This window comes from Muscardinus avellanarius (assembly GCF_963383645.1).
Source record: "Muscardinus avellanarius genome assembly, chromosome: 13".
In the NCBI taxonomy this organism is placed as follows: Eukaryota; Metazoa; Chordata; class Mammalia; order Rodentia; family Gliridae; genus Muscardinus; species Muscardinus avellanarius.
In genome coordinates, this window is record NC_137799.1 from 84,619,485 (window position 1) to 84,763,663 (window position 144,179).

Genomic DNA, 144,179 nt, shown 5'->3' on the forward strand with positions numbered 1-144,179 from the left:
AAAATTTTCCAAATATAGAGCAAGAGGTTGATACACAGATCCAGGAAACTTACAGAACTCCCTTTAGACAGGATCAGAGAAGAGGATCCCCACGCCATATAATTGTCAAAATGACCAATGTGGAAGCCAAGCAGAGAATCTTAAAGGCAACAAAAACAAAGGGCCAAGTGACATTCAGAGGCAAACCAATTAGAATCACTCCAGACTTCCCAAACCAAGTCATGAGAGCCAGAAGGGCTTGGAGTAACATATTCCAAACTCTGAAAGAAAACAACTTCCAGCCAAAAATTTCCTATCCAGCAAAACTTTCTATCAAATTAGATGGAGAAATAAGAAGCTTCCATGACAAACAGAAACTGAAGGAATTTATGTCTTCAAAACCAGCGCTAGAGAAGATTGGTTATCTGTGGAGATTCATTATTTATGTTAGTCTTTTACCTATCTCTAAATTGTATTGTTTGCCTTTATTGTTGTTAATTTTTAGGATTTCTAGGTGGAATATTAATATACCTTCAGATATAGCATTTGGAAATATTTTATCCCATTCTATTAGTAACTTTTAACTCTGTTTACATTGTCTTTGGATATACAATATTTTCTTTTATTTTTTAGGGAGTTTGTATATTCTTCTGTTGCCTGTGCCATTGAAATCATATCCAAGAAATCACTGCCAATTTCAATGTTGTGAGGTTTTATGACCCAGATTTTCTCCTAAAAGTTTATAGTCTTAAGATTTATATTTAGGTCTTTTATCTAGTTTGAGTTAATACTTGTATGTGGGATTAGGTAAGGGTCCAATTTTATTCTTTTCCATGTAATTATTATGTTTCAACAATATTTAGTTAAAAGATTATTATTTCCACCACCAAATCTTCGTGGAAACCTTGTCAAAAATAACTTGACAATATAGGGAAGAAGTTAGCTCTAGGCTTGTATTTAACTCCAATGGTCTATATATCTGCCTTTAGAACAGTACTACACTGTTTCAATTATTGTAGCTTTATATGGTTTGAAATCAGAAAATATACATCTTCTAGCTTTGTTTTTGCTTCGAGATTGTTTTGGGTATCTAGAGTCCATATTCCATATCAGGATAGATTTTTTTCTGAAAAATAAATATATGATAGTTTCACCTAAAAAAAAGAAAAAAATATTCTCTGGTAAGAAAGAAAGCAAAAAGAAATATTGAAATGTTATCTTTAAGTCATCAAAAGCTTGGTATCAGACAAATGAAACTGTTATGTGAGATTATCATTTTTAATTTTGGATAAATTGCTATAATACTAGATGTCAACCACTAAGCCAAGCATGGGAGGGAGGGATGTGGAGAGAATGGGGTGGGGATCGGGTGGGGGCTGACTGGGCGATGTGTGCATGTATGTCTACAAAAGTTTGTATCCCACTATGATGTATGAATACAGTGCACCAATAAAATAAAAAAAAAAAGTTTGGTACCAGACAAATGAAACTGTTATGTGAGATTATCAATGTTAATATTGTATAAATTGCTATAATACTAGATGTCAACCAGTAAGCCAAGCGTGGGAAGGAGGGATGGGGAGAGAATGGGGTGGGGATCGTGGAAAAGAAACAAAAAAAATAATAAAAATAAATAAATAAAAAAAAACTGTGCATAAAATTTTACCAATAGATCCAGGCATGGCAGCGAACAGTTGTAATCCAGTACTTGGGAGGGTAAGATAGAAAGATCACAGGTTCAAAGCCAGCCTCAGCAGCTTAGTGAAACTCTCATAAACCTAGTGAGACTCTGTTTCCAAATAAGAAATGAAATTGAGCTGGGGGGTATATCTTGGAGATAGAGTTCAATCCCCAGTGCCATAAAAATATATAGATATTACCAACATATCTTAAAAAGCTGGTGTGTGCAAATAAATTCCATGAAATTAATAAAACTATTCAGAAATAATGAATGAGCCTAGCTAGTTCAGCCATGAACTAGTGAGGTGGACTAAAGCCTGGATACTCCTGGATATAAATAACAAGTTGCTTCATCTGTTTCTCAGGTAAAGCTTCTAAATCCACTCAAGGAAAGGTTGGAACCAACTTTTCAAGAAGAAACATGCATTGATTGTATGATCATTATGTATTTCAAGTATAGAACCATATTCCAGATAAATAACAAATCTACAAGATTTAATAAAATAGATTTTGAAAAATAAAAATAAAATAAAATAAACATATGACCAAGAAGCCAGTTCCACTGGTCAATGACCTTTTGATGACACAAATTAAAAATCCCCTACATAGAACATGATAACTGTCCCCAAATAAATGTGTGACCTTTGAAAATCCATGATCAGTGTTTACACTTGCCAAACCCATCCTGCTCCTCTCACCATCCAGTCAACAAGCATCTCCTCCTCCCCTCTTCCCACAGAGTCCCCTGCTGCCAACTGATGCAGGAGGCCCAGTGTCCAGCATCCTTGTCATTCAATCTCAAAATAAAGCTCTTTCTTCCTGCAAAACCTGGTGCCATTATACTGGCTTCTCTACACATCTGTCAGAAGCACCTTGCTTGTGTTGGTAGAAATTGGGCTCAAGTGAAAGAAGAGAGAAAGAAAAGGGGAAAAAAGGCCATGTTTTTTTTCCTACATAAAATTTAACTTACACAAAGTTACCCTCATGCCATTCTCACAATAACCCCATAAGATAGATACTATTGCTGTTATACCTATTCCATAGATAAGAAACTGAACATAGATAGGTAAAGTAACTCCCCCAAGGCTACATACATAACTCAACTGGGATTCAGACCCAAACACCATGGTTCAGAGCAGCACTGCCAATGGAGGCACTCAAAAAAGGTAGAAAAATGTTTTCCTTGTTTTGTAGATTTCACTCTCAAGTATTTGGGAAACTTAGAGTCTTTTCTATAATGCACAGAAGATGTGGTGCCTTGTCATTTAAACTGTAATCTATTTATCAGATGAAGTAGAAATTTCCAATAGGAAGATGAAGCACACATACAATTAAGGACCTTCTGTCTCCCCAAAAAATAAGAATTTATTGAAAAATAAGCAATTGCCCTTTATCTGTCACAGTCAACTGTGGTCCTTCTTTTACTAAATGGTAATGAGCAATGTGGATGGATTTCAATGGTTTCTCAAAAAATAGACATGTTTCCAATGTGGACTGCAATGATGAAATCTCATCCAGCCTACTTTATTTGAATTTTGATTGTCTCTGCAGAGTAAAGCCACATAAGGCCTTCCCAAAAGGAATAAAGGGGCACATCTATTACAGATGATGTTGATGTTGATTGATTGATTAGAAGTCTCTCTCATTAACAACAGTGGAGTGAGAATGATTTTTAGATAAAAATCATTATTATCAGAGAAAGAAGGCAGTTGAGGGGGTTGTGGAGGGGAGATATCTCCCCTAATGTTACTTATACCAGTGTCTTGAAGATTTAAACCAAAACATTGTAGGAAATGATTAATCAAAGAAAACAGCAAAGAAGTCATAGGATGAATCAGGAAAAATATCAAGGAAGTCACATATGAATCAGGATCCCTGCTTATCATTCTCATTTGGTTTTGGGTGGGCAGTTTATGCCCCTACCATGCTGGACCAAGGTGATCTTAAAGTTGATTAAGAAGGCTTCCAACACACATTCCTTATTTCTTTTATTGGGAGGTAGATATTGAACCCAGGCACTTTCTATCTCTGAGTTACACTTCCAATTCTATTCATTTTTATTTTGAACCAGGATCTCACTAAATTACTGATAACCTCTCTAAGCTGCTGAGGCTGGCCTTGAACCTGCAATCTTCCTGTTTCAGCCTCCCAAGTACTGAAATTACAGACATGTACCACCATGCCCAGCTCATTTCTGACTCTTGACAGTCACTGGCCTCCATTCCTTCTGTATGAATCTGAAACAAGATGAGGGTTAAATGTGTACCTCCAAATTATAAGCAACAAAGATTTTCCCCTTCAGGAGCTCACATAGGGCTCTTATCCTTAGGTGTATATGGACCTTTGCTTTTACCAAATTTCTTGTTCCAGAGCCCTTCTTTCTTTTGTGTCTTTGGAAATCACAATTTATGTACACTGGAACCTAAAATAAATCCATAGTAGCTGAGCACAGTAGCACACACCTCTAATTCCAGTACTTAGGCTGACACAGGAGGATCATAGGTTCAAGGCCAGTGTTCTGTAACATAAGAAGACCTCATTTCAAAATTAAAAAATAAAACAGGGCTGCAATATAGCTCAGAGGTAGAATGCCCCTGGCTTCAATCCCCCAAAGTACATAACATATACAAATAAAAAGATAACTAAAAGTCCGCAACTGGATATCCTATCCTTATCAATGTTCACAGAAAATTTTCTGACAAAATCATTTATATCAAATTATAACTTACTAATAAAGTTTGTCATTCCCTTATTCTGACTGTTTGCACTTTTCATTCAGCTGATCAGCTGTGGCCTGGGGGACATCCATGTCACAGGATAGGTTTGCTGTTCAGGTGTTTTGTACACATTTCCTTTCTGATGTTGTTCCCCCCTTTTTTGTACTGATTCAACTGGGAAACCTTCAGCCAATGTTGGATGTGTGATTGAAGTACCTCCCTTTTGTGACTCTTGTACAGCTTAATGTGCAATAAAGGAAAATTATATCTGTAAAAAAAAAAAAAACCACTTACTGAGCATATTCTACATGGTAGGGCTTCTTATGTGTCCATAATAGAATTTAAACCAAACTTAATCTTGAATCTCATTAACAACAGTTAATAAATCTTGAATCATAAATAAATCTTGAATCATAGTATTTTGTTTTCAGTTAAGATTTTTACTTAGTTAAGACTTCAGTCTCTATCAGAAACTCTGAGAAACATTGAATAAATAGTAATAGAATCTGTTAAAGAATATCACATTATTATACATAAATAAAAATGCTATGAAAGGGAAGACAATTCAGCCCAAACTTTTGAAAGTCCAGGATGAGGAAATAATTTTTTAAAAAGCCCTCCCTCTGTAGAGTTATAGGCTTCACAGCTCTTTGCTGCTTTTTTTCTAAGTCTGCAGTATTTTTTTTTCTTTTTTTTTTTTTTTTTTGCAGACTGACTTTCCCAGCTTTTCCACAATTCTATTTGTTTCCAGCTCCAGAATTTCAGATTCTGAGAAAAGCAATCTGCTTTCCCAAAAGGAGTCAAGTGTCCACCTTACCCAATAAACATGGCCAGGGGAGTAGAATCACATGATAGAAACTGGACCAAAGGGCTTCACCCATGTGGGTTCTTTATTTGTTAACACTCCACACAAACCTCATACAACTTTTAATATTTTAGGGTAGAAAGATAGAAGATAGGGATTAATACAACCTAGAAAGCAGGTAGGGAGTTTCGTTTACCCCAGAACTCAGCCTGTGATATTCAGCATCTCACATCTGGATCAGTAGTGAGTCTGGTCTGGGTCTTCAGGCTGACCTTACCCGGTGCTCAACCATAAACCAAGGTAAGGAATCACTGGGCTGTAACTGGCTAGGGGTGGCCAAGGCCTCCAGCTGCACTAACCCCATCATCCATGGTCAGAACTGCAAGGTAGCAAGGCTCCTTGGCAGATGAAGCTGCCAGTAATAGGTCTCAGGTGCTGACAATTATGGTCCTAAGGTTGCTGGGGGCTTGAGTTGGCTGTTGAGGTGTCCTGTGTCTGGTTAGCATTAAAGTGAATAATTGAACCTGCACATTGCCTATCATGTCTATGTTTGCACTTTCTACCTGGTGCCGGTATGTTGCCCATGACAACCTCGGTGTGTTGAACCATGCCTATGTGCTACTGTGAGCCAGGTGTGAGCCACACCCAAGTATGCTCTGGGAGTTAAGCCTATTTTTTGTGTTAATGGAACGCATTTTGGAGAGGTGATCCACACAATAGGTAAGCTGAGAAAGAAGAGGTCGTGGCTCCCTTTGGACATAACTCCCTAGAGCAAAAGCATTCTGAGGGTCCACAGAAAGCACAAAAATGTTCATAGTAGATTGACTCATCATAGGCAAACCTGGAAATACCCAGTATTCATCTATTGGATGAACAAGTAATGGTGTTATCTCTTGCAAAGAAATTCAGTAATTTAAAAGAATGAATTACTGATATGAATAACAATGTGGGTGAATCTGGAAATCATGCTGGTAAAAGAAATCCTACAAGAGAATCTAACTTTTACTTATTTATTTTATCTATTTTATTCTAATTATGTCACAGTATAGAAGACAGAAATCTGAAATGGAAGGTGGAGACAGAGGGGACTTAAATGAGGAATCTGTAGAGTGATGATAAGGTCCTATATCAGGAGAGAGATTCAATTTATACAGGCTTATGCATATTTTCAAACACTTTGTTGTTATTGTTGTTGTTGACAACCATTATTTGTATTTTTTAAAAAATACTTTTACTGGTGCATTGTACTCTCACATCATAATGTAGTTCATGGGGATGATGACATACTGCTCACAGCAGATGATAAGTTTTCTCCTGGCTCTCTCCCCTCCCCTTCCCCATATATGATATTGAGATTGGAATTGGAATTCTCACACAGGAACATAATGTCAGTGGAAGTATTCCCTTGATTAATTCTCTCTCTATCCCCCTTCCCTAGATATTCTTTTAATGTGTTAGTCATAGTATTTCAGTTTAATCCAAAACTAAAGATCTGCAATTCATGGTAATTCATTTTTACCCAAAACTAAATTATAAATAAATATGCAACTGGTGTGCTTTGAATTATGGTGTACTTTTGCCTACAGTTTATTTTGCAATATAAAAAGATAAAATGGATTGATAGATGATAATGAAAATATAAGAAATACAAATCATAAAGTCCATATGATTATAAATGAGTGCCTGCTATATAATGCTTCAATTTTTTGCATTTAGAAGTTTTGAAAACTAAATGTTATGGTGCTTATCTTAATGCATGGCCAACAGTAATAGAAAAGGTAGAAGGAGCTACAATAATCATAATAAAAGCAAGAATTTATGGAATATTTACCATGTGGTAGACACTAGGCATGGTTATCATGTTTAATTCTAATGACAACTTAATGGAGTAAGATATAGAGGTGCTGCTCAACTTATGATAGGGTTATATTCCAATGAACCCATCATTCACTGAAATTATTTTTAAAAATTTAATACACCTATCTTTAAGAACACTGTAGCTTAGCAGCACAATGCACTGTAGAGTATGGGTTCTTAACCCTCATGATCACCTGGCTGAATTAGGGCTGCAGATGGCTTTCCTTGCTGAATATTGGGAGAGAATATCATAGATCAAATATCAAACCCAGAAAAATATCAAACTTCAAAATAAAGTATTATTATTATTTTTTATTTTTATTTTTATTGGTGCACTGTATTCATACATCATAGTGGGATACAAAAAACTTTTGTAGACATACATGCACACATCGCTCAGTCAGCCCCCACCTGATCCCCACCCCATTCCCTCCCCATCCCTCCTTCACATGCTTGACTTAGTGATTGACATCTAGTATTATAGCAATTTATCCAAAATTAAAAATGATAATCTCACATAACAGTTTCATTTGTCTGATACCAAGCTTTTGATAACTTAAAGATAACATTTTAATATTTCTTTTTGCTTTCTTTCTTACCAGAGAATTTTTTTTTCTTTTTCTTTTTTAGGTGAAACTATCATATATTTATATATTTATTTTTCAGAAAAAATCTATCCTACTATGTAATATGGACTCTAGATACCCAAAACGATCTTGAAAAAGAACAAAGCTAGAAGATATATATTTTCTAATTTCAAACCATAAAAATCTACAATAATTGAAACAGTGTAGTACTGTTCTAAAGGCAGATATATAAACCATTGGAGTTAAATACAAGCCTAGAGATACATTCTTCCATATATTGCCAAGTTATTTTTGACAAGGTTTCCACGAACATTTGGTGGAAGAAATACTAATCTTTTAACTAAATATTGTTGAAAAATAATAATTACATGAAAAAGAATAAAATTGGACCCTTACCTAATCCCATATACAAATATTAACTCAAAATAGATAAAAGACCTAAATATAAATCTTAAGACTATAAACTTTTAGAAGAAAATCTGGGTCATAAAACTTCACAACGTTGACATTGGCAGTGATTTCTTGGATATGATTTCAATGGCACAGGCAACAAAAGGGTATACAAACTCCCTAAAAAATAAAATATTGTATACCAAAGACAATGTAAACAGAGTTAAAAGTTACTGATAGAATGGGATAAAATATTTCCAAATGCTATATCTGAAGGTATATTAATATTCCAACTAGAAATCCTAAAAATTAACAATAAAAGCAAACAATACAATTTAGAGATAGGTAAAAGACTAACATAAATAATGCATCTCCACAGATAACTAATCTTATTTGTCTATTGGATGGAAAATCTTGTTTCTCTGGTTCTGGTGTGTGTTACCTATTTCTTCTTTGTAGTTAATCTCTTTGAGTATTTTCTCTAATGCTGGATTTGAAGACATAAATTCCTTCAGTTTCTGTTTGCCATGGAAGCTTCTTATTTCTCCATCTAATTTGATAGAAAGTTTTGCTGGGTAGGAAATTTTTGGCTGGAAGTTGTTTTCTTTCAGAGTTTGGAATATGTTACTCCAAGCCCTTCTGGCTCTCATGACTTGGTTTGGGAAGTCTGGAGTGATTCTAAATGGTTTGCCTCTGAATGTCACTTGGCCCTTTGTTTTTGTTGCCTTTAAGATTCTCTGCTTGGTTTCCACATTGGTCATTTTGACAATTATGTGGCATGGGGATTCTCTTCTCTGATCCTGTCTAAAGGGAGTTCTATAAGTTTCCTGGACCTGTGTATCGACCTCTTGCTCTATGTTTGGCAAATTTTCTGCTATTACTTCCTTGAAGAGATTGTTGATCCCTTTGGTATCACTTTCTTTTCCCTCCTCTATTCCAATTATTCTTAGGTTAGCTCTCTTAAAATGGGCCCATATTTCTTCAATGTCAGATTACTGCTGTCTGATATTTTTTTCTAGATTAGAAACTAAGCATTCATTTTTGGAGTGATCATCTTCTAAGAGCGAGATTCTATTCTCCATGTGGTCTAATCGGTTGTTTGTACTTTGAATTGAGGCTTTTACTTCATTAATTGCATCCTTTATCTCTTTTTGGCTCTCTCTGAATTCTTTTCAAAATACCTCTATTATTTCTACAGTTATTTTCCTGATTTGATCTTCTAGAAATCTCTGAATTTCTGTTTTATTGGGTTCTGATGTCGTGGGATTGTGGGCATTCATTGCTCCATTGTTATTCCTCTTTCCCATGATTTAGGGAGTTTGTGCCTTCTCTGGGTTCTTCCCTTGGGTCACTACGACTTCACTTAAGGTGCTCTGGATTTCGAGTCTGTGGTATCTCAGTCACCACTACTCCTTTACTGGGTTGTATCATAAAGTCTCAGACCCAGGGAGTCAGTCGAGGCTGCTTTAGACCATGGGGAGTGCCAGGTTGGGTGTTCTCCTATGGTGTCATATCTCTGCCACCGCCACTCCCCCACTGGGTCAAGTCCCTGGGAGTCAGTACTGCGATTTCTCCTCTGGGGCCCGCAATTTGACTCACTGTTGTTGAATACACAGATGGAGCTGTAGTGGACTTGGTGAATTCGCTGATGCTGTCGCTGCCGCTGGTGGCAATATGGCACCACTGCTATGCCCTCGGCCATGAGGCTGGCGTATTTCTTCTCTGTTTTTGAAATTTGCTCTGAGTCCCTGCAGTGTGTGCTGAACCCAGCCACTGGGAGCTTTAGATGCTCCCTACGCCAAAAAATCTGCCAAATCCCACCGGGCTCTTCCGCAGCGGCTAACCTCGGCTCACTGTCTGGGCTCTTCCACAGTGGCTCACCTTGGCTAGCTGTCTGGGCTCTTCCGCAGCAGCTCTCCTCAGCTCACTGTTCGGGCTCTTTCGCAGCGGCTCATCTCGGCTCACTGTCCGCCGCTCCTCTCTGGAGCCTGGTGGTCTGTTGAGTGCGTTGGTCTGTAGCCGTAGCCATCCGGTGAGCTCGCTGCTGCTGCCGACAGTAAGGCGCTGCTGCCGCATCCTCGGGCGTGAGGCTGGCGTATCTCCTCTGTGGCTCTGAGCTCTGTTATGAGACCCCCTCCTCTCTGGGGCTGGTGATTTTTTTGTTTCTCTGGTGATGGTGTTTTCTGGCTATGAAAGGTGCTGATTTTGTGGTAATAGAGATTGGTTGTTAGCCGGGCTCTTAAGCCCTGCTTTTCTCGGTCACCATCTTCCCAGAAGTCCCTATTTCTTCAAAGTATTATTTAATGTATATTACTCTTTGCACCATTGTAAAGTTGAAAAATAATAAGTTGAACATTCGTAAATCAGGAACTGTCTGTTCTCGGTAAATGCTAACATTGAAAAATGCTAATATATTTCCATCAACTGGGAAAAAATTGGAGACAGGGAATATATCTTTTTAATCTAGATCTATGCCACCAGATCTAAATGTAGTGTCTTGCACATAACAAGAATCAAATATATATATTTGTTTAATTAATGAGGTTAATAAATAAGAAACATCATATGTGATCCATCCTTCACATTTTATATTAAGGAGTTATGCCCACCGCTCAAATATAGGGAGATGATTTACACTCCCCCACAATTGGTTATCATTGTTATTAGCCTTGCGAAGAATTGAGGTTGCTGCCTCCCTACTCTTAGGACTTTGCACTACTCCTTTGCCTCACCTGTTTTGTCTTCACCCAGAATGAAGCCACTGTCCTCAGAGGACAGGTAGGGAAACGTGGAGAGGATAATAGATACTGGTCTGTGGGAAATGAAATCATCTAGAGTAAATTGTTGTGTGTTGTACATTAACCACTACATATATCTGGAAGAAGGTCTATGTGTATATGCATACATATACCTATATGTATATCCAAAAGAAGCTGGATACAGCTTATGTTAAGGAAGTCTATTTGTTATATATCATATTATTTGTAATCTCAAGAAAGTGAGCAATGATGCAGTATTGGGGTACATTTCATTTCCTCCAACAGAGCAACACTAGGTGAAAGCCTGAACAACTCTGAAAAACAGGATAGAACTCAACAGGTATTTCTATTCATGGATGGAAGAAGAGGTCTCAGGCAGCATCCAAGACAACAGGGAAGGAGTAAAGATCCTCACAAGGCTCAGGGAGAATGAACTTGTTCAGGATAGAGTGTGTCACATTTAAGAACATGTAAAGAGATAAAAATAAAAATTGTGCCTATTCAAGATGAAAAGTAATAAAAAATGAAGGAAAGTTAATTTCATTCATACTAAACAAACTTCTGAAAATAATTTACTATAGGAACCAGAAGAAAATGCTATGAGGGTTTTTTTGCCATTTCAATATAATGTAGCTGAGCCTCAGGAAAAATTTGAATTGCAAATACTCTAAATCAAAGCAGTTGATCCCCATGCTTTTCCCTCTATGCAGGAGCGCAGGAACTTAGACTTCTTTTTGCTTTTCTCGTTATGTCTATGTTACTCATTCTCTTTTTTCCCTTATGACTTCCTGCTCTATGAAATTCAAACTTACAATGAAATGGAGACAATGGGCTAAGATGAAATTATAGTAGCTGCAATGCATACATTACGAGCTAAGATAAAATGCTACATAAGAAAGTATTGCATGAAAGCCAAATTTAGACCAGAAAAAAATTTAAGTTTTAATGTTGATAATAACATTAAAGATAATCAAATAACCAAGGTAGCACTCAAACAGAAGGCACAGCCTATGGATTTATAAAGTGGGGGGAAAAAAGAAAATCTTTGAAAGAATTTGACACATATGAAAATAAGACAATGAAGATCAAACCTCTTAATTATATATATTCCCAAAAGGGAAAATGTGAATGATTGGAATAGAAGCAGAAATTATAAATGAAGAATGCATTCATCTCTAGTTTAAAAAATGATTGAATATACTTATCAAAAGTGTCAAGATCACAAAACACTATCATAAATTGGAAGCTACTAAATGCACTGAATCCTGAAAGAGGAGAAAAACAATATAGGGATAATTGGTGAAATCCAAATAAAGTCTGCAATAATACTGTACTACTGTTAATTTCTTAATTTTCATAATAGGCCATAGTTATATAAGATGCTAACATTAGGTAAATCTGGGTGAAGACTATATGGAAATTCTCTGTACTACATCTTTGAACCCTTCTTTGAATCTAAAATGAGTTCAAAATAAGGTTTCTAAAAATAACTTGACAGTTAAGTCAAAGGTTTTAAAAAGTATTAAAAAGTATATATTTTAAAAATTCTATCAAAGTTAAAGTTAGAAGTAAATATAGGATCTTTAATACTTTTATTACAGATATGAATAAAATATTTGAAATAGTGCTAAATTTAAGACATATTAAAGAACTTTAAATATTTTATTATAAAAATTAAAGAAAAAGGCATAATTTTTCAAAATAAATTGTTTTCAAAACAATAACATAACTAAATAAGTCCAGGCATAGGTTTCTCAGAAAAGAATAAGACATAAAATGTAAAAATATAAATAAATTAAAATAACAAATAAGAAAAAATAAGTATATGTTTGTATAATAAATATTAAAATAGAGATTAGGAGAAGATACCGTGTGCTACTGAAAGTAAAAACTTCTTGATAGACTACTTGGATTAATGGAAAAATAATATACCATATGACCTAAGAAGACACAATTTAAATTCAAAATATAAAAACTAGGCCAGTGTAGTGGCATACGCTTGTAATCCCCATGCTTGGGAGGCTGAAACACGAGGCTCCCACAGGTTCGAAGCCAGCCTCAGCTACTTAGTGAGGCTCTCAGCAACTTAGTGAGATCCTGTTTCCAAATAAAGTATAAAATAGGTCTGGGAGTATAGCCTGGAGGTAGAAGGCCTCTGGGTTCCAGCCCAGTACCATTAAATAAATAAATAAATAAATTGATCATCACAAGAAAATCACTAAAAATTTACCTTTAAAACTAGTTTGCCTACGAGTTATACAGATTTTCAAAAATTGATAATTCTTATGCCATGGAAACTTCTCAATTGTTTCATAAGTAAATAAACCCTAAGACCAAAACCAGACTCAAAGAGTACAAAAAGAACAAAATACACTTATTATTATGAATACTTCAAACTGAATTCATTAGTATAAAAGAATTAGTCACCATGACTAAGTAGGGATTATCCCAAGAATTCAGGCATAGGACTGGGAAATCTCTTAATATAATTATTCAAAAATAGGCCAAATAAGAAAAAAGATAAATAATTTAATATAATCATTCAGATATTTCAAAGTTTTCACTATTTGATATTTATTTATTTATTTATTTATTTATTTATTTTTGGTGGTATTGGGGATAGAACCCTTCTACCTCCGGGCTATACTCCCAGACCTATTTTATATTTTAATTGGAAATAGGGTCTCCTAAGCCAGCAAGGCTGGCTTCGAACTTGTGTGATCCTCTTGTCTTTGCCTCCCAAGCGCGGGGATTACTAGTGTGCACCACCATGCCTGGCAATATTTAATCTTTAAAAAAAAAACTTTATAAAATTAAAAGTGAAGTGTTTTCAACATGATACATTTGGGTAGACAACTCAATAATTCAAGATGCAGACAAAAAGAGAAGGATGGCTACTGATAAGGGACCTTATTACTATTATTATTATTAATAGCAGTAGTAGTAGTAGTAGTAGTAGTAGTAGTAGTAGTAGTAGTAAAAGAAAAAATGTGTATTTATTCAGAAAAGCAAGTTGAATACACTTGCCAATTCTTAGGATTAATAAAGTACAATAAAATTATCAGATACAAGATAAATATATAAATGTTAATTTTTTGGGGGGGTCTGGGGATGAAACCCAGGGGCATTCTACCTCCGAGCTACACCCTCTGCCCTATATTTTTATTCTTTAATTTGAAACCAGGTCTCACTGAGTTGCAGAGGGCCTCACTAAGTAGCTGAGGCTGTTCGCGAACCTCGATCCTCCAGTCTCAGCCTCCCGAATGCTGGGATTACAAGGGTGTGCCACCACGCCTGGCTAATGTTAAATTTTTTTTAGACAAACTATTAGCAATAACATATCAACAAAATTGTAAAACACCTTAATTAGAATCTTGAGGTTTTAGCATAAAGAAAATATAAATTTTTGAGAAATATAAAAACTATATAACCATGTTGCATATTGAAAATGCTTTCATTCATATTTGTATCAATTTACCTCTCTTTAGCCAGTCTAATTATACCAAAATAATATAGCAGATGATGCATAGTAGAGCCCTCCAGAGGATATCCTGACTAAGGGAGGTGCCTCATGCACACGGTCATGGGAGAGTGATTGCTCTCTGAGATTTAAACTACAAAATTTGCCGGGGCATGGTGGTGCACACTTGTAATCCCTGCACTTAGGAGACTGAGACAGGAGAATCGCACGGGTTCAAATCCAGCCTCAGGTACATAGTGAGACTTTCAGCAACTTGGCAAGACCCTGTTTCCAAATAAAATATAAAATAGGTCTGGGAGTGTAGGCAAGAGTTAGAAGGCCTCTGGGTTCCATCCCCAGTACCAAAAAAAAAAAAAAATAAAAAAAAACACTACAAAATTAGCCACAATATTATTTTTCCTCAAATTAAATATCATAGTAATTGACGAGGGACCACACTGGAAAATGTGGTATCTTTCTCAAAGTATTAGTTTAACTCATTATTTTGAAACATTACTGTAGTGGGCTATGGATCAGTCTTTTTATTAATTGTTATCTTATTAGCACATTGCAAATATACATCACAGGTTCATATAATACATACATCTCTTTTGTGCATTTCCTTCCACATTCCATCCCATTTCCCCTCCCCCACCTCACTTAAGTTAGTGAGACCAGTAGTAATATTTTCACATATTGCCATAGGATTATTTTAACTATTTCCTTCTTTCATGGTCTTTTTAAAATAAAATACTGTGCTGTACCACTTGGTTTTGACAGTAGTGCCTTGAGGAAGTGATATGGACATGAATAAGAAAAAAACATTCAATTTCCTGAATTTAGAATATTTCTACGGACTCAAATATGAGTCATTAGGACAAGTCCAAAAAAAAAAAAAAAAAAAGAATGTCATGGTATGGTCAGAGCTCAAGACTACAAGACTATGTAGGATAAGATATCCACTGAGGAATTTAACTTGACATGTTAGGATCCTGAAACATTTTTAGGACACATGTCTGATAATCTATTTTGAACTTTTTGCTATATAATGCTTATCACTAATCTGCATGCCTCCAATTCTCACATCAACACCCTAAAATTCCTGCCTAATCATCACTTAAAATTTTAATGAAAACCTACTACCAAAAACTGTAGTAAACAGTATTTATGGAAATTAAGAAAAGTATCTTTGCTCCACATGTAGGTAAGAAATCAGAGGAAATGTGGATAAAAGAAAATAGCCTCACAGAATCATCTAATACTTAAGGAGGCCTTAGACTTCTGTGTCATCCAGGAAAACTATGCAAATATTTTCGTGTACATTTTCATGTAAATCTTTGTGGACAAGGGAACAAAAATTAGTAGTTGGATTGCTTTCTTTTATGGAGAAACATGCAAAGTTGTACCATTACAAAAAGTAAAATTAAAGCTGGACTTGCCACGTATTTCTTTTATTTTCTCCTCATTTTCAGAGTTAACTTCTCTTCCCTTTGCTATTAAGCTTGGTGGGAATTTTTGGGATATCCTGAAACACATCAATACAACTATGTATGCAAAATCATTCAACGAAATAGCTTACTGTCTCAAGCAAATCTGGCTTGCAACTTGTCCAAATATCTTAATATATTTTGGAAACCATCTGGTCAATTTGGTGTACAGAAAAGCAAGCAAAGCAAGCCAATTTTAGCAATGTATGTCAACAATACTCATACTGCTCAGGGAACCCTAGCAAAAGACTCAGAGAATTCACATCCCTTAGGAAAGTTATCTTCAAATGGAGAACACCCCATCACTTGAGCCTATGCTCAACACTCCTCACATTAGACTAACAGCTCTCACTCTGGGGCAACTCTCCTTTAGAAACTTTTTGATGTAATGATATAATATTTTGGTTATCACAGAAGCAATATATAAATATATATCTACTGGCATGACACTAATAATCCCTGTAGCTTTCATATTTCTCATTGTACAATAATAAATTTGAATTCAGACAGTCTTCTGTGAAATCACACCATCCCTGAAAGGCTGATCTCCACTCAAGGAAACAACAAACTTAAGCTTCTGGGTCTGGAATATGAAAAACCACAACCATATCAGTCATAAATAAATGCCTTTTTGTCTCCTTATTTGTGAAGGACACATCCCACTGGAATGTGCATTCTTTCAAGTACATAAAGAGAATACCAGCATGAATCTTAATTTAAAGGGCTGCAAAAAATGTGATAACTGTGAAGAAAATTGAGGAAGCATTAAAACAACTTTTTTTTCTTTCCATCAAAACTGCATTCAGGTAACCCTGGCTGTGCACCTCTGTCTCATCTCTAGCCAGTCCCATATCTTGATTGGATCCCATCCTTAATATAGAGTGAAAGTTCTCAAAATGTGATCCCAGATCTTTAGCATTGGCATCACTTTGGTAACTGTTATAAATGAAAATTTCTCAGGCCCCATCTTAGACCTTCTGAATTCAGAACTCTAGAGACAAGGTCCAGTAATCTGTGGTTTCCCAAGGCCTCCCTAGGATGTGAATGTAAGCTCAAGCAGAGGAAGTTGTGATAGTTTTTGGATTTTTTTCCATCAACTGCAGTAATCACAGATAGCAAGAGCACTGCTTTCTCCACAACATCAGAATGAACTTGTCCCCACCTGAGGTATTTTGCAAGCATAGGTTCATTAGTTTAAACTGATTTGTCACCATTAACAAAGCAAGTTGAGTGTCCCCATGGGAGACAAAAATATCAATCACCACTGTTTTGTCTTAAGTTGAGTGAGCATTATAATAAACAATATGTAGACACCCAGCAGATTCCTGTAATTCAGTAGCATATTGAAGTCTAATATAGGTTCCCAAACTTATTTGGCCCCTTTTCAGAAAAAAAAAAAAACTTATTCACTCTCCTCCCCCAAGAATCTACCTTCATTAAGCAAATAAACCAAAAGATGCAGTGACAAATTTACATTCTATTATATATCTGTATTTCATTCCAGTACCCTCTAGGGGGAAGGGCAGTACCATCTACTTTTGGAAACTATGATACAAGGTGAAAATGAAGATTTCACATTGTGAGAAAGGAGTCCTTAAAAAGCCACTGAATAAAAAGTCCAAAGAACCAGTTCATTTTTATTTTCTCTCTTTTGACTTCAGTATCCTCATTTCCATAGCAGTATATGTTAAAGAGAAAAATAATCTAAATATAACATTGGAAAATTTAAGCCTAGACTCTTGGTTTCTAAACGTCTTAAACTTAGTTTTTGTCCAAAGATCTTTAAAGAAGCAGTTCAGTGACTGTCCTATTATATTGTGTTGCTGACATCAGACACTAGAATGAAGAAATGTTGCACAAGAAAGTGTACATGTAGTTTTTTTCTGTGTCACTAAAGTTGTGTGACCAAGAATGAGTATCAACTTCCATAGGCCTTATCCACCTCATATTTAGGCACACAATCCTTCCAGTTGCAAATAAACAGAAAACCTGAATTCAATTGTCATAAAGATTAAAAAAAAGGTGAAGAGTTGGGTGTGGTGGAACATTCTTATAATCACAGAATTTAGAAGGCTGAGACAGAAGGATTGCAGTTTGTGGACAGTCTCAGCTACTTAGTAAAGCTTTATAACTTAATGAGAATGAGACCCTGTTTCAAAATGAAGAATAAAAATAGGAGTGGAAGCGTAGCTCAGAGGTAGAATACCCCTGGGTTCCATCCCCAGTACCACAAGAAAAAAAGTTTATGTTATGTGTGAGTGTGTTGTTATTTATTAAGTATGTACCTAAAAATCTGGGAGAAGACTGAACCCAGTGCTTAAGCAATATTTTAGGAGGTAGCCCTTCTCCATGCTGAGACTACTTCCTTCTGCTAGGACTCCACTCTCCTGCAGGATGCTTCACAAGGTAGTCCCAGCATCTACATGCTTCATCATCCCCCTTCCAAATGCACCAATAATAAAGATGACTTTCCCAGGAATTTCAGTGAAAGTCACAGAGTAGAATCCCATTGGCTCTGAAAACATTACATGATCACAACTCAATCATAGTGGCAGAGAAGGACAACTCATAGGCTTTGGTCCAATGTCCATCCTTGGAGATAGGAATTGAGTCAGCCCCACTTGTTCTGAACAAGGACAGCCTGGGGTGAGTCAAACAAACATCCAGGGACAAGCTTTGTAATGGGTGCAACCCTGTACTGGAGACCCTGGAAGGGAGCACTTCTTAAATGTTATACCTCAGGTAAATCACTAGCCTCATCCTAGTCTCAGCACTTCTGCTATGGAGAGGTAGGAGGTGACAGCTTTTCCAAAAGAAAAGCAGGGTGCTAATTACAAAAGGAAAAGAAATGAATGAATCAGAGACTAAAATGTAACAGATTTCTGCTATAAGAAATAAAATTAGAAGATCATCACTTAAGGTCTTTCTGTTGTCCAAGACACATGTTGATTTTTTTTTTTTAGTGGAAAGACAAAACAAATTTTTTTAATTTTTTTAAATTTTTTATTGGTGCATTATATTCATACATCATATTGGGGTAAAAAACTTGTGTGTACATACATGTACACATCACTGATTTAAACCCTACCCAATTCCAACCTCATTCCCTCCCCGTCCCTCCTTCCCTTGCTTGGCTTAGTGGTTGACTTCGATATGTTTAAGTACATTGTGTGTTTTGGAGATTTTCCTCTTCCCCATCCTTTATCCTCCATTAGGTTGCCTTGTTTGCTCCTCTATAGGATTTCCTTTTACATCTAGAGTTCCTGCTATGACCCATTTCTCTCCTGCTCTCACATATTGGGGAAAGCATCTGATTTCTTATTTTTTGTGCCTGACTAATCTCACTTAGCATAATGTCCTTCAGTTCCATTCATTTCCCTGAAAATGATGTAATTGAGTTTTTTTTTTAATGGCTGAGTAAAATTCCATTGTGTACATATCCCAGTTTTGTAATCCATTCATCTGTTGATGGACATCTTGGCTGGTTCCATAGTTTGGCTATAGTGAATTGTGCAGCTGTGAACATAGATACACATGCATTAGTTTGGTAGTTTGGTCTCCTATCTTTTGGGTAGATACCCAGAAGTGGTATTGCTGGATCAAATGGTGGATTTGTTCCCATTTTTCTGAGGATTCTCCATACTGTTTTCCAAAGAGGTTGCACTAATTTGCAATCCCATCAACAATGTTTTAGAGTTCCCACTTCTCCATATCCTCACCAGCATCTGTTGCTGTTTGTGTTATTAATGGTTGCCATTCTAGTAGGAGTTAGGTGAAATCTCAGGTAGTTTTGATTTGCATCTCTCTGATTGCCAATAATGTTGAGCATTTTTTCATGCATTTATTGGCCATTTGAATTTCTTCTTTTGTGAAGTGTCTATTTAGTTAACTTGCCCATTTTGTTATTGGATGCTTTGTTTTCTTAGTGTTGAGTTTCTGGAGTTCTTTGTATATTCTAGATATTAGTCCTGTATTGGTGGTGTAGGTGGCAATAATCTCCCATTCTGTTGGCTCTCGATTGAGGTTCTTGACAGTTTCCTTTGCTGAACAGAAGCTCTTTAGTTTCATGCAATCCCATGTATTGATTTGCCTTTTAATTTGTTGTGTCTCTGGGGTCTTGTTGAGAAAGTGCTTATCTGTGCCTATATGTTGCAGTGTTGGACCTATGCCCTCTTCAAGGAGCTTCAAGGTCTCTGGCTTGATTTCCAAGTCTTTGATCCATCTTGAATTGACTCTTGTACAGGGTGAGAAAGTGGGATTGATTTCCAATTTTCTGCATATGGTTAACCAGTTTTGCCAGCACCATTTAGTGAACAGGCTACCTTTTTCCCGTGTATGTTTTTGGCCCCTTTGTCAAAAATCAATTGGCTGAAAGTGTGTGGACTTGTTTCTGAGTCTTCTATTCTGCTCCATTGGTCTATGTATCTGGTTTTTTGCCAGTACCATGCTGTTTTTATTACAATGGTTTTGTAGTATAGTTTAAAGTCAGGTAGTGTAATTCCTCCTGCATGGTTTTTGTTGCTTAGAACTACTTAGGCTATTCTGGGCTTTTTTTATTCCAAATAAATTTAAGGACTGATTTTTCTATGTTTGTGAGGAATGATCTTGGTAGTTTAATGGGCATTGTGTTAAATCTGAAGGTCACTTTTGGAAGGATGGCCATTTTAATGATATTTATTCTGCCAATCCATGAACATGGAAGATCCTTCCATCTTCTAAAATCTTCTTTGATTTCTTTTTTCAGTGTTTTATAATTTTCTTTGTAGAGATCTTTTACCTCCTTGGTCAAGTTTATTCCTAAGTATTTTATTTTTTATGGGAGATCCTGAGTGGAAGTGTTTTCGGAATTTCTTTCTCAGTGGATTTATGGTTGGTGTACAGGAAAGCTTCTGATTTTTTAAGATTGATTTTGTATCCAGATACATTGCTGAATTTGTTAATCAGTTCTATAAGCCTTTTAGCTGAGTTTATTGGGTTTTCTAAATACAGTATCATGTCATCTGCAAATAGTGAAAGTTTGAGTTCTTCTTTTCCTATTTGTACTCCTTTGATTTCCTTTTCTTGCCTTATTGCTCTGGCTAGAGTCTTTAGTACTATATTGAAGAGAAGTGGTGATAATGGACATCCTTGTCTCATTCCTGGTTTTAGGGGGAATTCTTGATGTTTTTCTCCATTTAATATGATGTTGGCAGTAGGCTTATTGTAGATTGCCTTAATGATGTTGAGATATGTTCCTTCTATTCCAATTCTCTGCAGTGTTTTTATCATAAATGGATGTTGAATTTTATCAAATGGGCTTTTTCAGCATTTATTGAAATGATCATGTGATTTTTGTTTTTGATTCTGTAAACATGACTTTAAACTATACTACAAAACAGTTTTATATGATGAATAACATGGATTGATTTTCATATGTTGAACCAGCCTTGCATCCCTGAAATGAACCCTACCTGGTCATGGTGTATGATTTTCTTGATGTAGTTTTGAATGCATGTTGCTAGTATTTTGTTTAATAGTTTTGCATCCGAGTTCATAAGAGATATAGGCCTGTAGTTTTCCTTCCTTGAACTGTCTTTATTCGGTTTGGGTATTAGTGTGATTTTGGCTTCATAGAATGTATTTGGGAGAGTCCCACTTTTTTCTATTTCACGAAATAGTTTGAGGAGTATTGGGGTTATGTCTTCTATAAAGGTTTTATAGAATTCACTTGGAAAGCCATCTGGTCCTGGGCTTTTCCTTGATGGTAAGCTCTTTACTGCTGTTTCAGTCTCTTTGATTGTTATTGGTTAGTTTAAGTGTTCTATATCTTCTTGACTCGGTTAAGGAAGGATGTATTTATCTAGGAAGTTGATTTCCTCCAGATTTTCCATTTTGTTGGAGTATAGTTTTTCAAAGTAGTTTCTGATAATCCTATGGATTTCTACACTGTCAATAGTAATGTATCCTTTTTCATCTCTTATCTTCATAATTTGGTTTGATTCTCTCTTTTTCTTAGTTAGGTTGGCTAGCGGTTTATCTATCTTGTTAATTTTTTCAAGAAACTAGCTTTTGGTTTTGTTGATTTTCTGTATTGCTTTTTTTTCTCTATTTCGTTCATTTCTGCTCTAATTTTAATAATTTCACGTCTTCTACTGGCTTTAGGATTCAAATGTTCCTGATTTTCAAGGGCTTTGAGGTATGTCATTAGATTATTTATTTGAAGATTTTCTGTTTTTCTTATGTGAGCACTCAGTGCTATAAATTTTCCTCTTAATACTGCCTTAAAAGTGTCCCAGAGGTTTTGATATGTTGTAGCTTTATTTTCATTTGTTTCTAGAAATTTCTTGATTTCACCTATTACATATTCTATGACCCATTCTTCATTCAGAAATGTGGTATTCAGTCTCCACATGTTTATGTTGCTTCTCTGGGTCTTCTTATAGTTGATTTCTAGTTTTATTCCATTATGGTCTGAAATGACACAGGGAAGTATGTAACATTTTTTAAATTTGCTAGTGCTCATTTTGTGTTTCAGTATGTAATCTATTTTGGAGAAGGTTCTGTGAGCAGCTTAGAAAAATTTAAACACCACTGTTGTTGGGTGAAATATTCTATATGTGTCCAACAGGTTCATTTGATTAATAGTGTTCTTTAGTTCTGAGGCATCTTTACTGACTTTTTGTCTGGAAGATCGGTCTAATGTTGTGAGAGGTGTGTTGAATTCTCCCAGTATTATTGTATTGTGATTTATGTGTGACTTCATGTCACAAAGAGTTTGATTTATGAAAGTAGCTGCACCTATATTTGGGGCATAGATGTTGATTATTGCTATTTCCTCTTGCGGGATTATTCCTTTTACCAGTAAAATATGACCTTCTTTGTCTCTTCTAATAAATTTGAGTTTGAAGTCTAACTTGTCTGATATCATAGTTGCTATTCCTGCTTGCCTTTGATTCTGTTAGCATGGATTACCCTGCTCCAGCCCTTTACCTTGAGTTTGTTACTATCTTTACTTGTAAGGTGTGTTTCTTGTAAGTAGCAGATGGATGGATTATGGTTTTTAATCCAATTTGCCTCTTCATGTCTTTTTATTGGGGAGCTGAAGCCATTTACATTCAGTGTGATTATCCAGAGATAATTTTTAATTCCTAACATGTTAAGATTTTATTTCTGTTTGAGATACTGTTTATTCTTCCTTGCTTAGTTGTCTGCTGGATGAAAAATCTTGTTTCTTTGGTTCTGGCATGTATTACCTATTTCTTCTTTGGAGTTAATCTCCTTGAGTATTTTCTCTAGTGCTGGTTTTGAAGACATAAATTCCTTCAGTTTCTGTTTGTCATGGAAGGTTCTTATTTCCCCATCTAATTTGATAGATAGTTTTTCTGGGTAGGAAATTTTTGGCTAGAAGTTGTTTTCTTTCAGAGACTAGAATATGTTACTCCAAGCCCTTCTGGCTTTCATGACTTGTTTTGGGAAGTCTGGAGTGATTCTAATTGGTTTGCCTCTGAATGTCACTTGGCCTTTTGTTTTGTTGCCTTTATGATTCTCTCTTTGGCTTCCACATTAATCATTTGGATAGTTTTGTTGTGTGGGGATCCTCTTCTCTGATCCTGTCTAAAGGGAGTTCTACAAGTTTCCTGGACCTATGTATCGACCTCTTGCTCTATGTTTGGAAAATTTTCTGCTATTACTTCCTTGAAGAGATTATTGATCCCTTTGGTTTCACCTTCTTTTCCCTCCTCTATTTCAATTATTCTTAGGTTAGCTCTCTAAAAATGGGCCCATATTTCTTCAATGTCAGATTCCTGCTGTTAGATTTTTTTTTCTAAATTATAAACTATGCATTCATTCTAGGAGCAAGATTCTATTCTCCATGTGGTCTAATCGATTGTTTATACTTTGAATTGAGGCCTTTACTTCAATGATTGCATTCTTTATTTCTTTTAGACTCTCCGAATTCTTTTTGAAGGTCCTGTATTATTTCTACAGTTATTTTATTGATTTGATCTTTTAGAGATCTATAAATTTCTGTGTTATCAGGTTCTGATGTTGTAGGGTTGTGAGCATTCATTGCTCCGTTGTTATTCCTGTTTCTTATGATTTCAGAAGTTTGTGCCTTCTCCGGTTTCTTCCCTGGGTCACTACAACTTCACTTAAGGTTCTCTGGATCTCAAGTCTGTGGTAATCTCAGTCACCACTACTCCTTTATGGGGTTGTATCTCAAAGTCTCAGACCAAGGGAGTCAATCAAGGCTGCTTGAGATAATGGGGGTGCAAGGCTGAGTGTTCTCCCATGGGGAGCTGTGACTAGGATGTGATATCTCTGCCACCATCACTTCCCCACTGGGTTGGACTGCAAAAATCTCAGACCCCGGGAGACTATCAGAGATGCACTAGTCCCTGGGGGTACAGTACTGGGATTTCTCCTCTAGGGGTTGCAATTTGACTCACGGTTGTTGAGTGCACTGATTTGTAGCTGTTGCAGACTCAGTGAACTTGCTGCTGCCGCCACTGGTAATATGGCACTGTGGCCATGCCCCTGGCCATGAGGCTGGCATATTTCTCCTCTAGTTTTGAGCTCTGCTCTGAGTCCCTGGAGGGCATGCTGTGCCCAGCCCCTGGGAGCTTTAGATGTTCCTTGCAATGAAAAAACACTGCTGAATTACACTTGGTTGTTCCACAGCTGCTCGCCTCAGCTCTCAATCCACCCCTCCTCTCTGGAGCCTGGTGGGTTGTTGAGTGCGCTGATGTGGAGCTATCCAGTGAATTCGCTGCTGCTCCCGGCAATATTGCGCTGCTGCTGCTGTTCCCTTGGTTTTGAGGCCAACATGTCTCCTCTCTGATTTTGAGCTCTGTTCTGAGTCCCCCTCCTCTCTGGAACCTGGTACTGTGAGGGAAGATGGTGCTGGCGTGGCTTCCCCATGGCAATGGGGCTGGTTTCTTTTCTGGTGTCTGGTTGTTCTTCGAGCCTTCTTTTTCTTTGTCCCTTGTATTTAGTTTTTATTTCTCTGCTGATGGTGTTTTCTGGCTACAAAAACTGCTGCTTTTGTGGTAATAGAGATTGTTAGCGGGGCTCATAAATGCCGCTTTTCTCCGTCACCATCTTCCCAGAAGTCCCAAAGCCAATTTATATAAAAATATTTTGAGATGTTTAAGGATATAGACTATACCTATCTGATATAGGAGAGGAAAGACTTTTCTTAACAGTCTTGGGTTCCCTGGCTAGATCTGAAAAGCAAACTAACAAAGACAGATTAACAAGAGAAAAACATACTAATTTATTTAATATGTTTTATGTGACATGGGAGCCTTTATAGGATATGAAGATCCAAAGAAACGGTTAAACTCAAATCCTTTTGTTCAGTAGGTGTGATGAAGAATGGAGAGTCCTGGAGAAATATAATGCTCCGATGGTAACAAGCTGGGGAAAATATCAAGGCCTCTTTTTCAAGGTTTTTTTTTTTTTTTCATGTCTCCGTGTCTTAGGAGATAAGGATACTTTCTCCAGGTATAGGGTGGGAACCTCTTATGTGAGAGTCTAATGATTTGCTTCAGGGAAAGGTTAACCTTCTTAAGTTTAATTTATTTTCAAAATGTTTATTGGTGCATTGCAGTCATACATCTTAATGAGATAAAAGATGGTGAAGGCATACATGCACACATCACCCAATTAGCCCTTACCCAATTCCCACCCCATTCCCTCCCCCTCCCTCCTTCCCATGTGTGGCTTAGTGATTGACTTTGATATGTTTGTTTAGTACTCTTGTGGATGGAATGGGGGAAGAGGGAAACTCTCTAAAGATACATGGCTCTTGAATCTGTACTCCATAACTACTTTTTACCAGAAATACCAGAAAGAAAAAAAATCATATAGAGTGCTAAAAAGAAAAAGAATAGAAAAAAGAAAAAGAAAATGATAAGCAAATACCTAAAGGTGAGAGTCACTTAATCTCTGGGCTACTTATAAACACATTATATATTTTTATTATTCTACTTATAAATATATTCATATATCTCTGGGGAATTAGGCTGAGCAAAAAAAAATTTTCAATACCCAAAGGTTACATGCTGTACATTCAATTCTTAAAATCACAGAAATGGAGATAAAATTAGTGTTTTCCAGGAAAGAAAGAAGAGATACTGTAAGGGAGAGGGATTTGTGGCTACTAAAGAGTGACAAGTAAGATTTCTTTGGTGATAGAAATATTCTGTATCTTGTCAGTATTTATGAACATATACTGGTTGTGGTCTAGTTTTCCTTTTGCAAGATGGTACCAATAGGGGTAACTTGGTAAGAATAAAAAGAATCTTTCTATATTATTTCTCTTAACTTTATGTGAATCTATGATTATCTCCAAATAAAAAAGTTTAAGTTAAAAAGAACATAGTAAACGCCGGGCATGGTGGCGCACGCCTGTAATCCCCGCGCTTGGGAGGCGGAGACAGGAGGATCGCGCAGGTTCGAAGTCAGCTGCGCTGGCTTAAGAGACCCTGTTTCCAAATAAAAATATAAAAAATAGGTCTGGGAGTGTAGCCCAGAGGTAGAAGGGCTTCCAGGAACCCCAGTACCACCAAAAAAAAAAAAAAAAGAACATAGTAATAAAGAAATGTACAGTTGTGAAATTCATTCCTAATGACAAATTTGCTGTGCTCTAGGATACAAATGAAAACATTTCAGTGGAGGAAAGATATAATTAGGAGGAAGAAATGGTAAACTAAAAAAAGGGGATGGGAAAATGGAAGAAGGAAGAAAGAAATCTGAAAATAAATTCAGTTTTTCTGAAGTGTAAACTGGATTTTTTTGCCAAGATATAATCTCTACACAGATGAAATTTGGATAACCCCAAATGCATAATATTTATATCACAACATCAGGTAAAAATGGATGAAAATATGAGAGAAACAGAGGTGGGGTAGAAAGCAATCTGCCCCCGAGATTGAGGGATGAAGTAAAAATAAGATGTTTACCAAGGATTTCCAATCGAAGAAAAATAAAAAATGGCAGCTCCACAGAATAGTGAATGAATACAAAGAGGAACTGGTCAGAGAAATAGACCTATGCCATCAGAAAGACCCTGTGACCTGGAGAAACACATTTCTATATATCAAGGAAGCTATGAATGGGGCACTGTGTGCAGGCAGGGTAGACAATAAGAACTCAGGAGGCCTCCCTGATGTGCTGAGGGCTCAAAGAGGCTCCTTTATAGATCAGGAATTCCACCCTACTGGTGATGGTCCCCAGGCCATCTACGCAGACCTGGGGCTACTGGACAGGATGCTGTTGGCCCCTGTAGCCATGCCCTGAGGTCAGGAGAGGTTAGGTCCCTCTGGCTCAGATTTGCTTCAATGCTCCAGGTAAAATGACCATAAAGGAAGCCTTCTATGCCCTGAAATAGCTATTCTCCGCTCAACAATTATTTTTCTTTCCCAGCCATCTGACAATTGTTTGGTTTGGGATGCTGGCTGCTGGCCATTTTCTTTGTCAAAGCACTGTTCAGAGCAAGCTCTGCACTGTAAATCTTCTTGGGTGGGCCCAGGACTATTGCCTGGGAAGGCTGAGACATCTTACAAAGTCCGTTCTTAAGTCCTACGAGGGCCCTCAATGGATGTAGGAACTGAAAGAAAAAACCAGATTCAAAAAAGAAACTGACAGCTGGGTCACTGGACATGAAGAAGTGAAGAAACCAAAATCTAATCCCAGTGGAATTCTACTCAGCCATAAAGAAAAACAAAATTATACTATTTGCAGGAAAACAAATGGGACTAGAGAACATGATGCAAAGTGAGACCCGCCAGCTCAGAACATCAAGGGCCCGATGACTTCTCCCCCACATGGGAGCAGGGAGATCAGGAAACAAAAGGGATTTCAGATAAATGTGGAGAGAGACCAGGAGAATAGTGCAAGGGATTTGAACAGGAAGGTGTGGGATAGAAAAAGGAGGAATGAGGAAGGAAACAGTTCAAATAATGCTTTGGCAACATATAAAGGCATTACTACAGGTTTTGCTAGCATGTATGGGGAAGGAGTAGGAGCAGCAGCAGGGTGGATGCAGAGGGAAACACACCATTAATTGCACTAATAAAAGCATTTTTTAAAAGAAATCTAATATCTATGCAAGCAGATGAAATGACTTGCCCAGTGTGGCACAATTAATCACCACAAGCCTGGTATTAAAATTGAGGATACTTATTTCAGAATATAAGGGGGCAGTGTGATTTGGGGAAAGGCACTACTCTGGGCAGTAGGGTGGCCCACCTAATGGCTGTGTGACTTTGGTTAAGCCACGATCCTCCCCGGCCCCCTAGTGTTTCTGTGTCCAGGTCTAAAAAATAAAAGTGTTCAGTTCAATAGTTTCCAAGGCTGATTTTGACCCCAGATTCCAGTACATCATACTAGATATAATGTACTTTCCAAACTTTCCCCTAGACCCTGCCGTGCATACACACACACTTTCATCTGGGTATTTTCAAATAATGTCCCCTGCTGGATTTTTTGCTGGGCTATGTTAGAGCAGAGGCAGGTGACATTTGTTCAGTGGATCATGGGGAACCATGTACTTTGTACACTTTTAAAGGGAGGTCAACAGGGACCTCCTTCCTGAAGAAAAGGCCTTCTGTGGGCCTCAACAGTTTATTCTGAGGCTAACGGGCCTGAATTATCTTGAGCCTTTTGTGGGATAAGTTGTTATAGACTTTGCCCAGTGGTATTAAACTCCTCCATTATACTTCTAAGTAAGTAAACTTAGCACCCTCCCTTATTTAAAAGATAGCCATGGGATGTTTGCCCTAAACCTTAAGTGTACACTTGCTAGCTTTTGCTTCTTTCATTTCTACCTGACTCTAAAAATATTCCTTCTCATAGTAATGCTGACCAGATGATAGTGATATGAGTAGTCATTGGTATCTAATTCGTTTAGTGGTTAAAATAAAAAATAAGTTCATGAAAAGAGCCAATAAACATATCCTGTCATTCAAATGTATAGTATAAAATCATTGTTGTCTATTATATGCCTTTTGCCACAGCCTACAGAGATAACTATATTCTAAAGAGAAAGTAAAAAGTATGTGTTTTAAAGAAAAATGGGCTTTGCAATCAGAGAAAGTCCCTAAACATTTAGAAATGTTGGTGGAGATAGGACTCTGAATCATGGGCTTTTGTAGGAAAAATGTGAGTTACTTCTTCCTGTCTAGAAGGTGCTCAAAGGGCACCAACCAGTTCACTGAATACGTTAAGTTCACAGACAGATGAAATGAGCCAGAAAGGGAAGACCAAGACATCTCAAGGGAGTCAGGATAAGAAAATGGGACCATATCCTAGATTCAGTCATGAGAACTAAGGCACAATGAATGAAAGCTAGAGAAGGCAAGGCCACAATAGCTATCTCAGCTGAGACTCAGAAACTAAGCCCGAATATTAGCAGGGCCATGCCATACAATGTGTGGGTTGCACAACTTGACAGAACACAATTAACCATCCATACTGTAGTTATCATGAATTTGTTTACAACAGCAATTTTTCTGATAGTTGGAATAAAATGTCATGACGAAGGGACACCTTTTGTAATATGCTTCAGACATGGTTTATGCTGATGGCAGCCCTTGGTATTAGATGCAAAAGAGATGAATCCTATCCTCAGATAGCAATTAGCATCTCACATAGTTAATGACCAATAAGTATTGAAGGAGATATTCACTCACTTAAAATAAATGCAAACTATAATATCAAGGAGATGTTATTTTTATTTATCATCTGGCAAAAATGTAAATGACTACTAATACTCTAATGTTGGTGAGAGTCTCAGAAAACAGGAACTCTCATAAGTATGACATGAGTATAAATTAGCATAACCTTTTTGTAAAGCACTTGAGCAATGTATATTATAATTAGAAAAGAGCATACTATTTGACCTATCCTTTAGGCTTGGGAATTTGCAAGAAATACTTGCGGTGGTATACTGACATGAACAGGTATTAAATATGTACCAGGATGTTCCTCATTCCACTATTTTTAACATTGAAAAACCCATGAATATCTTGTTTGTGAAAGACAGGTTGAATCAATTTTTATATTTTCATACCATCATATACATCCCACACATAAAACAGAAAAAGAGGTTGCTCTACAAGTATCCCAGAACAAAAGAAAGGAAAGAAATAGTCGCCTGGCAAAACTTAAAACATTGTAAAAAAAATGTGTATGATATATTCATTTTAAGGAAGACAGGAAAAAGTAAAAAGGTAGAAAGAAAAAGAAAGAAAGAAAGAAAGAAAGAAAGAAAGAAAGAAAGAAAGAAAGAAAGAAAGAAAGGAGAAAGTAAAGAAGGATAGATTTATGTGTTCAAGAAAAATCTGGAAGGAGGCAGTGACACATCATAAGAAGATAGAGGAGGCGTTCATCTCTGTGCTTTCAATTTGCTTATTCAGACCTTTCGAAACATAGTGTGGTAATTCTCCTAAGCTGTTACCTGCCACTCTTGTCATTTCAGGAAATAGCCTCTCACACCAAACTTTTGCAAAGCAACCACTTCACCTCATTAAGTTCTCTGCTCAAATGTCACTTAGTGGACTATTCTGAGCACCCTGAGTAAAAGAATCCACCAGGCCCCAGCCCTTCATGGTGCTTCAGTTTTACTTATGACAGTTGCCAGGGCCCAATATTTTGATATTGAATCCTGTTTGTCTGTCTATGTATATATCCCTACTGAGAGCTAACTCTGTGAAGACTAGTTGCTGAGGCTGGCCTCACAATCCTCCCATCTCAGCCTCCCAAGTGTGTGCCCCCTCAGGCCCTCTTACTGTTATGTGTGGTTTTTTTTTTTTTTTTTTTTTTTTTTGTGTGTGTGTGGTACTGGAGTTCCTGGAAACCTTTCTACCTCCAGGCTACACTCCCAGACCTACTTTATGCTTTAATTTGGAAACAGGGTCTCTTAAGCCAGAGAGGCTGGCTTCGAACCTGTGCAGTCCTCCTGTCTCCGCCTCCCAAGCGGGGAATACAAGCATGCACCACTACGCCCGGCTCTATTATGTTTTTTAAAGAGTGCTTTCTTTTTGTATAAGCTTCAGTTTCCTCAAAGTTTGGATTCATCCCCAAGCCATGGACATACCATTCTTCAGCAAAAATTCTTGTTGACAAACACTAATTTGCTGAGATTATGTACTTTCCTTACTCCTTCTGGTGACAGGCATCTGTGGGTTCTGGAAAGCTTCCAGGAATCCAGGGCCTTCAAGCATCGAAGGCTCCAATGCACTGCAGATCCAACATTTATCAAAGGATGCGGGTCCAAGCTCCGCCTGTACCTCTGTAAGCAGCCTTGTATTTTAAGGATTCTTGTTTAAAGCATCTGAGTAGATTCTGTTTCATGCTGGGACCCTGACGGATCCATCAAATATGATAAATGACTTTGAAAAGTTTAAACAAACACAAAATGTTAGAGAATAGTTAAAATAAATAATGACACTGATGAGTTAGGCTTATATAGAAAGTACTAGAACACATCTGTCACAACAGAATAATATTATTTGCGAGCCCTTTTACTGCATTTCCCTTTATGAGCTGACATCCTGCACTTGGAGGCCTCTCCTTAGCTCCAACTGTGTTTTCATTATGATTTTGAGTTTAATCGTGAACATCCACTGTGAGCAGAACTCTGACTATGCCAAATCAACATGTATCCTCACTTTTTTTAACTATTCAAAAAATTCTGGAAAATAATATTTTAGGCCAGGCATGGTGGTGTACACCTATAATTTCAGTATTTAGGAGGCTTATTAGGAGGACTGCAGGTTCAAACCAGCCTTAGTGAGACCTCAGCAACTTAGCAAAACCCTATTTCAAAATATAAAAAACAAAAATAACTGGGAGTGGAGCTCAGAGGTAGAATGCTCCTCAGTTCAATGCCCAGTACCAAAAAAAAAATAAATAAATAAATAAAAAAAAAAATTCAGGTTAGGTAGCAGTTGAGTGCAATGGTACATGCCTGTATTCTCAGTGTTTGGGAGGCTGAGATAGGAGGATTGCACATTCAAGAAGAGCCTCAGAAACTTAGAGAGACCCTCAGCAGTTTAAGAAGTTTTAAAATAAAAAATAAAAAGGCCTGGGATGTAGCTCAGATGTATACTACCCATGGGTTCAATCCCCACTACACACACACACACACACACACACACACATTTTTTTAGGAAGTTTTAACATACATGTAAATACCTACCAATCTGAATGCTACTATGCCAGTTTTAATGGATATCTTAAATACCTTAATAATCTGCCATGTGTGAAATTAGGAATATTAATAAATTATGAAGCATGGTTAAAGTATTTAATATTTATAATTGATCCTTATAAAAATTGACTAAATAAGCTTGAAAATGCTTTCTGATATTATTTATCTCACGATATTAAAAAAAAAAGCAAGAGAGAAGAACCCAAAACTAAATTCAACAAGGTAGAATTGATTGTGAATTCTTAATTAAAAATAATTTTTAATGGCATTATTACTTTTGAGTCAGAATTTAATACTTGGTAAGAATATCATTAGGAGAGAATATTAATATTTCCCTATTTTAATGAAGTCTACTGCATTGTCACAGATTTGTGTTTAAAGATTTATGGAATTTTTTTCACCTGTGAATTTGGTCTATGAATAGACTTGAAGGTGTATATTTATATTTTATAAATTATGCATATCGATTATATGATTGCATAAAGGGAAACTTTCCCTTCTCACCTGCCTGGGCTTCTGGGTTTGGATGATCAGGTGCCTTGCTGAGAGGATCACACTCCACATGCAATGCCCATGACGGGGTTCCATGTAATGTTAGCTCTCAGTACTGTTAATTGCTCCTATAGCTGTTGGCAAAATTCAGTCCTTCACTGGACCAGATGTAAATAGACCCCCACATCACTGAGTCTAAGCATCAGGTCTTCTTAATCACCAGACCTGTTGAGACTGTAGAATTTTCTAGGAGGCAGGGAAAGCCAGGGGAAGCTATAAAGTTACTTCTGAGATGGGCGTGATGGTGCACAATTATAATCTCAGCATTCAGGAGCTGAGACAGGAGGATTGCGCTTCGTGGAAAGCCTCAGCTACTTAGGTCCTTTGCAACTCAGTGAGACCCTGTTTCAAAATAAAAATTAGAAGGCTTAAGAGACCCTGTTTCCAAATAAAAAATATAAAATAGGTCTGGGAGTGCAACCCGGAGGTAGAAGGGTTTCCAGGAACCCCAGTACCATAAGAAAAAGAATAGAAAATAGGGCTGGGGGTGTAGCTCAGAGGTAGAATCCCTCTGGGTTCCATTCCCAGTAACACACACACACACACACACACACACACACACACACACACACACAAAAGTCACTTCTGTCCAGTGGCTTAAAAGGATGTCAGAAGAAAGAAGCTTACATCTCTTAGTAATTTGTTGTGGATTCTTGTCTTGCTCTAAATAAATATTCATTGTCTTGACTAGTCTTATCTGGAATTTCATATGATTTGTCTTAAAGAGAATCCACTAAACTATACAAAATTCAGATGGGAGACTGACCTACACAAATTTTATTTTATATTTATATGTATGTATGTATGTATGTATGTATGTATGTATGTATGTATTGGTACTAGAGATTAAATCCAGAGGCAATCCACCTCCTAACAACACCCTTATCCCTGTTTTATTTTTCAAACAGGGTCTTGCTAAGTTGGGAAGGCTGCCCTTCAACCTGTGATTCTCCTGTCTCAGCTTCCCAAGTACTGCCATCATGCCCAATGACCTACTCAAAATTTTCCCAACAAAAACTTCGATACAAAATCTTGTTGCCAAGAAATAATGACTTAAAAGACTTCATCATAATTCACCAAAGAAAACACATTTGGTCACAAAAGAAACCTGACTCAGGAGACTTCAGCTTTTCAGAACAGCAGTGTTGGTGGTAAGAAATGAACTAAAGCTAGGGCCAGCTGGGGATCCACCCTGTGAAAAGGGATGGTGGCTACAATGGCCACCAAAAGAAAAAAATAATTAGTCTAAATATATCTCGAAGAGACACTTTTTCACTTTGGTTCACTTTGCCATCACATTCAGACATTGATAGAAGCCGATGACATTTCACAGTTTATTTATTTCAAAACTGCATCTGTGGCCAAGAAAGGTGCTCAGATGATACTCTGAAAATCCAACAAATACAGTGGGAAACTGAACTTTCTCTAATTCGTTATTTTGGATACATATTGAATGAAGAAAGGCAGTCACTCCTTTCATTTTGTAAAATATTTTGAACTTGTCAAAACTTTCAGTTAGTCATTTCTTCTGTGTTCGGAGTCTGTGATACTGATTTCTTTGTGTTACTTTACCCTCAGCTTTTAGAAAATAATGGTGGTAAAAATGATTTTGTTTATTTCCAAATAAATATTAAAGTATATGCATGTACTTCAAAAATAATAAACATATGTGTTTAAATTAAAATGTGATGTAGAGAGTCCATGAAAATACATACACTAGCAGCCATTGTGAGGTCTATCTCATTATATTTGCCAAACTTTGAAGTCTGGGCAAGCATCCCAATTCTGTGCCCACTGGAAATCCTGTGAGTGGCTGATTCATGAGATGATGCCAAGGCATCCAAAAATGGAGGGATGAGATTAGGTTCTGTGTAACACAAATACTGTGATCTTATCAACATGTCTAGCTGCAATCCCTTTGTTTGAATGTCTAGCTAATGACTAATAATGCATTTCAAATCTGAAAGAGGAAGGAGATAACAATAACATAAATAAGGAAGATGTTACAAAGAAAAATAGGAAGTCCAAGATTTGTTAATTAATCATCTGGACAAACAAGACACTGTCTCCTTATATTCCAACTCGTTTTCCCTGTCAAATGTGTATTTTCAAACAATTATCTTTTGATGAGACAGAGATATACAAAGAAGATCCAGAAGGCATCCTATCCAATGCTTCCTAAAGATGTGGCTCCTGTACTAATTTAGAAGAGACAGGAGAAGGAAGAGACTGCTTTTAAGTATGCTGCAGTTTGAATAAAAATTAATTAAAGCATCCACTTTCTACTAAGTTAAAACCTTTACTTTCTGCAAAGAGAATGCAATTGAGAAACTAACTAAATGTGTCTATTTTTTATTTCTATCTAGTGATCTGCAATGTATGATAGCTTCAGCATGATACTTTTCTGCCTTGTATTCACCACTAACAATGTTAATATTCCATGCCCCAGTATGTTACTGAAGCATAAAAAATCATCCCAAATTTGGTGGCATAAAGCAAGCACTATTTCATTTTGCTGGTAGATTCTGCTGTTCAGGAATTTAATGAAGCAATGTGTAGTAGGATGATTTCTCTCTTCTAAGAGGTCTAGGGCCTCAATTGCTGAGACAAGTGGCTTGAATTTCAGGTGACAGAAACAGCTGGGATTATAATTATTTGAAGGTTTCCCCACCTGCACATTTGGTGCCCAAAATGAAAAAAAACTTAATGACCTGACTTGAATGACACTTTCTTTTTTTTTTTTCTTTCTTTTTTTTTTTTTTTTGGTGGTACTGGGGTTCCTGGAAGCCCTCCTTCCTCCGGGCTACACTCCCAGACCTATTTTATATTTTTGAAACAGGGTCTCTTACGCCAGCACGGCTGGCTTCGAACCTGCGCGATCCTCCTGTCTCTGCCTCCCAAGCGCGGGGATTACAAGTGTGCGCCACCACGCCCGGCTTGAATGACACTTTCAACTGGAGTATCCACATGGAGTTTGTCCATGAGGCTTGGACTTCTTTACAGCATGAGAGAATCGGGTGGTTGCCTTTTACTTGGTACTTGGGACTCTAGGAGTGAGTGTTTCAGCAGATCACATTTTCCTTGACCTACTCTTGGAAGATACATAGCATCTTTTCTGTTGTGCTCCATTATATGAAGCATGACAGGCCAACTTAGATTCAAAGGAGATCAAAGACATGACCTCCTAATGAAGAAACTGTCTAGAAATCTGAACCCATGCTTTAATATTGCCACAACTATACACTCTCAGGTGGCAAGAAAGAAAGAAATTGCTATTTATTAATCATCTTTTATATGCTTATATATACTTCACTACAGCTTTGTGAAGAACTTATCTCCATCTTATCAGTAAGATACCCAAAGTTCTAGAGGTATGAAACTTACCTTCATACACACTGGACTAAGACCTGGTCTATTTGACTCCAGCACCTGACACTTCCTCGCTTCTTTGTGTGTGTGTGTGTGTGTGTGTGTGTGTGTGTGTGTGTGTGTGGTGCTGGGGTTTGAACCCAGGGTCATTCTACCTCTGAGTACACTGTCAGCCCTATTCTTTACTTTGAAATAGGGCCTAAGTAGCTGAGGCTGGCCACGAACCTGTGATCATCCAGTCTCAGCCTATTTCCTCACTTCTTTACTGAGCCTATACTATGTTTGCCCCTGTTTCAAAATAAAAAATAAAATAGGGCTGGGGGCAAGCTCTGAGGTGGAATGCCCCTGGGTTCAATCCTCATTACCACAAAACAAACAAATAAATAAACATAAAATTTGCTCCTAATGAAAAAGAATCTCTTTTCATTCATTAACATGGAAAGGTTAAGATTTTAGCCATTGTGCTTTAAAAATCATCCAACACTAAAAACAAAATAAGTGTAGTACATTTAAGATGCTAACAAAAAGACTTTTAATTTTATATTGTTTATGTAATAAATTACCACAATAGCAGTGGTTTACATTAACACATTACTTTACAGTTTTGGAGGCCAGAAATCCAAAATGTGTCTCGTGGGGCTAAAATCAAGGTACAGGTACAGTCGTGTTCCTCCTGCAGGCGCTGGAAGAACCTGGGTGCTGGGCTGCCCAGCCCCTGGAGTCTTCCCCTATTCCTTGGCTCATGGTGCCTTCCATCTCCCAAGCCAGCAGCCTCATTAATACACCCTCCACTCTGGCCCTATTCCTCCTCTGACTTTCATTCTCCAGATTCGCTTTTCCTTGCAAGGAACTTTGTGATTACATGGGGCCCATGTGGATGATCCAGTAATTGTCCCATCACAAGACATCTTTATTTAATGCTACCCAGCTGCCTCCTCCTCCCTATACGTATTATTAACATTGGTATTGATAGTTTTCTATATGAACATAGCATTGTTTGAACTGTTTCCTTTATTAAGTCTGCCTTTTTTCCTCCCTACATCTTTTCCCAAATCCCCTTCCACTAATCTAATTGGATCACCATTCATTTATCTAAATCTTTTTTGTTTCCTAATTTTTCTCTAGCTTCTATACAGAAGAGAAAACATAAGCATCTGTGTTTCTGAAACTGACTAATCTCACTTAGCATACTATTCTTTAGTTCCATTAATTTCCCCGCAAATGACATGATTTTGCTCTTCTTTATTACTGATTAAAGTTCTATTGTGTATATATACCATACCTTTGTAACCCATGTCATGTATTGATGGACACCTAGGCTGTTTCCATAGATTGGCTGTTGTGAACTGTGCTACTATAAACATGAAAATGCACGCATCACTATAATATTCTGACTTCTGCAACATCTGTAAAGTACTTAAGAGGCTAACCTACAACCTATAGGTTCCAAAATCCGAGGTGTGGCCATTTGTGCAGGGACATGATTCCACCTTACACGTGACTATCACACAAGGGTAGCACCTGCATACAGCATCAATGTTTTCCACTTGAAACAGTCTCCATATTCTATCATCTACAGAAATGTGTTGTGTTTACCATTACCAGGTTGTCAGACAGTACCTCCCTCCACACTGTGAGCACTGCAGAGGGGAACAGCATGGCATGTTTTGCAGGAGTGTCCCTCTCTCTTGTCGCCATTAGATCTCTTACCAGTCAAAAAAAAAAGTTTGTGTGCCCAAACAAACTTTCCAACTCAGAGTTCAGCCCAACTCTGAAGAGGCACACAGCACCTTTTTCCAGAGGGCAGAACATGTCCCATTTTGCCTCAAAAGCAGTGGGGCCAGGGCTATCTGCAAACAGGACAGGAAAGTTTCGCCTTTCCCCAGGCTCATTGCCTACTCTGCTCCAGTGCTATCATGCCCCCCTCCTCTCCCCAGCTTCAATAAGAATAAAACGTGGTAAAAAGTTGAAAGGTTAAACATTCAAGTCCCAGTTTTCATGCCGACATTCTTATTTGTTCAAGCTTAGTGTTTAACCAGGGGCCATGACTGGGATTTATTAACTTGCTAAAATTGAGCCATGAGGTCTTCAGCCATCTTATAGTGACTGTTTGCTTAATTATCCATATCTAAAGAATGGTTTTCACTGATTTGTGATTCTCGTAGCTTTCTAGCCCTGTCTGGCCCTCTGTTCAGTAGCAGCACAGGTCATTGAGTACCTACTGGAAAGTGTCTCCCAGTAATACCTAAAGGGCCCACCTGGGTGAGCCTGGTGCATCCTGGGGTCATAGAACTTACAATCATTGGTGCAAAACTAAGAACCCACTCTGGGTGGGCAGCCAAGGCTCAGAAGTGCCTTCAAATGCCAGAGAGAAGCTGGGTAATTTTATTCCAATTATACTCTTAGTGCCATGATGTCACAGCATAAATTTGTACTTTTTGCATGCAGCTCATGCTGGTGTGATGACAGCTCTTAAAATATTGAGTGATTGTGGGCCCGTCAGCATAAAATTATTCTAACATGGTGCCTTTATTAGTGCTTCAATAAATGCCATTCTTCTTGTGTTCTGAGGTGGCATTTGCAAATGAGCTAATTTCTCTGCAGTAAAATAATTGTGTTGCATTTATTTTGCGGGGGAAAAAACAGTGCTATTACATAAAGGGGGCTCTTTTTCCATCAAAACCACATACGCTATAGTTAGTCAAGTTTAAAAAAGAATGCATTAACTAAATGACTAGGTAATTATTTAAATGAACTCACTGCTTTAAAAAGCTGTGGATGGAATAAACACCTTAAAAATCCCTTATTATTACAAAAAGATGTGGCAAATTAGTCACAGGGTATCCATGCTCCAAGTCATGGAGGAAGGTGTTTACTGATTGGTGACAGACAGTTTAAGGGTTTGTTATGGGACTCTTGACTTTATGCCACTCTGGCTTCATGCTCCAGTCTGAGCAGGATGGGAGGAGGGAGGAGAACCAGTGAGATCAGAAATGTTTCCTAAGAGTCTTTTGGCCTGGAACCCCAGAATATTCTTAGAAGTCACCTGGTCAAAGTCTCACTAGTGCAAGGTTTCTTCTGTGTATTGCTGATTGATGTTAACTGTGATGAGCTGGCAGTGAGTTACACACCCAGTGTATTCTCCTGCAAATACCCCCTAACCCCTTTTCTCACTACTTAAAAGACTGTGCACTAACCTTAGGACACAATTAGCTTCCTGTCCAAAGCATCCATAAAGCACTCCAATGCTAATTTCATTCACTCTACCAAAAAAAAAAAAAAAAAGGAAGGAAGCAAAGAAGAAAAAAAGGAGAGATAACTAATATAAAAGATGAGGAAACGGGAAGGAAAGAAATTGAGAAAAATAATTCCAAGAAGGTACTCTAAGAGAATCTGTGAATGTGCCAAGACTGAGAAGTTGGGATTTGTGTTTTAAGATAGATAAAAGCCAAGAGAATCCTCTTCTAAGGATAAACTATGAAATGTATTCAGGTTTCTACTTCCTGGATAAAATAATGAGGTTCCTCCTCATTTCCTTAAGGCCAGGAAGATATGAGGTTTTTTTCTTCCTTAGATATTGTCCCACCTTAGAAAAGGCTTACCAGAAACACACACACACACACACACACACACACACACACACACACACACACACCATACTCACTCACATACACACCAGAAAGAGTCATTTAGCTTTTAATTTGTTTAAAGGAAAACAATAATGACGATGCCTTTAAAAAAAAAATGGAAATAACATCAAATATCTGCCCTGTAACCAGACACCAGATTTATGCTGACCTTCTCCTTTGCCCATCATGATGCTGTCATTCTGAGCTCTACTGAGATTTGTGGAGCCCCACAGAAAACCTTACTTACAATCTGGCTCTGGAACCAGTTAAGAGGTCAGGGTCAAATCAAAGCATCAGCTTTCCAACTGGCTGAAATAGTTTAGTTCAACATGAGCTTTCAACAGTTTTTTTTTAATACTTCACCCCAAGTCATACCTGCAACCAGGAAAAGACCACAGGTGAAGGCAGAGAGATGGTTGGCAGGCAGATCCATAGAAAGGAAGAACTTGAGCTGGACATATTCAACTCTATCTCTAAAAACACACAAAGGCTCAAGGTCTCCTTCATCCCTGGATCAGCATGAGGAGTGGAGAAGAAGAAGAAGGAGGAAGAGGAGGAGGAGGAATAGAGAGAGAGAGAAAGAGAATGAGAATGAGAGCGAGAGAGGGCGAGAGAGAGGGCGAGAGAGAGAGAGAGAGAGAGAGAGAGAGAGAGAGAGAGAGAGAGAGAGAGAGAGAGAAGCGAAATTGTCTGCTTCCCTGTTTGCACCCAGTTGACCTTAAGTCCAAGAATAAAAAAGGGAACAGCTTTTTTTTTTTTCTTTAGTGTTGGTGATGGAACCCAGAGGCTTTTTACCTTCGGGCTACACTCCCAGACCTATTTTGTATTTTATTTGGAAACAGGGTCTCACTAAGTTGCTGAGAGCCTCACTAAGTAGTTGAGGCTTGAACCTGCACAATCCTCCTGTCTCAGCCTCCCAAGTACTGGGATTACAAGCGTGTGCCACCACACCTGGCTAAAAGGGAACAGCTTTAAAAACAAAGATCTGCCTACAAGGCTTCTAGAGACGTAAAGCACCATGTAGCCAAGTATAAGGCTGTAACCTGGTGGACCTATGTTCTAATCTCAGTATTGCCATTTTCTATGCTGCTTGAACTTAGAAACATTCAGCTCCCGGGGCTCTACTTTTCTCATTGCTAAGTGTGTAGTAACAATGCCCACTGGTGGTCAAACAGGTCAATGGAGATGTGTTGAGCCCCTTGCTCAGCAATTATTACTGTAGTTTCTGCTACTTTGACAAGACCAATTCTACAGCAGTAAACTAAGCCTCTACCGAAATAACCATATCAATGGTCTTGAATCCTCTGTGGAATCGGAGAAGGTATAAATAAGTAAATGGGGAAAATGAACCCATCCCTGGCCAAGAGTCAGACAGAAAACCTGAAAGTTTTTCTGCGGTCTGTCAATGGTTTTCCTCAAAGATGCAGGACACATGATAGTAGTGTGGCAATAGCTTCAGAAGACATCACCAAATGATCTCCAGAGTTGAAACTCTACTAAGTAAGTTGCTAAAATTGAGAAAATGTTCTCTAGATAAAAAGCAAGATTAATAGATTCTAGACTGATATAGCTTAATCCAGGTCCATGACTCACACATTAATCCTGAGAGTGTGGACTCCCCCAGTCATCTATCTGCATAACAGTGGGTATGGAGGAGGTTCCTTTAGCCAGAGCAGTCTGAGGACTCAGAAATTTTGAGACTAAAGGGATTTCATCATCCAGGCACCATACAACTTAGTCTCATGTGGATATCAAGAGGATTAATGAAACGGCCCCTTTTGAGGATACAAAATTACATATGTCTTTTTTTATCTGTTTTTGACATGTCCTGATATAATCACTGTGCCATGGGCAGGATTCCAGATATTGGAAGGCTGAGTCAGAAAAATTGTAGGTTTGAGACCAACCTCAGCAACTTGAGACTCTCAGCAACCTAGTAAGAGCCTGTTGGAAAAAAAAGAAAAGAAAATAGGGCTAAACTTGTAGTTTGGAGGTAGTGTTGAAAATATGAGGTCAAAGAGAGCACAACTTAACAGTAAGGAAAAGATTTTATTTTGGAATAAAACCAGGGAGGAGGCAATTGACCAGAAGAGAGAGTCCACAGTGTCAGGAGCCCCTTCCTTATAGACTGGGGGCTTTTTATTGGAGGTTAGAATAGGTATGAGAGTGAAGCGGTTGTATATTTCTTTTGGTAGGCTTGACACTGGGCCAGACCAGGTAAATTTATTAGGGCAGAGGGATGAGTAGAGGCATTTCTCTTTACTTTTCTGCCATTCCTGGAGTATTTTTTTTTCTGAGCTTCCTCCAGCCATGCCTCAGTCAGACCTCTCAATCTCATAGGTAGAATGCCCTTGGGTTCAATCCCCAGTAACACACACACACACACACACACACACACACACACACACTCACACACATTCCAAAGTTGGGCATGGTGGCACACTTCTGTAATTCTGGTACTTGGGAAACTGAGATAAGAGGATCCCATATTTGAGAACAGCCTCAGCAACTTAGTAAGACCCTGTTTCAAAATGTGAAAAGAGGAGGGCATGGAGATAGAGCTTGGAGGCAGAATTCTGGTTTCAACCACCAGTACAAAAAAAAAAAAAAAAACTTTCCTTGGCCTCAGCTCCCTTGAGGATTTCTTCACCCCTAGGATTTCCTTGATCTGATATTCTCCTGAGAGTTTAGGACTCAATAGGGACTGAATAAGCAGAAAAATCTGTAAGTTGCTGCTGCTTTAATTCTTCTGTGATCAAACCTATGTGAATGTGATGATTAATTTTGTGTATCACTGTGACCAGATTCAGGGACATCTGGAGAACTGGTACAGCCTCACTTCCGGCATCTGTGAGGAGTTTCACTTCCGGGTATCTGTAAAGAGTTTCACTTCCAGGTGTGTCTGGGAAGCCCCACCTGCAATGTGAGCTGATACCATTCAGTCAGCTGGAAACCTGGATAGAAGAGACGAGTGGAAGGGAGGGCAAAACTCCCTGGCTCTTCCTTCTTGGGCGAGGGTGTGGGGGTGTTCTCCTGCTGATGCCTCTGGATCTCACACTCCAGGCTCTTCATCCTTTGGGCGTGGCTGCATGGGGGCTTCCATGACTTGGGCTTTGGAGTAGAGGCTTGTACCGTCTATCTCCCTGGTTCTGGTATCTGGCTTATTGGATGAGCCATGCTACCAACTTCTCCAGCTCTTCAGCTTGCAGATGGCCTAGTGTGGAACTTTTCAGCCTCTTCAATCACATGAGCCAACCCCATAATTGACAAGTCAGGTCCCCACTTCCCACAGGGCTGAACACTAGGGAAGGAGGAGGAGACTCTGCTATGTGATATCACGAGGCAGGCGATATAGCGAGAGGGGCGGCATTCCCACACGTAGTCCCACCCCCAATACTTAAACCTTTAAAAGAGAGGCATTTCCTCTCCAGCCTTGGAGGGGCTCGCAGGTCTCCAGGAGCAGTCCAGCCCCTATTCCCGAGAAGACCACAATAAAACTGGCACCACGCTGCCTGGTCTCTCTCACCTCTTTAATGTGCTACCCTAACATCTGGTGTCAACCCGGGAAAAATTTTTTTTTCTAATTTAATTAAATTTTTTAATTTTTTTCATCTTTTTTTTAAATTTCCCTGCCGCCACCTTGGTAGAAACCTCCACCTGGATCCGCTGGGTGCTTGGATCCAGTGGAACTGCGCCTACCCCGCCTGCCGCTTTTTTCACTGGACTATCGCCCCTAAACACCCACCTCTGGGACACCGCCACCACCTCAGAACCACCGCTGCCCCATGCCATCTTCCCTGCAGTATGCTTTGCCTGAGAGCCAGCGGCCATCTTCCCCAGCTGCAGGCTCTGCCTGAGAGCTGGCAGCCATCTTCCCCAGCCTCAAGCTCTGCGTGAGAGCCAGCAGCCATCTTCCCCAGCCCCATGCTATCCGGAAGAACTGGCGGCCATCTTCTTCAGCCACACCTTTTGCCTGAGCGCTGTCAGCCATCTTTCCCAGCTGCAGGCTCTGCCTGAGAACCGGAAGCCATCTTCCCTGGCCGCAGGCTCTGCTTGAGAGCTGGCAGTCATCTTCCCCAGCCTCAAGCTCTGCCTGAGAGCCGGCAGCCATCTTCCCCAGCCGCGAGCTCTCCTGGAGAGTGGGCAGCCATCTTCCCCAGCCTCAAGCTTTGCCTGAGATCCAGTGACTATCTTCCCAGATGCATGCTCTGTCTGAGAGCCAGTGGCCATCTTCCCCAGGTCATGCTCTCCAGGAGAATCAGCCTCAGCCACAGGCTCTGCCTGAGTGCCAGCAGCCATCTTTCCAGCCGCACGCTTTGCCCAAGAGTGGGCGGCCATTGTCCCCAGCTGCATGCTCCCCAGGAGAGATGGCAGCCATCTTCCCCAGCCACACGCTCTCCTGGAGAGCCAGCAGCCATCTTCCCCAGCCTCAAGCTCTGCCTGAGAGCCGATGACCATCTTCCCAGCCACACACGTTGCCTGAGAGCTGGCAACCATCTTCCTTAGCTGCATGCTCTACAGGAGAGTCAGCAGCCATCTTCCCCAGCCGCACACTGTACCTGAGAGCCAGAAGCCATCTTCTCCAGCCTCATGCCTTGCCTGAGAGCCGATTGCCATCTTACCCAGCCACAAGCTCTCCAGAATAGCTGGCGGCCATCTTCCCCTGCCACACACTCCCCTGGAGAGCCGGCGACCATCTTCCCTAGCCTCAACCTCTGCCTGAGAACTGGTGGCCATCTTCCCATCTTCACACTTTGCCTGAGAGCAAGTGGCCATCTTCCCCAGCCACATGCTCTGCCTGAGAGCCGGCAACCATCTTCCCCAGACACATGCTCTCCAGGAGAGCCAGCGGCCATCATCCCCAGCCGCACACTGTCCCTGAGAGCCAGAAGCCATCTTCCCCAGGCTCATTCCTTGCCTGAGAGCCGGAGGTCATCTTCTCCAGCTGCATGCTCTGCCTTAGAGCCGATGGCCTTCTTCCCAGCCACAAGCTTCCCAGGAGAGCCAGTGGCCATCATCCCTAGCCGCATGCTCTGCCTGAGAGCCAGCGACCATCTTCCCCAGCCTCAGGCTCTGCTTGAGAGTGGGTAACCATCTTCCACAGCCACATGCTCTCCAGGAGAGACGGCAGCCATCTTCTTCAACTGCACCCTCTGACTGAGTGCCAGCGGCCATCTTCCCAGCCTCACTTTTTGCCTGAGAGCCGGCGGCCATCTTCCCCAGCCGCATGCTCTGCCTGAGAGCCAGTGGCCATCTTCCCAGGATACACACTCTGCTTGAGAGCTGGTGGGCATCTTCTCAAGATGCACGCTCTGCTTGAGAGCCAGAGGCCATCTTCTCCACCCTCAAGCTCCGCTTGAGAGCCGGCAGCCGTCTTCCTCGGCCGCATACTCTCCGGGAAAGCCAGTGGCCATCTTCCCCAGCCTCAAGCTCTGCCTGAAAGCTGGCAGCCATCTTCCCCAGCTGCATGCTCTGAGTGAGAGCTGGCGTCCATCTTCCCCAACTTTAAGCTCTGCCTTAGAGCTGGCGGCCATCATCCCCAGCCGCATGCTCTGCCTGAGAGCCAGTGGCCATCTCCAATCCACAAGCTCTCCAGGAGTGTCGGCAGTCATCTTCCCTAGCCACAAGCTCTGCCTGAGAGCCAGCAGTCATCTTCCCAGATGCATATTCTCCCTGAGAGCAGAAAGCCAGCTTCCCCCTCCACACACTCTCTGTGAGAGCCGGTGGCCAGCTTCCCCAGCCGGTCGCTCTCCCTGAGAGCCAGTGGCCATCTTCCCCTGCCATACACTTGCTCTGAGAGGCAGCGGCCATCTTCCCCAGCAGCATGCTCTCCCTGAGAGCCGGCAGCGATCTTACCACCCAGCCAAGCCCCAGCTGCCATTTTAAACCTCATCTAGCCCAAATTCCACCCAACAGCTCCACTGCATGTCCTCGGCTCTGCAGCTTCTCAGAGTTTTGGTTCCAGTCAGCACTGGCTGATAACACTACACTGTCGTAAGCTTCCCCTTCCTTGTACAAGAAGTTTCCGGCTTTTAGCCTCTTCCAGACTTGGGTTCATGGCTGTTAAATTAACCCAAATATTTGGTGCCCAAGTTATCTGGGGGGGTAACCAGGCTGCCCTATGGTTGTGTAAAGGGAACAGAGATGTCCTTCTCTAACACAACCACATTGTTTCCAGATATTAGGCAGGATCTTGGGATGCCAAATTTTTGTTTTTGTCCTCACCAGCTGACCAGTCATGGGGGAAGCCAGCCATCAGAATTAGACTCCCTATCTACACTAAGACTGTGTTCTGGTTAATTTCCAGATTTTAGGTTTATCTGAGGAACTGTGCCCTGAGCGGCTCATATTTTTCTGCACAAAATTCTGGCCCACTTATGAGTTGGATAATGGTTTTCGGTGGCCTGAGATGGGTACATTAGATCTTAAATATGGACTGATCTTAGTAACTCTTGCAAACGGGCAGGTAAATGGTCAGTTTCTGTACGTATAGGCTTTTCTGTTCATGCGTTCTGGGCTTTCCCTTTCCACCCCTCCTGACTCTACTGCTCTAATCATGCTGGCTGGAAATTCCCACCAGCTGTAGCTGCCATCTTGGTTGCCACATGGCAACTCACACACACACACACCACCTGGTGGCCTTTCTGAGTCACAGGCCTACTATTCTGCTAACTCAAGGTCGCCATTCTGTAATGACACATGGATGCCTGAGTCTGACCCGACCAAGTTGCAGACCCCATTTCCTGATGAACCTGATCCACATGACCTCTCCTTACCACCACAATCATCACCTTATTCCGGGGCAGCCTCACACTCTAACTCATTCGTTTCTCTCCCCCCCTTCCTCCCTTAAGGGACCAACCCTTACTTTCCCTTCGCCTACCCCTGTAGGTCACCAGTTCCAGAGACCCCCCCGCTTCTCTCTTGGCCCCGCTTTGTGAGGTGGCTGGTGCAGAAACCGTGGTCGGTGTCCATGTTCTTTTTTCCCTTCGAGATCTTGCTCAACTTCAAAAGAGATGAGGGTTCTTTTTCCGCCAATCCCTCTGGTTTTATTAAGGAATTCCAACATATTGTACAAGCATATGATTTAACTTGGTGGGATCTTCATGTCATTTTAACCTCCTCTTTAACTCCAGATGAATGAGAGAATGAGATCATATTCTTTTTCTTTGCTTTGCTTTTTTTTTTTTTTTTTTTGCAAGTCTGGGGATGGAACCCAGAGGAATTTGACCTCCAAGATATAACCCCTACTACATTTTTTATTCTTTATTTTTGAACAGGGTCTCACCAAGTTGCGGAGGGACTCACTAAGTAGCTGAGGCTGTCCGCGAACCGCAATCCTCAGGTCTCAGCCTTCCGAATGCTGGGATTACAGGCATGCACCACCATGCCCGGCTGAGATCGTATTCTTAAGGCTGCTAGGGAACGGGCCGATCAGGCTCACCTAACCAATCCACAGCTCCCTACCAGAACAGCTGTAGTTACTTCTGAGGATCCCCATTGGGATTATAATGACAGAGTGAGGGAATAAAAAAGAGAAATCACATGATATTATGCCTTCAAGCTGAGCCCAGGGTAACTTTCCAGGTAGCAGGTAAGCCAATCTCCTTCTTGATTGATATAGAAACTACCTACTCTGTCCTCCCTTCCTTCTTAGGACCTAGTTTCCCTTCCCAAATTGTGGTTCAGGGAATTGACAGCATGTCTCTTGCCCACGTACTACAGGCCACCTTTTATGCTATTTAGAGACCTTTATGGTTAACCATCCATTCCTGATTATCCCAGCCGAGGGGCCCCCTATGACACCCCTTGACAGCAGGAAGTAGTTTAAGATTCAACTCTCCACTCATTTTCCAAAAGGCCGGGATGACAAGTTGGGTCCCCACTTCCCACAGGAGCGGAATCCTAGAGAAGGAGGAGGAGACTCTGCTATGCGATATCACGAGGCAGGTGATATCACGAGAGGGGTGGCATTCCCACACATAGTCCCACCCCCAAGACTTAAACCTTAAAAACAGAGTCATTTCCTCTCCAACCTTGGAGGGGCTCGCAGGTCTCCAGGAGCAGTCCAGCCCCTATCTCCAGAAGACCACAATAAAACCTGCACCTTGCTCCCTGGTCTCTCTCCCCTGTTTACTGCACCTACCTAACACTAATAAATGCATATATATATATATATATATATATATATATATATATATATATATATGTGTGTGTGTGTGTGTGTTGTATATAATGTCATATTATATGTAACAATGTAACATGTACTACATATAAGAATATTATAATTATATTTTATTGATTTTGTTTCTCTGGAGAATCCTGACTAACCTAGTAAGTTTCCAGGTAAATTGGTCTACCCAATATTGAAGTGCTGCACAGTGAAGTCCTTATCAGTGCTGGCCAAGAAGCTTAAAGTCTGCCTTGAACCAGTTCTGCCATTAATAAGTTGTCACTACTTCATCCTCTATATTTCAGTGTTCTCATTAGAAAAAAAAGAAGAATGAGGTTCCCTAACCACATTCATTTAACTAAATAATTAATATTTGTAAAATTCTCTTGCCAAAGTCTAGACCATGATAAGTACAGCATAAACTTTTCTTCAGTAAAATCCATCGACACTTAAGAAATGTTTCTATTTTCCTATTTGCTTCTAATAAAAGAAAAACAAATTTAGCCAAGTATAAGATCTTAAGGTAATGTATCAAAGCTTGTGGCTAATATGATTGGCACCCTGACAATAAATTCACTGTGACTTTGCTATTAAATTTCCTCTTTAGGTATAATGAATATATACTATATATAAAAATAGTTTATAATAAGTGTTCTATGTGCACTTATTTAACAAGTACAGCAGTCTTATGAGATAAATATGATGACTATCCTCATGTTACAGATGAAAAACTGACATTTTAACTAATTTGCTTAAGGTCATTACAGCTACATAGAGTGGGATTTGGAAACCAGGGAATCTGGCTTTAGAATTTCTGCTCTTAAATACTGTTCTTAAGCCAAGAATGATAATGCCATGTAATCCCAGTAGTTGAGAGGCTGAGACTGGAGGATCAAAGGCAGCCTCAGCAACTTTAACTCTAGGCAATCTAGCAAGATTGCATTTCAAAATAAAAAGGGCTGAGGGGTAGTTCAGAGGTAGAATACATCTGGGTTTGATCCCTAGTACCACCAAAAACAAAGGGAAAAAATACTATACTTAGAGAATACTGTATACCATATGCTAAAATTTATATTATGCTGCCTCTCTTAGAGGCATATAGTTTTATTTAGTATTTATAACAGTGGTATTTGTCTTAAACTTTCTTAAATAGCACATTCTTTGGGCACAATCGTTCTACTTCATAAAAAGCCAATAGAAGCAACTTGAGTGGTGATCTCTAAATTTCTAGTAATAATTATATAATAAATTACCAAATTCTAATCACAGAGAATCAAAAAAGTCAAAAATATCTTTTATTTCTGAAGTTCCCTTGAATATGCCTGTTGCATTTGCTATAATTTTTTAAAGTGTTTACCTTAGGTTTATAAACAATGGATGGACATCCAGGTGGATAAAGTACCTCAAAAGCTAGCAAAGGATCCTTTCCTGCTTCTTGGAGAAGAAAGAGCCAGTAGCCAATCTTTACTGTCCTAGAAAGGACAGGAAATGCAGCAAAATGACACTGAGGGGCTCTAAAGTTATATTAGGAACATTTCTGATCTTGCTATTCATACTCTGTCATAGGCAAACAGCTTAAAAACAGGCAAGGGAGCACTCAAGCTTCCTGATGCACAGGTGGGTAGCACTTCTGTTAAATGGCAAACTAGGGAGAAGGAGGGAAGCGGATGCCCACTCAGGGCAGGTGAGCGACAGGACCCAGGTGGTCACCTGGACAGAACAAAGTGCAGAACGGTCCAGCTCTGATGAGATTCTATACCACTGGCCTAGAGACCCCAGCTCCCATCCCAGCACAGTTCTGTACATGCCAGGCCTCAGAGCATATACAGCACTTTGAATCTAAACCCCACAAGGCCTAGCCTCAGACAGTTCATTATCTCCTGTGAGAGGCTACAGAGTATCTTTAAAATGCAGCCTAGAGACAAACTTTGCATGTTCACATGTAGCCTGCCACTTGCTACCTGTGTGGTGCTGACAGGATCCTTAGGCCCTTACAAGGTCCTGTTTCTCACTGGCAGGAGAAGGAAAATAATAGCTTCCCAGTCCTAGGGTTATTGTGAGGCTCATTCCAGTTAATGTGTGTAAAGTGCTAAGGGAAATGCCTGGGGTATGCTAAGCACTGGATAAATGTTAGCTATTTTTGTGAAAAGTCTTTTCTGCCTAATTAGTTTGTACCTTCCTCCCCTCGTACTCCTTTCTATCCTACACAGCAGCAGAGTCATAGCAGAGATATTTGCATAAAATAGGTGATCAAAAATTTTAGAAAGACACATTGGCATATTTCTTTTTTCAAGCCTTGTTCTCAGACTCGTAATTTGCAAACAACTGTCAGAGATCTGGGGCCAGCTATATTCCAATCAACCGAAGAAGCTTTTTTAAAAAATATAGATTTCTACCTCCTCTTCCAAGAGTCCAAGGTTGAATGTCTGAGAGGAGACCCAGAAAAATGTTCTGAAACAATAAGAGCCAACAACCAAGCAAACTCCCCATGTTCTTGAAGTCCAGCTAGGCGTTTCCCTCCAGCAGAAACTTATCCCTTCTGATTTGACACAGTTAGAGGCTGACTTGTAGCTGACTTAGGGAAGTAATGACTGTAAGGGCTGGAGATTAAGAGGTCAGTAGAATACAAGGGGGGTGGGAGGACCTGGAAGGTGAGGGGACTAGAAAGAGAAATCAGCATCCCACAAGAGAGCCTAAAGCGCTCCTCCTGTGCAGCCTGTCAGGCCTGAGGCCTTCCCAGTGCCCTCCTTTTGGAAAATAATGTTCCTGAGGATCCTATTTGGTGAAAAGTAGAGACAGTAATCATTGGCTCTTATAGAGAGTGGTTCTGCCAGGTAATAGCAGGGTCATGCCCTCCCCGCATCACAACTGTGTGCCAAACACAGAAACAAATTCTGGGCAAAGTTCCTAGGTATAACTGCCTGTGACTCTTCTACTTCAAGCTCTGGCTTCTGCTCTATCCCTGTTCCCTATAGGCTGAAGAATCTTTGAACTGGCAAAATGAAATGAAATCCTGTTTGATAACCTTCATCTGTGCATATAGGTTTCAAACAATACCTCATACCCCATGTGTGCTGGAATCCTTCTCAATCTCCAATCCCTGACAAGCCTAGCTATTCCTTTGCAAGAGTGAACAACTCAAGAAAAAAAATGTACAAGACACATAAAAAAGATACAGGAGTTCAAAGGAAAGGGATTGCCAATGTATTTCATTAAAATAATAAATTTACTGCAAAAAACAGGAAAGTAACTTAGAACATCTCTATATTATGTGATTGTAGCAGGAGTCAAAAGGACCTATCCCTATAAAACTGTATCAGACCAAGAGGTAAAAATCATAATAACAAGCTTAATTAAGTTGATGTAAACTGAAAAAAGTTAGTTGTCTTAAAAATTAAAACCTATTAAGAAGTAGGGAAGGCCGGGCATGTTGGTGCACGCTTGTAATCCCCGCGCTTGGGAGGCAGAGACAGGAGGATCGCACAGGTTCGAAGCCAGCTGCACACGCTGGCTTAGGAGACCCTGTTTCCAAATTTTAAAAAATGTAAAAATAGGTCTGGGAGTGTAGCCCGGAGGTAGAAGGGCTTCCAGGAATCCCAGTACCACCAAAAAAAAAAAAAAAAAAAAGAAGAAGAAGAAGAAGAAGAAGTAGGAAAACTCTGGAAATCTTCCCAAACTCAGGGATAGGAGGTAAGAAGATTTAAATGGTCATAGAGAGCTAAGAGACAGAAGGCAACCATAGGGCATTTGATGGAGTGGCAAAGGAGTCCAGGGAGTACTATGGAGAGATGGCACTGCAGCAGCAATTAGAAGAATATAACGAAGATTTTTGTACTTGAAAAGATGGAAGATTGAAAATAAATTGGACATATGCCAACATATTTTTCCAATTTTTTTCATTTAAAAACACCTCCCAAGCATTTATACACATGAGCACACAGATACACAGAAACAGCCACCAGCACAAACGTGCACATGCACCAAGTAGCAAAGCTCAGGCAGGTATCTGGAAGCAAAGATTACTACATTTTGGAAAAAAAAGATAAACTCCAGATAAGTTTCTAATTGATTCTAAGGGAAACAAAAAGCCATACATATACAAGAGATCAGGCGATATGCAAAAGATCTATACCAGCTGTAAATGATGAATTAAAATAAGCATATTGGAGCCAGGCATGGTGTCTCACACTTGTAATCCCAGTGCTTGGGAGGCTGAAATGGGAGGATTGCAAGTTCAAGGCCATCCTCAGCTGACCTCAGCTCCTTAGTGAGGCCCTCTACAACTTAGTGAGACTCTGTTTCAAAATAAAGAATAAAAAATAGGGCTGGAAATGTAGCTCAGAGGTATAATGCCCCTGGCTGGGTTCTACCCCCAGTACCACAAAAAAAAAAAAAAAGAAAAGAAAAAAAAAGGCTATTGCTTCCCAATTTCAAAGACTAAACCTAGTGACAGAAAGCAGATACTGTATTTTGGATTTCATTTCTCAGTCCTAAGTTTTCACAAATGCTGACTTCAGTTCAAGATCCCCATATTTATGGATCTTAATAATCATAACTGCTAGGCATGGTGGCTCACACCTATGATCCCAGTACTTGGGAGGATTGCAGGTTCAAAGCCAGCCCCAGCAACTTACTGAGAGCCTCAGCAATGTAGAGAGAACCTATTTTAAAATAAAAAGACCTGGGCATGTAGCTCTAAGGCATAATGTCCCTGAGTTTAACACCCAATACTAAAAGAGAAAGAAAATTTAGTAATAGTAACAAAAGTGTTTAATTACATTAAACACTATTTAGTAGGCACATTAAACACTATTTAGTAGGCACATTGTATTCCGCTTGAGAGAGAAAAAGTCCAAGCGTCTCCAGCTCTTTCCCAGTCTACTTCAAATTCTCAATACAACACTTCACCTCTCGTCACCAAAATGTATGAGGGGATTTCTTCCACCAGCCCCTACTTTTCCCGTGGATACCAAATGGGTGTTCTATAATTCAATTACATTCTAATACTATCTACTTGGACATAGTGAGAGCCCTCATAAGTTGAGGACTCAGTCCCACAAGACAGCCTCCGCTTCAGTGTCAACCACACATCCAGGCCTCCAGTAATTCTGACCACCTATAAACTGGAAGTTTCATGACCCCCTCTTTGGGTTTGATTTATTTGCTAGAGCAGACCACAGAATTCGGGGAAACAAATTAGCTTATGTTTTATAGTTTATTATAAGGATATTATAAAAGATACAGTCATAGTCAGATGGAACACACACATAGGCAGAAGTGTGGGCAGGGGGCTCGGGACTTTTACTCCCTCTCAGCACCTTCAAGTGTGCAGCAACTTGGGAGCTCTTCAAGCCCTCTCCCTGGGGTTTTTATGAATTCATTTCATAGGCATGATTGATTGCATCATTGACCATTTGTGATCAACTCAACCTTCATCCCCTCACCAGCAGTAAGTCAGTGGGGCTGAAATTTTCAACCCTCTAATAATATTCTTCTCTTGGCAACCAGCTCTCATCCTACAGTTAACCAGGTGTCCACAAGAAGTTACCTTATAAAACAAAGGATCCTCAGAAAATTACAAATGTTGTTAGAGCTATACCAGAGAGCAAATATTAAAACAAGTGAGGTGCACGAAATGCTATCTTGAAATATGACACCTTAGCATTCAAGAAAACTGCAGAAATATAAAGGTCTTCCTGACCTTCTTCTGTTCCCTCTCTAGTGAAGTGGGTCATTGAAACTAGAATTCTTCTCACCCCTTCTTCCTTAAAGCCATGTTATAAAACCTAGGAAGGTCACACTCTGACCTCCTCCCTCTTTCTCTCCTGAAGACTCTTAAGTGACAGATGCATTTCTCATACCCAGAAGGAAAATTGTCACACAGAGATGCCAAGAAGAATATGAACAAACAGGTCATGCGAAGTTTACTCTCCTTAGATCATACCTTTTTGCCCTTCATTCAAATTTCTGCATTCCTGTCCAAAAGAATACAGTTTTCCCATTTTGTTAGCTCTGCATTGATGAAGGTTCCCATGTCACACAAAATTTATATTAAATACACTTGTATGATTTTCTCTTATTAATTTTTCTTTGTTATAGGAGACTTAGTCATGAACCTAGTGATGTTCTTGTCACTCTATGAGCCTCAAGTTTAATGGTCTCTTTCTGAGTATTACAAAATGCCCAGGCATAGAGAGATGACTTGGAAACCAAGACTGGATGCAGTGGTTCCCATAAGTCTAAGTCTGTCTCTGAAGCAAGGAAAGGCCATTCACTTGGCCAAGTCAACACAGAGCCATGAGATCTAAGAACTCTTCTGTTGAGCTTTATTCCATTCTCTCATTCTAAGAATCTAGACAGGCATATTTTTATTGTATTTGTAGTTGGCAGTGCTTTCTGAATTTGAGAATTTTATTTTTTATTTAAAAAGCATTTGGAGTGCCAGGCATGGTGGTGCACATTTGTAATCCCAGAATTTGGGAGACTGAGACCTGAGGATCACGGTTCGCAGACAGCCTCAGCTACTTAATGAGGCCCTTTGCAACTCAGTGAGACCCAGTTTCAAAATAAAGAATAAAAAATAGGGCAGGGGGTATAGCTTGGAGGTCGAATGCCCCTGGGTTCCATCTCCAGACCTGAAAAAAAATTAAGAAATTAAAAATAAATAAAAAGCATTTGGATATATTGGAACTAGTATCGGAACTATACTAGTTCTAGTATTGTGTCAATCTAATTCCATCCAGGAAAACAGAAAACATCAGTTTTTGTTGTTGTATTTTTCTTTCTTTTTTGTGTGTGTGGTACAGCCCGGGGCCTTCTATCTGCGGGCTATACTCCCAGACCTATTTCATGTTTTATTTGGAAACAAGGTCTCTTAAGCCAGCTGAGGCTGGCTTCAAACCTATGTGATCCTCCTGTCTCAGCCTCCCAAGCATGGGGATTACAAGCATTTCCACCACACCCGGCTCACATCAGTTATTTTAACAGACAGAATTAACCTAAGAAATTGGAGGGATGAAAGGTCAGAAGAGAGATACTGAACTATCACAAAAGTAGTGATTGCTGAGGAATGAATCCTGGCTTCATCTCTTGTGAATTTTTGAGACACTGGGCAAGTTACTGGCCCCCTAATATGGCTTGATAATATATCCAGATTTGGCCAAACTGTGAAGTTTGAGGACATAGTATCTATGATGTCCTTTTCTTTGACAACAACTGCAAACTTGGGGTTTTTCCAAAATCATTTTCTATTTTATAATTCATTAGAATGTACAGAGCTGATTGTGGTGGCATGCACCTGTAATCCCAGGACTTGGGAGGCTGAGACACAGAGATCTCAGGTTTGAGCCCAGCCTCTGCAATTTAGCAAGACCCTGTTTCAAAAAATAGAAAGGACTAGGGTGTAATTTAGAGGTAGAATGCTCCTGGATTATATCGCCAGTACAAAAAATATATATATGAATGCATAGAACTCACTGAAAACTGTTATCCTTGTGGTTATAATTTATTGCAGAGAAATAAGACAAAACAGTATCAGGCAAGGAAATAGATGAATGGGGCAGAGACTGGGAGGGTTCTGAATATGAAGCTTATTGCCCTGGGGACAATTTACTCTCCTGACACAATTATATGATAATATTCATGCAGTATTGCCAACCAAGGAAACTCTCTTGATCACCAGTGTTGAGTGTTTATTGGGGCTTCATTATATAGACAAGATTGACTGATCGTCAGCTGATTTCCCATGTTCCAAAGTTCTCACCCTAAATGATTTGTCAGAATGACCAGTCCCTTTCCTGAGATCAGCTGTGGGCATCCCATCCTAAGATTCAGTGTGGCCAAGCTTTGTTTTAAGCAGACATTCTAAAAGCTGAGGAAAAGGACCACGTCTCTCTTTAAATGAGCTCAATTTCTTTATTGCTTATAGTGCCTCCCAGGTAAAATGATATGCATAAGTTTGCTCAGAAAAATCCCAGTTTATTTATGATGTCCTTAAAAACATGATGCTTCTTTTCACTTTCTAAAGTACTCTAATTTAATATACTATAAGGTTCTTCTACTAATGAATGAGAATTTTTAAAATATCTACAAAGTAGTACAGTTGCACAAGCACTGATCAAACTGGATGGACACTTGCAACAAACAAGCAAGTATCATTTCTAGCTCATTGGGTGCTCTTATTAAAGGAGCATGTGCTTATAAATCTTTAAAATGGTAACTAATAAATCTCTTTTAGAGTAAATTATATTTAATGCCTACCAAATGCCCATTACCCACTTCTATTTCTAGTAAAACCCTAATTTTATTCTGAATCCATGATTTCCTCATCCAGGGGAAGCTTCTCTCATTTTCAGATCAATGGATGATTCCTGATTATTCTAAGCTAGTGCTTCTCAAATTGACTCCCTTTAGAATCACCGGGGAGCATAGAAAACATCCGGATATTTAGTCTCCATGCCTAGACTTTGATTCTCTTAGCTTGGGTGGAGCCAAGTACTAGTAGTTCTAAAAGGGTCCCCTTGGGATTCTAATGAGCAGTGTGTGCTGAAAAACAACATTGGAGCCCAATCAGAGTTTCCATTTTCCTCAAGGATTATGATGACAGAATGGGCATATGACAAAACTTCAGACAAAATGATAAAGGTGTGACAAAGTTTCACTTCCTGTTCCACAAGTTCCTCATACCAGCTCTTTTCCCATAGATAAGAATTAGCAAATGTTAAGCCGGGTGTGCTGGCACATGCTTGTATTCTCAGTACTTGAGAGGCTGAATCAGGAGGATCACAGTTTCATGGCCAGCCTCAGCTACTTAGTGAGACCTTCTACAACTTAGTGAGATCTTGTTTCAAAATAAAGAATCAAAAATAGGGCTGGGAGTGTATCTTGAAGGTAGAATGCCCCTGGGTTCAATCCCAGGAACCAGAACAAAAAGACTAGCAAATGTTGTAGCTTAATTGTTATGATTTAAGGTCACAAAGAAAATCTCCCTTATGATGATGCTGGTTCTTTGGAGTTTAGAACAGAAAAAAGGAGCCGGGTCCTCACCAGCATTCTCAAGCTACTGTATTAGCCAGCCTGGAAGCCGCTCCTTTCTGGACTTGCAGTTACATGAACCTGCAAAACTACTGAGTGAGTCTGGTTTTCTGAGACATGCAGCCCACAGTCTCCCTACTTTTCCGTGTGTGTGTGTGTGTGTGTGTGTGTGTGTGTGTGTGTGCATGTGCACACTTATTCACTAATGACTCTGCTGATAATAAAGGCAGATTAATATGTTGATGACTAAAGCATCATGTTTATGCTTCATTTGCAAATTTTCCTTAATTTCCTTAATTTAATTTTTTCCCACTATTCAGAATTCCTACAGTAATTCCAAGGTGTAGTAAGAACTGAAACCAGAAATAATTAGAGCACAAATGCCAAACACTCAAAATTACTAATATTTTTATTTTAATTTGACAAATGAGATTGAGGTAGAGAGCAGGAAGGCTTCACAAGAGCACGTATCTACCAGTTTACACAATTTATACTAGAATTGCAAATTATGGATGCCACTTCTTGGTATTTTTTCTACTACATGTATGTAGTGTTCTTTTCAGTATATATAAACTTGGTGTGTGAGTGTGAGTGTGTGCGTGTGTGTGTGTGTGTGTGTGTGTGTGTGTGTGTAATCTTGCTTTGGACTTTGATAATTGTGCAGTGGTAGGTCCTAGGTCCTTAATAATCTACATGTGAATCCTGGTATCACCACTTTCTAACTGATCCTGGAGATGCACTTCACCTCTCTATTTTAATGCTCTCATTTGTAAAATTATACTAATACGTATTTCACAGAGGTATTGTGAGAGTTAAGTGAACTTAGGAGAGTAAAGGGAAGGTAACAGTGCTTGGTGCATGTCAGATTGTGTCAGCTACATTGTTGTTATTGTTAATCTTAATTAGAGAGCTTCTTTGTCCAGCAAATTATGTAATTACAGATATTATAAGGAAGCTTTGTTTTCTTTCTCTCTCATCCTTTGATTTTCCCCTCAGTAGGGAGATCTTTAAGTCACCTCCTAGATGGTTCAGGTGAGGTGTCCTGGAAGCCATATTTGCCCTTCTCCTTATGTCTTTTACCAGGAAATTGAGAACAAAATATAGGACAAGAAGAATAAATAATGTGTACAAAGAAGTGATCTGTAGGATCACTTCACTGTGAACATAAGGGATGCTCAATAACTTAGACTCCTCCCTGGCCCCATTGATATTTTCCTGCTTGGTACTTTGTAAGCCTTTCAGAGAACTTTCTCTCCCCTTACTGAGCTTAAAGTTTGTAAGCTGGAAATTACCCTTTTTCCTTAAAAAACCGGGAATGCACAGGTTCTGACCATGTCAACTGGGCTCTTCCATCACAGCATCATTTGTTTGAAGTAAGATGATGATGAAACCCTAGGACTTTGTAATATTACCAGCTGTTAAGCAGGTAAAGCCATTGTCCTCAATTAGCCCTTTGTATGAATTGAATATTTTCCATGCCCTGACACTTTTTCTCTCCCCCCACCTCCAGGGTCCCAGAAATGGGACAGAGCATGCTACAAGAACAGTGTTATATAGATTGTTGGGATAAGGAATAATAAAACCTAATTCTGGAATACCTACAAGTCCTCTGTAAGCAAAGCAAGTCAGGCAGGAGGAGGGCAAAGCAGGGGATGGGGGCTGCATAGTGCATAACTCAAACAAAAAGTGATCAGTACACATTTAAGGGATCAGCACACATTTAAGTAATTTGACCAGGAGCTTCAAGACAGGACCTGATCAGGAAGGAAGCATATGAGTGAGTGGAGGAATCTACCACAAAGGCAGGTGCCTGCAAATTGGGAGAGTTGGTACAGATCCTCATGTGGAGGGCTGCTCTTGCTTCACAGAATCTCATTTCAGGCTGGCATGTAATCGTTTCTCCCAAGTGCCCTCCCTTCCCTCTGTCCCATCCTGCCCACTGTGAGTGCTTGGCATTCATGCTCTTCTGCCCTCCGAAGGCTTCATGATTCACTTACTATCATTGCTCTTTGAGGCCCATCTCCAGGGAGCTCTGCCCTGGGATGGAGGGCCTTCTTGTTATCGTCTTGAAATATTGTTATGTATCAGCAGGCAGGCTTCACCTTCAGCAGGCCGGGCTGACCTGAGGCAGCTAAAATGTGAAAATGCATTCTGTGTACTTCAGTGCTTTCTTCATGGGGAGGCAATGGCATCAGGCCAGTAGGCGTCTTGCATGGAAATCAATTTCCTCGAAAATCCTGCCACTCAGCTTTGCCCATAGCTATACCTGAGGTTCATTATGACATCCAACACAATCTGGCCCTCCCCTTGGGAAAGCCACAGACCCTCCTACAAAGTGAGGATGATTATACCGAAAGCTCAGGGTAACTATATTAAATAAGACAATGTTTATTACACAATTTGAGAAAATTGTTATTCATCAACACACATAAGTGAAATGTATGGAGATAAAAATAAGAGCATTTCAGTCAACATGGAGGTCAATTTTGCTGCCAGGAGAGAATCTTCTCAGACTGGCAACTCCTGTTGAATACATGGAACCATCTTCTCCAATGTTGTTCCAGGGATGGTGTTTTTGGTCCACTGGGCAAATCTCAGTCTCTTCTAGAAAGCAGAAAGCAGAACACAAAAACTAGTGCACATAGTTGGAGGAAGCTGGGCTGGACAGTCAAAAAAATATAGACACTGAGGTCACCATCCCAGACAGACAAGTGAGCAAAAATGATTCAGTGAAAAGAGAGGGGGCAAAGCAGAAGCAGAGGAGGAGAAAGGGGTAATGAACACAAAGTAATGGTGGAAAGAGGCCCACAAAGCCCACCTCAGTGAGGAAATACATAATAAATGCACTTATATTACCAGTCATGGTGCCTGTAACCCTAGTAATGGGGAGGCTGAGATAGGAGGAGGATCCCGGATTGAGGACAGCCTCAGCAACTTATCAAAGCCCTCAGCAGCTTAGGGAGGACCTGTTCAACATAAAGTAGGGCCAGGGATATTTCTCAGAGTTAGGACACCCCTGGGTTCAATATCCAGTACCAAACAAAATAGTTAATTAATTAATGCACTTATATTTTAATCCTCTTTAAGAACATTTACACTGCAATCAAAGCAACCTTAAGACAGACATTGAAACAAAGTTTGAATCACATACACAAAAGGAAAGACAGAAAAAGAGACTCATCTGTGTCCATATAAACACAGACTCCACTCTAGCCCTCTGGCTTTCCAAGACTCTTCTCGCTTTACCAGAGCAGATAGACTTATCACTGTTGCCCTAGGGACGAGGAGAGAAGAAATCAAATTCCCTGGTGAAGGAAAGTGGGCTATTTCAGGATTGCACCCGAAGAACAAAACTAGGAGCCATGATTTAAAAAAAAACCCACAGGCATTGCAATCTAAATGCATCACAAATATTCTGCTCTCAATCATTGCTCTCCAGAGAACAAGCCTTGGGCGGGAAGCCTCAGCCTCCACACAGAGGCAGACAAGTCTCAAGGCTTGGGGGAAACACATCAAGCAAGCTACTCTTTGGGAATGAGAGGAACATTAAGATGCTGGTGAGGCTGGTGGCCTGTTAAACCATCAGTGGTAATACATGTTTCTACAGAGGTCTCAGGTTAGGGGAACTTTATAAAAACAGCACCATGTTATTAGACATTCTAATGAGAAAGTAAGTGTAAGGAGGAAGCAATTTTTAGAAAGTCGATGACAGCAAGATTAAATATTCTCTTAATGGGATGCCAAAAGGAACAAAGTTCTCAGAAATTGGGAAGGATGGATGAAAATGATGTGAGGAGAGGGTGCCTTGGATTCCAGGCTATGCTGGTGACCATAAGCAAGTTACTTCTGGTCCTGTGCCTGGCTTCTCTCTTGTGTAAAATGGCAATAATAATGAAATCCCTTAGAGGGTTGTTTCAGCAGTAGGATGAGAAGTGTAAAGAAGCTGGCATCTAGCTCCCTTTGGCAAATTCAGCTGGATTTTGGTCTTTAGTTAAACTTTCTCAGAAAGTGACAGTGAGACTTATATTTGTGTATAAAAAAATTTGATCTGAGAGGTGATCTCAACAAGCATTAGAAGACAACTGCAAGCGTGAGGTAGAAAGGTCAGAGGGGTTTAGGAACATCCGTGGACAGTTACACTGTGGGCAACTGTGGTCCAGGCATCCTGGCTGGCCAGCCGGCTCTCCACTTGGCATTTCAGACAATGTGAAGGAGAGATTGTAGGAGGGAACCTTATTATCCCAGAAATGTCACTATAAGGCATAAGCCACACTGCCTTTTGATGAACTCTAACCAGTGCTTTGGTTTAGAGAACTGTAATAATCAAACTAGAGAACTGAAATAATCTAAAACTTTAGCTTTTAGGTATGAAAGTAGAACTAAAAAAATCCCAAGAAACATAGTTGTTTCAATGAAGCAGGCATAACCAATGGAAATAAGATTGCTAGATGAATCACCAAAGGAAAACTGATATTCCCAAATTTCTAAATACATCCAGGCAAGGCCTTTTGATGTACTTAGCTCCCACATGGCTTTCACACACGCTTTATAGACAATGGGTTAGAGTCACCCTAACAATCACTGACCCACATTTCACTCAGCCTTCATCTCAGGGATGTACTCTGTTGTGTATCCTATCATCCCTGCATGGAGAGGGGTGGGGGTCCCACACTCGTTCATGACTTTGTCAGTTGAACTCTCAAGCCTACTGCAGGGTCCCTACCTCTGACACTGCCCCTTTTCCTTTTGTTCAATTGTTGGTATCCCACCAAAAGCAAATGTCTCTCATTCCTCCCAAACATCTTTCTCTCCAGAGCAGCACCGTGTCCCCTGACCTTTTAGTGCTCTGGAACTCCACTGTGTTCTGGGGATGGAATGGTGAATGCCCCTCTCCCAGCTCATCCCAATCCACTGCCTGAGTGCTAAAGCAGAAATCTTGTTTCTCTAGCTCTCACCGAGTTCCTCTTCCTGAGCAGCTCTGCCAGCTCTCTGTGAGTAAACAGTTGCCCCACACGGCTCAGGCATGCACAAGCCAGTCAGGTACACAGACCCCTAGTGGACGCATCGTGCCTGTAGACCACAAGATTCACCACATTGCCTCCAGCACCATCTCTAGCACTCTCCCCTCTTACTCAGCTCTAGCCACACTGCTGTTCTTGCTCTTTCTGGAAAATGCAAGCTCTTCCTAGCTCGATGCCTTTGTGCTAGCTGTTGCTTTGGCCTGGAATGTGCTTCCCTGTCTGTGGTCTTGGGAAAGCTGACCCTTTTTCTTATTCAGAGAGCAGCAGCAGCAGCAGCCTTTCACTCGTGCTAAATTGTCTGCTGTCAGCTCTGCACCAAACCGTGACTCCAACCTGAGGCTGGGAACTGTGTTTCCTAGAATCCCCTTTTTTGTAGGATTCTGGTTTATGGTTTGCCAAGAAAAGAGTCCAAGCAAGATTTGTATGAAGGTAAAAGTCATTATTCCTGTGAAACTGTAAGAATCAGCCTGGGAGACTTTCATGAACCTGCTTCATCACCCTTCTTCAAGAGCTGAACCTGTGCTACTTCTTCAACTTGGCTTTGAGCTTCCCATTTTCCAGGTGAATGTGCAGGGACTACCTCTCTGACCTCAGGGTTGAAGCTTCCCAGGCCTTCACTCCAGCTTCTTTTATATTCAGCTACCCCATTATTCCTGGAATATTCTATGGGCTCTATTTCCTTGCCTCTAACCCAAGGTCCTACTCCACCAATCTTAGGTAGCTTCCTGTTTTCAAGTTTATCACCTTATTTTAACTCTCCCTTAGAACATCTGGTTGATATTTTCCTTGTTCATTTATTTCTCTGCTCTCTGTGCCTATTGCTGTCCCATTCCTATACCATTGGAACACCAATGAAAACCTTGGTTGCTTTGTTCACTTCTGTATCTCCAGTATGTATGTAACAAATATGTATATAATTTGTATATACTGATACATACACACACACACACACACACACACACACACACACACACACATATATATATATATATATATATATATATATATGTATATTTCTACCTCTGAATAGACACTCTAATAGCTTTGTCCTTGTAAACCTGCTCAATCAGAAACACAGGAAGGATATCATTAGCTGAGAATCCTGCTATGTAATATTCATTTGTACAGTAGAATACTATTCAATTGCAATTTCTACATTCTCTGCAAAGAAAGTATGGGTACACTTATTGAACATGTACTGTAAGCATGCTAGGAACTGTGCTTGGCTCTTCATATATTATCTCTTTTATTTATTTATAAAATAAAGTTTATGCATCATATGTGCCTGGATTAATGTAGAATTCAATAAACTGCTCCATAAACTCAGATCAGATGTCTTTATCTGGAATTTAAATACCTTACTTGGCCCTAGCCTTGTTCTTTAAAGCCAGAATACACCAAGAGCTCCTAGAAGGAGAAAAGATCACAGCTTGACATAAGCTCAGAGAGCAGTTCTGTGGTCAGTTCAAAATCTGATACTAGATGTTATAATTTGGGATCTCTGCCAACGCCTCATCTTAAAACTTAGGATTGTCGGCCATCCACCAATTAGAAGCAAGACAAGAATGTAATAACACTAAAACACTACCATGGTGAAGCACCTGGGATGACTAATAAGCTTAATGACAAGCTTTTGATGAACTTCTTTGTATAATTCAATCATTTACTATGCATAATTCAATTACGTCCAAGGAGGGATGATTAAGATTACACTGTTCACATATCTGTAGTTGACTGCTCCCTTCAGGCTTATGGACTATACTTTCCAGGCCCCTTGTAGGGAGGTGGGATCATATGACTGCTTATAACCAACGGGCAGTGAGTAAGTGATATGATCACTTTTTGTCAAGACATTCTAGAGCAAGTGTGAATGCCTTGGGCTGCGTCTTTCTCTTGAGCAGCCCCTGGCAGCAACCTATGATACTAGGGTTTTTTCAACCTGGAACTGAGTGTTTGCAGCAAAGCTTCCCACTGGAGGACACAATGAATGAATAAAAATTAAATCAGCTTTCTCTGTTTAGTCACCAAAATGTGGGGATTAATTTGTTACTGCAACATAACCTGACAAGCTGTAACTTATATCAACTCCACGATGCTCCTTTCTCATAAAATGTCTCCTGTATAAGTGGGCTTATATATGATATATATATTATATTATATTATATTATATTATATTATATTATATTATATATTTAATGAGATGCCAGGTAGTGATTTTGAAGGACACTATCCTTTCCTTCAGTATAGAAAGGCACTTTGCATAGATTTTATCCTTTATGCACATGGTATTTCTGTATTAAAAATTGAAATGATCATTTCCCTATGAAAACTGAGGCAAAAAAGCAAATTGATTATCTGTGGATAACCACAATTCATTGGAAAGGCTAAATAGAAAAATCTATATGGACTTATTCCCAGCATCACGCCTTTTCATTCACAAAACAATTTCTTGGACTTTTCTGGGCTAGCATCCATTTCTTTCCTCTCATAAAGACCCTTACCATAATACCACAGTGCTAAAAGAATGAAAGGAAAAAAAGGATAATAGCTTTTTAGATATAAAACTTGAAGTAATTATATTGTATGTCTATGGCCTTAATGTAAATTATTTTTTCTTTTGATTCCTTCCCACTCTGCTAATAGTGTGCCCTCCAGAATAATCAAGTTACCCGGCCAACTAAGCTCTTGCATTACTAAAAAGTATTACCCAAGAACAGCATGCAACCACTAAAGCTTTCTCCCCCATCCTGTGAAAATGTAACACTGGCTAAAAAGGAAAGCCACTCTTGGAACCAGTTTGAAGTTTGTTGGGATTTTTCCTTCTCCTCAGCTCACACTAACAATTTAAAGACTGAATAAGAGTCAAGGGTTATAGTCCATTCATTGGCAACACTATTCTACTTATGGTTATACATCAGGATATATATTCAGATATATAGGCATTTAAATGGCTTTATAATTTACAATGTTAAAATATATAATTATCATCCAAGATAATATATAAATGATGCAAAATATTATTTTATACTTTTATTGTTTGTTTTCTAGTGGCATGGACCTGGAAGCACTAACAACATAGAATTTATCAAAGTCCATAAGTTCCTGTAGCCAATCAGTGGTTGAACCTTTTTATTCAAATTATCTAAGACATTCTTTTTATTTCTTTTTCTTGTCAAAAGAAAGATTTGTATAATGAAGAGGTTTTTTTTGTTGTTTGTTTGTTTGTTTGGTTGGTTGGTTGGTTTCTATTTGTTTGTTTGTTTGTGGGTTTTATTGTGTTTTGTTTTTTCAGATACCAAATGAGTATTGCACTCAGCTTTCTGGGGGAGGGGCTGATATGCAATCCTATATTACTTGGGTCAAAAGCTTTGTCTCCTGTTCTTCACATACAGGCCTTTAATGCCTACGGCCTAGTTTTCAGGGTGCAGAATATGCCCTCAAGGCAGAAAAATGAGCTCAGTTCTTTCTTACTTTTATTCCTTCTCACTGGTTCTTTTATTCCCTATGCTTTAACCTTAATTGATTTGTATATCTTTAGACATATATTTAAAATCATTTTTGTACATCATTATACTTAGCACTTTTATCATTTCTACTGCAGAATGGACTAATTCATGTAAACTATTAATATGTGGTATAGGAAAGGGAAGATACAGTAGAGAGGCAAGTTAGAAAATATTTCTTTACATTGCTTTTTATTTTTCTCATTAATTTTCTAAAATTGACAGAGAAATTAATGGTACTTTTGCAAAATAACTGTAATATAGAGAAAACATTGCAAAAATATGTATGCAATCCATTAACTTCTCTAGAATCCCTGAAGTGAGCTCAATTACCAGAAAGTTACATGGTACATATAGGGTTATCTCTAAGATAGCAATGTTTACCTTTAACTTTTTTCAAATGTCACAATATAGTTAAGCCATATGAAATTTAATGTTTTATCAGTTTAAAAAATGTGATTGAGGTCAGTTTTTATTACATTACTCAGTGCCCTCAAAGAATTATGTAATTGTTTCAAGCCAAATTGAAAACTAGCTATGGTGACAAGGTCTAAGTAGTATGTTATATATAATTAAGATCTTCTTTTATTTGTTTCTGATATTTTATTTCTTTTTTTTCAGTTTCATGTTAGTTTACTGTGCTATAAGCTGCTTCAGATCCTCAAAGTAACAAAAAGAACAGATATTTTCTTAATGAATATGTATTGGGCAGAGAAAATTCTGAATTTCAAAGGTCAATTATTAAAGACATTAAAAGAAAAACAAAGTATGCCATCTGTGGGAAAATGTATGGAACTAGAGAAGATTATATTAACTGAGATCTGCTAAACTCAAAATCAAAGATCATACGTTTTCTCTTATATATAAGCTCAAAAGAAAATAGAAAATAAAAGGGAGTAAATAAACATGAAGAAAGACCAGTAGAATAATGGAAAGGAGGGGAGAGAGAGGTGGGAAGGGGAAAAACAACTGATGAAAGAAACAGTTCAAATACTGTGACATCCATGTATGGAGGCATCACTGCTAATCTCACTAATACAGAAAATGAGTAGCAGGGTGAGATGTGGAGGGAAACACAATGTCCTGTGTGCATGTGTATTTGTGTCACTTTGAACTGTAATACATCATATTACAGTGACACATAAAAGTACATAAAAAGCTAATAATAATTGAATGACTTGCCTGTGAGTCATAGAGTGACTAACAAATTTTAAAAAATGTGTTAATAGAGTTTCCAATGGAAAAAAATAACTTTGTACAGGTTAAGTGAAGAAATATATGAACAAACACATAGTAATTAAATTTGGATTTGGAAATAAAGCTACAGTAAATTTCCCCCTTTATAATAAAGTGAATATATTCTCAGGTACAAAAAGCAGATCATCTTTACCACTGCATTTGACTGACCATGTCATTAAATTTTGTAGGAAGGTTTTTTATTTACTAAATAAAAGATTAAAAGCAAATGGTAAAGGAAATGATAAAAACTTACTTGTTTATACTAGAATGAACATTCATTGAATTTCCTGAAATGTTCCCTTTTTCATAATATTCTTTGAAACTGAACCTCAAGGAAAGTCAACAGCGTGAACACTTTGAGACATTGGTCTCCTCTTTTAAAATAGATATTCTATTTTGTATTAATGGTTGAGCAGCACATAAAATAATGTGAATTTTTCCTGGATTTGAAAAGAAGCTTCTCTACTTCACTGATGGGCGATTTATCTTTCAGTACCTTTACTTCTTCAACTGTGCAATGGACATACTAATAGTATTCATATCATGGAACCACTCTGAGAAGTATTAAAGTTAGTATTTGTATATTTAGCATAACTCGTTATGGTTGGTAATCTCAAAATGACTATTTTAGCTATAATACAAGTTAAACAAGTTTTGTAAGAAAGAATATGTCACTCACCAAACATCAGTAATCTTTGAAACATTTTACTTTCTCTTTTTAAATTAACCTATAACCCTTTAACATAATGACAAATTTTGGTTGAAATAATCAGGAGGAAGGTAATTAATTTTCAAAAAGACAATATATATTATGGAAACAGCACACAGAAGTGAATTGATAAACTCAATTTCCAATTCTAAATTAGAATGAAATGAGTCATATAACTTGATTGTGACTTGATTTATTCCCTTGCAAAATAGAAGTTACCAATGTCTGTTTCATCTAACAGAATTACAGTCAAAGAACACACACACACAAAATTATCTTTTGAAAAGATGGTTTTGATCTTATGTAAAGAAAAGAAAATAGCCATTTTTGTTAATTTTGCTAAGTGTCTCATCTCTATTATCTTTCATAATTCCCCAATTTGTAGCCAAACAAACAGAAGCTAAAATTTGCAGTTATTAATCAGCAGTGCAGTATTTCAAACTCCATACTCCTTGCCTAGAGAAGTTATTTATGGAGGAAAGATCTGAGGAGATTATTTTTACTTCATTTATTGTTTAATACAGAAGTCAATGCCTTAGATTAATTATTTATTTTTGAGTTTCTACTCTATAACTTACAAATCTTCTTAAACCGTATATTCTTTGGTGATAAGGTTAAGGCTTTGGAGAGGAAGGACTTTAGTTCATGTAATGATTTCAGATTGTTTCCAGAGCTGCAATTTTATGGAAATGGTGAAAACAGCTCATTGCTGACAAGAATAGAGATTGAATTATTTCTTTAACTATCCATAATATAAACAATGTTTAGCAATACAGTTCAGAAATCAAGCATGAATCGTTAACGTTGAACAGCATCATAGCTTCTCATACCCGTGTACAAGAGCTGATCTCGGGTCAGAATAACTATTTCCCAAATCTGAGAAGACCCCTTGTCTACACACCTCCATTGCTTTTCACCCAAAACAGGCATATCAATTAAAAACTCTGAAATGGAAAACATAAAAGAAAACTTAAACATTGATGATAACTGATAGAAATATTAGCCATTGGCCCAAAGCCTTGGAATGCCTTCTGAAGCAAATAGAGGCCACAAATGCAATGGGCCCCAGCAGGAGGACCCAGAGAGTTTCCATCTCCTCAGCCATCTATGGAGCTCTCTTCTAAGTCTTTCTAATAGCATCAAGTTGATATTTTATTCTTCCTACATAAGAGCTTGAAATCAATTCATGGTCAGGCAGCAGTAGTAGTATTTCTCCCTCATTTCCTTGGGAAATGATTAGTACCTAAAGATGTTGATAGCTTCTATTTTTAATGGAAAGGCTTAATAAGTACCACTTCATGTACATGGAACAAGGAAGAGGGTAAATTCTGAAGCCCTGTCAGGAACAACTCCTAATCCTGCCCAAGCAAACAACATGATTGTATACCCTCATTAATGCTATAATTGGTATTTGGAATTGGTTCAAAAATGCCAGTTGCTTTTGCAACAGAGGATTATGGCTGAATTTGGAGTCCTTTATGGTCTGTAGATGCTTATGAAATTCAAATATAAAACTGTCAGTTAAACATCTCACGAAAAGCTGTATCTTATACTAATCCAAAGGAGCAGGAACAAGTGCTTGAGGGGATGAAAATCCACAATATGTTTCAGTAGCTAACCACTTATAGAAACATTAACATTCCAGGACAGGGCTGCTTGCTGAGTTTCTAAAGTAACTTAGGAGCTATCAGGATTCAGTTCTTAACAGACTTCAACACAGTAGGGGGAAAATTGTCAGTCACAAGCCTCCAGTATTTATGAATTATTAATGTTGGCTTTCTGGGTATTTTTTTTTCAAGTTTTGCTTTTGTGTGCATGTTCAGCTGAGTAATTCAATAGACTGATGGAGACATGAATAGATATGCTAACTAGCACCAGGGTTAACCTTTAAAGTTCGTTAAAGCTGTCAGCTTTCAATGAAATATTTTCACGTTCCTTTTTTTTTCCCTGTGAACTGGAATATAAACATTATTTGTACACTGGGATCAGAGGTGCTCAGGAGAAAAGGAGACTCCATCCTGACATCGTTTTCTTTTACTTTCTCTCTCGCTCTCTTTTCTAAACCAAGACAGCACTAATGGATTCATCAAGAAAGGCATCTTTAAAAACAGTTCTCATTTATAAACCATGCCACCAGATTATATTCACAGCCTACCTTTATTTCAATATTTTCCACAAAAAAAAGTAAAGAAAAAAGTGATGGCTTATCCTCAGTGTTACAAAAACACTAAGGAAAAAAAAGATAGGATTGGGAGGAAACAGAGACCTGAAGAGAGTGCCCTCTCCTCTGCATGTGGGTTACAAAGGCAACAAAAAGCCCAGATTACATTTACAGTAAAAAAGGAATAGAAAAATGACAATGACCTTTATTTAAACAGGGTGTTTTTTTTTTCTGGAAAAACAAGAGCATGAAGAGGCCCATTAATTAAATTAGTTATAAAGTTTTCAAAATCTTCAAGGATTTTGTGTCAATATATGCTTTCTCTACATGCCTAAATATTAAAATCCATAATGAAACACTTCTCTTGAAGTTTTTCATTACCCTGTTGCCAGAATGTTCAATGTGGACTCTTGCTGTAGACTCATCTGCCACCTAATATCATACAACTAGGCTATTGTACTACCATGTCTAACGGGGGGCCTATTTCGATAAGTTCCCCTTCATCTCAATCCCTAAGAAAATGAGAAATGAGGAAATGTGGAATTAAGTAGGAAGACAGGTTGCTTACCAAATTCTTTTAACTTCCTACCAGTTTGCAGCAATTCCAGTATGAGGAATAACAGAATATGAAAGCTGCCCATTCTTGATGTGTAATAAGCGACAGAATAAACTCACTGTATCAACCTTATTCTAAAGGGATCTTATTCTCTTCAACTTTTTTTCACCACTTTATTCATTTAAGGTCAGCAAGAAGATAAGAGAATGGTTTTATCAACCTCATAAAAGTAACGGGAAAAAACAGAAGTAAGGAAATTTGAATTACTCGCTGTCCTTCTAATTCTCTAAGAAATACTTTGACTTAACCCTTGAATTCCTTACCAGATCCAAGATAACTAGCTCCACATGTCACTTTCAAAGTGAAATACCAAGTTAGAGACCTCAGAGTGTGGTCCAGAAACCAGCTGCTCTTCTGAGTAGCTGTCCCTTTAGAACTCCTCTTTGCACTGTTTTCAGGCATGACCACAGAGGGTACTTTGAGCACACAGAGTATACTATTTATCTCTCTCTTCTTCACAGTGATATTTTCCCATTTCCTTTTATTTTTATATCCATTTTTTTCATGTAATTTATAGTAGAGGCAGTGTTTTAAATTATTAACGTGCTTTATTTGTTTTGTATTTCCAAGATATGTCCCAGAGCATCCATCTGCTTGAGAAAAATGTTGAGGATAAAAAATAAAAATAAAGCTGGGCATGGTGGTGCACGCTTGTAATCCCCGCACTTGGGAGGTGGAGACAGGAGAATGGCTCAGGTTTGAAGTCAGCCATGCTGGCTTAAGAGACCCTGTTTACAAATAAAAATAATATAAAATAGGTCTGGGAGTGTAGCCCGGAGGTAGAAGGGTTTCCAGGAACCCCAGTACCACCAAATAATAAATAAATAAATAAATAAATAAATAAATAAATAAATAGACTGATGTACATCTGACATACAAAATAGGATTTAGCGGAAAATTAATAAGCTTAAAAGCCTTGTATTTTTTAAATAAAGAATTTCCCAAATGCTTTTATTTCCTCTTTTAGGATATCCACAGTCAATCAGAGAGGACCCAGGTCCATTGAGCTCTTCTTAGCATTAAGAAACTTTCATGTCCAACTGAGACTCCAATGTGGGAGATTTCCTGGTAAATTGTAGGTCAAGAAAAGCAAAAATTCTCTTGCTTCTGATTTGGGGGATTATAGGAAGCAGAAAAAATGATATTTAAGTGTTCAGTCTTGGATCCTCTGGTTTCCTTTCCTCAGACTTGCCCAGAGAGAATGATTTGTGCTATGTAAGCAAGGAGCCTCAGTGGGAAGTGCTTCCCTCTGCCCTTGTTCCCTATTTGGTATTGAAGAAAGAGATGAATATGAAGAGGACCCCACACCAACATAGGACCATTCAGCCTAACTAAGAGTGAGCCATGTGGCTAAACACAGGGTTTAGCTCTTCTTAGTTCTGAGTCTCTCTCATGATCCACAGGGTGTAGGCATTTGAGCTGAGAGTCAGCCAGCTCTTGTCAGACCCACTGTACTGGTGGCAAGGATGCCATGGAGCAGGTGGAACTGAATGCCTGGTCAAAGGGCTGCAATAGAAGCAAGAGCTGCAACACCAGTGAACACCCAAGAACTAGAAACGGGCAGGGCTTCTCCCACCCACAGCCCTGGGGACACCTAAGACTCCTCCTATACCAGGTACCATCCCAGGAGGGAAGATAGGAGACGATGGGAACTAAGTGATTTTACCTACTGAAAGTTGAATGCTACAAAGGAACAGTTTAATGCTTTGATCAGATCAAACTTTATAATACATTGGATATTTTAATATAGTTTCTCTGCACACTCTTCCAAAGAGTTTCAGCATCAGATCTTCAAGTGATTCTTGTGGTACCTGACTTTCTAGCAGTCTTTGCAGAACTTAAAACGAAGTTAGCCATTGGATTAATTGATATATGAAGAACAGAGATTTGTGGTACTTAAGCTAGTCAGAAATTTCTTCCTAGGGTCTTTTTATAGAAAAATCCCACACAATATTTCTGGTAGCACCATTTCAGTAGGCACACAAATGTGCTGCCTGAAGCTCTTCTAGAATGTTCTTTGCTCTCTGCTGACAATGCCTCAACAAAAGGTAGTTTACTGAAGACAAGCTAATGCTGAAATAATAGTATAGTCTCGAAGGATCCAGCTTACTGATGGAACTTGACCCAAGAGTCAGCTTTAAAATATCTGGTGGGCCAGGCATGGTGGCGCATGCTTGTAATCCCTGCGCTTGAGAGGCAAAGACAGGAGGATCGCACAGATTCGAAGCCAGCCACAGCTACTTAGGCTCTCAGCAACTTAATGAGACCCTGTTTCCAAATAAAATATAAAATAGGGCTGGGGTGTAGCCCAGAGGTAGAAAAGCCCCTGGGTTCCACTCCCCTGTACCACAAAAAAATAATAATAAATAATAAAAATAAAATATCTGGTGGAATTAAAACAGGTGCCCTTTAAATAATCTTTTATTTATAGATGTTGTTTCAGCTTTTTTCTTTTCTTAAATGGTAGGTGGGTCCCATGTTTAAGAGAGTACACATTGCAAGACTAGTGTATGTCACTTTTTTATATATCTAAACAGAAAAGGAGACTGTTTTGATATTCTTTCATAAAAATTGAGTCATTTACTAAGAATTAACAATGTTGTGTTATTTTAGAGGGATTGGCATAACAAAGAAGGGCAGACAGGGCTTAAGCAACAGAAATTTCTTGTCTTACAATTCTGGAGTCTTAAGAGCAAGGTGTTGATCATATTGGAGACGCTTTCCTTGGCCTGTCTTCACATGGTCACCCAGAATGCAGTCAGGAAGTAAGCTGGTGAGGATGAGAACACGGAAAAAGAAACCTGAGAGGATTGAGAACTTCCATCAGCTTTTCACCACTTCCGAATTGAATGCTACAGCTAATCTACTGAAGCAGGCTATGCCCTTCATCTCAGAGCTGCATCCAACACCCAAGTTCCAAAACAGATAAGGGAGCAGACCTGGTGGGAGGTAACACAGGTGTGGGGGCTGCCACAGGAGAGCTTGTACAACAGTGACAACAGCTGCCGCCTTATCGGATATCCTGAACCTGCCATCCAGAAGTAATACAATGGCTTTGATTCTGCTTTGACCTTCCAAATCTTAAGTGAATTTGTCCAGTGGCCAAGTTTAACTGAAAACTAAGCAGAAAAGAGTATTCTGGGAAATGTAGTTCCAGTTAACTATACTAGTGCAAAACAAAGTAAATCTAAATTTACTTAGATAAATCTAAATTAGACTTAGTAAATCTAAATTTATTTATTGGCTTATAAAGCTATTGTCCACTTTTTAAGTTTTGCCTCAAATAAAATTAAGCTTCCCAAATTCAGCTATCTTCAGCTGAAAAGAAGCACAGAAAGATCACATCAGAAGACATTCATCTCTTAGCCTAAACACTGTATTCTTTGTACTTTTGCTTCTGTTATATAATAATTGTCAGTAGATTGTTACTTAAACAGCCAATTCTCCCCCTAGGAGCCCAAGCCTCTCTGACCCACCATGTAAAAACTCACAAGGCTCCTGGCTCAATGATCCACTTAAGCCTTCTATTACTGTTATTCTGACTAATAGCTTTAAGAAATTAAAAAGGTCAAATAAAAGCTATTACAGTCTATGCTATGGAATACTATTCAGTCATAAAAAGAATAAAACCTGCCGTTAGCAAAAGGATGGAACCAAAGATCATTACTGTAAGTGGCATATGCCTGTAATCTCAGTACTTAGAAGGCTGAGACCAGAGGATCACAGGTTTGAGGCCACTGAACAGTAACTTAGAAAGAACCTGTTTCGATTTAAAAAAAGGCTGGAGAAGTGGCTCAGTAGTAGAGTACCTCTGGTCTAAATCCCCAGTACCACACTCAATAATAATCATGTTATAAGTTATAAAAGTTCTAGTATGCTATTACACAGAAGAGTGACTATAGATAACAACAATGTATTGTAAAGGCTAGAAGAAAGGATTTGGAAGGTTTTCACCATAAAACAATGATAAATAGTTCAGCATGGTGGCATATGCCTGTAATCTCAGTACTTGGGAGTCTCAGACAGGACTGCAGGTTTGAAGCCAGCCTCAGCAACTTAGTAAGACCCTGTTGCAAAATACAAAGGTTATGGGTGTAGCTTTGAGGTAGAATGCTCCTGGGTTCAATTCCCAGTACAAAGAAAGAAAGAAAGAAAGGAAGGAAGGAAGGAAGAAAGAAAGAAAGAAAGAAAGAAAGAAAGAAAGAAAGAAAGAAAGAAAGAAAGAAGAGAGTCTAAAGGTTTGGAAGATATGTTTACATTCATTTAAACATTGCAGAATACATATGTGTGTTGAAACATCATTGCTATCCCAGCAAGATGTACAATTTTTTAACTTTTATGTATGAGTTAAAAATAAATTTAATTTTCAAAAGTTATTTCTGTTTTAATTTGTCATCAACAATGGAGGTTCCTTACATGGAATGTGAATGTCCAATTATTGAGGAATTAGATAAAGACCTTTTGATTTATCTACAATGTGCAGAATTGTTTTGCTAGTGCAATGAATACTGTAAGAAAGCCTATTTAATTACTCAACATCGTGTCAATTAAAAGAAATCAAATGACATAAGCAAATAGTCCCCTTTCTAGAATCCATAGCCTATTTATGCTACAGAATTGTCCACATGCAGAGAAGTCAACACTAAATGCTTGGCTGTAATATGTGCGGCTGGCAGCAAGGGTTCCGAAGAAGAAGAAGAGATAATAAGTATATGATGTGAACTAACTTAAGAATTTGGTGTGTCTTTTATCCTGCTCCTCGTTTTGGCTGCAAGATGCATAAAGTCTATCTGGATTATCCTGCCATTTGGCCGCTCGTGATCTGCTTCACTATGCCTTGGAATCCTGTCGCCAAACGAGAGCAGTACTTCTCACATTTCTTCTTTCCCAGGATCCCAAAGCATTGGAAGAATGCTAGCTTGGCCTTCTATCTCTCCTCTGAGGAATCTCAAGATAAAGCCTGGGACAATTTGACTCATAAAACTTCTCAGTTAATCCAAAGATCAATTATCAAGGGCACATGCTTCTTCAAATAGAGCCACTGTAATTCCTCATCCATTCTCCCAAGACATGTGAATCCCATGGTTACAAAAGAAATATGGAAATTCATAAAACATCCATCTTCAGTCTAAAGAGCACATATAGACATAGAATAATAAGTGCATGTGTCTGAAAAAACACCAAAGTTCTCAGCCTCCTAAGGAACATATTGAACCTTTCTTTCTGCATCTTTGTGCTGGCCTTCGACTTTTCAAAGCAAACAACCATTTCTTATTATTTAAGTTCAAAACAGGAATGCAACCAGAGATAAATGAGTTACTTAAGTATTAGCCTCTAGCTATATGATGCCAAATTATACCAGTTGGCATGATTCCTGGATGGGAGCCATCTTTTAGCCTCCATCATACACAAGCCAGGATAAGGCAGCCACATGGTGCACATCTGGCCCAGGTTCATTCTGTTATCAGTGGGAGCAGCTACGATCTGCTTACCCTTCCTCCATATTATATGACAAACTATTTTATTCATTATTTTAAATTTATTTTTGGTACTCTGGGGCATTGTACCTCTGAGCTCTACCCCCAACTCCTTTTTTATTTTTATTCTCAAACAAGATCTCACTGAGTTGCTGAGACTATTCTCAAACCTGAGATCCTCCTGGCTCAGCCTCGCAAGTACTAGGTTCACAAGCTTGTGCCACCATATCCAGCATCTTCATTACTTTAATTCCAACTTGAATAGGTCACAAAGTTTTTATAAATACACATGTATTTTACATCAAAATTGAGGAAATTTTGAAAAAAATATCATTTCCTTTTAAAGGAATTGATTTGGTAATTATTGCAATATATCTTTTTTGTTGATTTTGGCATCTATGAAGATTTTATATGAGATGTTTGTCTGTATGCATACTTTTAAGATCCAGGAAATTTAAAAATAAAACATGAGTTACTAACTGTTCTCTGGACATGTTTAAGAAACCTATCCTTTAATTTGGTGAAAAAATTACAATAGGATTTAAACATACTTGAATGAATATGACCTATACTTTAAGAACTAGAATATATCTTCCCAGAATGTGGAGTTTTTTTGTTTCATTTTTATTCACGCATTTAACTTTGAAATAAATAGGTTGCTACATACCATAGTAATTCTGGATAGACAGAGGTCACCAGGAAACAATAAAACTGTCAACACAAACTAATGACAACTGAGCTTGGGGTAACAAATAGGACATGAGTATTTTATGAGGAAAGGTCAGGAGGTTCAAGTCACCTGAAAGAAAGATGGGTTTTGCCATCCAAACTGAACACACTTTACAAGTTAATTAGGCTTCTAGAACTTGTTCCAGATGGTGGAGAAATAGCACGAGGGATGGACATAATCCAGTGGTCAAGAAGTCAGGGAGGAAAAACAAAACAAGGCCTGCTGTTGAGGTGATCAGAGGACAAATAGAATAGAAGTAAGAAAACAGAGAGGGGGACCCAGCACAAGAAGAAACAATCACAGGGCGATTCAAAGCCAGAGATGGAAGGCTGAGAGCCTAGTGGGAAAACGATGCTGGCCTCCACACATACACTTCACCAGCTCTGTGAAGCCACTCAGTCCAGAGGAGACACCCAAACCTCAGCACCAGGCGTGGCACTCTGCAGCAGGATTTTCCAGGTGTTGGGTCAGAAATTTGGTGTATGTGGACTGTTTATGTGTCTCAATCCACTGACCCTTAACCACATACTTTATATTTTTCAAGGATTTCATGAGACCACTTAGTTATATATTATACAACTGTATATAGATATATCTGCAAGGGATTGGTTTTCCAGAACCTCCACAGATACCTACCAAAATTCACAGATTAAAATGGCATAGTACCTTACTAAAATGTCATAGTAATTTTATGTAACCCATGCATATCATCCTGTATACTTTAAATTATGTCAAAATTATTTATAATGCCTAATATAAATGCCATGTAAATCATTGTTATACTATATTTTAGGAATAATGAAAGGAAAAAATTTGTACATGTTCAGGACAGACTCACTTTTATTAAATGCTTTGATTTGTGATCAGTTGATTTCATGGGTAAAGAACCCACAGATATGGAGGGTCCCCCACAGTATACGTGCACATGAACACATATGTGCATGAATATACACACATTATGCAAAATAGTTACTAAAAGATTATGCATCCTATATACATCCTATATACACTAAACTATAAAAATGATATGTTGTAGGGACTGGAGAGCTAACCCAGTGGTAGAGTGATTGCCTAGCATGCACAAGGCCCCTGGTTTGATTACCAATACCACAAAAACAAACAAAAGAAGAATACATAGCAAACATTTCTGTGGGAGGAAGGGGCTTGTACTGAGGATTAAACTTAGGAGCATTCTATGTCCAACCTACACTCTCAGCCCCTATTTTAGTGATTGATTTTTTTTGTTTTGAAACAATCTGTGGGGAGCCAGTAAAGTCTTCCCCTTATCTTTACTAAAAGAATACTTCTGGCTGTCCTTCAACCCAGAGTCAACAAGGTTTGGGGTCATGGAGGTTTCAAAGTAATTAAGACTCTCTCAGAACTAATGATGCTATTGTTCTGTCTGAGCTAAGATTAGGTTTGTGTTGTTTGTGTTATTCCAGGGTATTGTTTGACCTGCCTGAACTTTGGATTTGTCTTTCTTGTATTCCGGGGTAACCTGAAGCTAGAAACTGTATAAATAACCACAAGAAAATGAACCCGGTTATCGGCCAGTAGAGATATCGACCCAGGAGTGGACTGGTGATCCTTCCATGCTAGAATTAAATATTCTTTGAATTAAATCCTTAGAGTTCTATTCTTTCATCCTCACTCCTCTCTTCGGAACCTGTACTTTTGCTGTCTGGCTCCGGCACAGTCTCACTAATTTGTTGAGGGCCTTGCTAAGTTGCTGAGGCTGGCCTCAAACCTGTGATATTCCTGTCTCAGCCTCCCAAGCACTGAGATTATAAACGTGTACTGCCATGTCTGATGGTAGCAAGTGTTACTTAACAGTGCACTATGACTTATCCCTACAGCATGAGGCCAGGCTGGACTATGGTGAGATGAGTGAAGCTTAAAACTTAAGGGAGCATCAAAAATCTCAGTGGCCAAGGGAAATAATGTTTTCACACAGCATTTCCAAAAGATGAAAGTTTTGATTTTCATTTCCCTGATGGATAATGGAGGGGAAACCTCAGCAAAGATAGAAAGGAAGAGCAGAAGAGGAAGAAGGCTGAGATTGATTAAATGGAGAAGCTGCATTCGAATATGTGTATAATTGTGAATGCAGCCTGGTCAACCTAGACACTTACTGTTGGGAAGGGGGAAGATGGGGAGCGGAGCAGGGGGCACCAAGCACTCTGTGAATGTATACCAATTTCAATACGATCCACTTAAAAATTAAAAATAAATAAATAAAAGATGAAAGTTAATTATCTATATTAAACAACATACCAAAATATCCACGAAAAACAAAATACCCTAGTTTTCAATAAAGGTTGGATCCCATGTGGCACCTCTGTGGGTCATTTCACTGCCTCAGCCTGATCCTGGCTCTGTTGAGTACTGATTATAGTCATTTCTTTGGGTGTCTCCATAAACTTCCCACCTGAGTACCAAGTGCCTCAGTAACTTCACTCCAGGGTGAGGAATCCAATATCTGAAAAAATGAGAGGCATGCTCACCAGTTCTGGTCCTCCCACCTCTATCCCCGGAGAAGCCCCCAGCACTTCTACAAAAATGCAAGAGTCATAGATGTAGCCTTTATACACATATACTTAGATACCAGACTTTCCTGCAGACTCCACTTCCCAGTAAAAGCAGTCAGATTGTGCTGATGCAACATTATCTGAGCCCCTATTGTCTCACCAGATCATAAATTCCATTGAGACTGGGACACTTTGTCTTTTTGGGGGGAAGGGTACTTTAGTTTGAACCCAGAGGCATTTGACCTCTGAGCAACACCTCTGCCCTTCATTTTATTTTATTTTTTATTTTTAAACAGGGTCTTACTAAGTTGCTGAAGGTCTCCCTAAATTGCCAAGGGTCTCCCTAAGTTGCTGAAACTAGCCCTGCAATCCTCCATTCTCAGCCTCCCAAATACTAGGATTACAGGTGTGTGCCACCACATCCAGATGACCTTTTGTCTTTATTCTCCTTTGATACGCAGCATGCATTTCAATAAATATTTGTTAAAGCAACTAGGAAACTGCTCTCATAATACACTCATATAACAACAAAGTCAGAGGCAAAGCAACTCCTGAGACCAAAGAAAATGTTAATGGCAGTTGATGGATGAATTGGTGGAGTTGCCCACACTACACTTTGAAGAATTTGGATTCAGAAAGACCCAAGTGGCTTAAAATACAAATCAGCAAACATACCTCTGACACATTTGTCCAGAGCAGGAGTTCTTGCCCAAGGTCCAATAGGAAAATGTCTTTGAAAAACCAGAATGCTTGAAATTGATTGCAAACTGTAAATGCACAGCGGAGAGGGGAAGCGAGGTTGAAGGCATGTGCATTTTTCAGTCTTCAGATATGGTTAAAAAATTATTGTTCTGGGGCTGGAGACGTGGCTCAGTGGTAGAAGGCTTGCCTGGCGTGCATGAGGCCCTGGGTACAATCCCCAGCTCCATACAAAAAAAAAAAAAAAAATCTCTACTCTAAAGACTGTTTAAAATAGGAACTTCATACCTGATTTGACCCAGCAAACCATTTCCTATAAAAATTTCAATTAATTATAGTGCACCCAAATTGAACCCATGCTAGATGTGGTGGCACACACTGATAATCACAGCTACTCAGGGAGATGAGACAAGTGGATAGGATCACAAGTTCAAGGCCAGCCTGGACAACTTAGTGAGTCCCTGTCTCAAATTTTAAAAATAAATAAAATAAAATAAGGAGTGGGTGTAGCACAGTGGTAGAGCACTTGCCTAGCCTGTATGAGGCCCTGAGTTTAATCCCCAGGACTACAACCCAAACAAAACAAACAGGTTGAACCCAGAGGGTTTCTTACTCACCTGTGAAATATTTTCAGGACTCCAGTAACACTGCTCTTTAACTTCTACTACTTCTTTCATGTTCAGAGGATACCTCTTTCTATAAAGACTAGAAAGGGGATTGTGAAGCATGTTCTTAACAGCCTGGAGCCCTGCCAGAGACGGACAAAGAGTCGTATAAAGCATCCAGTGTTAAGCCCTTGACTAACAGCCTCTGGTCACTTGACAGGTTCAGCTGCACTGGAGGACTGCCGTCTGCATGTGATCTCCAACTGTACTGCCTGTACCTGGAAGCACATTTCCCCTTCCTCCTCCTTTCCAGTTTGCCCCAACATTGCTACTACTAAGATCTTCAAGTGTTCAAAGTACATAAAGTTCAGTAATCCCAGGCAGTAGCAGGAATCCTGGGTCATCTATCAAGTGTTTTCTATAGAGAACTAGGGGATTAGAGATGCCGCAAATGGGGCAGGCTTTCCTGCTACACTTACTCCCTCTCTTCCCACGTGCAGAGCAGAGGAGTACTGGTGTTCTGTATAGTATTTAATCTTCAGAACAATCATTTTCATTATAAAGGTTACACCCATTTTACAGAAGAAGAGACAAAGCATTATGCCATTTTATTACATCGTGATAGAAATGTAAGTCAGACTGCCTTATGGAGAAGACAAGGTGCACAGATTTACAACTGGCTTATTAACGAAAATGCAGAGTGTTCAGGAATCGCTGGCATCAGGCATGGCTGGATCCAGGATGCACACACCGTTCTTAGTATTGGACCTCTACATCTCATGTTCCAGTTCTCACTATATTGGCTTTGTTCTCAGTCTGTTCTCTCACTGTGGCTGCAGCAGGCCCCAGATAGTTACCCTCATACCTTAGCAGCTTCAGATAACAGAGGGTATCACCACTTAATAGTTCCTAATAGAGTCCTTAAATTTAATCTCATTGTCCAGGTCTCTGTCCTACCTACATCAATTGTTGAACCCATCATTGTGAGAAGATTGACCAGACTTGAATACATGTTGCATCTTGGAGTTAAGTAATTAGAACAGGCTAATGCAAAGTGTGAGGAATGAGAGTGAAGGGCCCATATTTTCTCAGAGAAAATTCAGAGTAGAGTGAGCAAAAGAAAATAAAATGATGGTGGGTAAGTTTCATAAACAAACATACGAAATCCAGACCCCAGTAAAATAGAAAGGCCCAAGTCAATATAAACCAGGAGTAATAGAAGCAAGGCAAAACCTATATTTATTTACTTCCAGTCAAGGTGGGTATAATCTATTAGGGCCATGGTAACAACATACTGCAGACCAGATATGGGTTAAACAGCAGAAATACATTTCTCAGGGTTCTGGAGTCCAGAGTCCAACCTGGAGGTGTCAGGAGAGCTGGCGTCTTCTGAAGCCTCTTCCTGTGGTTGTAGATGGCTCTTGTCTTCATTACATGGTCTTCCTTGCATGTGTGTCTTTGTCCATGTTTCTTCTGTTCACAAAGACGCATGCGAGTCATACCAGATAGGGCCCACCCTAATTTGACCTCATGTCAACTCAGTTGCCATTTTGAAGGCCCTAGCTCCAAATACAGTCACATTCTGAGACCCAGGAAGTGAAGACTTTACTATATGAATTTAGAGGGGACACAACTCAGTCCAAAACAGTGGGTTTCATTATACTAAGAATCCACAGTTTACACAAGGGAGCAAATTTACACACACAGAAAGAGAACAGGTACATCAACACAGTATCAGCATATGTACCTCTCTGGCAATATATGCAGAGAACTACACACATCACATATATGCATCAGCTGAATACCTTAGGGAGGGCATAAACATCAAAAAATGACCAAAACAGGTCAGTTGCCTTTTTTCTTCACAAATTTTACAAATGAGAGATTTTATGAATCCTATTAGCAACTAACATTTTCTTCCAATTCAACTACTATACAAAGTTACAAGCTCTCAAGTGAATTTTTTGTCAAATAAGATAAATCTTTTCTGCCATTTATACAAATGTCAGTTCCGACAATATCTTTTTCACACTCCTCATGCACAGGGCAATAAGAAATGGAAAGCACAGAGATTAATTTAGGTAACAATTACCATAATTCACAATTGCATTAGCACCTATTAAGACTCATTGTTCTGTAGAAATTTTAATGATACATTCCTGAGTGAATAAAGGCAGAAGATGATTGGAAATGAAATTGTTTCTGTGTATGCTGACAGGACTGCTGAGTGTAATTATACATTTCAGAGGCGACCTGTTTGGAGTTTACTCCATAATTTTATGTAAATGTTAAATAACTTCATGTGTTCTTCCTCCCCAGTTAAATGCTAATTTGTGTTATTTCAACAAGGGGAGTGCTGAGCGTTATTAAAGGACTCTCTCAGCCAATAAGGCCAACTTCTGAAAAGTAGCTCCCTATACTTCAAAATGAAAGAAGTATCTTTAGTTTCCTTTATTTTACTTCTTATTAGTGGGCTGTCTGGCTATTTGTGATTAAAACAGCTCTTCATTCTTAAAATGTGTAGCAAAAACCCAAAAAGTGGAAAATTATTCTCCTAAATAAAATCCAGTTCATTCACAGTGGTGGTTTGCATCAACTTCTTCAGTCTCCAGTGAAAATAGATCAATAGAAAACCTGGGAACATTCCTTGGTATGCTCACTTTAGTGTGTAGTTGCGAGTGGCTCTCTATGTCTGCATTTCTCTTTGATTCTAGAGGCTGAAATGGAGCCATGACCTAGCAGGTGTGTCAACCATAGGAAAACTCCCAATCTTCCCATTAAACAAATGAGAATCCAAATGCTGAAGCACCGTGGGCTGCCTTTGTTTCTGCTCAAATGTTCACCCTTTCTCCCCAGGTACACATTTCCTCAAATCAGCCAAGAACCCGACTGGCCATAGAGGAAGAGAGGAGAAGACGTGACAACCAACACACCCATTTATTTTTTATTTATTTATATATTTATTGCGAGTCTGGGGATAGAACTCAGGGGCATTCGACCTTGGAGCTACACCCCCTACCCTATTTTTTATTCTTTTTTTTGTGTGTGTGTGTGCTACTGAGGTTCCTGGAAACCCTTCTACCTCCAAGCTACACTCCCAGACACCTATTTTTTATATTTTTATTTGGAAACAGGGTCTCTCAAGCCAATGAGGCTGGCTTCGAACCTGCGCGATCCTCCTGTCTCTGCCTCCCCAGCATGGGGATTACAAGCATGCACCACCACGCCCAGCTTTATTCTTTATTTTGAAACAGGGTCTCACTAAGTTACAGAGGGCCTCACTAAGTAGAGACTGTTTGCAAACCACAATCCTCCAGTCTCAGCCTCCCAAATGCTGGAATTACAAGGGTGTGCCACTATACCCGGCTTCCAACACACCCAATTGAAGAGGGCTGAAAAACAAAAAGCCTCCAATGTTAGTATCCTATTCCAAATCAAGATAATCAAAATAAAACACTTTTACCTCACAAGATATTTGGCAATAAGATTTTTAAAAGTCAAATCATCAAGGAAGAATTAGGAGATATAAACTTTTGAGGGGACTTCTAAGGTCACTTGGTGAGGAACACACCCAAAGATGTGACAACCACATCCAGAGTCACAAATTCAGACCATGGCAGATCCAGCCCTAGATTTTGGGGTTTTTTTTTTGTTTGTTTTTTTTTTTGTTTTTTTTTTTTTGGTGGTACTCAGGATGGAACCCAGAAGCTTTCTACCTCCGGGCTATACTCCCAGACCTATTTTTTATATTTTATTTGGAAACAGGGTCTCACTAAGTTCCTGAGAGACTCACTAAGTAGCTGAGGCTGGCTTTGAACCTGTGTGATCCTCCTCTCTCAGCCTCCCAAGTGTGGGGGTTACAAGCATGCACCACCACGCCCAGCAAATTTTGGGTTTTCTAAGCGCCAGGCCTGGGTCCTCCCTCTTGTGCATAGAGCTGGGATATCCTGCCTGTGATCTCTTATGAACACAGAGCTGTGGGCTGAAGAGAACACTGAGCTTCAATTTAGACAGCATTAGGGTGAATTTCAACTCTTCTGCTCACATGAAGTACAATGGAGGCCAATTACTGACCTTTCTGAACCAAACACTTCTTCAAAGAGGATGTGGACATGGTCCAGGGTGCAAGAGCCCCAAGAATATGGTTAGCCTAAAATGAACTGAAAATGTAGAGTCAGGAAGATTTTAAAAAGAACCTTGTAATCCCCACGCTTGGGAGGGGGAGACAGGAGGATCGTGCAGGTTCGAAGCCAGCCTCACTGGCTTAAGAAACCCTGTTTCCAAATAAAAATATAAAAATAGGTCTGGGAGTGTAGCCTGGAGTAAAAGGGTTTCCAGGAACCCCAGTACCACAAAAATAAAAACAGAACCTATCTTTAACCAGATGAAGCCATGCACACCTATAATCCCAGTTCTTGGGAGGCTGAACAGGAGGACCACAAGTTCAAGGACAGCCTCTGGAACTTAGCAAAACCCTCAGACCTGGTTTCCAAAACTAAAACAAAGAGACTAGGGATGTAGTTCAAAGGTAGAATTTCACTAGATTCTATCCCAAGTTCAGGAAGGAAGGAAGAAAGGAAAATTAGGGCTGAGAATACAGTTCAGGGTAGAATGCCCCTGCATTCATCATTCCTCAGTAGAAAAATATTTTTTTAATATTTTTAAAAATGTTTAGCTCTTTGTATATTCTGGATATTAGCCCTCTATCAGAGTAATGGCTGGTCAAAAAATCTCCCATTCTGTAGGCTTTCTCTTTATGTTCTTGTTGGTTTCCTTTGATGAGCAGAAACTTTTTAGTTTGGTGCCATCCCACTTGTCAATTCTTGCTTTAATTTCCTGTGCTTTGGAGGTCTTGTTGAGAAAGTTACTGCCTGTCGCTAAATGGTGTAGTGTTGAGCCTATGCCCTCCTCTAATAACTTCACAGTTTCTGGTCTAATTTCCAAGTATTTGATCCATCTGAGTTGATTCTTGTGCATGGAGAGAGGTAAGTATTTAGTTCCATCTTTCTACAAATGGATAGCCAGTTATCCCAGCACCATTTGTTGAAAAGGCTGTCTCTTCTCCAGTGTATGAGTTTGACCCCTTTGTCAAAAATCAATTGACTGTAAGTGTGTGGCTTTGTTTCTGTATCTTCTATTCTGTTCCATTGGTCTGTATGCCTGTTGTTGTGCCAATACCGTGCTATTTTTACTGCTATTACTCTGTAGTATAATTTGAATTCAAAGATTATGATGCCTCCTTCATGGTTCCTATTGCTGAGAATTGCTTTGGCTATTCTGGGTCTTTTATTTTACCATAAAATTCGTGACTGATTTTGCTAGTCTATGAAGACTCCACACTAGCAAAACAAATAACTCAATCAAGAAATAGGCAACTGAATTGAATAGACACTTAACAAAAGAAGAGATACAAATGGCCAATAGATACATGAAAATATGTTCAACATCATTAGCCATCAGGGAGATGCAAATCAAAATTATGCTGAGATTCTATCTAACCCCAATCAGAGTGGCAAGCATAAAGAAGTCAAATAACAAATGCTAGCAAGGATGTGAGGAAAGAGGGATTCTTTTACACTGTTGGTGGGAGTGCAAACTAGTTCAGCCGCTATGGATATCAGTATGGAGATTCCTTAGAAAACTGGGAATAGATCCACCATTCGATCCAGCTATACCACTCCTGGGTATCTTTCCAAAGGGGTTGAAATCAGAGAACTACATTAACGTATGCATATCCGTGTTCATAGCAGCATAGTTCACAATAGCCAAAATATGGAACCAACCTAGGTCTGCATCAACAGATAAATGGATTGAAAAATTATGGGAAATACACAAATGGAATTCTATTCAGCTATAAAGAAGAACAAAATCATGTCATTTGTAAGAAGATGGAAGTGATATCAGCCAAGCACAGAAAGAGAAGATATATATGTTTTCTCTAATATGCTTAAACTACGGAGTATTAGGGATACCAGAGGAACTCCAGATAATAGAGGAGAAACCTCAGCAAAGCTAGAAAGGAAGGGTAGGAGAGGAAAAAGGCTGAGGTTGATTAACTGGAGGAGCTACATTTGAATATATGTATAAGTGTGAATGTAACATGGTACACCTGGACACTCATTGCTGGGAGGGAGGGGAAAGGGAAAGCAGCCAGGAGGGCACCAAGCACTGTGTGAATATATACCATTTTCAATATGATCTACATAAAAATAAAATTTAAATGTTTTTAATTTTTAAGAAAATTTAAAATGTGTTTTCTGAGGCTCTACAAGGAGCTTGATCTTTCACATGCAAAGGGAATTGATATAAGAAAGAGAATTCTTAAAGGGATTAACATTTGTTTGAGTCTTAAAATAATTATTAGCAAAGCATGAGAGATGTCCCAACATTGTATATAAATTTAAGTATATTGTTCAGCATTGTGATAATCTAGTCTGAATTTCTCTAATTAATTTGCACAATTTCTAGTCTCACACATTTCTGGAAATCAATATACTGTACTTCACAATTACTTGGTCATATCAATTATTCCTATCATAGATTTCCATCAATATGTCTGTAAGAGAGTGCTGATTTTTCTATCAACATAAAAATTGGCCAAATCAAGTCCAATTTTGAGAAATATTCTCCAACTGGATTGTCATCAAGAATGTCATATTCAAGCCAGCTGTGGTGGCACATGCTTGAAATCCCAGCATTTGGGAAGCTGGGATAGAAGGATCATAGTTTGTGCACAACCTCAGCTACTTAATGAGGCCCTTTGCAACTCAATGAGACACTGTTTCAAAATAAAGAATAAAAAAATAGGGCTGAGCTGTAGCTCACAGGTAATATGCCCCTGGGTTCCATCTCCAGCACCACAAAACAAACAAACAAACAAAAAAGAATATCATATTCAAAATCACCACCAATCATTAAATAATATCCCTCACTAGGAAAAAGAAGCTTCTAATCTAGTAGAGACACACATCCTAAGAGTTGTGCAGATTGCAAAGGTGAGTGCCTGAGTTACACTGAAGTTTCTGCCTGCTGTTACTTCCCTTTGTGAGAGCTTATTTCTCCCATATCTCCTTGCCTTGTCTTTTCTTCTCTTTATTGCAGACATGCTTATGCCTCCTGCTCCACTAATGCACAACATGTTTCATAGACGGTTTCCTCCATCTCAAGTTTTGCCAACTTTATCCCAGTTTCACAAACACATATACAGAGATGTCACATGTAGTGATAACATGGCCTAGAGTAAGATAAAACATAAGCCAATAGTAGATAAATTTTAAAACAAGGCACTATTTTGGTGATTCAGATAGCAGATGTCAACTCGGAATACACACTGACACGTATCAGAAGGCAACGGCTGCTGAGGATTTAAGAACCACAAATAACTATTGAACCGCTTCCCAAACAACTCACCATGCGGGGGAAATCAGAAATAGAAGTACATTCGGCACTTCGATTTGTCTCCAAAGTTAGGGGCATCGATTATACTTATTTTTATTCTCTAGCACTCTTTTACCAAGATGCGTTGTTAAGTGTGTTCGTCACCACCAGAACTAAAAACACCCTTCGTGTCAATATCTGCCTTCCTATCCAGTTTTAGTCTCCAATTAAAGCACTCAGACTCTTTAAAATGTAACAAAACTTTATTTTTAATGTATCCATCTTTCCCATTAGAATAGAAATGAATGACAGAAAAGACTGCCTCTGTCTTATTTATTGCTGTATCTCCAGGACTAGGAGGCTCTGCCATATAGTATATTCATGATGATTATAAAAGTAATAATAACTGAAGTGTGCCTGGTATTGAGTGGCAAAAGTGTTACTTGGATGATTACCGACACACACCTAGACCAACTCTAGAAGGCAGGGTTTGGGAGGCCAAGCAGTTGATACATTTTAGTGCTGATAATTACCATAAGGAGATTGGCTAGTTGTAGCTAACTAAACTAGAGAACTTAGAAAAAATAATGAACTCCGGTCTTTAAATCGCCAGCTCAAGTTCGGAATAAGGATCAAAATCTTTCTGTGAGTACCCTAAAAAGTAATCTTTTTTTGCACTGTGGACATAAGGCCAAGATTTCTAAAAAAGATACTCAATATCAAATCTTTCCAGTGACTGAATTACAAGGTAAATTAACTTCACAATCCTGAAGTGTTTCTTATGTTAAAGTTGGGACCTTGATTAAGAAAGAGTAAGACTAAAAAAACTGAAATGGGACACATGGCCATATTTCAGTGAAACTGGACACCCCAGATTGCACAACCTTTTCTACCTCTATAGATGGGCACCTGAGGAATATATATGGAAATGAAGATTCTAAGTTTCTGCATCAGTATGGGAGGAATATAATGTTGGGAAAGGGTGAAATCATTGATATAGGAGCCCTAAGCCAAGATTCAGAATTTTAGTGTGCCAGATAGATGGGCCCTGCATTTGCTTGGTTAATTAGCTGAAACTTGGTGGCACAAACTAAATAAAAGTGAAATGCCACAACTCTATGGATATGTCATAGGAGATGTCCAGTGCCTGAGGATATGCAATGCTAGAGTAGATTCATTAGTGAAAAGCTGTGCACCCACCATTTAAACTATACCCAAGGAAGTTCCAAAAGACCCTTCAGCAAGGCAATGAGAATTACAATTTTAAAAAAGGATAGAAGCAGAGAATAGGATAGTAAGTGAGATCCACCAGTCTCCATAAGTCAAAGGTCGTGTGTTTTCTCTTACATGTGAAAGCTACAACAGAAACAAGGAAATGAGGCTTCAGTCAGATGAGGAGCGAAAACAGTACAATAGTGGAAGAGAAATATGAAGAGAAAAAGAAGACTGAGAAGGAAACAGTTCAAATAAGGTTAGCTCCATACAGGGTTTCACTACTAAGCTCACTCACATGTGTGGGAGAGGAGGAAGGAGAGGGGGGTGGGTACATGAATGGAAATACACCAAGTGATGTGTACATGTATGTTTGTATCACTTTGAATCTCACTATGATGTGGAATTACATTGTACCAATAAAAGTACATTTTTAAAAAGTGAACTATTGCATGTTTAAAGAGGTCCTCTGTAGCAATTCCCTATAGGCCAGTAATGATGCTGACCATTGTTGCTGTATAACTGGGCTCCATGAGTTTAGTACAGATGATGGAAACCAGGGTAGGAATGGATGAGCTGAGCAATACGCAGAGAGCTAAAGCAGGAATCAGAGGGTTTCACCCGCAGAGATCTTTGTTACTGGATAATTTATCATACACTCTTAGAACTTATTTAATTAAGAAAGACAAAAAAAGGTCGTGAGTAAAAGTTTAACATCAATCACCACAAGAGACATTTGCAGTCCCTAAACCAATTTCCAGATTTAAACTTTTTTTCACTTTTCTTCTGCCTTTCTTATTTAATGTCTTTTAAGTCTAAAATCTACTAGAGTTTTTTGGAAATTAATTTTTTGATATTCAGATGAAACCCAGGGACTACTTCGAGCTACACTCATAGTCTTTTTTTTTTTTTTTTTTTTGAAACAGGGCCTTGCTAAGTTGATGAGGCTAGCTTTAAACATTCAATCGATTCTGCTTTGGCCTTCAATGTACTGAGAGTACAATCATGTACCACTATGCCAAGTTGAAAATTACATTTAAAAAAATTATTTGAGACTTCCGGGAAGATGGCAATGGAGAAAAGCAGGGCTTACGGGCCCCGCTAACAACCAATCTTTATTACCACAAAATCAGTGCCTTTCATAACCAGAAAACACCATCAGCACAGAAACAAAAAATGTAATTACAAGGGACAGAGAAAAAGAGGGCTGGAAAAACGAGACACCAGAAAGAAACTAGACCGCAGTGCTGCGGCCGGAGCTGCAGCGTGGAGCAGCGTGGGTGCCATCTTCCCTTGTAGCACCAGGCCCTAGAGAGAAGGGGGACTCAGAACGGAGCTCAGAGCCACAAGGAGATATGCCGGCCTCATGCCCAAGGACACGGCAGCAGCACCTTACTGCCAGTGGCAGCGGCGAGTTCACCAGACGGCACCAGACCAACGCACTCAACAGCCCAGCAAGCTCCAGAGAGGAGCGACGGACAGTGAGCCTAGGTGAGCCACTGTGGAACAGCCAGGCAGAATTTGGCAGATTTTTCAGTGCAGGGAGCATCTAAAGCTCCCAGGGGCTGGGCTCAGCACACGCTGCAGGGACTCAGAGCACAGCTCAAAACCAGAGAAGAAATATGCCAGCCTCACGGCAGAGGGTGTGGCAGCAGCGCCATATTGACACTGATGGCAGCGACAGCAGCAAATTCACCGAGTCCACTATAGCTCCATCAGTGCACTCAACAACAGTGAGTCAAATTGCGGCCCCTAGAGGAGAAATCCCAGTACTGTACTCCCAGCGACTTGACCCAGTGGGGGAGTGGCAGTGGCAGAGATATCACACCATAGGAGAACATGCAACCTGGCACTCCCCATGGTCTAAAGCAGCCTCGACTGACTCCTTGGGTCTGAGACTCTGCCATACAACCCAGTAAGGGATTAGTGGGGACTGAGATACCACAGACTCGAGATCCAGAGCACCTTAAGTGAAGTCGTAGTGACCCCAGGGAAGAACCCAGAGAAGGCACAAACCTCCGAAATCATGGAAAAGAGGAATAACACTGGAGCAATGAATGCCCACAACCCCACAACATCAGAACCCGATAAAACAGAAAATCAGAGATTTCTAGAAGATCAAATAAGGAAAATAACTGTAGAAATAATAGAGGTGTTTCGAAAAGAATTCAGAGAGAGCCAAAAAGAGATAAAGGATGCAATTAATGAAGTAAAGGCCTCAATTCAAAGCACAAACAACCAATTAGACCACATGGAGAACAGAATCTCACTCTTAGAAGATGATCATTCCAAAAATGAATGCATAGTTTCTAATTTAGAAAAAAAAATCCAACAGCAGGAATCTGACATTGAAGAAATATGGGCCCATTTTAAGAGAGCTAACCTAAGAATAATTGGAACAGAGGAGGGAAAAGAAAGTGAAACCAAAGGGATCAACAATCTCTTCAAGGAAGTAATAGCAGAAAATTTGCCAAACATAGAGCAAGAGGTCGATACACAGGTCCAGGAAACTTATAGAACTCCCTTTAGACAGGATCAGAAAAGAGAATCCCATGCCACATAATTGTCAAAATGACCAATGTGGAAACCAAGCAGAGAATCTTAAAGGCAACAAAAACAAAGGGCCAAGTGACATTCAGAGGCAAACCAATTAGAATCACTCCAGACTTCCCAAACCAAGTCATGAGAGGCAGAAGGGCTTGGAGTAACATATTCCAAACTCTGAAAGAAAACAACTTCCAGCCAAAAATTTTCTACCCAGCAAAACTTTCTATCAAATTAGATGGAGAAATAGGAAGCTTCCATGACAAACAGAAACTGAAGGAATTTATGTCTTCAAAACCAGCGCTAGGGAAAATACTCAAGGAGATTAACTATAAAGAAGAAATAGGTAACACATACCAGAACCAGAGAAACAAGATTTTCCATCCAACAGACAACTAAGATTGGTTATCTGTGGAGATTCATTATTTATGTTAGTCGTTTACCTATCTCTAAATTGTATTGTTTGCTTTTATTGTTGCTAATTTTTAGAATTTCTAGTTGGAATATTAATATACCTTCAGATATAGCATTTGGAAATATTTTATCCAATTCTATCAGTAACTTTTAACTCTGTTTACATTGTCTTTGAATATACAATTTTTTTTATTTTTAGGGAGTTTTTTTTTACCCTTCTGTTGCCTGTGCCATTGAAATCATATCCAAGAAATCACTGCCAATTTCAATGTCATAAGGTTTTATGACCCAGATTTTCTTCTAAAAGTTTATAGTCTTAAGATTTATATTTAGGTCTTTTATCTATTTTGAGTTAATATTTTTATATGGTGTTAGGTAAGGGTCCAATTTTATTCTTTTTCAGGTAATTATTATTTTTCAACAATATTTATTTAAAAGATTATTATTTCCTCCACCAAATGTTCATAGAAACCTTGTCAAAAATAACTTGACAATATATGGAAGAATTTAGCTCTAGGCTTTTATTTAACTCCAATGGTTTATATATCTGCCTTTAGAACAGTACTACACTGTTTCAATTATTGTAGCTTTATATGGTTTGAAATCAGAAAATATATATCTTCTAGCTTTGTTCTTCTTCAAGATTGTTTTGGGTATCTAGAGTCCATATTCCATATCAGGATAGAATTTTTACTTAAAAATAAATAAATAAATATATGATAGTTTCACCTATAAAAAAGAAAAAATATTTTCTGGTAAGAAAGAAAGCAAAAAGAAATATTGAAATGTTATCTTTAAGTCATTAAAGGCTTGGTATCAGACAAATGAAACTGTTATGTGAGATTATCATTGTTAATTTTGGATAAATTGCTATAATACTAGATGTCAACCACTAAGCCAAGCATGGGAAGGAGGGATGGGAGGGAACAGGGTGGGGATCGAATAGGGGTTAACTGGGCGATGTTAACTGGGCAATGTGTGCATGTATGTCTACAAAAGTTTTTTTTATCCCATTATGATGTATGAATACCGTGTACCAATAAAAAAATTTTCAAAAAAAATTATTTGAAAATAATTACAATATCACAGCCAAATTGTAAGAAAAATAAGAGACCTATATTCTTTACCCAGCCTCTCATATATGTAATACATTGTTGGATTTGCTTTCTCTGTATACATACAATTAATACTTGTTTCTCTTAACCTTTGAGGATACGTCACACACAACATGACCCTTTGCCTCTAAGTACTTCAGAGTGTATTCCCAAGACAAAGTTTTCTTTACATACTCACTATTTTACAGACTGAAGTTGTCAACTCCAGCACATTTAACATTAACATAGAAATTTAATCTGCTTCCTGCATTTCAATTCTGTCAATTTATCCAATAAGGTCTTTTATTAAAGCATCACTATCCCTAGAGTATAGAACACTGCCTAAGATCTTAGACTGTTGAGATAGCGTGTCTCTGTGGTCTCCTTCAATATTTGAATCCTCCAGCAACTTTCTATCTTTTCCAAAATTGATGGGATTTGGCTTTGTTTTGCTTTTGTTTTTAGCTCTATACTTGCAAGACATTTGCATGACCCTTCTCACCAGGAAGTTCTTTCTAGATCTTACCTGTATACAAACTTTGAAGCATATATTTTTCCTTTTTTTTTTTTGGTACTGGGGATTGAACCCAGGGGCATTCTATCTCCAAGTATGCCCTTAGCCTGATTTTATTTCTTATTTTGAAATTGTGTCTCACTAAGTTGCGGAGGACCGTAGAAAGTTTCTGAGTCTGGCTTCAAACTTGTGATCCTCCTATCTCAGGCTCTCAAGTACTAGGATTACAAACATGTGCCACCATGCCTGACTCTGGAGTGTACTTTTAGATATGGGAGTCCTGGGTATTTACAGTCAGTGAGGGCCAGAAGCAGGCTGCAAATGCCAAAGTGAAAGATGCTAGAGTGTGTGGAGAATCTCTGCTGAACAGAAAGTCACCTGGCAGGACAGGGCATCCTTCAGCAATGGAAGGAGAGCAGAGAAGGTGATCTTGACATGTCAGTCCTTTAGAAGACTATGAAGATACCATTGTTGACAGAAAAAAAATAGGGGTAAAAATAAAGAAGCCTTCCATGCTCATACAGCTCCATTATGTGAGAGGCAGAGGTTTGGGCCATCAGTGATTCATTAAAATTATCACTGGAGCTGAGGAAATCAAAGAAGGAAATGATAGGTGTTTTATTCCACCAGGGTCTGATCTTAACAATGGAGTTGCAAGCATCACACACCCCTCTGGCATGGTGAGAAGCTCATTATCTAGTTTAAAAATAGCCCTTATTTGTACCACTTACCAGTTTTCCATGGTATAAATACTCTCACAAATCCTCATTTCAAGATAAAATGATGGCACTGTAATAGAACCCTAAAAAGATACACATGATGACTTTCTGTAGACCACAGACAAATGAGCCACAAACCTTTTTATGTGGAGCTTATCTAGTATTAAACTGGGAAACAGGCCGGGCGTGGTGGTGCACGCTTTAATCCTAGCATTCGGGAGGCTGAAACCTGGAGGATCGCGGTTCGCGGACAGCCTCAGCTACTCAGTGAGGCCCTCTGCAACTCAGTGAGACCCAGTTTCAAAATAAAGAATAAAAACTAGGGCAGGGGGTGTAGCTTGGAGGTCGAATGCCCCTGGGTTCCATCCCCAGACCCACAAAAAAAAAAAAAAAACTGGGGAACAGAAATAAAACATGTGCATAGATGTGTGTATGCATGTTTATACATGCATACATCCCACAAAACAACTCTTCATCAAGGAAATTGTTATTGGTATGATTCAAAAGGAAACAAAAAGAAAGCTGGTACAATATATTACTGCAACCATTCTCTTAAGAAAAATATTATGACAAAAAGGAGTTCTCATCACTGTATTCAAATCACAATAGTATTAGGTGTGCAGGTCACAAAAAGGACTTAAAAGTGTTCCATATAAAAACAGAGGAACCAGGCTTGGTGGCACACACCTGTCATCCCAGTACTTGGGAGGCTGAAACAGGAGGTTTGCAGGTTGGAGAACAGCCTCAGCAGTTTAGTGAGATTGGACTCTCAGCAACCTAGTGAGACTCTGTTTCAAAAATTTTTTTAATGTAAAAAGGATTTGAAGGTATGGCTCAGAAGTAGAATGCCCCTAGGCTCATTCCCCAGTGCCCACCCCCAAATAAAATTAATAGAAATGGCTGTGGGTTCAATTCACAGCATCACAAGAAACAAAAGAGGATTTATGTTTAAGGGGAAGGGACATTAAGAGAGTCACTAGCAGGTTGGGGGTTCCATGGGTATAAGGGAGAGAGCTGAAAGCCTTCAAGAACTGGGAAATATGAAAAGGACTTGCAAAACCTTCACTGAGAGAAGGCTTTAAATTTGGAGCCACAGGGGTATCCTTGTTCTCCTTTTCTTCTTTATCACCATGATAAACATCACTTTTCTCACTGATAGTTCTGTTTTCCCCAGTTTTTATGCCTTTATTGGTACATTATAGTCTCACATCATAACATAAATTATAATGATAGACATGCACACAGCATTTGGTGGGCTTTGCCCCGGCTCCCTCCCCACTCCCCCTTCCCCATACAGGGTATTGAGAATGGCATTGGTATTCTCATGTATGTACATAATGTGAATGGAAGTGATGCCTTCATTCATCCTCCCTCTCCCCCTCCCCTTTTTCTAGAGCACCTCCCTGGTTCACTGGAGTTTCTCCTCCATTATTTGAAGTCCCCCTGGTATCCCAACTACTCCCCAGCTTCTACATATGAGGAAAAAAAAATATGAGCCTTCAATTTCTTGTGACCATGGATTATTTTGAAGAAAGTGGAGTAAAGTGGGTGGCTATAGCTAACTTCTATGTCTAGCATGATAAAAAGCAAATATATATGGGAAGGCTTCAATTGAAGAGCAAGGAGGACTTGAGAGTGTTGTTTTCTGGGACTTAGCCAATTTCTGGAAGATATCAACAAAACTGGTGACTAAGTTATTTCAAAGAACCCATCAGTCTACAGAAACATTAAAAAAAATTAGAAAACTGAAAGAATAAATTTTGCCAGAACTCTAGGAAGTCATCAAAAGAAGTTTACATCATCAAAGTAAAAATGTAATCCAGAAAAAAGGAACTTTAAACAGGCAGGATAAAAACTTCTGTGAAGATGAGGATGAGAGAAGCAGCACAACTCAGGCTGCTGACACCTGATCTCTGTTGCTGTGAAAACAGCGTCTTTTCAAGAGATTATATAAAACCGCGCAAAACTGAACAAAGCACCAAGAATTGAAAGGCAGTAAAAACAAAGAAGGCAGAGCAGAGAGCAGAAAAGTACCCACCCACCTCCAACAGCTGTAGCCAAGGAAACCGCAGCAGTGCCATCTTGTCTTACCATTCTGGGATGGCTGGTACTGCAGCTTCCAGAGGTCCCTAGCAAAAATGCCAGTGCCTTGAAGCAAAGTAAATGGCTAAAGCTCAGTGGAATTGTAATCAGTGGGCTCCTCATTCCATGCTCCACAGAGACACTACTGCCTCAACCCCAGTCAGGCCTGTAGCAGTGGTGGCCAAGCTCAGCGCATCCTCCAGAGATCCCAGCTCTATGTTGTTGAGATCATAGAGCTCAACAACAACCTTCCTCCTCACTCAACCTTCAGCATTGAGTACAATGCAACTTGCCCTAGTGTATGCCAACTGACATCTATGGAGTGAGAGGAGATACCAAAAGCAACAAAGATACAAACGTAAGAAACCTGAAATCATGAGAAGGAGTTAAAACAAGGAAGCAATGAGCTCCCACAACCCCACAATAACAGAACCCAACCACACAGAACTGCAGAGATGGCCAGAAGGACAATTCAGAACTTCAGCAGTAGAAGTGATACAGGATTTCTGAAAAGAATTTAGAGAGAGCCCAAAAGGAATAGAGGAACAGACTACCGGGAAGATGGCGACCGAGAAAAGAGGGGCTTAAGAGCCCCGCCAACAACCAATCTCCATTACCACAAAATCAGCGCCTTTCATAGCCAGAAAACACCATCACCAGAGAAACAAAAAAATCACCAGGCTCCAGAGAGAAAGCAGACTGAGAACAGAGCTCAGAGCCACAGAGGAGATAACCGGCCTCACGCCCAAGGACGCGGCAGCAGCGCCATACTGCCGGCGGCAGCGGCGAATTCACTGGACGGCTACAGCAAGCCGAGGTGAGCCGCTGTGGAACAGCCAGGCGGGATCTTTCGGTGCAGGGAGCATCTAAAGTTCCCAGTGGCTGAGCTCAGCACACGCTGCAGGGACTCAGAGCAAAGTTCAAAAACAGAGAAGAAATACGCCAGCCTCATGGCCGAGGGCATAGCAGTGGCGCCATATTGCCACGGGCGGCAGCGACAGCAGCAGCGAATTCACTGAGTCCAGTATAGCTACATCTGCGTACTCAAGAACAGTGAGTCAAATTGTGGGCCACAGAGGAGAAATCCCAGTACTGTACTCCCAGGGACTTGACCGAGTGGGGGAGTGGCGGTGGCAGAGATATCACACCATAGGAGAACGTGCAACCTGGCACCCCCCATAGTCTAAAGCAGCCTCTATCGACTCGCTGGGTTGGAGACTCTGTGATAAAACCCAGTAAAGGAGTAGTGGGGTCTGAGATACCACAGACTCGAGATCCAGAGCACATTAAGTGAAGCCGTAATGACCCAGGGAAGAACCCAGAGAAGGCACAAACCTCCGAAATCATGGGAAAGAGGAATAGCACTGGAGCAATGAATGCCCACAACCCCACAACATCAGAACCCGATAAAACAGAAAATCAGAGATTTCTAGAAGATCAAATAAGGAAAATAACTGTAGAAATAATACAGGTGTTTCGAAAAGAATTCAGAGAGAGCCAAAAAGAGATAAAGGATGCAATTAATGAAGTAAAGGCCTCAATTCAAAGCACAAACAACCGATTAGACCACATGGAGAACAGAATCTCACTCTTAGGAGATGATCATTCCAAAAATGAATGCATAGTTTCTAATTTAGAAAAAAAAATCCAACAGCAGGAATCTGACATTGAAGAAATATGGGCCCATTTTAAGAGAGCTAACCTAAGAATAATTGAAACAGAGGAGGGAAAAGAAAGTGAAACCAAAGGGATCAACAATCTCTTCAAGGAAGTAATAGCAGAAAATTTGCCAGACATAGAACAAGAGGTCGATACACAGGTCCAGGAAACTTATAGAACTCCCTTTAGACAGGATCAGAAAAGAGAATCCCATGCCACATAATTGTCAAAATGACCAATGTGGAAACCAAGCAGAGAATCTTAAAGGCAACAAAAACAAAGGGCCAAGTGACATTCAGAGGCAAACCAATTAGAATCACTCCAGACTTCCCAAACCAAGTCATGAGAGGCAGAAGGGCTTGGAGTAACATATTCCAAACTCTGAAAGAAAACAACTTCCAGCCAAAAATTTCCTACCCAGCAAAAATTTCAATTGAATTAGATGGAGAAATAGGAAGCTTCCATGACAAACAGAAACTGAAGGAATTTATGTCTTCAAAACCAGCACTAGAGAAAATACTCAAAGAGATTAACTACAAAGAAGAAATAGGTAACACACACCAGAACCAGAGAAACAAGAGTTTCCATCCAAAAGTCAACTAAGATTGGTTATCTGCGGAGATTCATTACTTATGTTAGTCTTTTACCTATCTCTAAATGGTATTGTTTGCCTTTATTGTTGTTAATTTTTAGGATTTCTAGTTGGAATATTAATATACTTTCAGATATAGCATTTGGAAATATTTTATCCCATTCTATTAGTAGCTGTTAACTCTGTTTACATTGTCTTTGGATATACAATATATATTTTTTTAGGGAGTTTGTATACTCTTCTGTTGCCTGTGCCATTGAAATCATATCCAAGAAATCACTGCCAATTTCAATGTTGTGAGGTTTTATGACCCAGATTTTCTCCTAAAAGTTTATAGTCTTAAGATTTATTCTTAGGTCTTTTATCTATTTTGAGTTAATATTTGTATATGGGATTAGGTAAGGGTTCAATTTTATTCTTTCCATGTAATTATTATTTTTCAACAATATTTAGTTAAAAGATTATTATTTCCACCACCAAATGTTCATGTAAACCTTGTCAAAAATAACTTGACAATATAGGGAAGAATTTAGCTCTAGGCTTGTACGTAACTCCAATGGTTTATATACCTGCCTTTAGAACAGTACTACACTGTTTCAATTATTGTAGTTTTATATGGTTTGAAATCAGAAAATATATATCTTCTAGCTTTGTTCTTCTTCAAGATTGTTTTGGGTATCTATAATCCATATTCCATATTAGGATAGATTTTTTTCTGAAAAATAAATATATAAATATATGATAGTTTCACCTAAAAAATAGAAAAAAATATTTTCTGGTAAGAAAGAAAGTAAAAAGAAATATTGAAATGTTATCTTTAAGTCATCAAAAGCTTGGTATCAGACAAATGAAACTTTTATGTGAGATTATCATTTTTAATTTTGGATAAATTGCTGTAATACTAGATGTCAACCACTAAGCCAAGCATGGGAAGGAGGGATGGGGAGAGAACAGGGTAGGAATCGGGTGGGGGCTGACTGGGTGATGTGTTCATGTATGTCTACAAAAGTTTGTATCCCACTATGATGTATGAATAGTGCACCAATAAAAAAAAAGTGGGGGGGAAGAGGGCAGATAAAATACTTTGTGCTCATCAAAAAAAAAAAAAAAAGAAATAGAGGAACAAATAAAGAATCTGACACCTTGAACAGGAATCAGAAAGAAGCTCTGAAAGAAGTGAAAGATGTGATCATTGAAATAAAAACATCAATACAAACTATAAACCATAGACCACATGAAAAATAGAATCTCGTTCTTAGAAGATGACTATTCTAAAAATGAACACATAGTATATAATTTAGAAAAAACAATTAGACAGCATGAATTGTACATTGATGATATATGAGCTCATTTTAAAAGAGCTAACCTAAGCCAGGCGTGGTGGTGCACACTTGTAATACCCGCGCTTGAGAGGTGGACGGAAACAGGAGGATCATGCAGGTTTGTATTCAGCCTTGCTGGCTTAAGAGACCCTATTTCCAAATAAATAAAAAATATAAAATAGGTTTGTGAGTGTAGCCTGAATGTAGAAGGGCTTCCAGGAACTCCAGTACCACCAAGCAAAAAAAAAAAAAAAAAAAAAGAGAAAAGAGATAACCTAAGAATAATGGCATTGAAGAGGGAGTAGAAGGTGAAACGAAAGAGATCAACAATCTTTTCACAGAAGTAATATCAGAAAATTAAACATAAAAGAATAGGTTGATACACAGGTACAGGAAGCATAAATCTTCCTTTAAACAAGATCAGAAAAAAGGTTCACCATGCCACATATGATTCAGCAATATCACTTTGGGATACATACCCAAAAGAATGAAAACCAAACTACCAAAATAATGTATACTTATCTATGTTCATAGCCACACAACTCACAATTGCCCAACTATGGAACCAAGATGTCCATCAACAGATGAATGAATTATAAAACTATGGTATATGGACACAATGGAATTTTACTCAGCCATAAAGAAGAACAAAATTACATCATTTGTGGGGCAATGGCCAGAAAACATTATGCTAAGTGAGATCAGTCAGTCACAAATGTAAAAATATCAGATGGTCTCCCTAATATGTGGAAGCTAGGGAGAAAATGAGTCATAGAAGGAACCATAGATGAAGAAAGAGAAACCATATATGAACAAATACTATGACTTAACTGAGGGGGATGGGAGGGAGGAAGAGAGAAATTCCATGATGTACATTCATAAACATATCAAAATCAATCATGAAGCCAAACATGAGAAAGAGGGAGGGGTAATAAATGGTGTGGGAATTGGGGAACAGCTAAATAAATGATGTGTGCATGTATGCACGCCATCTTGTATCCCATTAAGATGTATGACAACAATGCACCAATTAAAAAAACTTAAAAATGATAAAACTTAATATAAATAAATAAAAATATTTTAAGATAAAAAAAGGCAAGATAAAACCACAGTGCTTTACTTATCATTATCCCACCCCTGCTGGACTTTGTGATGGTCTTGAAGAAGTGTTCCCAGTTCTCTACTCCTCCTAGAACCTTGGTCCCTGGTGCTAGGATGAGTAGAGAACACTATTTCTCAAAGAATTGTATTTGTCTGTTTTAAGCTATTTGGAGGTAAGGCTGTCAGGAGAATACAGAAGGTTGTAAATGATGTTATGCAGTCAGGGATATGAAGGAAATGAATCTTGCTGGCTGTTCTGTCCTGGGCATACTCCCAGCTGCAGCTGGAACCTCTGGTCTCTTGCAGCCTCCTGGGGATATTCTCTTTAAAGGAGTTTTATGCAAAATTTCCCTATCCCACAAAATAACCAGGGGAGCTGAGATCTGTGTTGTGTGAGCCTGAACCAGGCGTGAAAGAAGATGCTCCTCCAGTGTCCTCTGCCCTGCCCCCAGCTCCCTGGCCAGTGTCTTTTCTAAGCTTTGCCTCTTCTTCCCTGACCTCTACCAGCTCACACAAGCCAGCACCCCTCCTGTCCTCTTCTCCTTCTTTCCCATGGGATGTTTTTCTGACATTAAACCTCCATCACTGAGTGGTCCATTCCTCAGCCCCATAGTGTGATGTTTCCTTTCTAGCCCCCAAACATATTTATATACTGATCCCATTACCCAACTAAACCTCATTTGGTATTTGACTTGATGTCTCTATTGGACCTCACTCTGTCCAGACATCACTCCCACCTGATGTGAAGCTCACAGATTCATTGGATTGTCAGCTGTGCCATCTACCCTTTCTTTTACACTTGGGGCCGACTCCACCTTAATTACAACTCATCAGCCTTAACTAATCCCACTCCATCCTGTTCTAGAGTGCTCCTTCCATTCCTATAGCCCAAGCACAGACCTCTCTGCCTATCTTGTCTTTCATGGATGTGTTCTGTTACCTTTTCCTTTCATTCTCCTGCAGGAGTTGGTTTCCATTGACTTGACAAAGACTTCTCTGAACAAGAAAACACATGGGAGCTGCTGGACTCCTTGTTAGTGATGTCCAAGAGCACCTGGAGATAATCATGCACCAAGGGGTGTGTGGGTCTGTAGAAAAATAATATTCTGGGTGTTTCTAAGAGGATGTTTATGGATGTCGTCAACTTTTGAATCAGTGGACTAAAAAGAGTAAATCACACCCCTCAGCTCATCAGCTAATGGCCTGAATAGAAGAAAAACAGGTCCTCCTGTGAGCAAGGGTGATTTCCCACTGCCTGAGCACACTGAGCTGGGACATCTTTCATTTTCAGCCTTCAGACTTGAGCTTAAACTGTCTGTCAGCTTTTGTATTAGAACTTAAACCATGAGCTCTCCTAGATCACAAGCATGCAGACACAGACTGAACTCTGCACATTAGCATTCCTGGATTTCTGGATTGATAACTGCAAATCTTAGGAATTCTCAGCCTCCACAATCACATAAGCCAATGAATCAGCCTATCAATCCCCCACACACAAACACACATATGCACACACGCATGTACTTGTACACACAGAAACACAAATACACATGCCCATCCTATTGATTCTTTTTCTATTGGAGAACTCTGAAAAATAGAGATAGATAATTCGAATTCAGCCCAGTCTTAGGGTGTATGGGTTACCTTCACAAGTTTCACAGTCATGAAAGGGAAGAAAATACCAAAACCTACTCTATATGGAAAGAAACTAGAGACATGATAACTAAATGTACCCTGATTCTGAAGTGGACTTTTGTTGCTACATGAGAGATTTATTAAGCCAGCATGTGCAACTTGATATCTGAAGATTAGATGGTAGTAAAGTCTTAATTTTACTTTTCTGGTTCTGATAGCCACATTGGGTTATGAAGAGAATATTCTTATTTGTAGGACATACACACTAAAAATTGAGGGGTAAAGAGGTATCCTGTAGAAAACTCACTCTCAGATACTTTAAGAAGAGCAATCTGTCTCCCTCCCCCCTTCCTTCCTTCTTCTCGCCCTCTTTCTCTCATTCTTTCTTTCATTTTTCTTCTTTCTTTGCTGTTTGTTTTCTTATCTCATTTCCACAACATACACTGGTGGAAATTTTATATGTTCTATTTCTACTTCTTTATTCACTAATCTTGTCATCTCATGAGTTTTGGGGGTCCTGGGGATTGAATTCAAGGGCATTATAACCCCTAAGTTACACCCTTAGCCCTGATATTTTTAAAACAAGGTTTTCCTAATTTGCCCAAGGTCTCAGTAAATTGCTGAAGCTGGTCTCAAATCTGCAATCCTCCTGTCTCAAGCCTCCCACGTACTGGGATTACAGGCATGTACCACCACACCCAGCCAATGTATGCATTTTCTAAAGCTAATATCTAAATAATCTTCAAAAACAAAAAAAATGCATCAACTCTAGCTATCCTGACTTTTATGTCGTTATATGTATTTTATTTTGTCATTTTCAACCAGAATAATTAAACATTATAATTGCTCTACATGGTGGTGATTTAATTATGTTTAGTTATATAATATTATTTTTCTTGTTTCTAGAGAACAATTTTAGTAAAAGTTTACTATTATTCGTGGCTTTTGAGTATCTAGAGTAAAGTCCTAATTTTACCTTTATTCTAAAAATATTTTTATATTTGATGCTGACTGTTCATTACTTTTCTTCTCCTAACTTTCACTGGTGCAGGATCACTATTAGCTCTCAAGTAACTGTCATCTTTGGAGGGTAATGTGTATTTTTCTCTAACTGCTTTTAACATCTTCTCTTTGTCTTTGCTATTTTACAGTTTCTCTGCGATGAACCTAGTTCTAGATTTCTTATCACTCATAACTGAATTTGTGTCTTTAGTCATTTCTGAAAAGTGTTTTTAAATTTTTGAATCTCCTTGTTTCTCTCCTTATCTAACTCTGGATAGGTATATGATAGACTTTGTAGCTCTATCCTTCATACCTTTTCATATTATTTATCTTTTTATCCCTGTGTAGGGTATGCTGTGTGACTTCTTCTGATACAGCTTCCAGTTAGCTATTTTTGTGCTTACCTGTTGTTTACATAAGTCTTTCAGAACTTTTTATAAAAGTGATAATTTTCATTTCAAAAACAGTACGTGGTTTATTTTAATATCTGCTTGATTGTGTTTATAGTCTTTTATTGCTTGTTTAAATTTACTGTTACTTTTTAAAAATGTATTAACAACTAATTAGAGTTACTATAAAATTCTCTGCTGAAACATTTAACATCAAAAGCATTTGAATTTTATTTTGCAAATTTAACTCTTGGTAACTTATTTTGGCACATATGGTTGACTTTTGGTTGTGAGGTTATATTGCTTGGTTGCCATTAACCTGTGGTTTTTGTCTGTTTTTTCTGGAAACCAGAGGGACTTTCTGTGTTGGACCACTTTCTCCTTTAAGAGTTTTTGGTTTTATAAAGACAATTATGGGTCAGATTTACTGCATTATCATTAGCCTGAAGCTTAATTCACCTTATTTGATGTTACTGATATTTTCCCTTAAGAGAATCCACTTTTTATTTGTTTGCCCTTCCACTGCTCTGGTTTCAGTACACAAATTTTTGCCTCTGTTTATTTATAGGTGCTTAGAGATTTCTTTTATTTCCTGAAAGCCCAGCAATGAATCCAAAATATATTTAATGCAGAATCCAGTTGACTTCTAGCTGAAAAGCCCTTGAGGGTACTTGCTTCACCGTACTTGAATTTGAAGCCTGGAAATTCTCTGTCTCTTCAGTCTATGAATATCATTACAAAGGCACTTCATGGGCCACACAGGTTGAGACTATGACTCCACACCCCTGGGCACCTTATTTCAGTGCCCTGACACAGCAGCTCTTTGGTTTCCTCTCATTTTGTAGTAGCACAGTCAAGATTAAGGTTTCTATTGAAGGGGTCCAACCCATCAATCCATTCCAACCAGAACAACCTGGAAAGAAAATGGATTTCCTAGCATTTTGTTGTCTATGTGTACTAGAGATTGAACCCAGGGATATTCTATCTCCAAGCCTTTTTCAGTTTTTTCAGTTTTGTTTTTTTTTTTTTTTTTTTTTTGGAAAAGGGTCTCACTAAGTTGCCAAGGCTGGCCTAGATCCTGCGATTCTCTTGTCACAGTCTCCCAAGTACTAGGATTACAGGCGTGCACCACCACATCTGGCATAAAATTCTTTGATATCATGCAAATGCTCTTTTTTATTGTGTTTATGTAACCCAGTAGGAAATAATATATAGCCTATTCAGTCACAGCCTGAATCTATACTCAAAATCACTATTCTCTTTTGAAAACTAGATCTTATTTCTGGTCTTCTTTTCCACCCCAGCTCCTCCTGCACTTTCAGAGGGTTTTCCCACTGTTTCTTGCACATCTGACTCCACCATGACCTTCCAAACTCACTAATTGGACTAAATCTGAATCATGATTGTGTCCAAGTCCTTTTACTGGAGCATCCTGAGCCCAAAGAAAACCAGTGAATATTGCATCTTAATGGTCCCACCTGAACCATCACATTGAGGATCCTTGGGAGGTTGATGGCTTTCCATCAACCTCCAAGTGAACCTTAGCTCCAAGTGAACCTTAGAGTAAGCATAACACATTATGCTTACTCTTAAGAAAAGCCTTGAAACTGAACAAAACATGTGCCATATTGTTGGAGTAATTTTAGGCCAAACTGATCAATGAGGAATTCCCTTCTGCAGAACCACAATACTCAACTGCCTGTGTTCATTGGCTTACAGATCATACCCATCTCCCACAGCAGAGCTAACCAGGTGCCTAGTCATCACTCAGCAAGTAGTTAGTCAACCATGTGTCCAAGGAATGCTTCCACTGTATTCACGCAAAGCCTGGCCTTTAATAAAAGCCCAAGGACTTTTCCAAGTTCAACTTGGAAATCACGCCTAGGACTAAATAGTCAAGAAGTATGCCAGGCACCGAGAAAACTTAAAAATTCCTCTTCTTATATGAAACCACACATGTATGTGTACGCACACACAATCACGGACCCAAATGATCACCTTCTACGACACCACCTAATGAACGACTTGGAATTATCTATCCTAAACCTCATCGGCCAGGAGTGAAAACTCAAGGCCATCATGATTCTGTTTCCTGCAGCCACTCTGACAGCGGCAAAGCCCGTAACACTAAGCCAACGTTTCTCCAAAGGAAGTTCCATGAAATTGCTGATAATAGGTTCTACAGCCAAATGATTTGAAAAATACTGATTTACTAAATATTTTTATTGCAGGACTTCTCAGAGTCTTTAACCAGGCAGAGAGTATTGTGGTTCTGCAGAAGGGAATTGAAGATACAGTGTTTCCTAATTTTTGTTTTGCTTTAATGCAGAGCATCTTTTTTTTTTTTTTCAAGTCTGGGGGTGGAACCCAGGGGCATTCGACCTCCGAGCTTTATCCCCTACCCTATTTTTTTATATTAAAGCTGGCAAGCCAGGCGTGGTGGTGCACACTTGTAATCTCAGAATTTGGGAGGCTAAGACAGGAGGATTGCAGTTCAAAGACAGCCTCAGCGCCTACTTAGTGAGTCCCTTTGGAACTCAGTGAAACCCTGTTTCAAAAAATAAAAAATAGGGCTTGGGTGTAGCTTAATGGTAGAATGTCCCTGGGTTCCATCCCCAGTACCACAGGGGAAAAAAAAACTGGCTCATTTGGGGAAAGGCTGAACTGAAATTGAAATAATTCTTTAAAATTATTAATAGAATTAAATAAAGTATGTAACTGTTTATCACTTTGCCTGATAAATAATAAGTACTTAGTGGCCAGAATGTTCAATAACATTATGTAAGGCAGTTAGTGAAGATACAGCAGGATTTCCCACTCTTCTTGACAACTTACTTGAAATCAAGACTTAAACAACATGAAATCCATTGGTCAAGGAAGGCCCTCCTTTTAATGAGCAAAGCCATAGGCACAAGGACAAAGTTTTATCATAGGACCTCCTGCCCTTCTACTTAACTGTATACATTAACTTCTACAACTTCTCATTGAAGATAGAGTAACAGCAGTATATTTATTTTTTGTTATGAAATAAAAAAATAAAAAGTGATAGTTAAAATCTTTTAGCCACCTATTGCCTCTTTTGAACTCCACTTGTTAGATATTGAAACAATTGCTAACCTTTCCTGTGGCTGTCTTTCAGATGTATAAAATACAAACTGTATTTTACTACAAATGAAATAGAACATAAATATTACTCTCTGGCTTGCTTTTATTAACTTATCAGCATATAGTGAACATATCAGCTTACCTTTTTTTTCCTCAAGCTGTATACTATTCCACTACATATATGTGGTGTAGTGTACTTAATCAGTTCCCTTTCGATAAATTATAAAAGTCACATAAATGCCTATTGGTATGTAACTGAATAAGAGGTGTCTTATAGGTCGAATAAAAAAAGTTGGTCTAGCCTCAAGACATAAACCAGAAAAATAAAAACTTGTTCTGAGCAAATAAAAATATTCTGATAACCATGTTTAGAAGAAAACTTTCCAATCAAGTTCCTGTTTGTCAGTAGTTGGCAGGGAGAACAAGGCACTTCTTTTGACAGCTGCTGCTTTCATGGTGGCTATGGGCTCAGGCAATGGGCTCTGGGTAAAATGAGTCAGGGAGAACCAAAAATAGAACAGAATTCACTCGTGGCTAACATGGTGTGAAGAAAATGCAGACTTTGGGATCAGACTGATCTTGTTTTGAATCATAGTTGAGTAATTATAGGCAATTTATTTAACCTTGTTGAGCCCTCAGCTTCTTCATCTGTAAAATGGGGCTAATTATACCAACCTCACAATATTGCTGAGAGGTCTAACAACTAAAATGTGTTAAGAACTTGATCTTGGTATATTCTCTAATTTAATCCTCAAAACAAGTCTCTCATCTTATGGAATAGTTAAATTTTAGGCCTAAGACCTTTTTTCAAAACAAAAAAAATTAAAAAGTGTTGTGGCATGTACAAGTTATAAGAACATAAGTTTTAAATTATCTTGGATATACCTTGTAACAACACTGCTGGGTCATACAATGCCATAGTTTAGATCTTGACTATCCCCCAAAGACCCATGTGCTAAAGGCTTGGCCCCCAGACCTTCAAGAAGTGGTGACTAGAAGGAGGTCTTAGGGAGTAGGGGATGCCCTCAAAGGGGAATATGTGACCCTGGTTTCTTCCTTTCCCTCTCTTTCTCTTTGACTGTCATAAGATGAGCAGCTGTTCCACCACACACTCCTCTCTATGATGTACAGTCTTGCCACAGGCTCAAAAGCAACCTGTCCAACGGAGAGTGGACTGAACCCTCTAAAACTGTGAGCAAAAAGAAACCTTTCTTCTTTTTAATCCATTATCTTAGGTATACCATTACAGTAACAGAAAGCTAACTAACAAATTATGATAACTCTATGTTTAAATTTTTATTTTTTATTGGTGCATTGTATTCATACATCTTAATGGGATGCAAGATGGTGGAGACATATTCCCTATTCCCTCCCTCTCTCTTCTCATGTTTGGCTTAGTGATTGATATGTTTGCTAAAGTATATCAAGTGCATTAGAGAATTTTTATGTTTAATTTTTTTAAGGAACTGACAAACCATTTTCCACAGTAACTGCAATAGTTCACATTTGTTCCAGCAATTTATAAGAGTTCCAATTTCTTCATATTCTTACTAATACTTGTAATATCTCTTGTTTATTAATTATTATTATAAGAGATACTAGTGAGTATTGTCTTTCTCTCTTTTCTTTTCGCATCTTTGATTTGAACATTTTATTTAGTATAGTTTTTTTTATTTTTTGTGGTATTGGGGATTGGACCTAAGGACATTCTACCTCCAAGTTACATCCCCAGCCCAATTTTTTATTCTTTAGCTTGGAATAGGGTTTCACTAAATTGCAGAGGTCCTCACTAATTAGTGAGGCTGGCTTCAAACTCTGATCCTCCTGCCTCAACATCCCAAGTACTGTGATTACAAACATACACCACCAACACTTGGCTGTTTTCATTTTTATTGATGCATATTGGTGCATAGTGAAATTTAGAATGATAAAGACATCCAGGTATAAACCATTTGGTGAGCTTCTGCCAGGCTCCTACTCTACTCCCTCCCATTCACCAGAAATGATACTGAGATTGGCACTGACAATTTTGTATATGTACATCGTGTCAATTGAAGTGTTTCTTTCATCAAACCTCCCCTCCCCACTCTCCTCCTTTAGACCCCCTAAATCACTCCAGTGGGGATTCTCCTCCTCTGTCTGGAGCCCCTTTTGTAGCTCAACTTCTTCCTAGCATCCACATATGAGGGAAAACATATTACCCTTCATTTTTGTGACTGGCTGATGTCACTTAGCATAATATTCTCTAGTTCTATCAATTATCCTGCAAATAACATCATTTTGTTCCTTTTTATGGCTGAATAGAATTTTATTGTATGTATATTCCATAATTTAATAATCCATTCCTTTGTTGATGAACATCTAGACTGGTTCCATAATTTGGCTATTGTAAGTTGTGTTGCTATAAATACAGATATGCACGTATCACTATAATATTCTGGTTTCAATCCCTTTGTAAATATACCCAGGAGTAGTATAGCTTGGTTATATGGTAGGTCCGTTCCCAGGCTTCTTAGGAACCTCCACATTGCTCTCCAAAGCAGCTGTACTAATTTGAAATCCCACCAACAATGTATAAGAGTACCTTTTCCCCCACATCCTCACCAATATTTATTATTGTGTCCAATCAATCTATTTTTTTCTTCTGGTTTCTTGTACTTTTTGGAGCCATCTAATTTTATAGTTCTTCCTCTCACACTACCCAGTTGCTTCTAAATGAGATTAGTTATGCAAAGTCCATGCCACAGCATCTGACACATCATAGAATTCCAATACATTTTGGTTCCTTCTTCTGTGCTCAGGAAGCCAGGGAGAGAAGGAGCTAAGACAAATGGCTAGACTCAAATATATTGAGAGGAATGTGCAAAAGCTAAAGTAAGCGGGGAGAGAAGGAACAGGATAGTAGAATCAAACCAATGTGATAGCTGATCAGACAGAGAGAAAAGAGAGTGGCACAGTTGTCTTTGAGACCAGACACTTGGAAGAAGGGAATGAAGAGCAATCAATTCGTGGTCAGTTTGAATATTTAGGTGAATGAATATCAATTTGTGGTCAAGTTTGGATATTCAGGTGAAGATATATAGAAGTCAATTATAAGTAGAGAGATTTTTTCAAACAAAATTAGAGATTCATTTATGAATTTGAATTTTAAAATGAATGTTGAAGTTTATAAGCTGAAAAATGATGTCATTTTTAAAAATTGTGAATAAAGCTGCATCTTTCCTTGTCCTCAAAAGCCATCCCTATCTTTCCACTTCACTTAAAGCCCAGCATGGAACTTCAGTTCTGTCAATCAGATTTGGAAAATCTGAAGGTAGCAGACTTCACATGGAAAGATGCTCTGGCATCTGAAGGACAGACACATGGTTGCCTCACTGGGGATGGCTGCAGGGGCTTCTGGTACCCAAGCCCCAGCACACTTGGTGTCAAGGGGAGGTGGCGACAGCAGTGACTTCACTGGGCAACACAGAGGCATGCTCAACATTGTTGGGGGCTGTGTCGCAGGTTGTGTTGCTCCTGGCATTCTCCCATGGATTCTATAACCTACCAACTACCCCTTTTCTACACACATTTTTTTTTCTTCTCTTTAAATAACAAGACTGCATTCTGTCATTGCAGTTAACTACCTTGGCCAACATTTAACCTCTTATAATATATATTGTGATGTGATCTTATTCTATATATGGATTTTGTCATTACTCTTGAAAGCAGTGGTTCTTGGTTAGAAGTGACTTTGCTCCATCTTTGAGGATATTTGGCAACCTCTAAAGACATTTGGGTGGAGGGTGCTACTGACAGCTGCTAGATAAAAGTCAGGGATGCCACTAAGACTCCTACAAGAAGCAAGACATTCCCTCCACAACAAAGGATTATCTGACACAAAATATTAATAGTGCTGAGAATAAGAAAGCTGGCACTAGGGTGCTTGAGGACAGAAAATCATGAATTGTTTATCACTGCACATCCAGAAGAGAATCCAGAATAGAGGAACTTGATAAATCATGGTGAATGAATGGACAAGACTAAAGGCAGCAAATACTTCCTTGAATGTCATTATCTCACGGCTAGGCTGTTGGAACAACAGTGCACGTTCTGTTCATCTGTTATGTCATTCACAAGATGTGCTTTCCTAATCTCATCTGTCAAATGTTAGTGACCCTGAGAATTCCCCCTTGTCCCTTCTTTTACTTCATCTTCTTGTTTCCTCTTTTTCTATTCTTTCAAAGTCTTCTCATTCTCACAGACTTCCTGAATAATCTGTTCCAGTTGTGTTGCTCACCAGGAAATACATATTGAAACACTCTAAAGTTTTATTTTCAGCTTAGCCATCTCTCCGGGTTTTCAGAACTGCCTCTCAACATGTAGACGTTTGCAGGCCCTCTTCCCCATATAGAATCCACTATATGCACCTCACAGGATGAAAAGGAACATGAGTCAGATCTCCTTACCAATCTCTACTTCAGCAAAAGAATGGTCAGAAATCCTGTCACCCACATTAGACATCTGGACTCCTCTTTGCCTCTCAACCCTATTTTCAATCCTTTCCATGTGTTATAAATTCTACCCCTTAAAGGTTTTAAACAGATGGTGCATTTCTACCTTCTCTGGCTTTCACCCTTAGGAAGGCATTTCTCACCTGGAGACCTTTGGTCTCTTCACCAGTCTTGTGGTCCCCAAGGGTGCCTCTTCAGCCCCTTCTCATAGTCACCTGCTTTATATTTGTACAAAGTATAGTTTATCATAAATCTTTCTACTTTAAAATCCCAAGATGCATCTACTTGTATTAATATCCAAATATTCTGCCTTTAAAAGGCAAGAGAAAGCCAGGCATGAGGGCATACACCTGTAATCCCAGTACTTGGGAGGCTGAGACAGGAGTATCTCAGGTTTAAAGACAGACTTAGCAAGAGTGGAACTCTCATCAACCCAGTGAGACCCTGTTTCAAAATAAAAACATATAAGCCAGGCATGGTGGTGCAAGCTTGTAATCCCAGTACTTGGGAGGCTGAGACAGAAGGATGGCAGTTTTGTGGCCAGTCTCGGGTACTTAGTTAAGCCCTCCACAACTTAGTGAGACCCTGTTTCAAAATAAAAAATAAAAATTAGGGCTAAGGATATAGCTTGGAGGTAGAATGCCCCTGGGTTCAATCCCAGTATCACACACATAAATAAATAAATAAATAAATAAATAAATAAATAAATAAAATGGAGATGGGGATGTAGTTCAGAAATAGAATGCCCCTGGGTTCCATCCCTAGCACCACAAAAATAAAAAAAAAGTACAAAGGAACTTTTGATTCTGCTTCTGCCTAACTTTCCACTTATCTTTGCAGCCTTTCTCCTTCATGTATTTCTTTCAATCTCTCTTTGCATGTGCCACTCCCAGTGTCTACAAAGCCCTTCCCCTCTCTCTCGCCTTGGGACAGGAAGAGTCCACGCTTCTCACTAGCTCTGGTGGTCGGTCCCAGGCCAGACATCAGCTTGGCTATACCTTAGTGCCCAGTTATTCAAGCATTATCTCAGGTGTTGCTGTGAAGATACTTTGGAGATACAATCAACATCTGTACTCAGTTACTGTAAATGAGGGTGATTACCCCAGATAATGGAATGAGCCTCATCTAAGCATTTGGAAGGCCTAAAAAACAAAACTCATGCTTCCTTGAAAAGGAAAAGTCTGCCCTCAGCATTAGCTTTGCTGGAGTTCCAGCTTGTCCTGCCTATGGCCACACACTGTATTTCAAATTTACATCACAGTCCCCACAGTCACATAAACCTCAGTGTCTATGAGTGTGTGTGTGTGTGTGTGTGTGTGTGTGTGTGTGTGTACACATATGCACATGTGCATACATACATACATACATACACACACACACACACACACACACACACACACATGGTTAATAAGCAATGAAGAAATAGACAATTTCATCCATTGCCAAAGAAATGAAAATTAAGACAAGTTACCATCTTACCCACAAAACCTGATCACTATTTGTGGCATTAGTGAGAGGATGGGGACCTTCAGCATAGGCAATGCTGGTTAAGACAGGTGTAGGACAGCAAGACTTAGGCACCTGACATTAGCAGCCACAACCCCCAGCAATTGAGAATCATCTGCATCTGTGCCAGGAGCCTAAGGTAGATGGGCACCAGGGGAATTATCATGAAGAGGAGCTCATTCATTTGGAACCTAAAAGTGAATCAACAGGGATCTGGTTTGAGGCAGAGAGTTTCTCCTTTGTCATCAATATTCTTGGGCCACCTAACTTCTCTAGAAGTTTAAGGTCTCACAGGGCCTTCCCTAGACCCAAGTTCCTAGAAATGGGGCCCAAAGATGAGACAGGAGAATTGCAGGCTCCATGCCAGATTGGGCAATTTAGACAGACTCTGTTTCAAAATAAAACAATAGGGCTGGAGGTGTAGTTTGGAGGCACAATAGCCCTCGGGTTCAATCCCTTTTACAAGTGAGAGAGAGGAAGAGGGAGGAGAACAGAGTCATTACCGCTAGTAAGACTTGCCTCAAAGGGCATGTGTGGAGAACTCACATGAATGACATTTTTGGAAAGCTGGGCAGATGAGACACAAAGTTACTTGTTTGACCTCCCCTCTCTGTCTACTGCTATGGTCTTAATGTACCAGGAAACGTTGTTACATAAGAGATGGTGTGGTGCATCTTGGGCCGTTAAATGTATTCAGGGCCTAGAGAAGTAAAAACAAAATTGAGAAAAAGAAGAGTTTTGGGGGTCACTATTTCTCAGGGATCACTGAAGCACAGCTTTCCATCACCCAAAATGAGTGGAAGAAATCCACCAGTGCTGAAAATGTGGGGAGAAGCACATGGCAAGCAGAGATGTGTGTTTCTCCTCCAGACTCAGAAACAGAAAGTTTTCAGCAGTGGCTCTGACGAAGAATCTCTGGCCTTATGTAAGGTTTGGGGAGGAGCATATGGCAGTATGTTTGAAGCTCACGATGGAAAAATTTCCCAATTGAGTTTAAGTGAACATGTTGTATACTCCAGACAGCTGGCATAAAGTAACTGGCACACAGGCAAATCCAATGGCATGCTGATTTTCCCTTCATACTCTCTTATTCTGTGCTATTTCCTCTACATAATAACACCAACTCTGCTTTGATCCATTGTTGGCCAAAGTCGAGGGGACATCGCTTCTCTTTGTGACGTTCCTCGGCGATGGGATCACATGTGCGTGTTGTTTGTTGGGTCTGAGGCTCTGCTCAGTCATCTTATGATTCCTGTTGGCTTTCTGAGTCTTTGGGAGCCTCAGACACATAAGAGCTCTGGGGTCAGATAAGTCCATCCCTATGCGGGTGTAGCAGCCGCCAACAAGATGGCGCAGTCTGTGCAGATTGGTGAAACTGGAATTCTGAGCAGAATGGGAAATGGAGGAGGATGGTATTTTAAAATTAAACTTCTTTGATTTATGAGGGAAAAAGGACTTCCATTTTTATTTTGTTTTTAAGGTCTAATTTCTTCTAGGACTTTAACAGTGGGAGACGTGATCCATTGATCATATTTGGGGAATCAGTAGTGCATTACTTGGGTCCATTTCATAATCATGGATGGGCTATTTTGGCTAAGGTGCTTGGGTAGAGTTTGAGGTAACCATTCAACAGAAAATTCAACATAATCTTCCAAACAACTGCACACCCTCTGGTGCCAAGGAACAATCCTCTAAGTCATGTGGGGTACTGTATACTGGCCTGGGTGGAGGGGCCAGAAACTGGCTGCTTCTTTCCTGGGACACCTGATCCTTCAGTCATATCAAGAAATAATTATGGGCTGGGGATGTAGCTAAGTGATAGAGCACTTGCTTAGCATGCATGAGGCCCTGGGTTCAATCCCCAACACAGAAAAAAAAAGCATATGCTAGGGTTCCCATCCTCTCCCCAATGCTATATGGGATAAAATGTAAAATTTAGAAGCATTTATCAATTTCATTGGTAAGATGGTTATCTTGTTTTAATTTTCACTTCTTTAACAATGAGTAAGATTGTTAATAATTGCTTATTAAGCAATTATATTTTTCCTGCCACTTACCATTTTCTTTCCCTTAGTTTTATTTTGCCTTGTTCACCTGTTATTACTGATTCATAAGAATACCTTGAACCTAAATTTAAATGCTTTACTTATCAAACTAAATATATGTGTAAATTTTTAAATCTAGGAACTGCCCTTTTAGGGAAGTAACCCACAAATAGACTTTTCTTAGTGAACAAAAATGTATCTGTACATGGATGTTCACTGCAGTTTTGCTAATAATACCTCCAAAATAAATATTCATTAATAGGAGTAGGTTATATAAGTGATGCCTTATCTACACATGAAACACAAAACAGAGAAAAAAGATGGTAGTAAATTTTTATGTCCTAAATGCATTAAGTTAAAAACTTAGAAGTAATTTCAGAATAATGTTTATAGTTTAATTTATATTTTATAAAAGAATATCTTCATCCCACCATTTGTGGGGCTGAGACAGGAAGATTCGAGTTCACATGACAGCCTCAGCTACTACTTAGTGAGGCCCTTTGCAACTCAGTATACCCTGTTTCAAAATAAAGAATAAAAATAGGACTAAGGGTATAGCTCAGAGATAGAATGCCCCTGAGTTCCATCCCCAGTACCTCAAAAAAAAAAAAAAAAAAGAATATCTTCTATGCATAGAAGCATTTGGGAAAGAAAGTTAACAGTGCTTAATTGTAATAGTAATTAAAAGGGAAGTAGATAGGAAAATAATTTTATATTTCATTTGACAGATAAAAGATTCAAAAAGACTTGGGTGAGATGGGTGTTGTGGCACACACTTGTAATTCCAGTACTTGGGAGGTTGAGACAAGAGGATCACAGGTTCACAGCCAGCCTCGGCAACTTAGTGAGGCCCTCTGCAACTTAGTGAGACCTTGCTTGAAAAAAAAAATAGGGCCGGGGGTATAGCTCAGAGGCAGAATGCCCCTGAGTTCAATACTGACTTAGAAAAAAAATATTTGGATAGTAGGTTTATGTTAATTTTAAGACTTGGTTGTGTGTGTGTGTGTGTGTGTGTGTGTGTGTGTGTGTGTGTAGTTTTAGATTCACAGAAAAACACAGAAAGGAAGGCACAGAGATTTTCCCAATACCATTACCCCCCTACTTGCATACCCTTCCCCATTATCAACATCCCCAACCAGGTGGGAATTTAGTTACAAATGCTGAACCAAGTTGGCAAATCACTCAAAGCCTATAATCTACTAGGGTTCGCCTTGCTGTTGTCTATTCTATGAGTTTGGAAAAATGTTGAATGACATGTATCCACAATTGTAGTATCAGACAAAGTAGTTTGAGTCAGAGACATAGGTTTACATAGGAAAGTAAGACATGCACACTCAAGGGAGAATATGGGCAGTCTCAGGAGAGAGATGCATTTGGGGGTTCACAGTTCTTCCTTTAAAAACAACTTGGCAAACTTCAGGAGAGGAATGTATGTGAGGAGGACCTAGTCTGGTGATCACCTGCTGATCTGTGGTGCTCTGATCACTTTCTGAATCCTTAGGCTATTCATGGTCTCCATCATCTGATCAATAGATAAGCTGGAGCCCATTAAATTATAGGTTTCTAGCCGGGCGTGGTGGCGCATGCTTGTAATCCCAGTGCTTGGGAGGCTGAAACAGGAGGATCGCACAGGTTCGAAGCCAGCCTCAGCTACTTAGTGAGACCCTGTTTTAATAAATATAAAATTAGGTCTGGGAGTGTAACCCAGAGGTAGAAAGCCCCTGGGTTCTCTCCTCAGTACCACAAAATAAATAAATAAATAATAGGTTTCTCAATATATAACTTAAAGATTTACAGATTTCCCAAGAATTTGGGAGAGACTGGCTTGGGAGAGAGAACTGGCTTGGGAATTAAAACATGAAGAACTTTAGCAATAGGCATTTATATTATTTATATTTGGCTTCTCCTTTCTTTTTATCTTCTTTCTCCTATCTTTATTTCCTGTGTACCACCTCATTTTGCTACCTTAAAAATCCTCTGTGCTGCCAGGCGTGGTGGCGCACACTTGTAACCCCCACATTTGGGAGGTAGAGACAGGAGGATCGCACAGGTTCAAAGCCAGCTTTGCTAGCTTAAGAGGCCCTGTTTCCAAATAAAAATATAAGCATAGGTCTGGGAGTGTAGCCCAGAGGTAGAAGGGTTTCCAGGAACCCCAGTACCACCAAAAAGAAAAATCCTCTGTGTTCTCCCCATTCGTCCTTCTCCCCCTCTGCACCTCTCCCACCCCTGCCAACCACCGCTCTATTTACTCTCCGAAGTTTTATCCTTTCCAGAATGTCATACAGGAGGAATCATATGCTATGGTTTCTTGACATGGGCCCTTAAGAAGCAAATCTCTTTTCTCCCATTCCTCTAGCTCTGCAGCTGCCTGGTTGCCTCCATTTCCTATTTCCTTGAAATCACTTAATTCTTCTTCAAAGTATGCTAAAATTGATCCTGACTCATCTAGAGGTATTATTTTTTAATCAGTCCCTCTCTTGCCACACATTCACTGTGAGGGAGAGAGAGCGCATTAAGGCAAGTCACTCTGCATACAACGCTGGCTAAAGGCACCTTACAAGAATCCCACCTGTGATCAAGCATTTGCACATGAAGCAGCAGCTTGCACCATGAAAACTGAGTGTGCATATTCTGTGATCTTTGGGATTCTTGCCAGAGTTGAAGAGGCTTCCACCGGAATCAGCTGTAATGGCATTACTTGACATCCAAGACAACTGCGTTTTGGTAGCCCTGACCTCAGCACCCAGGTGTGCATCTCCAGAAAGGTAGATATTAATGCAGCCTGGGCCTGCGCTTCCGACCCAGGACTGTGCTCAAGCACCAAGTCATGCCGGTTCCTGGGAGTGCTTCTGCATAGCAGGTGCTTCCTTGCTTGGAGCATGCCGCAGGATGAGCACGGCACCAACAAGGAGTGAAGTGTTCTCCCTGCTAGAAAGGAGGCCAAAGATGTACCAGAGGCACTGTCACCAGATCTCAAAACAGTGAAAACATAAATGGATGCAAATCCAGCCATGTTTTGGCATGTCAGGGAAGACCCTTGTTTTTTGTTTGTTTTTGGTTTTGTTTGGTTTGTCTTCACTTCCAATGCAATAGAAAAGTGTACCTTTAGTCCCACCCCACTAGCTTTTGAGCGGGGCATGGTTTAGGTATTGAAATTAGAGCAGTCTTGATTCATCTACTCTTCAACCCATTTCTGACACCACTTTTCTACAGACACTTTCAGCTCTACTAGGATTAAAAAGCCATCCACTCGCCCAACTGGACATTACCTTTTCCTGGCTTCCATGCTGTTCCCAGATTTTCTGGCCTCATGTTGCCACTGTCAGGAGTCCTGAGAGGACAAAGAACACTCCTGGAAAAAGCCACAGCTCACTGCCATGGTACCCGCAGCCTACTCCTCGATACTGATCTTGAGAACATCCAGGAGAACCTCCTGATCGCTGATGAGTATGAATCTCCATGAAAAGCCATGTATCTCAAGTCAATTCTCATCTTCCTCGGCCTGCCTCCCTCCTCTCCTATCTCCTCTCTCCTCTCTCCTCTCTCCTCTCTCCTCCTCTCTCTCTCTCTCTCCTCTCTCCTCCTCTCTCTCCCCTCTCCCCTCTCCCCTCTCCCCCCTCCTCTCCTCTCCTCTCCTCTCCTCTCCCCTCTCCTCTCCTCTCCTCTCTTCTCTTCTTTTCTCTCTCTCTCTCTCTCTCTCTCTCTCTCTCTCTCTCTCTCTCCTCCTCTCTCTCTCTCTCTCTCCTCTCTCCTCCTCTCTCTCCCCTCTCCCCTCTCCCCTCTCCCCCCTCCTCTCCTCTCCTCTCCTCTCCTCTCCTCTCCTCTCCTCTCTTGTTTTCTCCCTCTCTCTCTCTCTCTCTCTCTCTCTCTCTCTCTCTCTCTCTCTCTCTCTCTCTCTCTCTTTTCTCATCCACTCTTAGTTTATTCCCAAGACCTGGAACCCTGCACTGCCTTCTGGAGTCACACTCAGTGCTCATCACTCAGCTCAGCTCTCCTCAGAATTTCCCTTTTCATTCTCACTTTAAATGGACAAACATTCCTGTCAGGAAACCACTTGCTTTTCACTAGGCAGTTTGAAGTGGTAGCTGCCCACAAGATTCTCCCAGTGTCAGGCCTGGAGGAAGGGAGGGACATGGGGTGCCCTCCCTCCCTTTCCTCCTTCCTTCCTCTCTCCCTTCCTTCTTTCTTTCCTTTTTTCCTTCCTTCTTTCCTTCCTCCCTTCTTTTTTTCTTTGGTACTGGGAATTAAACTCAGGGGCATTCTACCTCTGAGACATACCTCTAGCCCCCCCCATTTGTGTGTGAGTGTGTGTGTGTGTGTGTGTGTGTGTGTGTGTGTGTGCATGCATGCGCGTGTGTGTGTATGTGTGTGTATGACTAGGGATTGAACCCAGGTGCATTCTACCTCTGAGCTACACCCCAGCCCTTTTTAATTTTTACCATGAAACAGGATCTCACTAGTTTGCTGAGAGTCTTGCTACAATGCTGAGACTGTACTCGAACCTGTGATCCTTCCATCTCAGCCTCCCAAGTACTAGGTTACAGGTCTGCGCCAGCACACTGAGCTTCATGACTTTCTTTTTCCTCAAGTCTCCAACACGTATTGCCTGTCTTTACTTTCAGATGATGATTTTACTTGCACACATGCACACACACACACACACACACACACACACACACACACACACACACCCTTGGAAGGGATCTTCCAAAGCCCCTAACCCAAAACCACCCTTCTTACTAAGAGCAGTGCCAGTGGGCTCTTTCCTCCCTCCTGCTATGTGGGTGAACTGCTCAGGCTGATCTCCAAAGCCAAAGCTAAATTCTATTTCCCCTCTCCTGCTAAGACCTGACTCCTGAGGTTTCTTCTCTTCCATCCTTATCCCTACATCAAGAATCTCTCCATCTCTAAATCCTGTTCAGCAGCATCAAGCATCTCAAATGGGAACTCCTCACACCTTGCATTTCCTTGCTAGCTCAGATCCATGGGCCCATCTTATTATACCCTTTCAGATATTCTTAATGTTTCAAGAGGAACACTCCATGAAATCTGATCTAGTCATTTTTTTTTCTAACTCACCAGGTATACGCCTTCCTTGTGGCCTTGGACTTGATACCATTTCTCTCTGGAAGACTCTATGTGGCTAACTTGATCTCTTTCCAGACACTGATCAAATGTCATTTTCTCAATAACACTTTCCCAGACCAACCATTAAAAAATGTGATGCTGTGCCCCAAGGATCAGCAGCTCTCACCCCACTCTCTCCACTGACCACAGGCCCTCTCTTCCCTCCTTTATCACTCATGATTTGAAATTCAATCTTACCTGGATTCAGATAATAACTGACATTAGGAAACTAGACAGGGCCATCCAGAACTCTTTGTCACACCTAATTTGTTTAAGACTTTCCTAAACTGGTACATCATATCACCTGTGACACAATGAACCAAGGGGAATGAATTTAGCTGAATCCAGCAGAAAATGTGCCTCAGATATTCCTTTCTCCTCTCTGCTTCCACACTTTGTGATGAGTTTTAAGAACAACTGGACATTTCATGGCTTTTTCCTGAGTATTATTTAAGTGTCATTGGCTTTGGGGCCTGGCAGATTTATCCTGAGACTGCTTCAAATATAGCTTAATTATTTTTTCTTCCTTCTCCCCCTTCCACCTTTGCAGTGCTGAGGATTGAACCAAGGGCCTGGCATATGCTAGGCAAGTGCCCTATCACTAAGCAAAATCCCAGAACTGTGAGTTAATTCTTACTTTACTAAATACTACGGTTAACTTAAAACCAGGATCTTTGAGACCTACCTTGTCTTCTTTTTTGTGTACTCATCCATCTCTAGTTAAATTTTACCTCAAAAAGCCCAGCAGGAAGGTGAGGGAAGGCTGTGCATGGCCCTGTCCTAACAGAATCACTCTGCCGAGGTGTTGGAGGAATTTTCATGTCACTCAAGAGGTGCTCAAGTGCTCCTCAGAAACCCAGCATTGGCTGCAAGCAAACTCCTGGTATATCATATCACCTGCGACACAGTGAACCAAGGGGAATGAATTTAGCTGAATCCAGCAGAAAACATATGCTATGTAGTTCCTTCAGAAACAAATAATCAGTTAAAGTGACAAGACTGATGGATCAACCATGAGACTGAAGGACATGTGATTTCTCTTCTGCACTGTGCCCAGATAAAGGAGAGGTCACATCAAAAAATAGTAATAAAAGAATGACAATTAAAATTCTTGTGGAATTTTCTGAATCTAGAACTATAGCACTTTGACTTAGAGAAATAGTGTCTCAGTAATAAGGGCAAAAAATAAAATTTCTGTTTAAAGAATTAAAAAGTAGATGGATTTTTAAATACTCAATTTTACCTACTTCAGTGATCTAAAATAATAACAATAAAAAAAACCACAGAGGCTTTAAGGGCTGCAAGTACTCCAGACAGAAAGATCAGGCATGGTTAAATCATTATGTAGTCCATCACTGATATGTCATGTCACTGAAAGTAAAAAGATTAAAAAATAGGGCTGGGGGTATTGCTCAGAGGTACAATGTCCCTGGGTTCCATCTCCAGTACTGCAAAAAAATAAATAAATAAATAAATAAATAAACCAGAAATGATGAACCCTTCAGGTCAGAAGAAAGCACCAAAGAGCTTCTTTCCTTTGCAGTTCTCTTATATTAAAATAAAATATAACCACAAAATTAAAGCAGGAGGACAATGATAAAATGCTATGGCAATTTGATCAGGAGGACAAAAATCTCCCCATCTGTCGAGGTTTGGGAATATGCCATAGTAGAGATCCCCCACTTGTCATGGGAATTGATTTTTCCACTCCCTTTCTCTGAAGGAACATGTATTTCCCCAGCAGATGACCTGATTCTCTTGAGTAGCAGATTCTCCACTGAGGCTCTCTGTTGTTGTCACTTATGGGAAATTTTCTGTTCTATTATTGCACCAAATGAGCTCTGGGCTAATCAGAGCCTCTGGGGAAAGGCTGAAAAATAAAAAGCACCCCTCCCCTAGAGCAAGGCTCTGAGCCACTTTGAACTGCATTTGCAGATGTAATGTAGCCCAGGAGATTTCACAAGTCACCTGGGAAACCAACCATTCTTCTAATGGAATACTTACTGGGTGTGTCAGGAGCAGAGGAGAGCATATCCTTCCATTTATGGCATTCATTAGAAGTGCCAATGAGACGTCTCATGGTAACTTTTCTATTGTTGCTCAGGATAAACATATAATTCTCATCATAAGCAAGATGACTAGGAGTAGGATACAGTTTTTTCTTGGAGCTGTCCAGTTGTTTGATGAAGAGGAGGAAATGTGTGCAGACACTGCCTGCATCTTTAGAAGCTGACACACCCTCACTTGGCCAACCCACACTTGGCATGTACTTTTCCATTCTGTAGCTTAGTGAAGGAGCCTGTCAGAACAAAAGTAAATGATTCAAGCAAAGAACTGAGATCCCAAAGCAAGGGGCTAGTTAGTAAACAGCACACTTGGGAGAGGAGGTGCTGCCACAGCCATTGAGCCTTGAGAACACAGGACAACAGCCAAGCTGGACCAAGGCTCCCAGAGATGGGAGTCCAGCCCACCCATCACATGGAAGGGAAGACTTACAGCTCTACGCGGTGCCCGGGCTCTCTTTTACCTAATGATCTGTGTGTCTTCAACCCCCACCGCACACTTAGAAGAAGCAACAAATGCATCATTTTATTACAGGCAGAGACCTACTGAGGCTTTGTTTTGGTGACAGCATGTCAGTGCAGCTCTGAGCATTCCTCAGCCCCCACCTGCCACCTCTTCTCCCAGGGGTTGAAAGCTGTTATCACTTCCACACTAATAACAGAAAATTTAGCGCAACTGCCTTCTGATCTTTCAAACTGCTTCAATATTTTGAAAAACAAAACAACAAAAAAAAACTCCCTTGGCTCTAGGAGGAGATAGAGAAAATAAACGATTAGATTACAGTTGATCACATCTGAAAGCGACTGTCTAATATTATTGTGTAAAGTAATGGTAATTTTTACCCTGCGATTAAATGAAAAACTGTGCTCTCTCATTTATATGTTATAAAATATGAAGAAACCGAGGCACCAAAATCATACTTAACTTTGTATGATTTTGGTGCAACATACTCCTGCCTTACCTGCCTGTCTCACCAGACTGTGGTTTATTTCTTCCTTCCACATCAACCTTCATAATGGGGACTATTATAAGAAATAAAGTTTGATATATGTGAACATTAATGCAATACCTAAGAAATTTTAAGAAAAATAAGATTGAAACGGTTTCCATTCTATATCAATATAGCTTGTTGGTTCACACAAATTCTTTGTCCCCTAACATTAAGATATAAGACTGTTGTAACTGTTATAAAAATATGGCACTATTTGGAATATAGATAAGACTTTTCCTTTGAAGAACTTAATATATCCGTAAATAGATTCGTTTATTTCATCTTTGTATAGCTTTATAGAGGTAAAATATGCTAATGTCTGTATATTAAGAAAAGAAAAAGGGGAGTCTAAAATTCAAGCAGTCTACACACATTGAATTGAAATGTGACATCGAAGCTAAAATATCACACAGGAAATGCGTAGCAGTAAGGCTACTCAGTCATTCACTGAGTTTCAGAGATTGTCAAAACTACCACATGGAACCAAAATCTTAAACCTCCAAAATGTTTTCAGTCCTCTGGGCCATCACATTTATCTAAAGCAACTGTGAGTCTTCTGACCCATGGAAGGACCAAACCAGCCATTGGAATTCTACATGATCCGATTAGCTGGCCTCGTGCTGCTCAGTTGCCCTGGGATGTGTGGCTGACTTAAGAACTCTACCTTCACCTCACCACAGGGTGAAGGTAGAGGGATTGCACAGTCATTAAACTCTAAGCCTAATGAGAGTGTAGAAATGCAAGTCCTCTGGATATTCACATTTGTTTTCTTTTGTTTCTCAACTGTTATTACAAAAGAAATAAAAAATAAAGTAATAAACAACAACAACAACAAAATAAACCAAATACAAGGAGCATTTAGATGGCTTTCCCCTGGTTACTGAGGGTTTTCCAGCCTCAGGTTTAAGGAGCCATACAGGCATGTGGCCATTTACTTCCAGCTGCAAGTCCTTTTGATAAAAGAAGCCCTTTGCAAGAAGGATTTCTCTCCTGTCCTTATAAATCAAATAAATAAAAATAAAAATTTCTTTCTGCCAAGCCATATGCTTCTGTTCCTATCCTTCAATTGGCCTAAATAAAAAAAAGATTACCCTTCTGTGTTTCCTATTCCTCTACTGGGGTGGGGGTGGGGGCTAGAGAAAGAAAGAGTGAGAGGGAGAAATCAAACAACTGTCTAAACAAATCAAGCCAGCACTTCCAAGAGCTTTTGACCTGCAGCAATGTCAGTCTTGCTTTTCTATTTTTTTTTTTATTTTTCTTTCTTTGAATCAACATAACCCATGATTCTGATCACTCCAATATGTCAGTGCCTGCTGAGGGCACATTTTATTGTTCATAAAGGCCCAGACGATAATGAAAAATAAGCAAGAAAATGATAAATTCATCAAAGTTGCGAGAATATTCGAGGAAAAAAGGAATTTCCCGAGGTAACTGTCCTTGACCCGGCTCTTTAATCGAGTGAAATTTCATCACTTTATCTAATATCATGCTTCACGCTTCAGGCTCCCAGCAATTCTATTTTAGTGCGGTCTAATGGGCAGCTGACACATCCACTCAGCACCAGGCAGCATAATATGTGTTGACATACTGTGTGGTGAGGCCTTGCAGGGGCTGTTTATTTAGGCCTCACCTGGAAAAATGTCATGGAAGAAAACCTCTTCATAATTTCAGGCTCAGCTTTCCAGATCGGGGTGGACTTTGCTTTTTTTTTTTTTTTTTTTTTTGAGACTTGGGGGCCCTTGAGGAGAGGCGGCCCCTGATTTGGGCAGCTGTGCGTATCTGACTTTAGGTGAAAGGTTGGGAAAGCCCCAGTTATGGTTGTCTGAAATCTGAATTGAGATAGGGTAATGGAGAGTGTCATTCTAACTGCTTGGCAGGTGGCTCTTCTCAGAACCCCTGATTCAATTTGATATTCTGAGGTTAACGTATTGTACTGGGCCTGAAAATAAGGAATGCACACGAAAAGCTTTTATACTTATTCAGTTCAATAAGCGTGGCAAACTCATCAACAGCTATTTGTACACTGCGAGCCTGGTGGGACTTACTTTGATGTTCTGATTTATGCTTGCTATTTTCCCCCCCAGTATTACTTTGGAGTTGAAATGCACTTTTAAAAAGTTGACTTTTGACATAATAGCTGAAGATATTATCATAAATGAAGCAACACACACACACACACAAAGTGCACACACAAACATAGAAACAAAAGTCTTTGAATTAAAATTTCCAACAAAGACAAACTCCAGCTTTTTTCTAAAAATATAAAATCAACTGGAAAGACATAACTATAGGAAATATGTGACCCTAGATTGAATTCAGTGCTAGAGAATGAAAAAACAAATAGTATCATGGTTATTATTAGAACAGCTGAAAAAAACTTGGGCTGTAGATTGGGGGAAAGTATTGTATCAAAGTTAAATTTCCTGAATTTAGTAACTAGCTCTGGTTATGTCCGAAAATGTGTTTTCTTAGAAAATTCACAGCAAATTAAAGGTATGAAAGGGCATAGGGGCATGATGCATACAAATTACTCTTGAAAGGTTCAGAAAAATTTAATTAGAGAAAGAAGGAATGATAAAGGATATGTGGCAAAATGTTAGAAGGTAGTAACTCACCCTAGCAATACAGTAATGCCCGTGTTCAGGCAGTCAGTAAACCTGTCCATGCAGGGTCAGTGGTCTTCCCTCCCCTACTCTGGAAGAAGCCAATTTTGCATCCAGTTACAAATTCACTTCACTATATCTGGTCTATAGATGACCCTCCAAACTGGTTATAACATTTACCTGTGTCCCCCACTAATGACAAGTTAAAGATCTTTTAACTAGACCTTAAAACTCAAAAACAATTTGACCAAATAGTAGAGGTTATCCAGGAATTCTCTTAATCAGTCTTGTGATGTTTCTGTAAGCTTGAAAATGCTGCGGAATAAAAACAAATTCCAAAGTGACTATCAACAACAAATAGCAGTGGATGCGCATTGTGTATGAATGAACTTGTGCTGTGAACACCTATTAAACAGAAGTGTGATTCAGGAGACAAGCTGCTCAGTCCAGAGTCATCACAACACTAAGGTTATGCAGGTCGTCATCTGCCTGATGACTTCCTGGAACTCTGGTTGTAATGGAGTTCTGTGATTTATAGCTGCATTAGAACCCCAAGATGCCTACTTAGATCTCTCTCTATACTAGGCTTTGCTTTGCCTCACATTCTTTATATTTAGGGAGCTGGGGCAGCTTTACATTTCCCCAAAAGATTAAATTTAATCTGAAATGCAGTAAGATATTTCTCCTGTGGAAGGCAAAAAGTCATAGTGGGACTGAACTTGTGATCCCCACGGTCCATTTTGTCATTAAATACTGGCTGTATTTAGGAAAGAGGAACATGCTGGAGAGGGTGAGAATAAAGCAACATAGACTTCAATCCATGAACAACCTGAAAACAGGACATTCCATCACTGATAAGGATATTATTCTGTCTTTTAAATGCCAACATCCATAACACAAACATTTTCTATTTTAAATAGGAGTACTTCATTATGATTAATAAAATATTTCTTCAACAGTGATGTCCAATTTTACTTTCTCTCTAAAGCAATTGGTTCAAGTAGTAGTATAATAGTAGCCATCATGGTAATAGCTCTTGAATTGTAGTAAGCTTTGAAAGTGTGCCATACTCTCTGTTCATAATATCACATTATCCGCTTTAATCCTCATAATTCTTGGAGCCAGCGATTGTTAGCCCTGTTTAACAGATCAGTAAAACAAGGTTCCTGGAGGCTCAGTGACTTGTCCAGAGACACCCAGCCCTAGGTAATGGCAGAGGTGGATTTCAGGTCAAGTTAAGTCTGACTCCAAATTCTTATTACTTAACCCTTGCGCTAATCAACCTCCAGAACATGGACATGATAAAAACAGACTTAGAAATTGCCTTATTAAAAACTTATTAAAATAACATTGCAAATGACATGTTCACAACTGGCACCATGTTGGAGTCACATGTGATCAGCTCTTGTGTAGCATGCTGCCGATGAAATAACTAGATTTAAAAAGGCATGTAGACTATTTAGAGAAAGAATGCAAAGCAGAGCTATTTTTGTAGATTATATAAAGTTACCAAGAAAAGGAAAGAAAGAAGGAACTAGTCTTTAATTTTCCATTTTGAAGAGCTTAAAACTCTACTTGGCAAGGCCCATACTTTCTAAGACTATAAAACAAAACTGACTGCCAAATTCAGATAAATTTTTAAATGCAAGCTTTAAGTGTTGTTTTCGCAATGGTAATAAACTATATCAACATTTTCTCTATCAAATACAATAATTTTTCTAAAGAAAAAATTATTTATAATAGTTTTTCCAATCAATTCATAGTTTTAAATATTTGGATTCTAATGTTTAAACTATCTAATTATATCTTGAGCTTAACACTGCTCCCCACTTTCTGTGAACTTTAATTTCTCTTAATCACTGGAAAATATCAGGTCTCATTAACGAGGCTGTGAAAAGATATGAGAGAACATTAGTTCACTAAAATGGTGACTTGGGTCTATTTCATGAGTCACCTACCTAATAGATTTTTTACTAAGCTAACATTTATTGAATTCAGTGAAGATTAATTGAAAGTGTGTTGATGTTTGGCCTCAAGAAGCTTAGAATTAAAGGGTAAGATATACAGGACCAGTTATCCCTAATAGAGGGCAAAACAAAAAGTACCCAGTAGAAAATACAATGAACAAGTCAGGCATGATAGTGCATGCCTATAATCCCAGTACTTGAGAGACTGAGACAGGAGGATCGCAGCTTCGAGGACAGCCTCAGCAAGTAGTGAGACTCTTACCAACCTAGCAAAACCCTCTTTTAAAATTAAAAATAAAAATTCTCAGCAACAAAAATCAGGCAGGAGGCATTACAATCCCAGACTTCAAAGTATACTATAGAGCAATAGTAGTAAAAACAGCATGGTATTGGCACAACAATAGGCAGACTGACCAGTGGAACAGAATAGAAGATACAGAAACAAACCCACACATTTATAGTCAATTGATCTTTGACAAAGGGGCCAAACTTATACGCTGGAGAAAAGACAGCCTTTTCAACAAATGCTGCTGGAAGAACTGGCTATCCATTTGTAGAAAGTTGGAACTGAATCATTACTTCTCACCATGCACAGGAATCAACTCGAGATGGATCAAAGACTTGGAAATTAGACCAGAGACTGTGAAGTTACTAGAGAAAGGCATAGGATCAGCACTCCAACATATAGGCACAGGCAGTAACTTTCTCAATAAGACTGCCAAAGCTCAGGAAATTAAAGCAAGAATCAATAAGTGGGATCTCTTCAAACTAAAAAGTTTCTTCTCATCAAAGGAATCCATCAAGAACCTAAAGAGAAAGCCTACAAAATGGGAGAAGGTTTTTACCAGCCACCACTCTGATAGGGGGGATAATACCCAGAATATACAAAGAGCTCAAAAGACTCTACACTAGCAAAACAAAAAACCCAATCAATCAAGAAGTGGGCAACTGAACTGAATAGACACATCACAAAAGAAGAGATACAAATGGCCAATAAATATATGAAAAGATATTCAACATCACTAGCCATCAGGGAGATGCAAATCAAAACTACGCTGAGATTCCATCTACCCCCAATCAGAGTGGCAAGCATAAAGACATCAAACAACAACAAATGCTGGCAAGGATGTGGGGAAGAGGAACTCTTTTACACTATTGGTGGGAGAACAAAGTAGTTCAGCCGCTATGGAGATCAGTGTGGAGATTCCTTAGAAAACTGGGAATAGATCTACCATTTGATTCGGCTATACCACTCCTGGATATCTTTCCAAAGGGTTTGAAATCAGAGAACGACATTAACATATGCATACCCATGTTCATAGCAGCACAGTTTGTAATATGGAACCAACCTAGATCTCCATCAACAGATGAATGGATTGCAAAATTATGGGAAATATACACAATGGAATTCTATTCAGCTATAAAAAAGAATAAAATAATAGCATTTGCAAGAAGATGGAAGGAACTGGAGAACATTATGTTAAGTGAGATTAGTCAAGCACAGAAAGAGAAGGGACATATGTTTTCTCTAATATGCCCAAGCTAGGGAGTAGTGGTAATACCAGAGAGACTCCAGATGATGGAGGGGAAATTTCACCAAAGCTAGAATGGAAGGATAGGAGAGGAATAAAGCTGAGGTTTTTCAATGGAGGAGCTACATACAAATATGTATAATGGTATAAATATAACATGGTTAACCTGGACACTCTTTATTGGGAGGGAGGAAGGGAAATGAAGGGGAAGAGGGTATGAAGCACAATCTAAATGTACACCATTTTCAATATGTTCCACTTATAAATAAAAATAAAAATACACATAAAAATAAATAAAATAACATTTTGAATTAAAAAAATAAATAAAATAAAAATTAAAAAGGCTGACATAGAAAGCCCCTGGGTTCAATCCCCAGTGGAAGGAAGGAAGGAGACAAAAATTACTTTTCTCTAAAAGACTGTTTCTGCCTCATTTGACACCATTCTGCCAATTCTGTTTACTACATGACCCCCACCTCTTTCACTGAACAAATTACCTTACCACTTAGACTGGCCAATCAGAGAACCCAAACTTACCCCAAATACCAAGAAACCCAATGTGGATACATGTTCCAAAACCCAGACAATCTTGAGTCCTTTGGTGACTCAGTATAAGTTTAGCTAGGAAAGAGAATTTGTCTCCTTCTGAAATCGAGAGCCATAAGTATCATGTAAACCAGGGCTCCTTGAAAACTGCTTTCATAACAAGCATTAGTGGAGGGTTTGCTTAAGACTAAAATCAACATAGAGGATATCAAAGCCAAAGAATACAGAGACAGATGCCTGAGGACATTAGCCCTGCACTGTATAAGCAGCCCAAGAATTGAGTTTTCAATTACTCGAGCCAATACATACCTCTTTTAATTACTCTATTTTTTTCTTTCATTGAAAATTGGTCTAACACCAATGATTCCTAAATGGAGTTTGATAGGAGTATAACACTCTTTGGTCTCTAATATATTAATTTACTTCATGTGCTCTTGGAGAAAAGAACAATTACTTTCAGTTGGGGAATGCATCTAAGTTTTCAAAATGAGAGAGAAAAAGAAATGTTTGTATTGGGGATTGAACCCAGGAGTGTTCTACCTTTGAGCTACATCCAAGCCCTTTTTAATTTATTTATTTTAATTTTGTAACCATCTACTAAGTTGATGAGGGTCTCACTAAGTTGCTAAATCTAAGGTCTTAAACGTGTGATCCTCCCATCTGAAACTCCCAAGTACTGGTGTTACAGGCATGTGTCTCTGTACCTGAAAAGGGAAAAAATTTATTTTTAAAGTAATCTAAGATTTCCCAAACTGTAAGGGAGTAAGGACATTCAGAACCAGGAATGAGCAAGAACAAAAGCAAAGAAATGTGACAGTACCTGATGTATTTGTATAACTCACTGTTACAGAGCTGAGGGGCGGGAAGTATTCGGGAGGGGCATAACTAGAGATGGAATGTTTGCCAGGTGGTCCAAAGTTTATGTGAGCAAATTAAACCATCAAAGTCTTTGGAAGAAAAAAAATCATTATTTCCCCATTTTTAGGGAAAATAATCCTGCTAACAGCCTAAAGAAATAATTAAATTAGGATATTCTGGAACAGAAGTAACCCAGGATCTAGTGGGAGGCTGGTAAGAAGCAATAAGGATATACACAAAGAGAATGCCTAGGGGAAGAAATAAAAAGAGACATTTTTAAAATAAAATAATAGTGCAAGGTGACTAATGTTAAAACTTTTGAATAGTAGTGCCTTCCATGGGGGAATTTTAAATAAAAACCTGATTTGATCAGGTTTTGATAAAACTGTTTTTGGTGGTTCAAAACCAGATCTTGCAGACAAAGTGGAGATAACCTTTGAGAGATGCTTAGAAATGATCCAAAACAGGCAGATGTACTACGCTCACTCTAGTATCAGGAAGTGAAAGAATTTTACTTCTAAGTTTTGACTTCATAACACATTTTAAGCTGCAGACAAATGAGCTGGCATAATGATAGAGTCACAAAATGAATTGCAAGTTGAATGTTAAATGATGCTTGCTTCCTTTGGGTTTTCGTGTGGTCGGGCTTAATCTCAGGACAGCAACCAAATGTGGATACAGACTGCATTTCCTTTTCTTCCTTCCTCCCCTCTTTTTCTTTCTCTAACACTTTCTTGTTCTTTCTTTTCTTTTTCAGTCTTTCTTTTTACTCCCCATTGCAATTAAATTTTTACCTAGAGTTAGAAGGGAAACTCTTTTCATAGTGGAAATAAATCAGTGTGCTATTCAGAAACAGCCAGAAAAAAGAAAAAAAGAATGAAAAAAAAGCTTTCTGTGGGTTTAGGAATCAGTGAACGTTTAAATTTTAATGCAACAAATATTTATTGAACACTTACCATGGGGCAGGCACAGCGCCAGGTGTACTTTTCCATCTGAAGTAGCCATTTTCTCTGAAGATGCAGTGTGCAAAATCCTTATTTAGAGAGCCAGGCTTTTTCTAATCTAATATTTTAAAATTTTCTCTTTCAACAAGATTACATTTCTAATCATATAAAGTTTTAGGATGATTTTCTTTCCTGGCTTGATTATATTATCATTGGGTTCAAATAGGGAGTGTGGAGACGTTCCAGAAATTTCCATACTAATTTTCTTCAAGGGATACAAATGTTGATTTCAAGTTGTAGTCCCTGGGGTAGGGCTGGGATTGCTGCAGCAGGTTTTAACATTCATGCGTACATTAATCATTAATTTTTCATATTTGATGATATATTGAGCTTATTAACAAACTGGAGCAGTCAGTACTACATGTGATAGTACACATGGTCAGAGGAGAGAGACCAGATGGTGGCTGCAGGAACCATATTGTTTTTGGAGATGAGGGGAAGACGAAGGGGAGGAAAAAGAAAAAGAAAGTTGAGTTGTACGTGGCAAAAATCATACACCAATTATCATCATAATACAGAATACTCTCAGAGATATTTATAACTAAACCCAAATTTATTAAAAAGGAAAGTAAAACTAAATGTTTTTAAATTTATATCAGCTTTTCAGGTAAATAGCACATACTATTATCATGACACTCAAATTAATATGGTAGATAATGTCTGCTTCACTTTCAAAACACAAAGTGGATAAAATGAATTTCTTTGGCAATATCCAACAAAATATGTGCATATGCACACACACACACACACACACACACACACACACACACACACACACATACACACAGTAAGAAGCTGGGCTAGAAGCCAAGAGAAAAATCTAATTTTATACCTTAAAGTTCAAGTATATAGTCCAAGAGTGAGAAAAAGGCACCCTTAAAAAGACCATCCTTGTTCAAGTCCTGCAGAGCTTGAACAAGGTTTTCTTACATATAAAATTGAACTCATTAAGTTGTCCCAGATCAACAAACAAGGTAAAACTATTAAACATTTTCCAATAAAATATAACTCAGAAGTTCCAATATCACACAGAACAATTCGTTCATTAAAAAATGAAAGGTACATTCTCCTCAGTCAAGGCTAGCTGACTTTTCAGATTTTAAAGAAAAGCATATTCTTATAATCTCCTTTTTCAACTTGGTAACCAACTAACAATTTAGCAAAGAGGAAACTAGAAAGAGAAATTTGTACTGTGTACTGTGCTTTTACATTCCTGGGATGGATGTGTGGTTCCCACATCTGCTTAACCTTGAAGACTTAGGATTTTGTTCATTCTCCTTCTGGAAGTTTTAAAAGGCAAAAACATTCCTGGTTTCATTTGCAGTCTGAAGGAGGAATTCAGTGATAACAGTGACATTTGAAATATTTGTGGCTTTGTGCAGCATTTCCTCTGAGAATTATAAATAAGCCAAAAACATTGAATAATGCAAAGAGGACCTTCCTTAAGGACCAGAGAGGAAAACGAGATCCAGTGAAAAAGTCATTTATTTTGGCAGTGTAGCCTCGTTCACAGTGGAACTCATATTATTTGGACTCTCTTTTGAGCCAATTAATTCATTAATAATAAATTTAATTAAACATCAATGAATCGGCATCTAGGTCTCCATTTCTGAGCTAATAACCTTGGCCTAGCAACGGTAAAATTCAGGTTTTTTTTTTTAATTTAGATCTCTGTAGGTTCACAAAATACAAAATTATTATCAAATGGCTTTGTACATTTTTTAATTGTTTCCTCTATTAACCAACATTTCAGCATAAGGGGCTGGTGATGGTATGTGATCTTCTTGTTAAAGAATTTTCAACTCATATTATAATATACTCATAAGTAGGCATATTTTCAGATGTGTGCACAGTAGATTCGGTCTCCCAAAGTGCATATGTTTAGATAGAAAGCATTTACTCTACAAATTCTTTACAAATAAACCAGACCACCAACCACAGCACAAAAACACTTTAAAAGAGACTTCATAAAAATGCCAACTTTAAGTTGTCTTCTTTACTTCTAGTAAAATAAAATAAAGAAAGAAAAAGGACATCTCCCCCCAGCCAACACATAGAAAGCAAAAGGCTTCAGAAATCCAAGAGAAATGACACATATTTAAAAAAAATAATATTGGATTTTAAATTAAAGTCTTAACTAAATGTAGTTCTAAAAATCAATAGGTTCTGCTGAAGGGCAAGAAGGAGAATTTCAGCAGTCCTAAGGACACAGTAGGCCTCAATGAATCATTGTTGATTGCTAGGAACATAGTGACAAAGAAAACCTTGTGCTTTTCTACAATACAAGCAGAATCAAGGTGTTCTCTTTGTCCGTAGAGTGAATGTTCCAAAGAGTGTGACATTAAAGAGAAGGACACGAGAAGGAGGGTCATTTAAGAACTGGAAGAGGGACTTTAGAATTGGCAAAGACAAGAAGGTAAGATCCTCATTCCTCACTCCCTCAAAAAAGGTGGGAGGGGACTAGCTTCTCCCCAGTGTTAATAAATGTATGAGAGTGTCTCTATAGAATGCCAGAGAAGGCCCAGTAGGCATCATTCGATGGACTCTCTATATATTACTTTCCAAATTTGGTGGGGAGGGGCTGGTGGTGGTGGTATCTTTTTTTTCCCATGCTCTAGAGAAAAATCAGAAAAGGACCGAAGACCTCCTAAATCTAGGTCCTCATCTTTCTGGGAAGTTGATAAGAAAGATGTTGCTTCCTGTTTGGAGGAATTGTTAAATCATTAAGTCCCCTTGCCTTTCCAGATCCTCCTATCTAAAGGTAAATAAAATGAGAAGAAAGTGAGATCATTTGGGGGACCTCCCACTGTTTATCTCCTCTTGAATGACACCTTACAGTGTCTACACCAAAGTATTGTTCCATGCATGTGCTTTGACTATGTGCACAGAAGCCATACCCCAAGGAGACAAAGGTATAGAGAAGCTAAATGATTACTGCTCTAGACAACACAGAAGATTACAGAGGGTGCATCCAGAAAAATCAAGAACTTTTTTCTCAAGTGTGCTATTCAAGCAGGTCAGCTTTCCAGGCCCATTCACTAGACCCCCTGCCAGCCACCAGTTTTACTATCGTAAAGCATGACCAATAAAAAGAAATTATTCTACTTATGAAAGAGGGCTGTGTGTATTTAACTTGAAAACGAGATTTGACAAGGTGACCATCTGTTTTCTCTTTCCCACTTAATTACAAAAGGAATGGTACTTAAAGCCAACCAAAATACCCTGGGAGGACTTGAGATTATGATGTGTTCATTCTGCTGCAAAATGCAAACCTAAACACTTGCTCATATGGCCACAGAGAAAAGCAGCAGAATTAGCTCCCTGAAACTAGTCCTGCCCCATAGCCGCCCAGCCCAAAGTCCATCAGGCTGAAAGCAATGCACTGGAGAGGATTAGACCATTGGAGAGCACTTCTCTTGGGAAGGACAAAGCACTGTTGCAGTGGACCAAACCTGACTTGACCATCTTGCATGAAAGCACATCCACTGCAGGTCCAAGTTTCTAACAGCTGAGTTTGTTGTTTGTGTTTTAAATAAGGTATGTTTGGATCCAAAAGTAGAGAACAGATCCTTGTAAGAGAAACACAAGAGACTGAAAGTCAGAAGATCTAGGTACCAATTTCAGAAAAGTCTCTTCTGACCTACGTGACCCTAAGCAAATCATGCAATATCTCGAAATCTCAACATTCTTATATGGAAAATAGGAAGAGTGTTTCTGTCAGCACTCACAGTGCTGTGACCCAAAATACCTGACAACCACAGCTTAGAGGAAGGAAGATTCATTTGTTCACAGTTCTAGAGGTTTCAGAGACTTCAGTTCATGTTACACCCAGTGAATTCTGCAAAGCTCAGGGCATGGAGGCGGGAAGCAGAGGGCGTGAGTGGAAGGGCTCAGCTCTCACATGGTGGAGGTGGGAAACAAAGAGGGAGACTGGATCCTGGGGAAACATATATACATCCTCCAAGGCCACACCCTACCTGCTTATATTGCCACCCAAGAAATCCATCAATGGAATTATCCACTGATGAAATTAGAACTTCAGGATTCAGTTATATTATCTCTGAACATTAACACATGAGCTTTTCCAGGGAACATTCTATATCTAAACCATAACAGAGAGCAATTCTCCTTACCTTATATAATGATTGGAAAAGCTTTATAAGGTAAAGCTTATAAAACTGGTAGGTGAACTGGGCACAGTGGTATTACACCTGTAATCCCAGTATTTGGGAAACTGAGACAGGAGGACTGCAGGTTCAAAGCCAGGCTCAGCAATTTAGAGAGACCCTCAACAACTTAGCAAGCTAGTGTTTCAAAATAGTAAAAGGACTGGGTGGGGGAGTGTAGCTGAGAGATAGAACATCCCTGAGTTCAATCCGAAGTACAAAAAAAAAGCTAGGTAAAATAAAAAGTATTTTACAAATGTAAAGTATTTATAGCAATGCCAACAAAAACCAGGTTGCATTAGAACACCAGAGATTTTTCTTTTGTGGTGTGTGTGTATGTGTGTGTGTGTGTGTGTGTGTGTGTGTGTTACTGGAGATGAAACCCTGGGGCTTCCTACCTCTGGGCTACACTCCAAGACCTATTTTATATTTTTTGGAAACAAGGTCTCACTAGGTTGCTGAAAATCTCACTAAGTAGATGAGGCTGGCTTTCGAACCTGAATGATCCTCCTGTCTCAACCTTCTAAGTACTGGGATTACAAGCATGCACCACCACGCCCGGCTCACCAGGGACTTTTCTATGTCATGTGCAAATCCACCTTGCAAAGGGAAGGTCATTTTTTCAGCTGCCCCATTTTATTTAAGCAGATATCTGCTGACCAGCTTCTAAAAGGCCACAAAAAGTCATAATGTCCCAGAGAAGTAATTACTTTAGAATACGTGCACTTGTGTAGACATGACTTTTGCAGAAGCAAAAAAGTGAACTCTGTGTTCCTTCGCTCTTTGGTATTTCTCTAAGAATAATGCCTTTTATTCTATGACTTCTCTGTGAGAGCCATCAGCCACATACACCTATTTGATATTAAGTTAATTAAAATTAAATAAAATTTTATTTTTTGCTGCCCTGCCATTCTAAACTCTTTCAAGTACCTAATGGCCCAGGTGGCTAACGCCCATCATAGTGGACAGGGCAGGCAGAGGGCATTTCCATTATAGGAAGCACTAGTAGCATAAAATAAGTATTTTGGGGGAATGGAAGTGGGGAAGTAAAGATGGCATGGCTTTCAAGTCAGGCTTCAACTTGGTTCATTTTGTTCAGGCAAATTACTTAACTTCCCTCCAACTCAGTTTTCTTCATCAGAAAAGTGGGGTCATAATTACCTGCTTCACAGGATAATCATGAAGATTAAACAAAATACCTAGCGTACTCTACGCACTCGATAAATGTTATTTATTACTGCATTTCGTCAAGTCTAAGACACAGAACTTTTCACATTTTAACATATCTCAAATTCGAATGCAATTTCTAATCAGAGCCAAGAGAAACTTGGCAGCGTAAGGAGTTGTGGCATAGAAGTCAGTAGCGGCACATGTGCAAATCCAACTTGTGTGGAGAAGGTTAGAGAACCATCCGAGTCTCACCTAAGCTGAGATATGAGCCTTGTTAACACGCATGTAGTTGAACCTTATTTTAAAATTGGATCTTAATTGTCATGTAAAATGTCTTCGAAAAGAGTCTATCAAAGTTTCACTGAGAAACAAATGATTGTTGTCTTTGTAGAATCTTGCCATGTTCTAAGTGGCACCATTAAAAGGCAGAGGAAATGGCCAAATCTTTTAGAATGGCCATGTGTTTCTCACCATCTCTTGATGATGCCTATTTCATTTATTCTATTTTATTTTATTTTATTTTGGTACTGGGGATTGAACCCAGGGACATCCTGTGAGCTACAAGCTCAGCCCATCTAATTTTTCATTTTGAAACAAAGTCTTGCTAAGGTGTTGAGGCTGGCCCCAACCTGTGATCCTCCTGTTTCAGCCTCCCAAGTACTGGGATTACAGGGATGTGTCACCACACTTGGATTTATTTTTTTAATATTTTAATTGACACATGATTATACATATTTATGGGGTACAGTGTGACATTTCAACACAAGGATACAATGTATAATGATTGGGTCACAGTAATTGGCATAGGTTCCACCTGAAATAGTTATTCTTTCTTTACATTGGAAACATTCAAAGTCCTCTCTACTTTGTTTGTCTGTGATGCTGGGGATTGAACCCAGGGACCTTAAATCTCCAAGCTACACCACCAGCTCTATTTTTTCTTTTTATTCTTTATTTGGAAACGATTTCACTAAGTTTCAGAGAGTCTCATTAAGTAGCTAAGGCTGGCTGCGAACCTGAGATCCTCCTGTTTTAGCCTCCCAAGTACTAAGATTACAAGCCTCTACCACCAGGCTCAGCTTCTACTAGTTATTTTAACTCACAAAATTGTTGTCAACCAAAGTTATCCTACTGTGCTGTAGAACATTTGAAGTTAGTCCTTATGAACATCTGCATCCCAAATGACAAATCACTCTGATACTAGCATCCATCCAGCAAAAGACCAGCTGATTCTTAAGAAATTTTTAATTTTCATCAATAGATAATTCAATTAAGAGGAAAAAATAGAGTAATGATTTAAACCACATGGAAACAGTTCATGAGCCCAAACTACTATGATACTCCTTGGAGGTATGTAATCTGCTCCTGAGTGTGCTAATGAGTGGTAGATCATCAAACACAGTTATGACTGGGCATGGTGGCTTGTGCCTGGAACCCCAGTAGTTTGGAGGCTAAGGCAGGAGGCCCACAAGTATTATGTTAATAGTGCTTATCAGAGGCCAGCCTCAGTAACTTAGCAAGACTCTCCACAACTCAGTGAGACCCTGAAACAAAAGGGTCTGTAGGTGAAGCTCAGAGGTAGAGTTCCCTGGGTTCAATTCTCACTCCCAAAACAAAACAAAACAAAAAACAGGTTATGAAGAATAGTGGAACGACGCCACAACACTACAGATGAGGTCCAAACATACTTGCAAACATTTGGACCTCAAGTGCAAACAAGCTTAGGTCCAAACCACACTTAGGAACTAAAGAATATACATCTATCAGGAGGAAAGAAAATTTTATGATTGTATAGGTGCTTCATTTTTCAGAAAAGCTGCTATTCAGTTCATAATATAGCTAAGAACTTATGGGGTCTGGTATCAAGAAAAATGAAATTATAAATAAGAAAAGATGTGAAAAATGAAGGAGATAAATTGCCAAACCTCCTAACCCTACCAACCACTAAAAAAAAAAATGGAATTTCTTTAATTTTTTTCCCTTTGTTCAGTTTTGTTGCTATCAATATAGTTCATCAAATCTGATCATTTAATTGAAAAGCACACAATTACTTTAACAGTAATTTAAAAATATCTTCCAATTAAACTAATCATATTGCCTTATTTTGATTTTTATTTTATACTTATTAAAATGATTTCTTAAAACTTATTTTCAGAGTCCTGTGTATCCATAAAAGAAAAAATATTAGTAAAAAATGCCATTGGTTGACAGGCTATAAAAAATTCATGCATATTGCTCTGAACTTCATGATAATATGAGATTACAATGCACCAATAAAAGCAAAAAATAAATAAATAACAATAAATTCTTCACATAAAAGAACCCCAAAGGCTTTTCCAAGTTCATCATGAAAACTTCATACTCGTACTTTGGGGACCATAAACAAGAATTGGAGGGGATCCCTCAGGAGTCAACTTGAGATACCTCAGAGTCAGGGTGGCTGAGGTGCCCCAAGCAGGAAGTAAGCAGAGCACATCCACGCCAGTGCTGCTGAAGGCCTCTACATCCCAGAAATATAATTCACCCCACCTGAAAGACCAGGGACATTCAAACCTCTCTCCCAGGGAATCCTTCCCACCATCTGCTATATTAGTTTTCTGGATTTACAAAAAGAGTTTGGATTTTATTTTATAATCTTTGAAAGGTCTTCTTGTTCATTGAAAAGGATTCAGGAAAACAATAACAAAATATAAATGAAAAGTAAATGTCCCAGCATCCCATTGATATTAGCAATTTGATATATTCCCTTCTAATCTTTTTGTATGTGTTGATTAAGCTAACATTGAAGATGTAGTTTTTGTTTCACTTGATAATTCACAAAGCCAAAATGTGTTCTACAAAAAATAAAATACAACCCAGCAATAGTCACTTTTTTACTCAAAACAATTGATTTCATGGTTTTCCACACATTTTATTAAAACATAATGCATATCTTAAGTATAGCTTAAAAGAGTGTGCCTTCATTCACTATTAAATTTACTTTCCACTAAAGTGCTAGCCCCCAGTTGACTAGTGTTGATGCTGTTACTTGTAATCTTACTAGAAAACATTAGGACACAGCTCTTTTCCATATTTTTTCTGTCTTAAATATCAAGGGATTATGCCTAACATTCCGGTCATGAATGATTTCAATTTATATCACTCAGTTCTGTTTCTTTGTATTTTATTTTTTTCTTTTAACAATTTTTTATTGAACATAAATAGTATACATTTAAACTATATTTGGTGCCCTCTTCCCCCCACCCCCATTTTCCCTTCCCCCCTCCCACCAATGGTTGTCCAGGTTAAACATGTCTTATTCATAATTTTACACATGTTCAGGTGTAGACCCTCATTAATCAAGATCAGCCTTCCTCCTCTCCTATCTTACCATTCATACTTAGCTAGTATTTCCCCTCCATTATCTGGAGTCCCACTGGTATCCTTTGTGTTTCCTAGTTTGGGCATATTAGAGGAAACATATGTATCTTCTCCTTCTGTGCTTGGCTGATCTCACTTAACATAATGTTCTCCAGGGCTTTCCATCTTCTTGCAAATGATATAATTTTGTTCTTCTTTATGGCTGAATAGAATTCCATTGTGTGTATTTCCCACAGTTTTGCTATCCATTCATCTGTTGATGGTGATCTGGGTTGGATCCATATTTTGGCTATTACAAATTGTGCTGCTATGAACATAGGTATGCATATGTTGCTGTATTTCTCTGAATTCAACCCCTTTGGAAAGATACCCAGGAGTGGTATAGCTGGATCATATGGTGGGTCTATTCCCACCTTTTTTAGGAATCTCCACACAGACCTCCATAGTGGTTGAACTAGTTTGCATTCCCACCAACAGTGTAAAAGAGTTCCTCTTTCCCCACATCCTCGCCAGCATTTGTTGTTGTTTGATTTCTTTATGCTTGCCACTCTGACTGGGGTTAGATGGAATCTCAGTGTAGTTTTGATTTGCATCTCCCTGATGGCCAGTGATGAAGAACATCTTTTCATGTATCTATTGGCTCTTTGTATCTCTTCTTTTGTGAAGTGTCTATTTAGTTCATTTGCCCATTTCTTGATTGGGTTGTTTGTTTTGCTAGTGTAGAGTCTTTTGAGCTCTTTGTATACTCTGGATATTAGCCCCCTATCAGAATGGTAGCTGGTAAAGATCCTTTCCCATTCTGTAGGCTTCCTCTTTAGGTTATTGATAGTTTCCTTTGATGAGAAGAAACTTTTTAGTTTGATGTTATCCCACTTGTTTATTCTTGCTTTAATTTCCTGAGCTTTGGAGGTTTTGTTGAGAAAGTTACTGCCTGTGCCAATATGTTGTAGTGTTGAACCTATGATCTCCTCAACTAACTTCATAGTCTCAGGTCTAATTTCTAAGTCTTTGATCCATCTTGAGTTGATTCCTGTGTTTGGTGAGATATAGGGGTTTAGATTCATCTTTTTACAAATGGTTAGCCAGTCCTCCCAGCACCACTTGTTGAAAAGGCTGTCTTTTCTCCAGCGTATGTGTTTGGCCCCTTTGTCAAAGATTAATTGACTAAAGATGTGTGGGTTTGTTTCTGTATCTTCTATTCTAATCCACTGGTCAGTATATCTGTTTTTGTGCCAGTACCATGCTGTTTTTACTACTATTGCTCTATAGTATAGTTTGAAGTCTGGGATTGTAATGCCTCCTGCATGTTTCTTATTATTGAGAATTGCTTTGGCTATTCTAGGTCTTTTCTTTCTCCATATGAAGTTCATGATTGATTTTTTTAGATCTCTAAAGAATGTCACTGGTATTTTAATGGGAATTGCATTGAACCTATAGATCAGTTTTGGCAGAATGGCCATTTTGATGATATTTATTCTGCCTATCCATGAGCACGGGAGATCTTTCCATCTTCCAAGATCTTCTTCTATTTCTTTCTTTAATGTTTTATAGTTTTTGTTGTAGAGGTCTTTTACATCTTGGGTTAGGTTTATTCCTAGGTATTTTATAGGTTTTGAGGTTATAGTGAATGAAATTGTTGTTTTTGTTTCTTTCATTGTGGATTCGTTGTTGGCGTAAAGAAAGGCCACTGATTTCTTTAGGTTGATTTTGTAACCTGCGACTTTGCTGAATTTGTCAATCAGTTCCAGAAGTCTTTTGGTTGAGTGCTTTGGGTCTTCCAGATAAAGGATCATGTTATATGCAAATAAGGATAATTTTAATTCCTCTCTTCCTATGTGAATTCCTTTGATTTCCTTCTCTTCTCTGATTGCTGCAGCAAGAGTCTCAAGGACTATATTGAAAAGGAGTGGTGATAGTGGGCATCCTTGTCTTGTTCCTGACTGTAGCGGAAATTCTTGCAGTTTTTCCCCATTCAATAAAATGTTGGCTTTGGGTTTGCAGTATATTGCCTTAATGATGTTGAAGTACTTTCCTTCTATCCCAATTTTTTGAAGTGTTTTTAACATAAATGGGTGTTGGATTTTGTCGAATGCTTTTTCAGCATGTATTGCTATGATGATGTGGTTTTTGTTCTTGGTTCTATTTATGTGGTGAATAACATGTATTGATTTGCGTATGTTGAACCAGCCTTTTTTTTCTGTGATGAAACCAAATTGGTCGTGATGTATTATTCTCTTAATATAGTATTGAATGTGTATAGCTAGTATTTTGTTTAGAATTTTTGCATCTATGTTCATTAAGGATATTGGCCTGTAGTTTTCCTTTCTTGAGGTGTCTTTGTTTGGTTTGGGGATTAATGTGATACTGGCCTCATAGAAGGAATTTGGAAGAGTTCCATCTCTTTCAATTTCCCGGAACATGTTATGAAGTATTGGTATTAGTTGTTCACTGAAGGTTTTGTAGAATTCAGCTGGGAACCCATCTGTGCCTGGGTTTTTCTTTGGTGGAAGAATTTTTATTGCCATTTCTATTTCTTTGATTGTTATTGGTTGGTTTAGGCTTGCTATGTCCTCTTGGCTGAGTGTAGGAAGGTTAACTGTGCTTAGAAATCTATCAATTTCTTCCAGGTGTCCAAGTCTATTGGAGTATAAATTTTTAAAGTAGTTTCTGATAATCTTTTGAATTTCTTCACTATCTGTGGTGATATCTCCTTTTTCATTTCTAATTTTGATAATTTGAGTTGATTCTCTTTTTCTTTTGATTAGGTTGGCCAGGGGTTTTTCAATTCTATTAATCTTTTCAAAGAACCAACTTTTTGTTTTATTGATTCTTTGAATTGTTTTTGTTCTCTATTTCATTTATTTCTGCTCTAATTTTGATGATTTCTTGCCTTCTGTTGGCTTTGGGAATAGACTGTTGCAGAATTTCTAGATCCTTGAGTTGTGTCGTTAGGTTCTTTACTTGGTGGTTCTCCGTCCTTTTTATGTGGGCACTCAATGCAATAAACTTTCCTCGCAGTACTGCCTTCATGGTGTCCCATAGATTTTGGTAGGTTGTGTCTCTGTTTTTGTTTGTTTCCATAAATTTCTTTATTTCTTCCCTAATTTCTGCTCTTACCCATTTGTCATTCAATAGTGTATCATTCATTCTCCATGAATTTGAATACTTCCTTTCGAGTTTCCTGTTATTGATTTCTACTTTTATTCCGTTGTGGTCTGAAAAGATGCAAGGAATTATATTACATTTTTTGAATTTGCTGGTATTTTCTTTGTGTCCCAGAATGTGATCTATTTTGGAGAAGGTTCCATGGGCTGCTGAGAAGAAAGTATATTCTGTAGTTCCTGGTTGAAATACTCTGAAAACGTCTATTAGGTCCATTTGGTTTATGGTTTCCTTTAGTTCTAAAGCGTCTTTACTCATCTTTTGCCTTGAAGATCGATCCAGTGGTGTGAGAGGCGTATTAAAGTCTCCTAGAATTATTGTATTTGGGTCTACTTGGGGTCTTATGTCCAGAAGGGTTTGTTTTACAAATGTGGTTGCACCCATATTGGGGGCATAAATATTTACTATCATTATATCTTCTTGGTGTATTGTTCCTTTTAATAAAAGGAAGTGCCCTGAATTGTCTTTTTTGATGTGTTTTAGTTTAAAGTCTGTTTTGTTGGATATCAGGGTTGCAACCCCTGCTCTTTTTTGGTCACAGGTGGCATGGTATATCTTTTTCCATCCTTTCACTTTCAGCCTGTGAATGTCTTTGGCTGTGAGGTGAGTTTCTTGCAGACAGCATATATTTGGATTATGTTTCCTAATCCACATTGCCAGTCTATGTCTTTTTATTGGTGAGTTAAGTCCTTTGACATTAAGAGATATTATTGAAATATGATTTTTGTTTTCTGCCATTTTGTGTACTGTCTACTGTTGGGTGGTGTGATCTTTCTTCTTTACTTAAATGGCCCATTTATTAACTTCCTCTCCTCTCTGATTCTGAATTCTGCTCCCTTTTTTCTTCCTTATGGTTTATTT